The 144,179-nt window shown below is 42.2% G+C and overlaps 3 protein-coding genes across 3 annotated transcripts in view; all 3 read right to left on the minus strand.

Moving 5' to 3' along the window:
- LOC135542372 (adenosylhomocysteinase B) overlaps positions 1 to 14,009 on the minus strand; it is a 23,315-nt gene extending 9,306 nt beyond the window's left edge. The window contains exons 1-3 of the mRNA XM_064969299.1: positions 13,854 to 14,009; positions 3,972 to 4,162; positions 68 to 143 (exon numbers count right to left, since the gene is read on the minus strand). Coding sequence (XP_064825371.1) covers positions 68 to 143; positions 3,972 to 4,162; positions 13,854 to 13,881 — 295 coding nt within the window. The 5' untranslated portion in view covers positions 13,882 to 14,009. The remainder of the gene's footprint in view (positions 1 to 67; positions 144 to 3,971; positions 4,163 to 13,853) is intronic.
- A 30,043-nt stretch (positions 14,010 to 44,052) lies between these two features.
- Positions 44,053 to 62,205, minus strand: LOC135542373 (charged multivesicular body protein 4b). Its single transcript, XM_064969300.1, has 5 exons — positions 61,864 to 62,205; positions 51,182 to 51,359; positions 46,191 to 46,305; positions 45,773 to 45,902; positions 44,053 to 45,475 (listed from the first exon to the last, which is right to left on the minus strand). The coding sequence occupies exons 1-5, from the start codon at positions 62,045 to 62,047 to the stop codon at positions 45,411 to 45,413; spliced, it is 672 nt and encodes a 223-aa protein (XP_064825372.1). The 5' UTR covers positions 62,048 to 62,205; the 3' UTR covers positions 44,053 to 45,410.
- Positions 62,206 to 78,353: 16,148 nt separating this feature from the next.
- Positions 78,354 to 116,365, minus strand: LOC135541645 (ciliary microtubule inner protein 1-like). Its single transcript, XM_064967959.1, has 5 exons — positions 116,301 to 116,365; positions 115,753 to 115,831; positions 114,514 to 114,516; positions 111,985 to 112,083; positions 78,354 to 78,509 (listed from the first exon to the last, which is right to left on the minus strand). The coding sequence occupies exons 1-5, from the start codon at positions 116,363 to 116,365 to the stop codon at positions 78,354 to 78,356; spliced, it is 402 nt and encodes a 133-aa protein (XP_064824031.1).
- Positions 116,366 to 144,179: the final 27,814 nt, after the last annotated feature.

The following is a 144,179-nucleotide window of genomic DNA, read 5'->3' on the forward strand; positions in this document are numbered from 1 at the left end:
AGCTGGCAGGAACCAGTGCTAAACACAGAGCAGGTCTTGAGGCATATAAACAAACAGTTGTGTGTACCTGGAACCCCAGTTTTGGCAATGGCTGAAGCGGCGTGGTCCTGAGTGGAGAAGATATTGCAGCTGGACCATTGAACCTACAAACGAGAAAAACGGTCACAGGTTGACTAGGACACTCACTCAGTACGCACTCGCACACAAGTCCTTTTGTAATTCTCAGAACATTGCTTACTGACAGATAACGGGTCTATTTAAATTGTGCTCAATTGGTGCAGTGAGTGGGGGAGGAGGTTGCTACCGTTAACACAGGCTAGACGTCTGTGTTAGATATACATACACACACGGTCAAAAGTTTTAGAACATATACACATTCAAGGGTTTGTTCATTTAATTTGTACTATTTTCTACATTGTAGAATAGTGAAGACAAACATATGAAACATGGAATCATGTAGTAACCAAAACAGTTGTAAACAAATCAATTATTTTATATTTGAGACACTTCAAATAGCCAACCTTTGCCAAGATTGCTGTCAAGGCATTCTCTCAACCAGCTTCACCTGGAATGCTTTTCCAACAGTTCCCACATATGCTGAGCACTCGTTGGCTGCTTTTCCTTCACTCTGCTGCCCAACTCATCCCAAACCATCTCAATTTGGTTGAGGTCAGGGGATTGTGGAGGCCAGGTAATCTAATGCAGCACTCCATCACTCCCCTTTTTGGTAAAATAGCCCTTACACAGCCTAGAGGGGTGTTGGGTCATTGTCCTGCTAAAAACAAATGATAGTGGGACTAAGCCCAAACCAGATGTGATGGCGTGTCGCTGCAGTACCCATGCTAGTTAGAATCAAAGACTGATTCACCAGCAAAGCACCCACACACCATAAAACCTCAATGATTTATGGTGGGAAATACACATGCAGAGATCAGTTCACCCAGACCACGTCTCACAAAAACAACGGTTGGGACCGAAAAACTAGACCAAAGGACAAAATTCCAATGGTCTCATGTTCATTGCATGTGTTTCTTGGCCCAAGCAAGTCTCTTCTTATTGATGTCCTTTAGTAGTGGTTTCTTTGCAGAAATTCAACTACGGAGGTCTGTTCCATGCAGTCTCCTCTGAACAGTTGATGTTGAGAAGGCTTACTAGAACACTGAATAATTTATTTGGGCTGCAATTCTGAGGCTGGTAACTAATGAACTTTTCCTTTGCAGCAGAGGTAACGGAGTCTTCCATTCCTCATGAGAGTTTCATCATAGCGCCTGATGGTTTTTGCGACTGCACTTGAAGAAACTTAAAGTTCTTGAAACGTTCATGTCTTAAAGTTTGACCTGTTCTCACCCTTTTAATGTGGACATGGTCTTTTGGTACAAATAGAAGGGGGGGGGGGGTAATACAGAAGATTGACCATCTTGTCACAACACAACCGATTGGCTCAAATTAATTAAGGAAAGTTCCACAAATTAACTTAATGCACACCAGTTAATTGAAATGCATTCCAAGTAACTACCTGATGAAACTGGTTGAGAGAATGCCAAAAGTGCGCAAAGCTGTCAAGGCAACATTTGGCTACTTTGAAGAATCTAAAATATATTTTGATTTGTTTAACACTTTTAGTTACTACATGATTCCATGTGTTATTTCATAGTCTTCGCTATTATTCTTCAATGTAGAAAATAGTACAAATATATAAATAACCCTCGAATGAGTATGTGTTCTAAAACATTTGACCGGTAGGGAGTGCATGCATGTATAGTGCATTTGGAAATTAAAAATCAGAGCCTTGGTCAGGGAGATGACCAAGAACCCAAATGGTCACTGACAGAGCTCTAGAGTTCCTCTGTGTTAAACTTATCTTATAAAATACAATCAATCTTAACATAATCACTAGTTAATGACACATGGTTGATGATATTTCTAGTTTATCTAGCATGTCCTGTGTTGCATATAATCGATGTGGTACCTGTTAATTTCTCATTGAATCACAGCCTACTTCGAACGGGTGATGATTTAACGAGCGCATTCGTGAAAAGCACCGTCGTTGCACCAATGTGTACCTAACCATAAACATCAATGCCTTTCTTTAAAATCAATACACAAGTATATATTTTTAAAACGGCATATTTAGTTAATATTGCCTGCTAACATTACTTTCTTTTAACTAGGGAAATTGTGTCACTTCTTGCGTTCCGTGCAAGCAGTCAGGGTATATGCAGCAGTTTGGCTCGCCTGGATCATTGCCAACTGTGTTTCTTCCTAACAAAGATGGCAATTCATTTGCCAGAGTTTTATAAAATTATGACATAACATTGAAGGTTGTGTAATGTCAGAAATATTTAGACTTAGGGATGCCACTCGTTAGATAAAATACAGAACGGTTCTGTATTTCACTGAAATGATAGTTACTAGATTTGACCATATTAATGACCTAAGGCTCGTATTTCTGTGTGTTATGTTATAATTAAGTCTATGATTTGTTATTTGATAGAGAAGTCTGAGCGATGGTAGGCAGCAGCAGGCTCATAAGCATTCATTCAAACAGCACAGTGGTGCATTTGCCAGCAGCTCTTCGTTGTGCTTCAAGCATTGGGCTGTTTATGACTTCAAGCATATCAACTCCCGAGATTAGGCTGGTGTAACCGATGTGGAATGGCAAGCTAGTTAGCGGGGGTCCGCGTTTCAATTGGTGACGGCACTCGCTTTGAGACTTGGAGTGGTTGTTCCCCTTGCTCTGCAAGGGCCGCGGCATTTGTGGAGCAATAGATAACGATGCTTCAAGGGTGGCTGTTTTCGATGTGTTCCTGTTTCGAGTCCAGGTAGGGGCGAGGAGAGGGACGGAAGCTATACGGGTACACTGGCAATACTGAAGTGCCTATAAGAACAGCCAACAGTCAAAAGGTATATGAAATACAAATGGTAGAGAGAAATAGTCCTATAATAACTACAACCTAACACTTCTTACCTGAGAATATCGAAGACCCGTGTTAAAAGGAACCGCCAGCTTTCATATTTTCTCATGTTCTGGGCAAGGAACTTAAACGTTAGCTTTTTCACATGGCACTTTTACTTTCTTCTCCAACACTTTGTTTTTGCATTATTTAAACCAAATTGAACATGTTTCATTATTTATTTGAGGCTAAATTAAAAAATGTCTTACCCTGTAATGACAAAGCAAAAATGGGTTATTGTGTGCAGATTGAGGAAAACTATTTAATCCATTTTAGAATAAGGCTGTAACTAACAAAATATGGAATAGGGGTCTGAATATATTCCGAATGCACGGTAGGCCTGGACATTTTCATACGCGACTCAATCGATGACACTTGACAGTTGCGGCAATAAAAAAAATGGAAATTTAATGTACACCATCAAGGTTCAACTAACAATTCACATTTATTGAGATCAAATTAGCAAGTGAATGAGTTGGACTTTGGGCTGGCCAATGTGGTGGATGGCTACCACAGGGGCAAAGCAACAGTGACTTACATTTAGAGTACACGGTCAACCGAAACCCTTGTGGTCTTCTCAATTCCCACGGTCATGATGCAGTAGCTTGTTTTTACTAAGGTTTAGCCTGGTCTTTGCCAAAAGAGGGTCTTATTCAAATATGTTTTTCATTGCTCTTCTTGCAGTGGTTTTCAAACCTGCAAGATTGAGACCTGCTTTCCAATTCTAATATGACCAACGCAAATAATCTGTTTGAGACAACTCTCAGAACCCAGGATGAACTAGTTACACCTGACCAGAGTCCTGACCCAATACAATACATTCCAGCACAGTGCTCAATCACAAAGTTTAACTTTTATTTGAAATAGAACAGTCCTTTGTCAGATAATGTGATTAAGGTCAACAGACCAAGATGTTAGCATTTAAAGTACACAAGTGACACTTGATGCTACATGCAGTGTGCAGGAAAGTATCTAGTCAAACCTTAGAGGAAGACTGCATAGAAGTGTGTCTCTCACCTCGGCTCCGAGGGCAGTGAGGGTCTCAATCAGCACGGCGGTCTGCAGGGTCATGTGGAGGCAGCCTGCAATGCGGGCGCCCTTCAGGGGCTTGGACTGGCCGTACATCTCCCTCATCTTCATCAGGCCGGGCATCTCATTCTCTGCAATGTCAATAGCTTTGCGGCCCCACTCCGCCAGGCTGATGTCAGCTACGGAGGGAAAAAAAAAGACAAATAAACTGCTACTTAATAAACCGGTTCTACATGTTGAGTAAGTAATAGTTCCCAGATCAAAATGTTAGTTCGAAAAGGGTATGGACCTTCTAAAGTGCTCAAATAAGCCAGAGTTGATCCTTCTCAAAAATAAAAGTTCAGAACCCCAAATATTTGAGTAAACTATCACTTTAAGTCCAAGTTACGCTACTTCTAAATAAAATGAAGTTATGTATACTGAACAAAAATCTAAATGCAAAACGTAAAGTGCTGGTCCCATGTTTCATGAGCTGAAAGAAGAGAAATGTTCCATACTCGCAAAAGGCTAATTTCTCTCAAATGTTGTGTACAGATCTGTTTACATCCCTGTTAGTAAACATTTTACCCTTTGTCAAGATAATCTATTCACCTGACAGGTGTGACATATCAAGTAGATGATTAAACAGCATGCTCATTACATAGGTGCACCTTGTGCTGGGGACAAAAGGCCACTAAAATGTGCAGTTGTCACAACACAATGCCACATGTCAAGTTTGGGGAGTGTGCAATTGGCAAGTAAAGTCCACTAGAGCTGTTGCCAGAGAAGTTAATGTTAATTTCTCTACCATAAGCCGCCTCCAACAGTTTTAGAGAATTTGGCAATAGTCTAACCGGCCTCCAACCGCAGAGCACATGTAACACCAGCCCAGGACTTCCACATCTGGCTTCTTCACTTGTGGGATCGTAAGAGGATCGGGGATATGACTGCGCCCCTGCCCAGTCATGTGAAATCCATACATTAGGTTCTAATTTCTTTCATTGGACTGATTTCCTTATATTTATATTTATTTTTTATTTCACCTTTATTTAACCAGGTAGGCTAGTTGAGAACAAGTTCTCATTTGCAACTGCAACCTGGCCAAGATAAAGCATAGCAGTGTTAACAGACAACAGAGTTACACATGGAGTAAACAATTAACAAGTCAATAACACAGAACAAAAAAGAAAAGAGTCTATATACATTGTGTGCAAAAGGCATGAGGTAGGCGAATAATTACAATTTTACAGATTAACACTGGAGTGATAAATGATCAGATGGTCATGTACAGGTAGAGATACTGGGGTGCAAAAGAGCAGAAAAGTAAATAAAAACAGTATGGGGATGAGGTAGGTAAAAATGGGTGGGCTATTTACCGATAGACTATGTACAGCTGCAGCGATCGGTTAGCTGCTCAGATAGCAGATGTTTGAAGTTGTTGGAGATTTATCTCCCTCACCTTCAGCGATTTTTTGCAATTCGTTCCAGTCACAGGCAGCAGAGAACTGGAACGAAAGGCGGCCAAATGAGGTGTTGGCTTTAGGGATGATCAGTGAGATACGCCAGCCGAGTAGAGCATACAGGTCGCAGTGGTGGGTGGCATAAGGTGCTTTCGTGACAAAACGGAGGGCACTGTGATAAACTGCATCCAGTTTGCTGAGTAGAGTGTTGGAAGAGTGTAGATGACATCACCGAAGTCGAGGATCGGTAGGATAGTCAGTTTTACAAAGGGTAAGTTTGGCGGCGTGAGTGAAGGCTTTGTTGCAGATTGGAAAGCCGACTCTAGATTTGATTTTCGAATGGAGATGTTTGATATAAGTCTGGAAGGAGAGTTTACAGTCAAGCCAGACACCTAGGTACTTATAGAAGTCCACATATTCAAGGTTGAAACCATCCAGGGTGGTGATGCTAGTCGGGCGTGCGGGTGCAGGCAGTGAACGGTTAAAAAGCATGCATTTGGTTTTACTAGCATTTAAGAGCAGTTGGAGGCCACGGAAGGAGTGTTGTATGGCATTGAAGCTTGTTTGGAGGTTAGATAGCACAGTGTCCAAGGACGGGCCGGAAGTATACAGAATGGTGTCGTCTGCGTTGAGGTGGATCAGGGAATCGCCCGCAGCAAGAGCAACATTATTGATATATACAGAAAAAAAAAGTCGGCCCGAGAATTGAACCCTGTGGCACCCCCATAGAGACTGCCAGAGGACCGGACAGCATGCCCTCCGATTTGACACACTGAACTGTCTGCAAAGTAGTTGGTGAACCAGGCAAGGCAGTCAGAAAAACCGAGGCTACAGAGTCTGCCGATAAGAATATAGAATAAAGCCTTGGCAAGGTCGATGAAGACGGCTGCACAGCACTGTCTTTTATCGATGGTGGTTATGATATCGTTTAGTACCTTGAGCGTGGTTGAGGTGCACCCGTGACCAGCTCGGAAACAAGATTGCACAGCGGAGAAGGTACGGTGGGATTCGAGATGGTCAGTGACCTGTTTGTTGACTTGGCTATCGAAGACCTTAGAAAAGCAGGACAGGATGGATATAGGTCTGTAACCGTTTGGGTCCAGGGTGTCTCCCCCTTTGAAGAGGGGGATGACTGCGGCAGCTTTCCAATCCCTGGGGATCTCAGACGATATGAAAGAGGTTGAACAGGCTGGTGATAGGGGTTGCGACAATGGCGGCGGATAGTTTCAGAAATAGAGGGTCCAGATTGTCAAGCCCAGCTGATTTGTACGGGTCCAGGTTTTGCAGCTCTTTCAGAACATCTGCTATTTGGGTAAAGGAGAACCTGGAGAGGCTTGGGCGAGTAGCTGCGGGGGGGGGGGAGCTGTTGGCCGAGGTTGGAGTAGCCAGGCGGAAGGCATGGCCAGCCGTTGAGAAATGCTTGTTGAAGTTTGATACTCATGGATTTATCGGTGGTGACCGTGTTACCTAGCCTCAGTGGGCAGCTGGGAGGAGGTGCTCTTGTTCTCCATGGACGTCAGTGTCCCAGAACTTTTTGGAGTTGGAGCTACAGGATGCAAATTTCTGCCTGAAGAAGCTGGCCTTAGCTTTCCTGACTGACTGCGTGTATTGGTTCCTGACTTCCCTGGACAGTTGCATATCGCAGGGACTATTCAATGCTATTGCAGTCCGCCACAGGATGTTTTTGTGCTGGTCGAGGGCAGTCAGGTCTGGAGTGAACCAAAGGCTATATCTGTTCTTAGTTCTGCATTTTTTGAACGGAGCATGCTTATCTAAAATGGTGAGGAAGTTACTTTTAAAGAATGACCAGGCATCCTCAACTGACGGGATGCAGTTAATGTCCTTCCAGGATACCCGGGCCAGGTCGATTAGAAAGGCCTGCTCATAGAAGTGTTTTAGGGAGCGTTTGACAGTGATGAGGGGTGGCCGTTTGACTGCGGATCCATAGCGGATACAGGCAATGAGGCAGTGATCGCTGAGATCCTGGTTGAAGACAGCGGAGGTGTATTTGGAAGGCCAGTTGGTCAGGATGACGTCTATGAGGGTGCCCTTGTTTACAGATTTAGGGTTGTACCTGGTGGGTTCCTTGATGATTTGTGTGAGATTGAGGGCATCTAGCTTAGATTGCAGGACTGTCGGGGTGTTAAGCATATCCCAGTTTAGGTCACCTAACAGAACAAACTCTGAAGCTAGATGGAGGGCGATCAATTCACAAATGGTGTCCAGGGCACAGCTGGGAGCTGAGGCGGGGAGGGGTCGGTAGCAGGCGGCAACAGTGAGACTTATTTCTGGGGAGAGTAATTTTTAAAATTAGTAGTTCGAACTGTTTGGGTATGGACCTGGAATGTATGAAATTACTTTGCAGGCTAACTCCTCCCCCTTTGGCAGTTCTATCTTGACGGAAAATGTTATGGTTGGGTATGGAAATCTCAGAATTTTTGGTGGCCTTCCTAAGCCAGGATTCAGACACGGCAAGGACAGGGTTAGCAGAGTGTGCTAAAGCAGTGAGTAAAACAAACTTAGGGAGGAGGCTTCTGATGTTGACATGCATGAAACCAAGGCTTTTTCGATCACAGAAGTCAACAAATGAGGGTGCCTGGGGACATGCAGGGCCTGGGTTTACCTCTACATCACCCGCGGAACAGAGGAGGAGTAGTATGAGGGTGCGGCTAAAGGCTATCAAAACTGGTCGCCTAGAGCGTTGGGGACAAATAATGAAAGGAGCAGATTTCTGGGCATGGTGGAATATATTCAGGGCATAATGGGCAGACAGGGGTATGGTGGGGTGCAGGTACAGAGGTGGTAAGCCCAGGCACTGGGTGATGATAAGAGGTTGTATCTCTGGACATGCTGGTTGTAATGGGTGAGGTCACCGCATGTGTGGGAGGTGGGATAAAGGAGGTATCAGGGGTATGAAGAGTGGAACTAGGGGCTCCATTGTACACTAAAACAATGATAACTAACCTGAACAACAGTATACAAGGCATATTGACATTTGAGAGAGCCATAAAGTGAGGCATACAGTAATCACAGGTGTTGATTGGGAGAGCTAGCTAAAACAGTAGGTGAGACAACAGCTAATCAGCTAGCACAACAACAGCAGGTAAAATGGCGTTGAATAGGCAGAGCGGGTCGGGTTGACTACACGGAGGCAGAGTGCGACTGGGGCCGACAGATAAAACATAAACAAGCAGAATGGAGTACAGTGATTAATGGACAGTCCAGCCTGCATCAGCTATGTAGCCAAGTGAACTAACTATATGAACTATAACTCAGCCAAATCTTTGAAATTGTTGCAACTAATTTTTTCAGTGTAGGTTGATCAAGTCTAAACCCTCCATGATAATCTCCATCCCTTAGCATCTCCTTCACTTCGTGGCCATTGATTTGAAAGAATTTGCAATTTGTCCAAAACTTTCATTGCGAGTGGTCATCTCATGATCTATTGAGATCAAGCTGTGGTTTAGGAGAGCAGGCTGGCAGTGAGAGTAGTTTGTCTTAAAGTTAGACATTGGCAGCTGCCTTGCACTGGCTGAACTTGCTTGGGAGTCAACATCAGTTGCAGCTTCCACCGACTACTGGGTCTTAACAGCTGCAATCCAACATTGCGCTCTTCAGAGTTCTCCTAACGGAACAAAGCCCATTCAAATGGACGGTAAATGTTACTAAACATTACTGTATATTCACAAAGCACTGAGCCGCCACAAGGGATTAATAGACTCTCCGTCTCTGCCTAAACACTCTGTATAAAAACGCAAATATGCCTCGCACATGAGTTGGACACATTTGGAATTTAACTTTCATATAAGCAAGAAATAATTGTTCAAATACAAGACACTTACTGTACCCAGATTAGAAATGTTGCACCTGGCTGTATTTTAGCCTGTTCAACCTCTCGTGTCGTCTGAGATTCCCAAAGATTGGAAAGCAGCTGCGGTCATCCCCCTCTTCAAAGGGGGGGGGACACTCTTGACCCAAACTGTTACAGACCTATATCTATCCTACCATGCCTTTCTAAAGGTCTTCGAAAGCCAAGTCAACAAACAGATTACCGACCATTTCGAATCTCACCATACCTTCTCTGCTATGCAATCTGGTTTCAGAGCTGGTCATGGGTGCACCTCAGCCACGCTGAACGTCCTAAACGATATCTTAACCGCCATCGATAAGAAACATTACTGTGCAGCCGTGTTCATTGATCTGGCCAAGGCTTTCGACTGTCAATCACCACATCCTCATCGGCAGACTCGACAGCCTTGGTTTCTCAAATGATTGCCTCGCCTGGTTCACCAACTACTTCTCTGATAGAGTTCAGTGTGTCAAATCGGAGGGTCTGCTGTCCGGACCTCTGGCAGTCTCTATGGGGGTGCCACAGGGTTCAATTCTTGACCGACTCTCTTCTCTGTATACATCAATGAGGTCGCTTTTGCTGCTGGTGAGTCTCTGATCCACCTCTACGCAGACGACACCATTTTGTATACTTCTGGCCCTTCTTTGGACACTGTTAACAACCCTCCAGGCAAGCTTCAATGCCATACAACTCTCCTTCCGTGGCCTCCAATTGCTCTTAAATACAAGTAAAACTAAATGCATGCTCTTCAACCGATCGCTACCCACACCTGCCCGCATCACTACTCTGGACGGCTCTGACTTAGAATTCGTGGACAACTACAAATACTTAGGTGTCTGGTTAGACTAAACTCTCCTTCCAGACCCATATCAAATATCTCCAATCCAAAGTTAAATCTAGAATTGGCTTCCTATTTCGCAACAAAGCATCCTTCACTCATGCTGCCAAACTGACCATCCTACCAATCCTTGACTTTGGCGATGTCATTTACAAAATAGCCTCCAATACCCTACTCAACAAATTGGATGCAGTCTATCACAGTGCAATCCGTTTTGTCACCAAAGCCCCATATACTACCCACCATTGCGACCTGTACGCTCTCGTTGGCTGGCCCTCGCTTCATACTCGTCGCCAAACCCACTGGCTCCATGTCATCTACAAGACCCTGCTAGGTAAAGTCCCCCCTTATCTCAGCTCGCTGGTCACCATAGCATCTCCCACCTGTAGCACACGCTCCAGCAGGTATATCTCTCTAGTCACCCCCAAAAACAATTATTTCTTTGGCCGCCTCTCCTTCCAGTTCTCTGCTGCCAATGACTGGAACGAACTACAAAAATCTCTGAAACTGGAAACACGTATCTCCCTCACTAGCTTTAAGCAGCAACTGTCAGAGCAGGTCACAGATTACTGCACATAGCCCACCTATATTTTAGCTCAAACTACTACCTCTTTCCCCACTGTATTTAATTTATTTATTTATTTTGCTCCTTTGCACCCCATTATTTTTATTTCTACTTTGCACATTCTTCCATTGCAAATCTACCATTCCAGTGTTTTACCTGCTATATTGTATTTACTTTGCCACCAATGCCTTTTTTGCCTTTACCTCCCTTATCTCACCTCATTTGCTCACATCGTATATAGAATTGTTTATACTGTATTATTGACTGTTTGTTTTACTCCATGTGTAACTGTGTCGTTGTATGTGTCGAACTGCTTTGCTTTATCCTGGCCAGGAAGCAATTGTAAATGAGAACTTGTTCTCAACTTGCCTACCTGGTTAAATAAAGGTGAAAAAAATAAAAATAATAATTTTGAGAAAGAGGAAACCTCTTGATACTCCCCATCCCGGATCGTGAATAAAGCCTCAGGCTCATTAGCATAACGCAACGTTAATGATTTCTGAAAATCACAAATAAAATGAAAATAATGCGCCTGCTCTCAAGCTTAGCCTTTTCTAAACACTGCATCTCAGATTTTCAAAATATGCTTTTGAACCATAGCAAATCAAGCATTTGTGTAAGAGTATTGCAAGCTAGCTTAGCATTTTTAGTAGCATTTAGCACGCAACATTTTCACAAAAACCAGATATCCAAATAAATAAAATCATTTACCTTTGAAGAGCTTCGGATGTTTTCAATGAGGAGACTCTGTTACATATCAAATGTTCAGTTTTTCCTGAAAGAATCTTTGTGTAGGAGAAATCGCTCCGTTTTGTACATCACATTTGGCTACCAAAACGCACCGAAAATTCACCAAAACGTCAAACTTTTTCCGAATTAACTCCATAATATCGACCAAAACATGGCAAACGTTGTTTAGAATCAGTCCTCAAGGTGTTTTTTCACATATCTCTTTATTGATATGCAGTTCGTGGAAGCCTGCTTTCCCCTCAGAATCGCATGGAAAAATACCAGCTGCTGAGAAAGACGCACCAATTTCGACGGAGGACACCGGGCGGACACCTGGAAAATGTAGTCTCTTATGGTCAATCTTCCAATGATATGCCTACAAATACGTCACAATGCTGCAGACACCTTGGGGAAACGACAGAAAGGGCAGGCTCATTCCTCTCGCATTCACAGCCATATAAGGAGACAATGGAAAACGGAGCCTCAAATCCTGCTGATTTCCTGGATGCCGTTTCATCTTGGTTTTGCCTGTAGCTCCCGTTCTAGGGCACCCACAGACAATATCTTTGCAGTTCTGGAAAATTCAGAGTGTTTTCTTTCCAAAGCTATCAATTATATGCATAGTCGAGCATCTTTTTGTGACAAAATATCTTGTTTAAAACGGGAACGTTTTTCATCCAAAAATGAAATTGCGCCCCCAGAGTTTCAAGAGGTTAATGGTCCAATAGAAATTTTAGCGCTAGCTAATAAGATGTCACATAGTAAGTGTATCTAAACTGCACAACGAATGTATATTTTGTATTTGAAAGATTCTCGCTTATGAAAGTTAAGTTCCACAGGTTTCAAAACCGTATTGCAAGAAAAAGCGCTGGGATTAAATAAAGAATCTGGATTTATTGTTCACGGGGAGCCAGCTGTGATCAGTACAATCAACTGAGAATCCATGGGGTGCCAGCTGTAAACTGGGTATACACCACTAGGTTTGAGAGTTAAACTGAACCTTACTCCTCCTGTACACCAGTCAGATGCTGTGAGCAAGAATGTGCCAACTGCAAACAACCACCCTGAACTGGAGCAGTCCAGCTTGCGTCAAGTGTCCAAAATATGTCCACAACCTGCAAAACTATCAAGACTGAGGCAAAACAGACTGCTCAAAAGTAGCCATGGATATTATTCCAGGATGTTTGAGATTTTTTTTTTAAGTGGAAAAAAAATAAAAATAGGCCTAGTTCACCCCAACACATTGAGTGAATGAATGATACAATGCTAAAAGTATTGTTTGGGCAACTCTGACCCAGAAGCTTGTGGAACAAAGTCTAAGGCAGGACAGCCATTTTCCTTGCTACCTTGGACCCCCCCAATTGAATTTCACATTTAAAGTGGTCATGCAGGGGTTATGGTTAGAGCACTAACCATCAAGCCATTGATTAACTATCCCTCATCTATTCCTAAAAAATAAAAATTAATTTAAAAAAAAAAGTTGTCAGGTTGACAAGTGAGGACTGAAAAATACTAGGTGAGGCGTTTTAAAATGTTATGTAACCAAGTATGACAGACTGGTAGAAAGGTGAAATACTAAACGGTTATCAAACCCTTCCAAGCAAGTGTGAAGATTTCTCTTCATACATGGGTACTTCCAAACAAATTTAGTCATTGTCACCAAAGTCAGAAGCTTATAATTGTTTTATTTTACCTTTAATTAGGAAAGTCAGTAAAGAACGCATTCTTATTTACAATGACTGGCATTTTTTATCTCAACAAATCTTAACTTGTGCCCAACTCGCTCCAAAGTTGAACCATAAAAAAACACCGTATGGATTTAGTGCAGAAACAATAGCACACTGTTATAGTGCCCTGCTTTGCCTGCCGTGCCAGACTGCCTGTCAATCAATGAAAACTGGCGGCTCCACAGACATTTAGGTAATGTAGTCTTACTACCAAGTTCCGAAAACGAACGAAAGCACCAAGCTCGACTCAACGGACTACAACTACCAAGAACTTAGAAATAAGTATTCTGAATGAAACCATGCTTGCGGGCCAGTGTTATGTTCGTTATGCCGACTCTATTAGTTCTGTAACAAAACATTTTTACCAAATTATGTGATTTACATGCTGCAATTTCTGTTAGTGGTTATGCATGGGTAAAGCGTTGTAAAAAGAAAAGATAAGAATAACACAAGGCAGCAGGAAAATTGACCATGTGTCCCACCTTAACCTGATTATACACGTTTATAAATACCAGTGCAAATGTTTTGTTAACTAAATGTCCAAAGACTAACTTGGTTAGTAAACATGTTATTTTAGAGTCAGACAAATTACCCACTAGCTAGCCAACTGAAGGCTAAAATCAATGCTACGCGACACCATTAGCCGGCTAGCCACAATCAATGAAAGACTTGAAGCTCGCGTGCATGATAAAGAATATAAATAAATGTAAATTCATACTGACCAACTTTGAAGGGCAGTTTCTCGGACATGATTGTCTTCTTTTGGATCGTTCAGTCGTGATCGCTGTATGGTTGTTACTGCCTGGCTTTGGACAGAAAAAAAGGGAACGATAGGTGTGAACTTCAATTTAAGTAGCCGTCATTTGCCCTCTTGTAATATTCATGAGGTCCCATGCCAATCTTCCACCTTGCGGTTCCAATTGGCTGAGAATGTTCCTGCCCCGTATGAGAGGAAACCCATAGGCTCTCACAGCCACCGGGAGTGGCAGCCAATAAGAACCCGAATCTCAAGATGGGTGTGTTGCTCAACAGAGCGAGGAAGAGCCAAAAGCTGCAGCCCAATATGGCAACCAAAGCGCTCTGCTATAGGAAGACGGTTTTTGATTGAGCTGGGTTTTTTTCTTCTTCCGTTTTTAAACCATAGGATGAGTCGTATTTCACTTGTACTTTTACACAAATAATTGAACATTTCAGCCATAAAACTGCTGATTGTTTATTTTTTATTAAAAGTATTGATGATAGGTGCAGGCTACTGTTGCGTCATAGGTTGTATGCGTGTGTTTACTGTCACCCTGATATTGGCTAGTTATCTAATTCCTATGTAGTTATAACGTGTTTGTCAAGCAGGAGTGAAGGGCACTGTGTCCCGATTGTTTCCGTAGTTGGTTTAATTAAGCAATAAGGCTTGAGGGGGTATGGTATATGGCCAATATACCACGACTAAGGGCTGTTCGTGGCCATATACCACAAACCCACGAGGTGCTTTATTGCTATTATAAACTGGTTACTAAAGTAATTAGAGCTGTAAAAAATAAATGTTTTGTCATACCCATAATATAGTCTCATATACCACGGCTGTCGGCCAATCAGCATTCAGGGATGGAACCACCCAGTTTATAATATGAATTAGTGACATCTAGATGGTTAATAATATTAATTAATGTGACCTTTAGATTGGTAATAATATGAGTTAGTTATGTAGACTGTTATCATACTCTAAATACAATAATGTGAGAAAATGGTCATAGATACCACCGGCGACATGACCATGATACCCAAGTTGGAAGCATTTCAAGTTGGATTGCAGAACACCGGAGAAGTGAGCACTCATCACCGCCTTATCGACTCGTAGTGTAGCCCAATCTGCCACGCAAAATGGCCTTGGCTTGGGGGGGCTAAAAATCGTCCCAATGAGCTGATTCGCTTTCCCATACACCCACTTGCCATATTGGAACGCAGATACCCCCCTTCTCGAAGCGAGAGGGATAATCCTTAGTGGGGGCGAAGTTTATCTATTCCCGTCGATGGAGGACCATATTTGTTGTATGCGACAGTAAAACATCCTTATGATGACTATAACATTTCTTGGCACCTTCAATTATTGCACATTTTCTCATAAAAAGTATATTTGAACACTCTGCACAGGCAACTTGGAACCAATCAAAACTCCCGTACATACCCCTCGTGATGAAGGCAGCCAATGGACTGTTTCTATCTACAATGTAAAACAGCCTCTTGTGAAAACGTGACCTGCTGTCTGATGGAGGGGAATAGATTTGGTTTATAATTTTTAAAGACTGAAATAAGATAACATATGGGTTCGAGTGCGCACTTGAAATATGCAGCATGCAATACGAATAGTCTTGCTCGTATGAAGAGGTAATTCCGTTGACCATTTAGGCAATTTATTGAAAACTAGCCTGTTACAGCAGAGCTAGCAACTCACGCATTGGCCGTGAGTCACACGGATTTGATCCTCTGCTCTCACGGGACACCTTCCATTTCACGCATTGAAAAGTACTGTTTTTATTTGTCTAATGAGTCCATTGTATAGTCAGCGCGTTAACTTTCAACTGTGCTTCAAATCGTTTAAAATCAGAGCGTCTGCGCATGGAATTTAACATCACGAGTTGAACCCGTCATTGGCCTGCCTTGCCACGGCACTGTGAACAGCGGCACATTTGAAGTATTTGATTGGTCTAGGGTATTGGAAGCATGTTTTAAACTCCTCAATATTATATTGGCGCTGAATGGAGAGCGAGCACGTTTTCTGCTGAGTTTATAAAACGCAAAGAGCAGCACAGTAGCGTGTACAATGTTGTCAACAAAAGTAGGTTTCTGTTTTTATTGAACCTTTATAACTAGGCAAGTCAGTTAAGAACAAATCCTTATTTACAATGACGGCCAAACCTGGACGATTTGGAACACAGTCTCCCCTTTAAAATTTCATCCCCCAAAAATCGAAAAGTTATAAAGTCGTCGAATTTTGAGACTTAATTTAACCTGTGGTTTATATTTTTTCATTTCTGACCCTGGTCATACACCTAACTAAGCCATGTCAAAATACATATAGAATTGTAGGAAATTAGCTTTAAAACAATACAATTTGCTATCTAGGGGTTGTGCCAGGGGACAATGAAATTCTCATGGCAAATCTCACTCCAAGCTTTTGTCAAAAGTTGGCAGCCCTGTTACAGTTGGACTAACCTAGCCAGCTACTGTAAATGCCAGTGTTTCATTAGTTATCTGTCAGTGAAATCATGTTTTGGCATGGTTATATCTAATTTAAAGTAACTAGCTGCAGGTTTAAAGAAACATTCAATCATATACTTACATGCTGACCAGACCGGTCACGTGCGCGAGCGTTACAAAATACATTTAGAAATGTTATTCAATTAGGGCGCCAACGAGCGTCTGCATTGCCAAGGGCTAAAATAGAAGTCATTCCTATTTCTGACGCAGATCACACTGCAAGTCCTGCCTCTCCCATCTCATTGGTTTATAGAAGCAGGTACCCACCTGCCATCTCCTCATTGGTTATACCCACGTGGGTGATTGAAAGATGAACTGTTTTACCTGTTGTTGTGGTAATACTATGAAAGTGTAGATGCCAATCACCATATAAGTTCAAAGATGAAAAAGACTGGGAGGAGAGATGACAAGAAACGATTTGGTTGACCGGTTTATGTGTGGATTAATTGTCGGAGTAGAGGACCTTGTGCATTTCAGGTAAAATAACAACTCAATGTTTATATCCCAGGACAAATTAGCTAGCAACAGCAAGCTAGCTAAATAGGACAAATTAGCTAGCAAGTGCAAGCTAACTAGCTAAATTGCCATACATGTTTAATGCTTTTTGACCTGTACCCAAATTTAATGTCATTGGTTCAGAGTTTGATTTGATATTTTAACCTGTGTGTCATGATTGTGTTTGGTGTAGGGGGAAAAAATAAATGTATGCACGATGGCGCACGCGCACAGCCATTTTGGGTTCAGTGTTAGCATAGAAACCTAAAAAGCATGTACTGTAGATGGAAAGGTATGTCATTTATGCTAGAAAAATAGAAAAACAGCTGCATATACATATTAGCCAATACATATGGCATAGCATACCTTGCAATGCCGTCTTCTCTAAAAACAGTTGTACAATGTGCTCTGCAATAAGATTTTGATTTCTAAAATCTGATGTTTAAATTGCAGCTTCCCAATTCTATGGTGGGCATGAATGCATTGGAGTACAAGGTATGGAAAATGATAGAGCCTTTAGGATGATGGAAAAAGCAGTTGGGAAATAAAGATTTGAAGTTCATAAACTAAATGTTCAGTGAATGTGAGTATATGTAGGTGGTTTAAATGATTATCTTTCCTACTAACCTTCTAAAAGTTGACTGCCAAAATCTTGCCAATCCATTCATTATTCTACTAACTATGACCAAGTGTGAGACATGTTTTCCATAATGTACATTTCATATACATTCGAACAAAGAACACCATCACAAATAGTGTTTCACTATTTCATGAGTAAGGAGACAAATTGCAAAGGTGTCAGCCAGTATTTGAAGTATCTAAATATAGCATAACCTACCAATCAATGTATATCAAGTGCCGTGGAGGGCACAATGTTACTGTCCAGAAATGAGAGCTTTACCATCTATGCCAAAAGCCTGGGCCTCTGATGGCAACTGTAGAACTTTCATCAACAAATTCTTCAGTATTCCCCCTTCTCTCTAGGAGCATTTGTGTGCTCAGGCCCCATAGGTGTATCGAAAGGATCTCTCCCTGGTCACCAATGTAGCTGACAAGGACCTTAGCAGAATGAAATCTAAAGCTTGTGTGGTCCAGAGACATGAACCAGCATCTATGGCAAAAGCCTTTGCTCCCGGCAGGGACAATAGAATTCTCCCCACTGCATGTTACAATAGTAAAATAATCTGTCACCTGTTAAACGGATTCTACATTGAATTTAGTCTTTGAGATGTCCAAACAAGCACTTGTATCAAGAGGTGGGACCAAATCACTATTATTCGAGTCACAAGGTCTGAGTCTCAAGTATAGTCCCAAGTAGAACAGGTCAAAACTGGAGTTAATTCCAAGTCGTGCATTCTATGGTCAAGTTGAGTCGAGTCACAAATTTAAATCAAGTCTCAAGTCAAGTTTTTAAAAAATCTACATGCAACGACTTGTTCAACTTCAAAGCTTTGTCTATTGAGGCTACCAGACTAGGGCTGTTATGGTGACCGTATTACTGCCAAACCGGAGGTCACAAATCATGAAGGCAGTCAAATTCCATGGGACTGTTTAGTCATGGTAATTAGGCTTCACCAAACTCTGATGCTGCTGAAGGTCATTAGTAGCCTACCAAACTTGCTAACGGCCTCATATTCAGCACTCTAGTGTCTCTCTAATCACTCTGACATCAGTGCAAATGCAATCGAAAATCTAATCAAACTCTTCATGAGAACATATAAGCACATGTTCCGCAACATTTCTATAGGCTATGCAATTGTGTGAGAAAACAGAGTGATGGCATCTATAAAAAGAGGAGGATGCCATCAGTTTTCTATAGGCAAGGCCTACTATTATTATTTCTCAACTTTCCTAATATTAAGCACATTGCTTCTCTTTACAACAGGAGTATAGCTCACCTGGCTGGCATGAAAATGAACCACAGGAAAGTGTCCTCCATTCGCTGTTTAAGTGCATAGATGACGTATTTTTTTTACTCTGCCCCTGTTTGAGACAGGTGCATGATAATGGTCCATTCTAAATCAAAACAAATTGTTGTAAATCTCTTCAAGATTAGGAGTGTTTGTCACAAATTAAGTGTGAAACTGTCACCAAAATCACCCCAGAATGACAATTATTTCAAACAGAGTGTTTGTTTCACCATCCTGGTCCACCCAGGCCGCAGGCAAGGTCAAGGATAGCAGGGTTCGGTACCGAAATCTGGTTCTCGGTAGGTCCAGGTCCAAACGCCAACAGGTAAGTCCAAACAGCCCAGCTCATACACAGTAAATCCAGCCGATATACAGTATATTGTCTCTTTGTCTATGGTTCACAGATCCTTCCAGCCATTTCTCTCTCGCTTCCAGGTTTGTCTTGACCCTTTATCTGTGGGTTGGCCCCACCTTCTGAGGGTTCCCCTTCTGGGAATTGTAGATTTGGCAGTCGGCCATTTTGTGATCTGTATTTCTGATCGGGGTGGCCATTTTAGTGATAGGGCAGAGCCCGTTTATTAGTTCTGCACTCACATATCTGCCATTTATCACTCGACACCCTCCTTTGCCACAAAATTTACAGTACAAGTCAAAAGTTTGGAGACACCTACCCATTCAAGGGTTTTTCTTTATTTTTACTATTTCCTACATTGTAGAATAATAGTGAAGACATCAAAACTCTGAAATAACATGTGGAGTCATGTAATAACCACAAAAGGGTTAAACAAATCAAAATATAATTTATATTTGAGATTCTTCAAAGTTGCCACCCTTTGCCTTGATAACAGCTTTACACACTCTTGGCATTCTCTCAACCAGCTTCATGAGGTAGTTACCTGGAGTGCATTTCAATTAACAGGTGTGCCTTGTTAATTTGTGGAATGTCTTTCTAATGCGTTTGAGCCAATCATTTGTGTTGTGACAAGGTAGGGGTGGTACACAGAAGATAGCACTATTTGGTAAGTCCATATTATGGCAAGAACAGCTCAAATAAACAAAGAGAAATGACAGACCATCATTACTGTAAGACATGAAGGTCAGTCAATACGGAACATTTCAAGTGATATTTCATAGTTTTCATATCTTCACTATTATACAATGTAGAAAATAGTAAAAATAAAGAAAACCCTTAAATGAGTAGGTGTGTCCAAACTTGACTGGTACTGTATATTATTTAGTATATGTAAAACAAGATTAAATCAAGAATATTGTGATGTCTGACAATATTAGCCTATCACTTGTGAATTAAATATTATTAGCGCAAGGCAAGAAACAATGCCTTTTTTTGGGACGTTTTCAAATCATAGTCAACACATCTCGCTTAGCCCATAGGCCTTTATGTTTTGATGAGGTTTGTGTCACAACTAAAGTGGCCAAATAATTTCTTAAAAATGAAGCACGTTAATTCACTTCACAAAGGGTGTAGAGCCTAACATGCACCTTTATAAGAAAAGCATTACATACATAATCGCATTTGGGGTCACTTTTGATAACGTGTTTTCCGCCTAATGGAACATTTGCGCTTATAGCCTACTGCCGTGTGCGCATTTATGCGCTTATTATGTGAAGAAATGGCCTAATAGTTTATCAACATTTTAGGCTAAACGTTCTGATCTGTTGCGTCAGCATCATTGCGTAAAAAGTATTTTTGATGCTAGTGGGTGTATTAATTTGGGATCTATCGCATCCCACAACTGTCCGAGACTATGTTTGGAATATTTATTTCTCGCACAGAATAGAATAGGTAAGCTTTTCAAATATGTCAAAAGTAGATTGACATAGGCTAGTGCTTTTGCTGTTCGTTAGACCTATTCATCTAGTTGGCTGACGAAAAGTACATTTGGACAGTTCTTCCAATATCTTCAATATGCACCTCGGAATTGGATGAGGGCATGCAGTTGTGTCCTCGATGTGTCTGTCTTCACCTGTAGCCTGTTAGAAAGACCATATCACGTGATGGAAGCTAAACTTCGGGCGCCGACAGAAATGGCCGCCTCGCTTTGCGCTCTTAGGAAACCCCAGGAAATCTTAAGTCTTATTACATAGAATCCTCTGTCTGGTCTACCACCAAGGACAATGGATCGGATCCCAGTAGACGACCCAAAACAACGGCGCCGCAGAAGGGTCAGATGGAGCAGTCTTCTGGTCAGGCTCCGAAGATGGGCACATTGCCTACCGCTCCCAAGTATACTGCTAGCGAACTTCCAGTCTCTTGACAACAAGGTAGACGAAATCCAAGCAAGGGTTGCCTTCCAGAGAGACATCAGAGATTGTAACATTCTCTGTTTCACGGAAACATGGCTCACTCGAGATACGTTATCAGAGTCGGTACAGCCACCTGGTTTCTTCACGTATTGTGCCGTCATAAATAAACATCTCTCTGGTAAGAAGAAGGGTGGCGGTGTATGCCTTATGATTAACGAATCGTGGTGTGATCAACAACATACAGGAACTCAAGTCCTTTTGTTCATCTGACCTAGAATTACTTACAAGCAAATACCGACCGCATTATCTACCAAGAAAATTCTCTTCATTTATAATCACAGTCATGTACTCCCCCCCCCCGCTCCAAGCAGACACCTCGACGGCCCTGAAATAACATCATTGGATTCTATGTAAACTGGAAACCACATACCCTGAGGCTGCTGGGGAATTTAACAAGGCTAATCTGAAAACAAGGCTCCCTACATTTTTAATTTCCGCGACGCATACAAAGCCATCCCTCGCCCTCCTTTCGGCAAATCTGTCCACGACTCCATTTTGTAGCTCCTAGTCTATAGACAGAAACTAAAACAGGAATCGCCCATGCTCAAGTCCGTTCAATGCTGGTCGGACCAATCTGATTCCACGCTTCAAGATTGCTTCGATCACGTGGACTGGGATATGTTCCAGATAGCCTCAGACAACAACATTGATATATACGCTTATTCAGTGATTGAGTTTATTAGCAAGTGCATCGGTGATGTTGTACCAACAGCAACTATCAAAACCTTCCCCAACCAGAAACCATGGATTGATGGCAGCATTCACGCAAAACTGAAAGCGTGAATACAGAATACAAACCGTGTAGTTATTCCCTCCGCAAGACAATCAAACAAGCTAAGCGTCAGAATAGAGACAAAGTAGAGTTGCAATTCAACGGCTCAGACACGAGAGGAATGTGTCAGGGTCTACAGCCAATCACGGACTGCAAAAAGAAAACCAGCCCCGTCGCAGACTCCGATGTCTTGCTCCCAGACAAACTAAACAACTTCTTCGCTCGCTTTGAGGATAATACAGTGCCACCGACACGGCCCACTACCAAAACCTGCAGACTCTCCTTCAGCGCAGCCAACGTGAATTAAACATTTAAATGTGTTACCCCTCCTAAGGCTGCCGGCCCAGGCGGCATCCCTAGCCGCGTCCTCTGAGCGTGCGCAGACCAGCTGGCTGGTGTGTTTACGGACATATTTAATCAATCCCTATCCCAGTCTCCTGTTCCCACATGCTTTAAGAGGGCCACCATTGTTCCTATTCCCAAGAAAGCTAAGGTAACAGCTAAATGACTATCACCCCGTAGCACTCACTTCCGTCATCAAGAAGTGCGTTGAAAGACTAGTCAAGGATCATGTCACCTCCACCCTACCTGACACCCAGACCCACTCCAGTTTGCTTACTGCCCCAATAGGTCCACAGACGACGCAATAGCAATCACACTGCACACTGCCCTAACCCATCTGGACAAGAGGAATACCTATGTAAGAATGCTGTTCATTGACTACAGCTCAGCATTTAACACCATAGTACCCTCCAAACTCGTCATTAAGCTCGAGGCTCTGGGTCTCGACCCCGCCCTGTGCAACTGGGTCCTGGACTTTGACGGGCCGCCCCCAAGTCGTGAGGGTAGGAAACAACATCTCCACCCCGCTGATCCTCAACACTGGGGCCCCACAAGGGTGCGTTCTCAGCCCTCTCCTGTACTCCCTGTTCACCCATGACTGCGTGGCCATGCACGCCTCCAACTCAATCATCAAGTTTGCAGACGACACTACAGTGGTAGGCTTGATTACCAACGATGACGAGATGGCCTACAGGGAGGAGGTGAGGGCCCTCGGAGTGTGGAGTCAGGAAAACAACCTCACACTCAACATCAACAAAACAAAGGAGATGACCTCAGGAGGCTGAAAAATGTGGCTATCACCAAAAACACTCACAAACTTTTACAGATGCACAATCGAGAGCGTCCTGTCGGGCTGTATCACTGCCTGGTATGGAAACTGCTCCGCCCACAACTACAAGACTCTCCAGAGGGTAGTGAGGTCTGTACAACGCATCACCGGGGGCAAACTACCTGCCCTCCATGACACCTACACCACCCGAAGTCACAGGAAGGCCAAAATTATCAAAGGACAACAACCACCCGAGCCACTGCCTGTTATCACACCCCGCTATCATCCAGAAGGCGAGGTCAGTACAGGTGCATCAAAACTGGGACCGAGAGACTGAAAAACAGCCATCACTAACATTGATTGGCTGCTGCCAACATACTGACTCAAATCTCTAGTCACTTTAATAATTTCAAATTGGATGTAATAAATGTATCACTAGTCACTTTAAACAATGCCACTTTATATGATGTTTACATACCCTACATTACTCATTACAAGATTACTTGTTAGATATTACTGCATGGTCGGAACTAGAAGCACAAGCATTTCGCTACACTCGCATTAACATCTGCTAACCATGTGTATGTGACCAATAAAATTTGATTTGGAGAGCCATGTGAGTGAGAGGTGCTTCGGAACACACAGCAGTCAGAGATAAGGGCACAATGCGCAAAAGGCATGGATTTTATTAGTGGGCATTAGGGCCACACAAAGAAGAGTATTCTTTTCTGTTCTCCTGAAATAGACTACATTTTCTTCATATCATGTTTCTTTGGACTTATCTAAAATAATGAATGGATTTATTGTGAAGGTGTAGGCTATATTACATTGATTTATTAGACTTGTTAAAATGTAGATTCTCTGAAGGTCTGCATCAGTGGCTAATAAGCTGTGGATTCCAGGAGATGCTAAATGTGTTTATGTTAATTAATGGTCAATTACCTTGAGACCAGCAGTTATTTGCTTGACAAACACCAGCTAACGGAATTTCGTGACCACCACATTATTTTGTTTACAACGTATTTTTATTAGCCTATGTAATTGTAAAATATGGAGTTTGTAGCAGTCCTAAGGGCATGAAATCCGCAGAAGGCAAATTAGGTTGACTTGCTTAGAGTGTAGATTTATTTACAGGTCTTGGTGACGCAATGGTGAAAGCGCCATATCATACAAAATATTCAAATAGATTGACCAAATATACACGGGCAATAGCTCAAAATAAATAGCCTCCATTTCAGGCTTAACCTGACCTATTTGAACAGGTACAGGTAGAGGGAAAGACTGTGCAGCCTCCCATTGAGAAACCAAATCGAATCTGTCTCACAGGAGTTCAAGCAGGTAGGCCTAATTAATATAACCACTTGGCCCCAAGGACCATACAATTACCCAATTGGTAATTACAAACAATAAACTGGTTCTACAATGTAAAAGACAATGTCCACATCCATTGTTACATTGGTCTTAATCAGACTTAATGATTATTAATTATATTTCAACACCATGCACACATGGAACAATCATTTTCTCTTAATCAACATTCTGACTCAAAATGGTTGAGCACAGGCCATGTAGCAAAGAGCTGTGTTTGAATTTTTATTTATTTTTTACTAAGAACACATTTTTATTTTCAATGATGGCCTAGGAACGGTGGGTTAACTAACTGCCTGTTCAGGGGCAGAACGTACCTTGTCAGCTCGGGGATTTGAACTTGAAACCTTTCAGTTACTAGTGCAACACTCTAACCACTAGGCTACCCTGCCACCCCAGAATACTCATAACCTCACTATTTGTGATATAAATTGAGTATATAGTATTATTGTTTGGTCTTAGTATGGATATAGATAGTAAGCCAAAAGTTCCCGGATGTCGTACTTCATTCACCAAAATACGAAGTATCCAAACAGTGGACACTTTCTGTGCGTTTAGGGCCGATAAAGCAATTCTTCCGGAAATGGGCGTGGCTTCACATCATTTACAGATTTGATGAAAATTGTGAAAATATGGAGCTGAAGTCCATATCCATATCCAGCGGATACAAATTCATTGATTTAACTAATTATGACAAATGTTATGAACATTTTAAGCAATGTAATAAATTAATGACTTTTCTAATAAGTTACCTCCCACGTTATGTTGGCTGACAATTTGTTAGCAAGCTGTCCTTACGAACCACATAGCATATCATTACAGCAGTATGTACTGGTATGTTAGCTACCCTAACGTTAGTTGGCTACTAATACATCAACCTTGCCATTATATATATATATATATATAATTATATGCTATCTAACTACCCAATGTTAATTTACTTGATTATCCTTAGCTAAGTGGTATAGTCATTGTGCATTCTCAATGGACATTTGGGTGCTTTTGTAAATTCGCTCTGTCTATCTACTCCGATTTCACAGCACTCTCTATCTGAGTGTACTAGAGCGCAGAATAACTGATGAAACTACAAATGCTCAACACGTGTTGAATATGGCCGGTGTCAGTAAACATCGGCAAAAAAAAGCGTAATTAAATTGTTGCCAGCAGCACAGTTACAGTCACCAACGCTATGGATAACATGAAAACTGCCTAACCAGCGCTGCCAGCGTGAATAAAATGATCAGAGAGAGGGGTTCCCTCATTTGTGTCTGGAAGTAGCTTCAGTTAGCTTGGGTGCTTGAATAAAATGATCAGAGAGAGGGGTTCCCTCATTTGTGTCTGGAAGTAGCTTCAGTTAGCTTGGGTGCTTGATTGCCATTGTAAGGTCAGAACGCTCAAATCAACCCTACTCTTTGGTCAGAGTGAAACGCTCTGAATTTACTAACGCCCCACACATCACTCCAATTAAGAACACAACGGAATTCGTAAACTGTCTAGCTAGTTATTTGTTAAGCTAACAAGCTAGCAAGAGATTGCATAGCATTCCAGCGTTTTAATTATTTTGTTCATTGTTGACTAATAGTGAAGACAAACTATGAAATGGCACATATGGAATCATGTAACAACCAAAAAAGTGTAAACTAAATCTGAATACATCAACTTCCAGTAGACAGGCGAAGCGCTAGTACGCTCAACTGAAAGGATACCGTTCATTTGCAGTATACTAAAATGAACTAATAATATATAGTATATACTCATTAAGTTTACAGTATGTTAGTATGGGTATTCGAACACAGCATAGTTCTGTGCGTGTGCTCCTATTACGCACAACCAGGGTTGCCATGTTCACAGTTTTCTCATGAATTGGCCTACTTTGAAAAGATGTCGCGGGTAAAAATGTAATGGTCACGGGTTTCGTTTTTTTTGGGCTACTTCTAGATTGCACAACGGCCGCCATGGCATTTCTCTTTTTTTATTATCTATTAATTTTACTGTGACATGTTGCTGCTAACTATCAGGCAGTGAGGCAGGCTGCTGTTGCTGAGTGGCTGCGGTCCAAACACTTAAAATACACACCCTTGTCCACTTACCCTCGCCTTATGCCCTTGGGGGAATCCCCGTCGCCATGTTGGAGGGCGGTCCAAATTATTAGCCAAGCAAGAGAAGTTTGCAACCTAAGCCCCTCAACCCTCGTTTTTAGTTGACTTTGCGAGTGTACAATTATGTTCACTCCGGGGCCTGAAACTCCCTATAATTCAATTCGCAACGATTGTACATCCGCTAAGAAAAGTCAGTGAAAACTTAAAAACAACATCAATGGAGAGAAGTCAACATACAAGTGTAAGTAAACACCAATGCAAATAAGTTAGAAATTGTGCTACTAATGCACATGCTGGCACAAGCACGTCTCGTAAAAAGTACATATGTTTTTGTTTGGTTATCTTTTGGAAATAGTAAAAATAAAATATTTTCCTTCTTCAGAAATTCCAGCTAGGCAGGCTAACGTTAGCTAGCAAATGAATTAGCTAACTATCATACAGTAGACGTATATTAATATTGATATATTTTATATAAGTAGACATGCACTCATAACTGACTGTAGTGCATATAAAGCACCCACAAGCTACAGGTGGCCACTGATCTTGTTTGTCTTTTTTATTTAAGTAGGCAAGTCAGTTAAGAACAAATTCTTACTTTCAATGACGGCCTAGGAACAGTCAAGCAAGAGCAACTACCTGTTCAGGGGCAGAAAGAAAGATTTGTACCTCGTCAGCTCTGGGATTTGAACTTGCAACCTTTCGGTTACTAGCCCAACGCTCTAACCACTAGGCTACCCTGCCACCCCAGTCACCCACGTGGGTATAACCAATGAGGAGATGGCACGTGGGTACCTGCTTCTATAAACCAATGAGAAGATGGGAGAGGCAGGACTTGCAGCGGGATCTGCGTCAGAAATAGAAATGATTTCTATTTTAGTCCTTGGCAACGCAGAAGCTCATTGGTGCATGGAGCAGTGTGGGTGCAATAATTGAATAACATAGATTTCTACATTTATTTTGCAATGCTCGTGCACGCGACGCAAGCGGTGTAGTCAGCCTGTTAGCTAGCTAGCTAACGTTACTGTACTGTAGCTCATACAACGCCAACAGTCAAACCGGGCCTTCTAATATTTACGTTAATTGTTCTGAAATATAGCTAACTAACGTGACAGCTACCGTTATGGAAGCTATTCACAGAATACCATAATTGTCTTCGATATTCAGTAGTATTTTATTATTTAAGTTATTTTTTCGATACATATTTGTTAGAAAATTGTTATTCTTCAATAACACAAACTCCAAAGCAAATCAGGGGGAGAAGATGTACAGATGTTCAGTCTCCCCTGTCCTCAGCTTTTCCCCACTGAACAAAGGAACAGGATGCCATTTATAACCCCCCACCCCCCCCCCCACCCTAGCCTGGGGTTGACCAATCAGAAGTCCTTGCAGTACAACTTGGCCAATGGCCAAATAACAAGTATCCTGCCCCAGACTCAATGTACAGACTAATGAAAACTTGGCACACAAGTTCAGGAGTGACATTCCACAGATTCTGAACAGATGTTGAACTGAAACCCAACTCCTATTTAAAATTTGCAATTGACCATTAGTACTGTAGTTTTTAGTCCTCTCATCCTCTGCGTTGTGTATTTATCTTCAAAATATTCTTATATATTCAGAGCCAGCCAATCATCAACCCAACTTACCTTCTTAACTGTTGTCATATTCAAACTTGGAATGAGCATTTTCAGTTGCAATTGCAAAGTTCCCCAAAGAACTCCAGCAACAATGGGGGTTCCTCGATGAACTCCACCTCCTAAGAAGTTATTTGAAGAACCTTTTGGGGCTGTTTTTCATTGCCAAGAACCCTACGGTTCTTTGAGGATCTTAGAAGAACTCCAGTTGAACCCCTAATTTGTAGATTGTAGATCTTTTTAGAATTGCATTCAATAACGACGTTATACCAGTAGATGGCATAGTATAGGCTTGGACCTTCAGCAAATTACTGTTGTGAGCATGATAAAGACACAGAAGAGCCCTGTCTAGAATAACCACCTGAGCTGCAAATTAGAAAGTAAATATGATTTAGGTTATGCCTATTCCTCTATCTAAATATGCAATGCTGTTGTGTGTAATTTAATTGCCATATAATTACATAATTTATTTTTATAGCCACGTGGGGCTATTGTGGTGATCATGTAACCTAATGAATCACACTTTTCCAGTATTTGGGAGCATGGACTGTTGGCCTTTATATTAGTCATTTTGACTGTTGTATTAGTGAATTCCACTCTGTATGGAGGCTTGTTATAGTCATTTGCATTGCACAACCCCATCACACAGAGGCTATAACCATATCGATAAATGAGACAAAATATTGATTAAGTCTTGGCTGTAACCTGTTCCGAGCGAAATAGCCAAGGGGTCCCAAATGGTCAAGACTATCAATGGCTTATTCTTAATGCCATATCTGCATTCCCTATCAGCCAGTGCACATGCGTCTTAGACTATTTTGTTTAACATTTATTTAGAGGTCTCTTTTTAAGGGGAGCTCTATAATATAAAACACAAAGAGAGTTCAACAATTATTCCGCAATACATCAGTACCTAAAATGATAGCATACATTGGAAGTGATAGGCTAAAGAACTCTGGTGAATTTTGAGAATTTTGAATACACATGCATTTCAATAAACAAATGGACAAGATTGTTCTATCCTCTGATTTAGTTCCTATTGCAACTCAGACAAATGACTGAATGGATGACATACTGACTGACTAAACTGAATGAAGGATGAATTAAATGTTCAAATGTGTTGGAATGACGAGTTGCTCGCATCATGTATGCTCTGCACTTTATTTGGCTAGTAGGCAAATAGGTCTACATTAGGGTATAATGACTCTATGACTGCATGCCTCTTCTGAGGCTGAGGGGTGCTTTTCCGAAGGCGCGTTGTGCATTGTGCTGTGGCGCTGTGACGCTGCATGGAGATCACAAGCTCTTCAACTGGGCTGCAGTGTCGCGATATAGGGAATAGCCTATACGGAGACTACCTAAAACCACTGCAACAGAATTATTGTAAAGTGTGGGAATAAGCTGTCGTGGAAATTATTTTACACAGTGACACTCGAAGCCAATCTTAAATGAATCATTGTTTATTTGTTAGCTCGCTGGAGAGGTTCCAACCAACTCACTTGCACCATAGTACACATGCCTGTTAGATAATTCTCCCTGGGCAGACCCAGCAGTTGTCTTATATACAGCTATACACAGACAAGTTATATTTGCATGATTTAGCAAAATTAATCAATCATTACTGTTTTTGTTTCATCCATGTGACCAACCAGTACCGTTTCATAACATGTGACAGACCAACACCCCACGAGGCTTCTTTCTGTCTAAACTGAGACCTTGAAACTGAGATATCTTTCGGTTTGTTCTCAAAACAACATCTGGGCGTACTGCCAAATTGAATCTACTGATAGTGCAGTCAGCCACTTGCATGAAAACAGAAATTGGTTATTAGAACCGCACATGAATAGAACACAGAAATTAGTTATAAGAATAGCACACACCTTCTAATTTCCCTTACAAAGCTTATGCCAGACCTCTACCTTGTTAATTTCAAAGTTAATATGTTCATGACCCGATTCATGTCAAATTATTTTTAATTCATATTGACCCCTCCTACAGAATATACTTTGGCAAGATTTTGAGTGATGAATATAAATATTTTGAGTGGCAAAGACTCCAGTGTCCATACAAAATTCATAGATTCACCAAACATGAATAATGAAACAGAATATTAATACATGGGATTTACTACTGGTTATGACTGCAGACAGAGCCCAGAGAATGGGATGGTGTAATATTGAATTAGTCATATTTTGATAAGATGCATGCATGGGGATGTCCACATCACCCAAAGATATGCCCATGCTGTACAGACACACCTAGCAGACTAAAATTCACTGCTATATAAAGATGGTGCCGTAAAAGAAGGCTGATGCTTTACGTGTTCCTATCCAATTGTGTTTTTTTGTTTGTTTCAGTGCGTTGTTTGTAACTTATTTTTTAACTTATTTTGTACATAATGGTGCTGCTACCGTCTCTTATGACTGAAAATAACTTCTGGGCATCAGAACTGCAATTACTCACCACGAACTGTCAGAATCCTTTTTTTTCCTTTAACGAGTCCGACGAGCCCGACGTGAATGACATAATGCTTTCCCGGGAACAGACCCAGATCCCAGTCATTTTCTGAAGAGAATGCGAAGAAAAAGGGGCCGGAGGGCGGGCTGCCTTCTGAGAATTCGTAGGGGATCGAATAAACCCCCACTGCCTTCCAGTCTGCTAGCAAACGTGCAATAACATCAATGACTTACGCAGAAGATTAAACTACCAACGGGACATTCAAAACTGTAATATCTTGTGCTTCACGGAGTTGTGGCTTAACAACGACATTATCAACATACAGCTGGCTGGTTATACTCTGTATCGGCAGGAAAGAACAGCGGCGTCTGGTAAGACGGGGTGGCGGCCTATGTATTTTTGTAAATAACCGCTGGTGCACGATATCTAAGGAAGTCTCTAGGTTTTGCTCGCCTGAGGTAGAGTATCTCATGATAAGCTGTAAACCACACTATCTAGCGAGAGAGATCCATCTGTATTTTTTGTAGCTGTCTACATCCCACCACAGACTGAGGCTGGCACTAAGACCGCACTCAATGAGCTGTATTCCGCCATAAGCAAACAGGAAAACGCTCACACAGAGGCGGCGCTCCTAGTGGCCGGGGAATTTAATGCAGGAAAACTTAAATCGGTCTTACCAAATTTCTATCAGCATGATAAATGTGCAACCAGAGGGAGAAAACTCTGGACACCTCAACACACAGAGACGCATACAAAGCTCTCCCTCGCCATCCATTTGGCAAATCTGACCATAATTCCTGATTCCTGCTTACATACAAAAATTAAAGCAGGAAGCACCAGACTTGATCAATAAAAAAGTGGTCAGATGAAGCAGATTCTAAGCTACAGGTCTGTTTTGCTAGCGCAGACAGAATTTGTTCCGGAATTCCTCCGATGGCATTGAGGAGTACACCACATCAGTCATTGGCTTCATCAATAAGTGCATCGATGACATCATCCCCACAGTGACCTTAGGTACATACCAAACCAGAAGCCATGGATTAAAGGCAACATCCACAACAAGCTAAAGGCTAGAGCTGCCGCTTTCAAGGAGTGGGACTCTAACCCGTAAGCTTATAAGAAATCCCGCTATACCCTCCGACGAACCATCAAACAGGAAAAGCGTTAATACAGGACTAAGATCGAATCGTACCACACCGACTCCGACGTTCGTCGACTGTTGCAGGGCTTGCAAACCATTACAGACTACAAAAGGAAGCACAGCCGAGAGATTCCCAGTGACACGAGCCTACCAGATGAGCAAAACTACTTATATGCTCGCTTCAAGGCAAATAACACTGAAACATGCATCAGAGTACCAGCTGTTCCGGAAGACTGTGTGATCACACTCCCCGCAGCTAATGTAAGACCTTTAAACAGGTCAACATTCACAAGGCCGCAAGGCTAGATGGATTACCAGGATGTGTACTGCGAGCATGCCCTGACCAACTGGCAAGTGTATTCACTGACATTTTCAACCTCTCCCTGTCCGAGTCTGTAATACCAACAGAATATATATATATATACATACATACATACATACATACATACATACATACATACATACATACATACATACATACATACATACATACATACATACATACATATATATTCTGTTGGTATTATATATATTATTTTTTTACCCCTTTTTCTCCCCAATTTCGTGGTATCCAATTGTTAATAATTACTATCTTGTCTCATCGCTACAACTCCCGTACGGGCTCGGGAGAGACGAAGGTCGAAAGCCATGCGTCCTCCCAAACACAACCCAACCAAGCCGCACTGCTTCTTAACACAGTACGCATCCAACCCGGAAGCCAGCCACACCAGTGTGTCGGAGGAAACACCGTGCACCTGGCGACCTTGGTTAGCGTGCACTGCTCCCGGCCCGTCACAGGAGTCGCTGGTGCGCGATGAGACAAGGATATCCCTACCGCCCAAACCCTCCCTAACCCGGATAACGCTAGGCCAATTGTGCATCGCCCCATGGACCTCCCGGTCGAGGCCGGCTGCAACAGAGCCTGGGCGCGAACCCAGAGTCTCTGGTGGCTCAGCTAGCGCTGCGATGCAGTGCCCTCAACAGAATATTTTAAGCAGACCACCACAGTCCCTGTGCCCAAGAACACTGAGGTAACCTTCCAAAATGACTACCGACCCGTAGCACTCACGTCTGTAGCCATGAAGTGCTTTGAAAAGCTGGTCATGGCTCACATCAACACCATTATCCCAGAAACCCTAAACCCACTCCAATTTGTATACCGCCCTAACAGATCCACAGATGATGCAATCTCTATTGCACTCCACACTGTCCTTTCCCAACTGGACAAAAGGAACACCTATGTGAGAATGCTATTCATTGACTACAGCTCAGCATTCAAAACACCATAGTGTCCTCAAAAATCATCAATATGCTAAGGACCCTGGGACTAAACACCTCCCTCTGCAACTGGATCCTGGACTTCCTGACAGTCCCCTCCTGTACACCCTGTTCACTCATGATTGCCCGGCCAGGCACGACTCCCAACACAATCATTAAGTTTGCGGAAGACACAACAAGGGTAGGCCTGATCACCGACAACGACGAGACAGCCTATACGGAGGAGATCAGACACCTGTCCGTGTGGTGCAAGGACAACAACCTCTCCCTCAACGTGATCAAGACAAAGGAAATGACTGTGGACTACAGGAAAGAGGACCAAGCACACCCCCATTCTCGTTGACGGGGCTGTAGTGGAGCAGCTTGAAGTTCCTTGGTGTCCACATCACAAACAAACTAACATGGTCCAAGCACACCAAGACAGTTGTGAAGAGGGCACGACAGATCCTCAAAAGGTTCTACAGCTGCACCATCAAGAGCATCATGAATGGTTACATCACTGTCTGGTATGGCAACTGCTCGGCCTCCGACCACCAGGCACTTCAGAGTGTAGTGTGTAAGGCCCAAAACATCACTGGGGCAAAGCTTCCTACCATCCAGGACCTCTGTACCAGGCGGTGTCAGAGGAAGGCCCTTAAACACTCCAGCCACCCTAGTCATAGACTGTTCTCTCTGCTACCGCATGGCAAGCGGTATGAAAGCGCGGGTGGACTGAAGAACAAAGGGAGAAGCTATGCTATCGTAAATACAGAATCTTATGCATTCTAAATAACCCCCCATTTGGAAAAGGAAAATGCAATAAATATTTACTCTGAGCTGTGCCTCATTAGGTTGGTTGTAGATGGAAGGCCGTGTTGCCCAACAGAGATATTCCTGTCCTCGAAAGAATGTCTCTGGTGGTAAACTAGATACTTGGCAGTGTTGTTTGTTAGAAGAGATGCTTTGTCCCTCAGCGGCCGCTGCTAACTCAGAGGCTAGGAGGTATCACTTCTGTCGTGAATAAGTGTTCAAAGTTCATACCATTCGCAACCAAAGCTCACGCTGAGGTTGGCTTAGGTCTGTAGTTATTATCTGAATCCTTCTGACATCAGACCGTCGTCCTAATGTACCCGGAACAGTTATTATCTGAATCCTTCTGACATTGGACAGTCACCCTAATGTACCCGGGAACAGCAAGTTATTCGCCCTTTTAACACAGAGGCTGCAGGCCTTGTGTACTCAGAACAGGAAGTTACATTTTCATCAAGGGCTTTATATAGTGGTAGGAGAGAGGGCAGGTTTCATAGTTTACAACCAATGTCTCTTCGCAAGGGTGGGCCACTGATTGAGCAGAGCTTTACCCTTATGAAAACCCAATTCTCTCATTTGGAAGCTAAAATTACATTTCATATTTTCACAAATAGTTTCATATTTAAACATTTAAATTGCACAACATGTCCATGTGAATCTAGTTTATGTCATCCTATCATTAATAAGAAAGTCTCAGATGACAACCGAACTGACATCATATTCTTTCATTACCAATTCATATGTTCAACTGGTTGGATTACTGAAATATGGTTCCTTTCACCCCACCTTTTGATGTTCCCCGACTCTCTATGTTTAACAAAGGCTTTTCAAGAGTCCTTCAGTGGAGTCAAGAGAGGAAAGGGAGAAAGGTATTTATGGGGGGTCATTAACCTTACCCACAGGCCAACGTCATGACAAGAGCCTGAACTAATAAAGGACATTGGGAATTAGTCTTACTTATTGATTATTGATGAAAGTACTGATGTCGCAACCAAGAAGCAACTGTGTGGTGATAAGATACCCAAGCAAGGAACTCTCTAATCACACCAACTTGTATGGGATCACCAGAATGTACCTCCTTTTGCCCCTCAATGGCTGGAACCCTGTTGCTGAGTGTAACCTAAAGTCCAAGAAAAGGCTTCAACCTGGTTGTGGGGCTCCTGGTTGGCCTAACCCAGCACTTTGGGGGTGTGCAGAACACATACACACACACCACACTTCCTTCAGTCATCTGTCTGTAAAGTCTCATTCCCCCTGTTTATCTAACTAATCCCTCATTATAGCGCTGCCTGTTCCTCTACTCTTTGTAGAGCAACATATGGGGAATGGCAGCAGCAGCACCAACTTGTATGGGGGATCACCTCATCCTTCTAGATGGAGCTAATACCAAACCAACACTCCAGTTTTGGTGAGTACTCATCAATTTACATTTATTATTAAATAAAATAATCCAAAAAGCAATACACTTATTGCATAAATGTGTAAACTCCTCTCTTGCTGCTTGAAACATTTGCCTAGTTTTCAGGCCTTGTGGGTGGGTTTTGAGTGGTCATTGGGCTAGAAATTTTTGCTTGACCTGACAACACTGCGCACAACATAAATGACAGAGAAATGGGACACCGACACACGGAACTCCGACATAACCCGGGAAATATGAACAAAGGAAACCATACATTGAATTGAATAAACAGAACCTCTACCTGAATCTTGCAAATGTTCATGTGCATTATAAACATCGTGCCCACTCAGAGCAGGGTAAGAAATGGTTGGCTAAATGAAAATGTATTGTAGGCCTATCAAACATGAAACAGAAATGTCTACGTGTTGCAATAAACAGTAAGGGGATGGAATGATGAAATGCTAGCAATAATTGTAGTATTAGATGTACCACATAGGGCATATCCATTTACATTTGTGAAAGCAACAGCAAACATTACAACATAATGAGGGGCACATTACTGGTTTGGTCAGGGCCAGCGTGAAGGATCAAGTTTATCCTGTGTCGGTCAGTGTAGCTATTAAGTGAAGTTTGAGCATCTTAGCAATACAATGTGTTCTATACAGCTGTCAACATTCTACAAGGAAAGAGACACATAATCAATATAACACAATCATTAAGCAGATTACCCCGGATACCAGACTTAGATGAGTGATAACTCAGTTGTAGAATGTTGTCATTGGTGAGAATGAATCAAAACATCTATTGACATATGTTCACATTGAGAATTTTAGTATTTATTATTTAGACATCCAGAGACAAATCTACCAATGCACAGTATTTACTTTTTAGGAGTGCTCTGTCATAGAGCAGTAGTTCCCAACCTTTTTCGGTTACTGTACTGTACGACCAACTGAATTCTGCTCTGCCCAGGGTACCCCCTCATATACATTTTACAAGTAGGCCTATGGCCTCATGAGTCTTAAGTACCCCCTGTGGATAGGCCAAATACCTTCAGGGGTCCTAGTACCCCTGGTTGGGAACCACTGTCATAGAGCTAAATGCATTCATAGTCTTGATTTGTATGATCCTTCCCATTTGTATTTTTGAAGTCAGGTGAAAAAATCCCGTTCAACAGATGCACTCAGTACAGCAAAACTGTTTTTGTGGTTTGTGTGGGAAAAATGTTGAGGCAATCCCCAACAGTCATAAGAAACACCTGGTGGGAATAACAAGGACCTTCTAGTGGAAGTGAACCACAACTAGACTACTAACGAAGCACTATGTAGGTAAGCCTCACTCCATTTTCATAGAACACAGAATAACACCTTAGAATGCTGAGCTGGAATATATCATTATGTGGATGGGAAATTCCTGCTGGGATGGAGGATTTATCTGGAATGCTTAACTAGATGATCAGGACAGTCAAGGGCATTATTTGCCCAAAAGATGTTAAGTCTTGCAATGAGCTATACGACTGTACTTATGATAAAAATTCTCAAGAGCAAAGTTAAATCCCTCTGAGCTGTGAAATCACCAAGGAGGACCAACAGTGGTTGAGGAATCATCTGAAAGGGACTTACGTGTCTAACTGACGTCACAGGTCATTTGATTAGTCATGTTGATTGCAACATTGAGCCCCCAAGATGCACCTCAGTGAGAACATTCTGTAACTGCCATGGTGGAGGTGCCTATGTAACAGTATGATATTGTTCCCCTAGATTATGCACCAAGTTGCACACAAGGACCAATTCAAATAGGCCAGGTCAAGAGGGGATGTAAATAATTTGATAATAAAAATAATTCAGTGAAAAAAAATAATGAATTACAGCTGCATAGCTAATGTTATTCTTCGGTGTACAAACACTTTTTCATATCAGTATTGTACATACACGTGATTGTAAAAGTTTTGTATATTTTGGTTTGGCCCATCGCGGGTTATCTGTATTTCCATACCCCCTTACTGTTCTCTTTTGCCTGACCTTCGGCTTGAAAGGTATATTGTCCTTGGCTCCGAAATTGATCAATATAAAACCGTGGTAATGTTACACAATGTGCTGTTATGCAACCATAAGTTTGTTACAATGTGGACAATATAAAGATTTATGGTAACAAGTTTCACCAAGCTCGCTAACTAGGGCACCTATTGTAACTTGTGAATACTTGGGACAGTGTTTGAGCGAGTGTCCATGTACTTGCGCAGGTGCCTGAGAGCTATGACTGCACCAAGGGTTAACATAATGTGTGTTGTCTCTTCTTGTGCAGGTATGTCTTTTATTTTGTCCGAATTATGTTCTATATCATTTTACTTGTATTGTATGGTGTGCTGTTGTGCACTGAATGTGTGCACGCAGCACCTGTTATCTATTTTTGATGCTCTCTTTTGCCTGACCTTCGGCTAGCAAGGTGCCTGAGAGCTGTGACTGCGTCAGGGGCTAAAATATTGTGTGTTGTTTTTCGTGTGCACAGCAAATAAAAATAATCCAAACACCTCCAGTTGTGACAGTGTCCTAATTAAAATTACACAACGCAGAACGAACCACGCTACACCTGGAACTTCAATGTTTTAATTGAACTCCAAATAAGAAGTAAGTAGAGTTGTATGGATAGGACACAGAGTTGTATAGAGTACATCTAAAAATGGGAGAGCCATCATTTCCAGCAGATATCCTTGCCGGGGGTGGCTTTGAACATCATGCAATGCTTCTCATGGAGGGAAGAAGATGTTCCGTATGTCACGCCTCATGTCTTCTCAGTCAACCTATCAGGTAAAATAAGGGTTAAATAAATACAAAAATCAAATGTCTAAAACGGGAAAAAAGGGAGACAAATCTCAATCTACAAATTCAATGTTTTATGCAATAATGTTTCTCATTTGAAGAGTTACTGATCTGTCCTTCCACATGCTCGATCTGCTGTAGTCTACAACTGGACTCTTGCGCTGGGATCATACTGGCACACAATGTCCATGCACCAGATGGCTTGAGGGATGCTCTCCTGTTGTGCTTGAAAACAAAGACATTTGGTCAGTGGTCGGTCTTTTTTAATGCTGTTTCACCATCTTTATTTTTACAGAAAATGCATTGTTTATCATAACACAAACACACCTTGGACAACGTGACAAGTGGTCCCTTAACACCCGACCCTAAATCACGAGAACCATACACAAACATACTGAACAGCTATATCCACATATTCATAAATATTAACGTTAGCTCACAATTTGTATTGTCAGACTTTTCCACATGGTGACATGTAGTTAGCCCACCAGAGGAGTGCCCGCGCTAATAGCATTTCAATCAGCGACGTCACTCGCTCTGAGACCTTGAAGTAGTTGTTCCCCTTGCTCTGCAAGAGCCGCGGTTGTTGTGGAGTGATGGGTAACGATCCTTCGAGGGTGACTATTGTTGATGTGTGCAGAGGGTCCCTGGTTCAAGCCCAGGTATGGGGTGAGGAGAGGGACGGAAGCTAAACTATTACATTGATGCTGTTCACTCGGATCACTAGTTGCTGCGGAAAAGAAGGAAGTCAAAAGGGGGGTGAGTGTGACCAATGTGAAATGGCTTGCTAGTTAGCGGGGTGCGCGCTAATAACATAACAATCGGTGACATCACTTACTCTGAGACTTTGAAGTAGTTGTTCCCCTTGCTCTGAAAGAGCCGCAGCTTTTGTGGAGCGATGGGTAATGATGATTCGAGGGTGGCTGTTGTTGATGTGGGCAGAAGGTACCTGGTTCAAGTCCAGGTAGGGGCGAGGAGAGGGACGGAAGCTAACTTAGCTAATTTTCATTAGCACCTAGCTAACCACAGATCTTTGACTTATTACCCAAAATAGTTTGTTATAAGCTGGAAAACAGGGCTTACCTTATCACACGGCTCCAGCGACGCTTCTCGCTTACAGAGGTTGGAAAATGATAAAATAAATGTGTGCTTATCAGAGTAGTGGTTACAATACAATACAATACATAGCACAGAACCGTCCTTGCTTCTGATCGACAGAGATACCTAAGGTTAGCTAGCTAGCTAGATAGGCCGGGGTAATTAAACAAATCCTAGTAATAAAAAAAATGCTACGGTAGGTAATTTGAAAATGCTAAACAACAATCCACACGATAAATACACATGTCAATTATGTAATTGAGAAACTACAAAAAAGCTTTAATCTACTAGTTATTCTATTTTACTTTACTTGCTAGGTTACTTGCTACTTGTCGATGTGAATTTACATGGAGAAATGTGGATGTTTTTCTTACCCTGAAACGCTGGCTTGAGTGATGACACTAAAGCTTGCGACACGATGTGTAGTTCTGTATGATAGCCACATTAGCAGCTAATTAGCATTTCATTTTTGGGGGGTAAATGCAGGCAAATATATTAATAAGTGACCTTGTCCGAGAGAGATTTACACAATTATCAAAACATCACGCCAGGGTAAGCCTAGATGACTTACATGTGAAGTGGTTCTAAAATCCCCTATGGGAAAAAGAATGGTGGAAAAATGATTGAAACCATTTACATGTTTTAAGGGTATTATGACTCTTACTGTGGTAGACTATATAGTGGATAATCTGTGCATTAACAACACGGATAGAACAATGAGCCAGATGTTTCACCCACGGATTTATTTTTACACGGGAGGACTGATAGGTTTGTTGTGTTGAAGCCACTGTGCCTCCATCTTGGCATTCACCCACCATTGTAAAAAAAATATTTTGGAAGCGACAGAAATACATTCATTAATGTCTACATTTGTTTTTAACATGTTTATTCTATTACAGATGTATCAATATTGATATTGCACAGGAAACTGAAACCAGTTGTTACTTACGTTATTAATGTGCTGGTTGACAACATGCCTAGTAAGGTTTGCTTAACTATATATCTTTGTCTGTTGTGACTACAACACATTGAAACAACAGACACCTTTATGCATACTATCAAATCATTTTATGTGATCTAGCTTTGTCCCTCAACTAGCCATTTAAATTACCAATAATATAAAACATCTGTAACATTAAAAGTAAAAGTCAAATTTTTTAATCTAAATGGTAATCTAAATGGCTTGTTGCGGTACAAAGCTTTATGTGACCTAAATAAATGACAAAAAATGTATATTTACTATGGACGACTGCTCCTGCTGGGGAGTGGGAATATGTCTGACCGGTGGCTTCAAAGCCTCTCAATGGCACATACATAGTATCAGTAATCCAGGGTTTACATACAGCACATTTGGAAAGTATTCAGACCCCTTACTTTTTCCACCTTTTGTTACATTACATTATTAAATTGAGAAAAAACATCCTCATCAATCTACACACAATACCCCATAATGACAAAGCAAAAACAAGTTTTTAGAGATGTTTCTACAACTTGAACCTTCCAGAAGGACAACCATCTCTGCAGCACTCCACCAATCAGGCCTTTATGGTAGAGTTGCCAGATGGAAGCCACTCCTCAGTCAAAGGCACATGACAGCCCACTTGGAGTTTGCGAAAAGGCACCTAAAGGACTCTCAGACCACAATGAGAAACAAGATCCTCTGGTCTGATGACACTGAGATTGACTGGAGGAAACCTGGCACCATCCCTACAGTGAAGCTTGGGAGTGGAAGCATCATGTTGTGGGGATGTCTTTCAGTGGCAGGGAATGGGAAAGATGAATGTAGCAAAATACAGAGGTCCTTACAGAGGTCCTTGATGAAAAGTGCTTAGGACCTCAGACTGGGGCGAAGGTTCACCTTCCCGTCACAAGACCCACTGGTTGATGCTTATTTATAAAACCCTCTTAGCCCTCACTCCCCCCTATCTGAGATATCTACTGCATCCCTCATCCTCCACATACAACACCCGTTCTGGAACAAGCTGTAACAAACACTCAAACTGGACAGTTTTATCTCAATCTGTTCATTCAAAGACTCAATCATGGACACTCTTACTGACAGTTGTGGCTGCTTTGCGTGATGTATTGTTGTCTCTAACTTCTTGCCCTTTGTGCTGTTGTCTGTGCCCAATAATGTTTGTACCACGTTTTGTTCTGCTACCATGCTGTGTTGTCATGTGTTGCTGCTTTGCTATGTTGTTGTCTTAGGTGTTGTTTTGTCTCTTTTGTCATGTGTGTTTTGTCATATATATATCTATATATTTAATCCCAGCCCCCGTCCCCGCAGGAGGCCTTTTGCCTTTTGGTAGGCCGTCGGAAAAAATAATTTGTTCTTTTACTGATTTGCCTAGTTAAATAAAGGTTAAATTAATAAAAAATAGATTCCAACAGGACAATGACCCTAATCACACAGCAAAGACAACACAGGAGTGGCTTGAGGACAAGTCTCTGAATATCCTTGAGTGGTCCAGCCAGAGCCCGGACTTGAACCTGATCTAACATCTCTGAGAAACCTGAAAATAGCTGTGAAACAACATCCAACCTGACAAAATTTGACAGAATCTGCAGAGAAGAATAGGAGAAACTCCCCAAATACAGGTGTGCCAAGCTTGTAGCATCTTACCCAAGAAGACTCAAGGCTGTAATCGCTGCCAAAGGTGCTTCAACAAAGCACTGAGTAAAGGGTCTGAATATTGTAAACATGCCATCAGTTCCATATTTTTAACATGTTTGAAAAAAATTATAAAAACCTGTTTTTGCTTTGTCATTATGAGGTATTGTGTGTAGGTAGATTGACTTTTTCCACATTTCGTTACAACTTTATTCTAAATCAAGGTGTCTGAATACTTTCCGAATCCACTGTATGTGGACACCACTTCAAATGAGTGGATTTGGCTATTTCAGCCACACCCGTTGCTGACAGGTATATAAAATCAAAGACAAACATTGGTAGTAGAATGGCCCGTACTGAAGAGCTCAGTGACTTTCAACGTGGCACTGTCATAGGATGCCACTTTTCCAACAAGTCAGTTCATCATATTTCTGCCCTGCTGTTATTGTGAAGTGGAAACGTCTAGTAGCAATACCACTCAGCTGCGAAGTGGTAGGCCACACAAGCTCACAGAACGGAACCGCCGAGTGCTGAAGTGCGTAAAAATTGTCTGTCCTTGGTTGCAACACTCAGTACCGAGTTCCAAACTGCCTCTGGAAGCAACGTCAGCACAATAACTGTTCGTCGGGAGCTTCATGAAATGGGTTTCCATGGCTGAACAGCCACACACAAACCTAAAGATCACCATGCACAATGCCAAGCGTTGGCTGGAGAGGTGTAAAGCTTGTCGCCATTGGACTCTGGAGCAGTGGAAATACGTTCTCTGGAGTGATGCATCCGGCAGTCCGATGGACGAATCTTGGGTTGGAGGATGCATAGTGCCAACTGTAAAGTTTGGTGGAAGAGTAATAATGATCTGGGGCTGTTGGTCATGGTTCGGGCTAGGCCCCTTTGTTCCAGTGGAGGGAAATCTTAACGGTACAGCGTACAATGGCATTTTAGATGATTCTGTGCTTCCAACTTTGTGGCAAGAATTTGGGGAAGGCCCTTTCATGTTTCAACATGTCAATGGCCTCGTGCACAAAGCGAGGTCCAAACAGAAAGTTTGTTGAGATCGGTGTGGAAGAACTTCACTGGCCTGCACAGAGCCCTGACCTCAACCCCATTGAACACCTGTGGGATGAATTGGAACGCCGACTGCAAACCAGGCCTACTTAGCCAACCTCACTAATGCTCTTTTGGCTGACTGGAAGCAAGTCCCTGCAGCAAAGTAACAACATCTCGTAGAAAGCCTTCCCAGAAGAGTGGGGCTGTTATAGCAGTAAATATGGGATGAACTCCATATTAATGCCCATGATTTTGGAATTAGATGTTTAACGAGCAAGTGTCCACTTGCTTTTGGTCATCTAGCGTATCATACTAATTTGAGGGTCCCGTACTTACATTTACTATGTTACGTTTAGTCCATGAATTCAGGCTGGCTTTCTGCCTCAGAACTGCATTCCTTTATTGCATCTCCCATTCCTCTCAAGCTTCAGGTGACTCTTCAATTGATGTTTTCAAAAGATCAGGAACCAGCAGCCAGGTGGAACAAAAAAGCGGGTAGTGTCCAGAAGCATCCTTCAAACAAAAACAATTAGACAGCTAGCCAGCCAGCCAAGCCAAAAATAGTTGTTCTGTCAGTCCATCAGCAAATCTGTGTGTCAAAACCACCAGAAATATCCAGCAAAACTTAATGTCATCAAAAACAAAACAGCGGATTTAAAAATGGATGAAACACAAAAATAATTGTATATGAACATATTTACAGGAGCGCTCTGCTTAGGCTGCTACTAGTGCACCATGGAAACTACAGAACTAATGACGTGGATGTTTTATTGAAGTGCCTTATGTCACTTATCACAACATGACACTCATGAAGGTGCATGTATGCAACTTTCAAAGGAAGTGCGACACAAAATTATACCTTGAGGTACATTACAGTAATGGAGCTTATAAAACTGACACCGCCTCAGAGCTTTTTTCACAAGCAACACAGTGGTATGCAAACAAAGATATTGACAGGGCTGTGCACAAGCTCATTAGAAGACTGAACTAATTCTTTATATTTGGGGAAAATAAGGTTAAGGTAATAAAACATCAGTACTACTGTAGTTCCATGCTATTCCAAAACAAATTGTATGAATCTTTTCCATTTTGTAATTTATTTCATTTTATACATGCTACATAATCTCAGACTTTGTCAGCAGATGACTGTGGCCTAAGAATAGCCCTTGCACAACCATAACCCTTGACCTAACACTTACTATTACATGAACCCTCTCAATAGTATAGATCTCATCACAAGCTCTTGCCATAACTCTGACCAACAGTACTTGATAAAGTAATGCACAGATATTCTTAGTAAAAAAATAACAAAAAAGCACATTTGTCAAAAGGTTTAATTTAGGCATACCATTAGAACAAGGGCAAGTTGTGATAGGCATGGTAGGAAGACAGACCAAACAAAAATAGGAACCAGACTGCACAAAACAGCCCCTTATACAAACACACAGACCATGTCAGACATAACAAATGTGGTCATACCACATTAGTTAAATTTAGACAGAAAAAAAGAAAGAAGAAAAATTTAAATTTGAAAACATCTGAAGCACCACGGTGAACTATAAAATAATGGGGTAAGTTCACAAACTCAGAAAGCCATGATGTTAAATAGACCTGACTGCCTAGAGTTTAAATACAATCAATTATCTCTTCCTACACACAACAGCATATCATTAAACAAAAATAATACATAACTCTGAAAAGCAAAAACCCTAAAACAACTTTTTAAAACCTCCTCTAGTGTTAATGTCTCTTAAAGATGAAAATGAACAAACAACCTCAGAGGTGCGCATACTGTCACTCACACAGTCACTTCAGTTACACAAACCAGAACAGATATAGCACAAACATATTTCAAGAGAATTGTCATTGTGTTTGCAAAATGTAACTAGTTGTAGGTTCGGTTAGATTCATTCACTTCAAAGATACAGAAACGTGTGAACCATCACGCAGAGAAGAATTTCAAGGACACCATGTGGAGTTTTCCTCATAGTTATCTGCCTGTGTGAAAGCCAGAGTATCTGGAAGGATACTCATGATATAGTTCAATAAATCCAGCCAAAAGCTCATTTAAACCCAACAGCCCTGCAAATGGGAATCAAATTCTCCAAGCTGGAAATTGATATTAATAAATATCATGTACAATAGGTGTATTTTAAGTGCATATTTTTACAAACAGATTCAAGAACAGCTGATTGCCATTTGAACACGACTGATTGTGCATAAACAACAAAAAGGAATACAGGATATTGTAATATCTTTTTGCACTACACATTAACGGTTTGAGGTATTAGAAATTCTACATGGAGGTTTTGAGGAGTCATTTTTATATTTCCTCTTCAAAATATATTTTGTGGGCTAAGAGAAGGAGGAAATGCAGCAATGCTTTCCAGATGAGAACAAGGTGAGGAACGCACAGAAAAACACATTTTTAAATGAGCCTTTCCTGTTTGGTTGCTCCAGAGATTTGGGGCTTTTGGTGGTGAAAGGTACAACATGCCATTGCCCCTCTATAGGAGATTGAGCTTGACAGTAAGCAAAAGGTTGTCAAGCTGATGTTTAGTCTTTTTTTTTTAAGTCTCTGTTTATTCTATTCCTTCCCCAAATACTAAAACACATCACACTAAACCATAGTCTTTCTTTTCCACCTATAGCAGCTATGGAGTAACAGCAGTGGCTAGTTGGCGGCCCATGCCTCCAAATCCTTCATGTCATCCTCATCTTCCTCTTGCTTCTTCTGTACTGTAAGAATGAACCACATTCATTTAATAGAGTAAGAAAGATTTTTCAATCTGCCTATAAATAAAGACTGAGGTAGCATATGCTACAATGTATGACAATTACATTGACTTTTCAGTGTTTCATGTTGGGTATCGCACCAAATTATTATTGTGTACATTTTCTCTCTCCCTCCTCATCTCCACATACAGTATTTTATAAACAAAGGCATTAAATTAAATTCCTGCCAGTGATCTTAAGAGATATTAGCTAGCTTTAAAGGAGGCTAAGCTTGAGTGGCTAAGCCAATATATCCATTACCTGCTGGTCTTGCAGGTAATGACGTAGAGGGTACATTTGGCAGCGGTACATTCTCTGTGCTTGCGATTTCTAGCAGGTTTTTGTCTAGTTCCTCTTGTTCCAGTTCTTCCAATTCCGCCAAGAGATCATCCTAAACAAACAAATATAATGTCATTAGGGGCTAGACATGTCTACATATCCAAAGAAGATAAGGATACATTTAATAACAACAACGATAGTAGATGACTGCAGCCTGATTCGGTATGAGTCCTATCCGTGATCTTTGGGATGTCCCTACCCCATTGAAGTTGACATTTAAAATGGTTAAGGGTTGAAGTTAAGGTTCAGGGGAGGGACGTACCAATGATACCGAATTGCACTAACCCTTTGGTATGGAAAAATTGAGACATGCGCACTCAGCTTCTTAGTTTTATCTTACTTCATCAAATTCCTCTCCGAACCCTACGGGTTTAGAAATAGCGTCAGAGATTTCTTGTGCCAGCTCCTGCTGCTCTGTGATGTCCTGCATTAAGTCGTCCACTTTGTCTATGTCCCTGTGGAAAAAAATAAAATAAAAAACCTTTAATTTGCAATGGACATCATTCATAGCAAATTCAGGAAAGAATAACAGTGGCATTCTGAAAGATTTTATAGCACAAGCCATTTCTGACATTACTACACCATGAGCTGCAATGATGAAATTACATTAAAAATAATTAGGAGATGGAAAGTGAAAATCAACCTTACAGCAGAAATTGGTGTTAGCATTTTATTACATTATTTAGAATGCAAAGTGCCTGTCACACACATGAAGTATTAAAAGAAAGTTGCATACTCTACAGTGCATTCAGAAAGTACTTACACGTCTTTATTTTTACCACATTTTGTGTTACAGACAGAATTTGAAACTGATTAAATTGAAATTGTTTGTCACAGATCTACACACAATACCCCATAATGTCAGTGGAATTTTGTTTGAACATTTTTCAGAATTAATATAAATGAAAAGCTGAAATGTCTAAATAAGCTCAGGAGTAAAAATGGGCTTAACAAATTACACAATTGTAATTTTTTAATTTTACCTTTATTTTACTAGGCAAGTCAGTTAAGAACAAATTCTTATTTTCAATGACGGCCTAGGAACAGTGGGTTAACTGCCTGTTCAGGGGCAGAACGACAGATTTGAGGATTCGACAGAGCTCGGGGATTCGAACTTGCAACCTTCTGGTAACTAGTCCAACGCTCTAACCACTAGGCTACCCTGCCTAGTGGTTGCATGGATTCAGTAATAGTTTTCTTTTTTAATTACTACCCCACACATTGAATTACTACCCCACACATTCAATAATTGATTGAGGGTATACAGATAATTGTATTTCAAGCACAGATTCAACCAAAGACCAGAGAGGTTTTTCAATGCCTCGCAAAGGAGGACATTGATGGGTAGATTGGTAAAAATTCAAAAAGCAGACATTGAATATCCCTTTGAGCATGGTGAAGTTACAAATTAGGCTTTGGATGGTGTACCAATACACCCAGTCACTACAAATATACAGGTGTCCTTCCTAACTCAGTTGCCAGAGAGGAAGGAACATGCTCAGGGATTTGACCATGAGATCAATGGTTATTTTAAAACAGTGTACGTGTTGTGATATGAGAAAACAATATTGTAGTTACTCCACAATACTAATCTAAAGTGAAAAATGTTTAGGTTACCACGGTTTGAAAAACTCATATACTGTCCAGCCTAAAGCAAAGTTAGTAACAGTCTGACGCAGGCGCAGCATGTAACGTGGGTTTTGTTTTGTGTGAAAACATGGCTGAAGGCAGTGACAGCGCTCGGGAGATTTTTCAGCCTTCTAAGAGAACTAAATCTGAAGTGTGGTCATACTTTGGGTTTTACAAGAGTGCTGAGGGAAACTTAATTGAAGATGGTCACCCTGTCTGCAGGACATATTTAAAAAATAAAATAATAATATATATTATTTAAAAAAATAATCGCAGTGAAAGTGGGTAACAATTCAAATCTCTTGAGTCATCTTCGTGACCACCACCCACTACTTTATAGCGAATGCAAGGTAAGTTAACTTTTGGCTCAATGCATGATGTGGGGACATCGGAATGGGGGAAAATGTAATGGTTTGTCTGTCTAACTTGCTAATACCTTGTCAATAATGTAAACTGAAGCTTTCAGTGTTACCTAAAACACTACACGTTGTTCTGCTGCTGTATGCGTTGTGTGTCTGCAGACTCTATTCGCCCAATGCACACGATAACACATTATGTAGTTTAGTCACCCAACCAACATATTTTGTTCATTTAAAATCCGGCAGACGTCGACTTGGTTGTTCCAACAGGAGAAACACTATACACTCCTATGCAAGACTCCCATGCAAGACTCCCATGCAAGACTCCCATGCAAGACTCCCATGCAAGACTCCCATGCAAGACTCCCATGCAAGACTCCCATGCAAGACTCCCATGCAAGACTCCCATGCAAGACTCCCATGCAAGACTCCCATGCAAGACTCCCATGCAAGACTCCTGTATTTATGTCAATTGTTGGGATCATTGCAATTACTATCACTGTCTACTTTGTATTTATGGAAATTGTGCATGGGGACATTGAATATACTCAAAAGCAACACAGAAGATAGACTGTGTGTGTGAACAATAATAATAATAATTATAAAATGTAACACCAATAATAATACATTTGCTATTCCCTTGTTTACAGAGTGGGCATGCAGCAGACAGACCCAGTGAAAGGCAGGCTGCTTATGCACCCACATCAAAAAATGCTCAAGAACTCACTGCAGCCCTTTCATATTACATTGCAAAGAATATGTCATTTCAAATTTTTGAGAGGCCAGGCTTTCTGAGGCTGATTAAGGTTGCTGTGCCTCACTACAAAGTGAGTGCTGCTATGTTTATTTGTTGTTTGTTAACTTGATTTACTTAAGGTTGTGTTCTTTTAAACCGGCACTAGGGAAACTTTTACCTCATGGCCACATGGTGGCATCTTGAATGGTAATGTTATTATTTTAATGCTTATGCACACAAAGTGCATAGTGCTGCTAATTTTATTTGTTGTTTGAACATTCCAAGAACATTAACAATACTGCGATAATTCTGATAACCGTGATAATTTTGGTCACAATAATTGTGAGATTAAAATGTTCATACCGTTTCATCTCTACAGACTACAAAGGGAAACCCAGACACGAGCTGGCCAGTGAGGCGAGCCTACCAGACGAGCTAAATACCTTTTATGCTCGCTTCGAGGCAAGCAACACTGAAGCATGCATGAGAGCACCAGCTGTTCTGGACGAGACTGTGTGATAACGCTCTCCGTAGCCGATGTGCGCAAGACCTTCAAACAGGTCAACATTCACAAAACCTCAGGGCCAGACGGATTACCAGGACGTGTACTCAAAGCATGCCCGGACCAACTGGCAAGTGACATTTTCAACCTCTCCCTGAACGAGTCTGTAATACCTACATGTTTCAAGCAGACAACCATAGTCCCTGTGCCCAAGGAAGTGAAGGTAACCTGCCTAAATGATTACCGCCCCGTAGCACTCACGTTGGTAGCCATGAAGTGCTTTGAAAGGCTGGTCATGGATCACATCAACAGCATCCTCCTGGATATCCTAGACCAACTCCAATTCGCATACCACCCCAACAGATCCACAGATGACCAAATCGCACTCCACACTGCCCTTTCTCACCTGGACAAAAGGAACACCTATGTGAGAATGCTGTTCATTGACTACAGCTCAGCGTTCAACACCATAGTGCCCACAAATCTCATCACTAAGCTAAGGACCCTGGGACTAAACACCTCCCTCTGCAACTGGATCCTGGACTTCCTGACAGGCCGCCCCCAGGGGGTGAGGTTAGGCAACAACACGTCTGCCACACTGATCCTCAACACTGGGGCCCTTCAGGGGTGTGTATTTAGTCCCCTCCTGTACTCCCTCTTCACCCACAACTGCGTGGCCAAACACGACTCCAACACCATCATTAAGTTTGCTGATGACACAACAGTGGTAGGCCTGATCACCGACAACGATGAGACAGCCTATAGGTCAGAGACCGGCCAGTGTGGTGCCAGGACAACAACCTCTCCCTCAACGTGATCAAGACAAAGGAGATGATCGTGGATTACAGGAAAAGGCAGGCAGAACAGGCCCCTATTAACATCGACGGGGCTGTCATGGGTCGAGAGCTTCAAGTTCCTTGGTGTCCACATCACCAACAAACTATCATGATCCAAAAACACCAAGACAGTTGTTAAGAGGACATGACAACACCTTTGTCCCCTCAGGAGACTGAAAAGATTTGGCATGGGTCCCCAGATCCTCAAAGTTCTACAGCTGCACCATCGAGAGCATCCTGACCGGTTGCTTCACCGCAGAGTATGGCAACTGCTCGGCATCTAACTGTAAGGCACTACAGAGGGTAGTGCGTACGGCCCAGTACATCACTGCGGCCAAGCTTCCTGCCACCCAGGACCTATATAATAGGCAGTGTCAGAGGAAGGCCCAAACAATTGTCAAAGACTCCAGTCACCCAAGTCATAGACTGTAGTCTTTGCTACCGCATGGCCAGCGGTACCGGAGCGCCAAGTCTAGGACCAAAAGGCTCCTTAATAAAATTCTACCCCCAAGCCATAAGATGGCTGAACAATTACTCAAAATGGCCACCGGACTATTTACATTGACACCCCCCCCCCCCCATTTGTTTTGTACACTGTTGCTACTCGTTGTTACTTATCTATGCAGTCACTTCATTCCTACCTACATGTACAAATTACCTCGACTAAGCTGTACCCCCGCACATTGACTCAGTATCGGTACCCCCAGTATAGAGTCTCGCTATTGTTATTTGATTGTGTTACTTTTTACTTATTTTTTACTTTAGTTTATTTGGTAAATATTTTCTTAACTCTTTCTTGAACTGGACTGTTGATTAAGGGCTTGTAAGTAAGCATTTCACGGTAAGGTCTACACTTGTATTAGGCGCATGTAACAAAGTTTGATTTGATATTTCCGTTTTTTATTTTTTTATTCTAAAAAACGGTTATTGACTTGTCATTATGAGGTATTGTGTGTAGATTGTGTGTAGATTTAATCCATTTTATAAATGCCTGTAACGTAATAAAATGTGGAAAAGGTCAAGGGGTCTGAGTACTTTCCAAATGCACTGAATATAGTGTGTGACTTTCTTTTCATACAGTTTACTCTCTGTTAGTCAACACATCTAAACATTTGTGGGTGGATCACCTCATGCTTTTTACTAGACAAATATGAAGTAGAACAATGTGGGCCTGGGTCAACAGAGGCACTCTGTTGCATTCTTGGAGGTGTGGGTGTGTGTGTGTCTTTCATGGAGCATTTGTGAAACAGAAGTGGAGGTGGCCCTTACATGTTTTCATGGGCTGCCTTCATGGCCTTGGCAGCAAAGCCCATGTTTTTAAGCACTTCGGTGTTGGTGTTGGCGTTCTCTAGCGCCTCCCTCTGGAACTCGATGGTGGACAGCGTGCCATCGATCTGGCCCAGCTGCTTCTCGTACCTCTTCTTCCGTTTTAATGCCTGCAGAGCAGCTGGATGCAAGAGGAGAGGAAGGAGAGACAACTGTGAGAGGATATGTGGGGTGGGAATACTAATGGAGCAGCATAAGCCTATAGCACTGCAAGAGGAAATACAAAATATATTCATTTGAGTCGTTTAACTCTGTATTCACTGAGAGACCTTGTGTAGGCTTACAATAGGTATTTAATTGAGTCGAGACATTATCTGAAGTATCTTAGATGTGATAAGATGCTTTCACTTCGTAGCTTGTAGATTTCTAGATCACATCTTACCTTGAACATCCCTAGAACTAATTTCAGACATGGTTCAAATACCTGACTAAACTCAACAATATATACAGTTGATAGAATAATTTGTATGTTAAAAATTAAATGTGTTAGAGTCAAAATCCAATAAGGTGTGTGACTAGGCCATTGTGTTACTGTTTCGCAATATGAGCTGGGTATAGTTGAGACATTCAAGGACAACTGAACTGTCGACTTGTGATAACGGTAAAACTAATAACTGGAAATAGGCCTCCCCACCCTTGGGGGGAGAAAAACTGTTAGAAATGTCTAGGCTTGCAGAAGATGATGAAACATGTTGCAGAAGGTTGATAAACAATGTATGTGAACTTTGGAAAAAAACAGCCCATCTAAAGAGAGGTGGAGTTTCAACTGATGCGAATTCATTTCTGTGTGTGCGCTATAGAAAGATTGTGTTCTCATTTTGAAGACAGAGCGCTCTCTGAATAAAGGATTGATCTATTGCAGAATCTGAGACTGTCTAATTCTTTATTAACCGGAGATTTACAACCTCTGTGAAATAGACAAAGCTTGAGTGATAGTTGAGTTCAACCATTGAGATAGCAAAATTATTGTGACAACAGTACTAGCCAAAAGTTTGGACATACCTACTTCATTCTTTATTTTTTACTATTTTCTACATTGTACAATAATACTGAAGACATCAAAACTAGGAAATAACACATATGTAATCATTTAGTAAACAAAGTGTTAAAAAAATAAAATAATAATATTTGAGATTCTTCAAAGTGCCACCCTTTGCCTTGACAGCTTTGCACACTCTTGGTATTCTCTCAACCAGCTTCACAAGGTAGTCACCTGGAATTCTTTTCCAACAGTCTTGAAGGAGTTCCCCACATATGCTGAGCACTTGTTGGCTGCTTTTTCTTCACTCTGCGGTCTAATTCATCCAAAACCATCTCAAATTAGTTGAGGTTGGGTGATTGTGGAGGCCAGGTCATCTGATACAACACTCAATCACTCTCCTTCTTGGTCAAATAGCCCTTACACAGCCTGTTTTGGGTCATTGTCCTGTTGGAAAACAAATGAGTCCCACTAAACCCAAACCAGATGGGATGGTGTAGCGCTGCAGAATGCTGTGGTAAACATGCTGGTTAAGTGTGCCTTCTAAATAAATCACATTGCCACCAGTAAAACACCCCCACGCCTCCTCCATACAGGGTGGGAACCACCAAAGGACAGATTTCCACCGGTCTAATGTCCATTGGCCGTGTTGCTTGGCCCAAGCATGTTTCTTCATTTTATTGGTGTCCTTTAGTGGTTCGACCATTCGCGCAGTCTCGTCTAAACAGTTGATGTTGAGATGTGTCTGTTACTTGCACTCTGTGAAGCATTTATTTGGGCTGCAATCTGAGGCTGGTAACTAATGAAATTATCCCCTGAAACAGAGGTAACTCTGGTTCTTTCTTTCCTGTGGCGGTCCTCACGAGAGCCAGTTTCATCATAGCGCTTGATGGTTTTTGCAAATGCACTTGAAGAAGAAACTCTCAAAGTTCTTAAAATTCATTGACATTTCTTAAAGTAATGATGGACTGTCGTTTCTCTTTGCTTATTTGTTCTTGCCATAATATGGACTTGGTGTTTTACCAAATAGGGCTATCTTCTGTATACCACCCCTACCTTGTCACAACACAACTGATTGGCTCAAATGCATTAAGGAAAGAAATTCCACAAATGAACTTTAAACGAGGAACACCTGTTAATTGAAATGCATTCCAGGTGACTACTTCATGAAGCTGGTTGAGAGAATGCCAAGAGTGTGCAAAGCGGTCATCAAGGCAAAGGGTGGCTCCATTGAAGAATCTAAAATATATTTTGATTTGTTTAACACTTTTTTGGTTACTACATGATTCCATGTGTAATTTCATAGTTTTGATGTCTTCACTATTATTCAAGAATGTAGAAAAAAGTAAAAATAAAGAAAAAGCCTTGAATGAATAGGTTTGTCCAAACGTTTGACTGGTACTGTAGATTGTTTCTCTCTCAAATGTCGGAAGTCCGGTAGCCTTCACATGTAGATTGTTGTTTTTGCCAGGCAATCAGAGCGGCACTATTGTCAAAATTAGTTCCATGTGTAGAAAGTGAAGTGAGAACTCAATGCAAAATGGGATTAAAATTCAGGAACAAAAAATTTTCTCGCTTGCTAAACTAGCTTCTCTAGGTTACTCGGATTTGATGTAGTCAGGCCAGGCATTGTCAAATGGGATGATACATAACATTAAATTGGCATTGCTTTGTTGGCTACTGTGTCTCTCCCTCTCCTGTCCACTCTGCTCCTCACACACACACACACACACCGCTCCATCCCAGTAAATTACTTAAGTACAAATAATTGAAAGTACTAAAGTAGTTTTTTGGGCTAATCTGTACTTCACTATTTATATTTTGGACAACTTTTACATCACTACATTCCTAATGACAATTATGTACTTTTTAATCCATAAATTTTTCCTGACACCCAGAAGTAGTCGTTTCCTTTTTAAACGCTTAGCAGGACAGGAAAATGGTGCAATTCACACACATCAAGAGAACATCCCTGGTCATCTCTACTGCCTCTGATCTGGCACACACACCAAACACAAATGCTTCGCTTGTAAATTATGTCTTATGTAAATTAGCCAGGGCATGCTCCAAAACCATCCAAAAATAAAAAAAAAACAAGAAAATGGTGCAGTCTGATTTGCTTAATATAAGGAATTTGAAAATATTTATACACTTTTACTTTTGATACTTAAGTATATGCAAAACCAAATACTTTTAGACTTTTATTCAAGTAGTATTTCAGTTTCACTTTTACTTGAGTCATTTTCTATTAAGGCATCGTTACTTTTACTCAAGTATGACAATTGGGTACTTTTTATGCCACTGTTCCCTCCCCTGCTGCGGCACCCTCCCACACTGCAGCATGAGTGGCATGCCTCTCCCTCAATTTCCTTCATGTGCACTCTACACAGACACACCTGTTCCATACTGAAGCTGTTTCCACCAGAGAGGAATATTAGGAAAGATTTGCCTCAACATAGCCTCTGCACAGGCTTTCAACAACATTATCTTTCGTCATGATTATGCATCCAATTGTAGCATAATCATGATAGGACAAAGGTTGACATCGCCCAACCCTAGTACATGATTCCTTTAGGCAGAGATGAGACCAAGTCACTATTCAAGTCACAAGCAAGTCTCAAGTCACATGGTCCGAGTCTCAAGTCGAGTCCCAAGTAGGACAGGTCGAGCCTTGAGTCAAGTAAATCATTCATTCTTAAGAGGAAGTCGAGTCACAAGTTAAGTCAAGTCAAGTCTGAAGTCAAGTAAAAAAAAAAATCTATACATGCAATGACTTGTTCAACAAAAAATATTTTGAGGCTACCTGTCTTTGTTAGGAAGATACTGCCTTCACAGAGCTCGCAACGAGCCAGGTTAGCAGGCAATATTAACTAAATATACAGTTTTAAAAATATATACTTGTGTATGGATTTTAAGAAAGGCATTGATGTCTATGGTTAGGTACATATTGGAGCAAGACTGTCCTATTTCGCGAATATGCACCGCATCGATTATATGCAACGCAGGACACGCTAGATAAACTAGTAATATCATCAACCATGTGTAGTTAACTAGTGATTATAATTGATAGATTGTTTTTTATAAGATAAGTTTAATCCTAGCTAGCAACTTACCTTGGCTTCTAATGCATTCGCGTAACAGGCAGGCTCCTCGTGGAGTGCAATGAGAGGCAGGTGGTTAGAGCGTTGGACTAGTTAACTGCAAGGTTGCAAGATCGAATCCCCGAGCTGACAAGGTAAAATTCTGTCATTCTTCCACCCTGAAGAAGGCAGTTAACCCACCGATCCTAGGCCGTCATTGAAAATAAGAATGTGTTCTTAACTGACTTGTCTAGTTAAATAAAGGATAAATAAAAGGTGTAATATATATATATATATATATTAGGCTGAGTCTCCTCCTTGCTCGTCTATACAGCCAATACATCTCTATTGCTAGGCAGAAACTTAGGTGGTGTGTGTAATAGAACTGTTCCTTGTCATTTCATCTGACATGACCCCGGCCCACATTCCTCACTCCTCCCTAATCCACGGCTATCAAACCTTATCAGTGACTGAAACCAGACTGTTACCCTTTGGCCCTCTCCATAGGATCCATGAGATTTGACAATAACATTATACATGTAAAGTAGTTCAAGTATAGTTACATGAATAAGTATATATTTCAAGCTAGAATCCAACAAGTGCCTTTGAACAGGGTATGGTAGTCGGTGCCAGGCGCACCGGTTTGAGTGTCAAGAACTGCAACGCTGCTGGGTTTTTCACACTCAACAGTTTCCCATGTGTATCAAGACTGGTCCACCTCCCAAAGGACATCCAGCTAACTTGACACAACTGTGGAAAGCATTGGAGTCAACATCGGAAATCGGTATTTTTGGACACCGATTTAAAAAAAAGTATATATATATATATATATATATATTTTTTTTTTTTTTTATCGGTCAAATCGGTGTCCAAAAATACCGATTTCCGATTGTTATGAAAACTTGAAATTGTCCCGAATTAAAAATCGTCCATTCCGATTTACCAGTAGACCTCTCCTCGCGAGCGTTACAAAATAAACTTAAACATACATGTTATTGTCAAAGACCCCAGCCACCGCAGTCATAGACTGTTCTCTCTACTACCGCATGGCAAGAGGTACCGGAGTGCCAAGTCTAGGTCAAAAAGGCTTCTCAACAGTTTTTACCCTGAAGCCATAAAACTCCTGAACAGGTAACCAAATGGTAACCAACCCCTCTTTTACGCTGCTGCTACTTTCTGTTTATCTTATATGCATAATCACTTTAACTATACATTCATGTACATACTACCTAAATTGGCCCAACCAACCAGTGATCCCGCACATTGGCTAACCGGGCTATCTGCATTGTGTCCCACCACCCGCCAACCCCTCTTTTACGTTTCTGCTACTCTCTGTTCATCATATATGCACAGTCACTTTAACGATACCTACATGTACATACTACCTCTATAAGCCTTGCTATACTCTTTTTTCAAATGTCTTTCTACTGCTGTTTTATTTATTTCTTTACACACCCACACTTTTTTTTGGCACCATTGGTTAGAGCCTGTAAGGTACACTTCAACTGTGAGAAACGGGATCTAAAACAAAAATCCAGAAAATCACATTGTATGATTTTTAATTAATTTGTAATTTTATTGCATGACATAAGTATTTGATACATCAGAAAAGCAGAACTTAATATTTGGTACAGAAACCATTGTTTGCAATTACAGAGATCATATGTTTCCTGTAGTTCTTGACCAGGTTTGCACACACTGCACCTCCATACAGACCTTCTCCAGATCCTTCAGGTTTCGGGGCTGTCGCTGGGCAATACGGACTTTCAGCTCCCTCCAAAGATTTTCTATTGGGTTCAGCTCTGGAGACTGGCTAGGCCACTCCAGGACCTTGAGATGCTTCTTACGGAGCCACTCCTTAGAGTGCCCCGGATGTGTGTTTTGGGTTGTTGTCATGCTGGAAGAACCAGCCACGACCCATCTTCAATGTTCTTACTGAGGGAAGGAGGCTGTTGGCGAAGATCTCGCGATACATGGCCCCATCCATCCGATACATGGCACCCATCCACATGACTTTCTCCCATTCCTCCTCTGGATCATCCAGATGGTCATTGGCAAACTTCCAACGGGCCTGGACATGCGCTGGATTGAGCAGGTGGACCTTGCGTGCGCTGCAGTATTTTAATCCATGTCGACGTAGTGTGTTACTAATGGTTTTCTTTAAGACTGTGGTACCAGCGCCCTTCAGGTCATAGACCAGGTTCTGCCGTGTAGTTCTGGGCTGATCCCTCACCTTTCTTCTTTCTTTTTTTAAACCTTTATTTATCTAGGCAAGTCAGTTAAGAACAAATTCTTATTTTCAATGACGGCCTAGGAACAGTGGGTTAACTGCTTGTTCAGGGGTAGAACGACAGATTTGTACCTTGTCAGCTCGGGGATTTGAACTTGCAACCTTCCGGTTACGAATCCAACGCTCTAACCACTAGGCTACCCTTCCTCATGATCATTGATGCCCCACGAGGTGAGACCTTGCATGGAGCTCCAGACCGAGGGTGATTGACCGTCATCTTGAACTTCTTCCATTTTCTAATAATTGCGCCAATAGTTGTTGCCTTCTCACCAAGCTGCTTGCCTATTGTCATGAAGCCCATCCCAGCCTTGTGCAGGTCTAAGATTATATCCCTGATTTCCTTACACAGCTCTCTGGTCTTGGCCATTGTGGAGAGGTTGGAGTCTGTTTGAGTGTGTGGACAGGTGTCTTTATACAGGTAACGAGTTCAAACAGGTGCAGTTAATACAGGTAATGAGTGGAGAACAGGAGGACTTCTTAAAGAAAAACTAACAGGTCTGTGAGAGCCGGAAATCTTACTGGTTGGTAGGTGATCAAATACTTAGTGGGGCAAAAAAGTATTTCGTCAGCCACCAATTGTGCAAGTTCTCCCACTTAAAAGTTACAGGTCTGTGAGAGCCAGAAATCATGCTTGTTTGTAGGTGACCAAATACTTATTTTCCACCATAATTTGCAAATAAATTCATAAAAAATCCTACAATGTGATTTTCTGGATTTTTTTTCTCATTTTGTCTGTCATGTTTGAAGTGTACCTATGATGAAAATTACAGGCCTCTCATATTTTTACGTGGGAGAACTTGCACAATTGGCGGCTGACTAAATACTTTTTTGCCCCACTGTATGTCATGCAATAAAATGCTAATGAATTACTTAAAAATCATACAATGTGATTTTCTGGATTTTTGTTTTAGATTCTGTCTCTCACAGTTGAAGTGTACCTATGATTAAAAAACAAATTACGGACCTCTACATGCTGTAAGTAGGAAAACCTGCAAATCGGCAGTATATCAAATACTTGTTTACATTTACATTTAAGTCATTTAGCAGACGCTCTTATCCAGAGCGACTTACAAATTGGTGAATTCACCTTCTGACATCCAGTGGAACAGCCACTTTACAGCCACTTTACAATAGTGCATCTAAATCATTTAAGGGGGGGGGGGGTGAGAAGGATTACTTATCCTATCCTAGGTATTCCTTGTTCTCCCCACTGTAAGTCCAATCAGTTATTATTTAATATTTTGCCGTCTTCCATAGCTTGAAGAACATGCTTTTGTACAGAGACGGAAACTGGTTAAAAAATACCAAGGTGGACTGCAGGGCTATAATAAACGTCACCCACATTATCTGCTTTCCTGTTTTGAAGCGATACTTCGGGATTTTGGCAATGAGGCCCTTTTACTACTTTCCCAGAGTCAGATTCATTTTTATGTCACTGCATGCGGTTTGAAGGAAGTTTCTAACTCGCTCAAGCGTCTGCCAAATGACTTAAATGTATATGTAAAGTGCAATAGCTAAATAGCGCCTATTGAAGATAGTATATTCTGGCTGGGGGAGTTTTGTTAAGAGCCCAAATCGCTCATTCTGAACGTTAAAACGCATCAGTTGCTATACAGTTTTGGAAACATAAGGAACATATTTCATATCAGAGAGAAACACTTTTCTAAAAACAAAAAAAGGTTAAAAATGCACTATGCAGAAATCACTCAACTATTTCCTGGTTGCTAAAATTCTAACAGATTGCCTAATTTCAGTTTATGTGACAAAACAATCAAGTTGAGTGTAGAGAATGATTGTACCATCTAAACCACTGTGAAATATATTTTCAGCTGTTTGAAGCTGGTGTACAAAACCGAAAGTAAAAGATGCAAATACAAAACAGATCTATAACTAAAATGTCTATTTGAATTCGGCCAGGATGCCAAAAAGTTACATATTGCAGCTTTAAATTACTACTAAAATACAGCACAACACAATTTTTCAAGAAAAAACCCCATACATTTCTCAGTACAAAAGTCCCAAAATCAATACTTAAAATTTCCCAAATGGCACCAGAAAATCCAATTGTAATGTATTTTCTAGTTGGTTCCAGCAATGAGGTGCATTAAAATTAAAAGTGGATTTACCTAGTCCAGTGGAGACCTGAGGAACCTCAACCCTGTGAATGTGTTTAGCATCTCATGTTTTTATACTTTAACAACAAAGTTAGATAAGTTTGAATCTCGTGAAGTAGAGCCTTGTAAACAAAAAGGGAATATTTAAGCGATTTAAGGGACTTTAATGAAGACCAGCCAACCCTTAGGTACAGGATGCAGTGGTGAGTATTTCAAATGACGCTATGGTAGAAGGCATCCAAAGGTTTAAGAGTAGTGACTGCTGCAATCTGGTAAATGATGTCACCATAGTCAAGAACTGGCAGGAAAGTTGACTGTGCTCTCTAAATAGCGGGAAGCAGATTGAAGCAAGATAAAAATATATATATATTTTTTAAAGTCCACTTTAAATCTTAGCTTTTTAACTAGCTCATCCATATGTTTTTTTTAAATATTAGTCAATACAAATGCCTAGATATTTATAGCTGGGGACCCGATCGATGGGAGAACCATCCAATGAATAAATATGTAGTCCATCTGAAAAATGTTTGGGAGAATTAGAAAACAAAATGTATATAGTCTTTACCGCATTAAGTACATGTTTCAAACAAACCAGTGTTTTCTGTTAGAGCTGCAATCTGAGCTTGTTGCCAAACATAGCTTGGTCAATAGTTGGGGCCATGGCATACATACAGTCAGATCCATAAATATTTGGACATTGACCAAGTTATTATTTTAGCTGTCTACCACAAATAATGAATATGAGCTGAAAGTGCAGACTTTCAACAGCATCAACAGGGAAGAAACCCAGCATCTGGTGATGTCTATGGGTTCCAGACTTCAGGCAGTCATTGACTGCAAAGAATTTGCAACCAAGTATCAAAACAATTTAATTTATTATTGTTAGTTTGTCCAATTACTTTTGAGCCCCTAAAATCAGGGGGCTATGTATAAAAATGGTTGCAATTCTTACACGGTTCATACAGTAATTTTGACAAAACCCTTACGTTAAAGATGAAAGTCGACACTTTAAGCACATCTTGAAAGTTTCCTTTCAATTCCATTGTGCTGGTGTACAGAGCCAAAATGAGGCAAATTGTGTCACTATCCAAATACTAATGGATCTGACTGAGTGTCGTCTGCATACATTACCGATTACCACCTTGCATTTGGAACGGTTAGTTTAATTATACCTAATAACCAAATCATTGATGATCACTAGATAAAATAAAATGTCTCTCCTCTTCCCCTGCACACACGTCATCACACGGCCTCATCTGATTGGTCGTTTAACGTGAACCGCAAGCCGAAATAAACGTTATCATACTCCTTGAACAGATTGGTTGAGTAGGCAGGCCTTCTGACTTTGTGGCTGTGGTATCTAGTGACGACCATTTCTATTGGAGAAGCAGTTTCTGCATATCTCGATACTGTATTGCAGGGATTGGCAACCCAGTTGCTGGAGTGTCGCAGGTACTGCAGGATTTGGTCCGACTAGAATTGATCAGTTCAGTGATCGATTAATAATCAACATACCTGGTCTCAAGTGGCGCAACGGTCAGTCTAAGGCACTGCATCACCACAGACCCTGATTCGATCCGGGGCTGTATCACAACTTGCCGTGATCTGGAGTCCTGTAGGGCGGCGCACAATTGACCCAGGGTCGTCTGGGGTAGGCCGTCATTGTAAAATAAGAATTTGTTCTTAACTGACTACCCTAGTTAAATAAAAGGTTAAATAAAAACGTTCCAGCTTGGTTAAAACAAAACCATGAAGTGCCTGTGGAACTCTTGGACTAGGGTTACCTACCCCCCCCCCCCCCCCCCCCACTATACCGTCTTTGCTTGAAGTTAGCTAAATCCATTACATTTGTACGATATAGCCTATTGACTTTGTGGCTGTGGTACTTCGTTCTTCCTGTGAAGTTGTTGGATAAAAAAACTAGCCAGTTAGCTAATCATACCGCGTTCACGTGCTCCTCGGAACTAGGACATTTCCGTCTTGGAAACTCGTTTTAGAAACACGAGCTCGGAGTTTCCCAGTTGAAGGTACCAGAATCAACTATGCTATAGTATAAGAAGCTCTGTGCAAATACAACGTTAATTTTAACTAGTGGGGAGGTTCCGAGTTTAAGATAGTAGTTGAACATGGCATGATAAAACCGTATTTCTCATAGGTCTCACCTCTCTTGTTTTTTGTGCCATTCTTCTTCGCAGTGATGAGTTCCTGGTCAATCTTTTTCTCCAAAAAGTCCTGTTTCTTCGTCAACATTTCCTCAGTGTCTCGAAGTCGCTGGATCGCCTCCTGAGGGCTAGCAGATTTCCCACCTTTACCTCCAGCGCCAAATAACTTCCCCAACAAAGACATATTTGCGCCGAATAATAACAGCAACTGATATTACAAATTCTATAGCAATTAACAGGATTCAACTAGTCTCGTATTTTCTCTCTCGCTGTCACTCGCCCAGCAGAGCTGCTGTTGTTGTTATTTCTTCTTCCTCTTTCCAACCAGGCCTCGTGATGTCAGCACGTCACCAGGGCGTGGGTCAATGACGTAATGAGAGGGAAAAAGTAAAATGTTTCACATGTTCCTATGTTAATGATGCCTTCACAGTATTCCTCCAACAGAAAGTAGATCACTGATCTGCCAGTATGGGTACACATCTGCTTTACAAATGGATTACTAATTTGTTACTTTTATTTTAAATGTTTTACTTATCTATTTTTTTTTACTCAACACTTTTTTTTTTAAACGCATTGTTGGTTAAGGACTTGTATGTAAGCAATTTCACTGTAAGGTCTACACCTGTTGTATTTGGCATATGTGACAAATACAATTTGATTTGAAGCAAAAGCTTATAGACCATGGCCCTGTTGCAATAGCGATTTTAGCATGCAAATCTTGATGTGGCAATAACAACAAATATTAAGTGGGATGCATGCCAGCAAAGCCCACAAACTGTTAGGGCCTACATGAAGCTGTCCCAACATCTTACCACTGCTACACCTTGCTATCAGCGGAGTTTTGTCTGGCAGCGAAACAGTTCATCCAGTCTCATTTACTGCCTTTAAAAAAAGCATAGCTGATATGGTTGACTTGCTTAAACAAATGTGGTTTCTAATGACAATTGAGATGTACAAACTATGGCATAAGGGGGATGACAAGTGGATAAGAGGCTACCTGCAATTTCGATTAAGACATTAATGGGCGAGCTAGGATGGACGTTGTCAATATAACTTTTTTTTTTGCACTTTTGAAATGTACAGCGACATAATTCAGAACATGGGTCATTCTTACAGTGTTCTCCCTGTACACCAAGTCAGAACCATAGGAAGAATAAAGAGGTCATATAAGCAGACAATGAGAGCTCTAACAATATGTGATGATTACACTTCTCTAAAATAGGTTATAGGCTACATGTGCACCACCAAGTCAGAACAGTAGACAAAATTAAGAGGGGTAAATAGACCAAATTATTAGGGTGAGGCACATGGGCTACTAACATCTTACTACACAACATCCACTTAGTATTACTTTCTTAGCTACAGTATACATAGCTCCCTGGCATACTACATCATTTATGCAGCAGCATACAAAACATTTTTGGACTCACCTTGTTGTGCTGTGCTCACTTTAACAGGGAGGTGGCTCGGCGGTCCTTCGTGGGCAAATTCTGTCATCAAAGTCTGGCATTCTCTGGATTTATGGTGCTTTCAAAAAAACTTGGAACTCAGAAAAAATCGTATCATGATGACGTCATTGATCTTCAGGTCATAGCTCTAGAAAGAGGCCGAATGACCGTTCAAAACTTATTTTCCCAGGAGCTCGTTAATTCCCAACTTCCCAGTTGTCTTGAACTCACTGAAGTTTTTGCAGTTCCGAGTTGAAAGTTGTTTGGAGCACAGCACAAATCATGCTTACTTGACAGCATGGCCAACGTTGAATGTTTATGATTTTAAACTTGGAAAAGAGCCCCTTAATCCCAGATTTGGGCCCACACAGCCGCTGTCACTGATTTCTTCCAAACCACTCATTGTTGAATTTGCGATTTCCAACTTGTTGTGTTTATGTCCAATGGCCGATGAGCACCAGTACATTTTATCTATAATTTCTCTTATTTATCTTCACATGACAAGGATTAAAAATGATTTGTCAGTAGATTGTTAACTTCATGATGATGACTGCTAGCTAAGATTTTGAAAGTATGATGTCCAATCCAATCAAAGCAACTGTACATATAACGTGATTTGACGTAATTTTATCTGTGGGCAATGACATTGAGCCTTCTTAGATGGGCACTTCTAATGTAACTCTATGGCAGCGCTCAAGGGGCTAGAATTGTCTAAGTCTACCCTTAGACTTGGTGGTGACGCAGTGTCCCCATGAGTGACAGAACACTGAGCCAATCACGGCGAAACGCTACATATTTTCTTCTGGCTTGCCCCACTACCACAGAAAGCATTGAAACACCTGCATTTTGGACCTGCCTTACTCAAGAAAACAAAAAAAGAGATCATGTTTGTATGCGGCTTTATTAACAAAATTATATATATTTTTTACATTGTTTGTAAACTGATATGTGACACGTATTAATGCCAAAATAACATGCTAAAAATGTGGGCACAAAACAGGTTGCATAAAAATAATGCTTTTTTAACTTTAAGTCAGTTGCACAAAACATTTTAAGGTGAATCCCCCCTTTGAAATGAAGTGAAAAAGTTAACTGTTTCATTCAGCTACTTTGCAAAACAATGGAAGATGCACTATCAATGGCAACAAAACTAGCTAAAACAAGTTTATTAACTTCTGAATCAATTTGGTTATGCTGTCTTAATTGTAGAAGTTTTATTTTGCTCTCACAAAATAATGCAATCTGTTTTTATGAGAAGTTTAGTCAGTGAATCAGGCCATCTCCATGGTAACCAGATACTCATTCTGCAGTACATGCCTTCCCTTACTATAATGTACCATGGTAATACTATGGTACTTTCATTCATACCATGATACTACTATGATATTTTCATTTATACCATGGTATCGTCCGAATCATGGAAATGTACCATGGTTTTAGCCTTGAAGTATGATGGTACTCCCATGCACCTAAATATTACCATGGTATTGCCTCCTTTATACCATGGTAGAGTTGTGGATCATGGAAATACCATGGTTTTAACCTGCATTAGACATTCTACCATAGTAACGCACAATTATGATAAATGTTACCAAAAATTATCATTATGGTATCATCTTTATTAATTGTGCGTTGTCATAGTAAAATGCTAGTATAATGCATTAAATAAGGTCAAAAGAGGTCAGTTGGTTTTATATTGATTAATTTATATAATAGTATGGACTTGCTTCTGATAAAGTCAGAGGCAGGCTACTATTGTTGGTCCTAGTTTGTCTGTAACATCAAAGAAAAGGGGAAATTGTTTCTGTTTTAATACAGAAATAGTAATACTTTCTGTATTAATAGTACCGTTTTTGCTCATGTTCCGGGTTGCTGCTCGCTCTATTAGTTGCTACAGTTGCACCATCGAGAGCATCCTGACCGGTTGCATCAGCGCCTGGTATGGCAACTGCTCGGCATCTGACCGTAAGGCGCTACAGAGGGTAGTGCTTACGGCCCAGTACATCACTGGGGCCAAGCTTCCTGCCATCCAGGAAGGCAGTGTCATAGGAAAGCCCATGAACTTGTCAGAGAATCTAGTCATCCAAGTCAAAGACTGTTTTCTCTGCTACCGCACAGCAAGCGGTAACGGAGCGCCAAGTCTAGGACCAAAAGGCTCCTTAACAGTTTCTACCCCCAAGCCATAAGACTGCTGAACAATTAATCAAATGGCCACCAGACTATTTACATTGACACCCCCCCCTCCATTTGTTTTGTACACTGCTGCTACTCGCTGTTACTTATCTATGCATAGTCACTTCACCCCTACCTACATGTACAAATGACCTCAACTAAAGGTACCCATGCACACTGACTCGGTACCAGTACCCCTGTATATAGCCTCGTTATTGTTATTTTATTGTGTTACTTTTTATATATTTTTTTACTTTAGTTTATTTGGTAAATCTTTTTTAACTCTTCTTGAACTGCACTTGTTGGTTAAGGGCTTGTAAAGTAAGATTTTCACGGTAAGGTCTACACTTGTTGTATTCGGCGCATGTGACAAATAAAGTTTGATTTGATGTGATTGTTCACACACGCTCCCTCTACAGTGGCTCTTGCACTAGCCTGTGAGTCAGTTGCATGAGAGCCAACTGAAAACTGAAGAGAGAAGTTAAACAAATTATTTTAAATGATATTATCATGGTAAGTATTATCATGGTAATCATAAAGCATAGGATATGAAACACCAAGTTAAGCAGAGTGTAATGATATAATTGTTATTTATGATGTTTTGATAGTTTCATTTATAAAAGCATAGAAGCAAACCTTGGCTAATGTTAGCTCCAGTCAAGCTAGCCTGTCGTCATGGCGACAAGACCAACAAACGTTCACACAGAGTGTAAACAAAGATAAACATTTTAACTTGCTGTTTTTAGGGATATGTTGAGAATTATGCGAAAAGATGCTAATGAATACCTTTTTCCAAATAGTTTTTTTTGTATGTTGGTTATTTAAGCAATGAGGCTCAAGGGGGTCACAAACCCCCGAGGTGCCTTACTGCTATTATAAACTGGTTGCCAACATAATTAGAGCAGTAAAAATAAATGTTTTGTCATATGTGTGGTATACGGTTTGATATACCACGGCTGTCAGCCAATCAGCATTCAGGGATCGAACCACCCGGTTTATAATTAGAATTATACAATGGGTGGGTCTAATCCTGAATGCTGATTGGTTAAAAACACATTCCAGCCGGTGTCTATTCCACAAGTTGCCACCAGCTAAATCTATGATGTTAAAATGCCTATTTAATCTGTTCCATCTGACCTCGCAATCCACTGTCTCATCAGCCCAGCCAGGCAAATTATAAACTTCATGTCCACTATAAAAAGCATCTAGACATTATCTCACATTTCTTTTAGACTAATATTAAGTTTTCAACAGCGGAGATTTGTATAAACCTTGCTGTCTCTCTCTCCGACAATTGCAACATTGTTTCAATATTCAAATTTGATCTCTTGCTGTCCCATAGTAATGAACATGTTGGGACGAGAGAGAGGCAGGCAGTGTTTCTCAGCCAGTCAAAATCATCAAACAGCTGGCATAATTTTTATGGATATATCCAAAAAAATGTAAATGAAAAAATGTCAGCTAATTTGCAGTCTTTCCAGATTCAGTTTGAAGTGATTGTGTTACTGTTGTTGTGTTGTTGGTTAGCTCCTCTGAACAACAGTGTCCTGACGAGTCAGCACATTTTCTATGCCAGGCGACGACATAAACTACAATATGACTTGGGTTACCATGGAGAAGCTGCTGGGGAAGGGCATGACCAAGGCTATCGGCCTGTCCAGCTTCAACAGCAGACGTGCTCTCCGTAGCCAATATCAAACCTACTAGCTAGGTGGAAAGCCATCCATACCTGGCTCAGGTGGAGTGGCCGCGACACTGCAGGGACAGGGACCTGTGTGTAAAATCGGAGGGCCTGTTGTCTGGACCTCTGGCAGTCTCTATGGTGATGCCACAGGGTTCAATCCTTGGGCCGACTCTTTTCTCTATATACATCAATGATGTCGCTCTTGCTGCTGGTGATTCTCTGATCCACCTCTACGCATCCGACACCATTCTGTATACTTCAGGCCCTTCTTTGGAAACTGTGTTAACTAACCTCCAAACCAGCTTCAATGCCATACAACTCTCATTCCGTGGCGCAGCATCACTACCCTGGATGGTTCTGACTTAAAATGTGTGGACAACTACAAATACCTAGGTGTCTGGTTAGACTGTAAACTCTCCTTCCAGACTCACATGAAGCATCTCGAATCCAAAATTAAATCTTGAGTCAGCTTCCTATTTCACAGCAAAGCATCCTTCACTCATGCTGCCAAACACCCTCGTAAAACTAACTATCCTGCCGATCATTGACTTTTGCGATGTAATTTACAAAATAGCCTCCAACATTCTACTCAGTGAATTGGATGCAGTCTATCCCAGTGCCATCCATTTTGTCACCAAAGCCCCATATACTACCCACCACTGCGACCTGTATGCTCTCGTTGGCTGGCCCTCGCTTCATATTCTTCGCCAAACCCACTGGCTCCATGTCATCTATAAAAGTATTTGCAAGGTAAAGCCCCGCCTTATCTCAGCTCACTGGTCACCATTGCAGCACCCACCCATAGTACGTGCTCCAGCAGGTAAATTTCACTGGTCACCCCCAAAGCCAATTCCTCCTTCGTCCGCCTTTTCTTCCAGTTATCTTCTGCCAATGACTGGAACGAACTGCAAAAATCACTGACGCTGGAGACTCATATCTCCCTCACTAGCTTTAAGCACCAGCTGTCAGAGCAGCTCACAGATCACTGCACCTGTACATAGCCCATCCAACTACCTCAGGATGACCTCAGGATGAGGTAGGTAGATTGGGTGGGCTATTTATAGATGGGCTATGTATAACGGCATTGAACAAAGGCTGGTGCTACATTGTACCAACCATCACAGTTGATGGGAAGCCCGTCCCCAGGGATGCAGGACATCCACACTACACCTTCAGTGACCCCTACTGAGCAATGCCCCACACTGCTGCCCACTTTTGTGCCTTGGGAACACCCTCCCCTTCCTCAACTCCCTCTAATGTTGTGTCCAGATTTGATTAAATGGCTTCCTTTGGTCATCATCCTCCTGAGTGACAACTGATTTGAAAGGACTTTCTGTAGGGGAATGAAGGTTGGTAACAGGGAAATACTGCTTTTTGAGAGCAATGGGACATAGTGTCTGTGTTTTTCGTAATAAAAATGTTTTGCTACTGGCCAAAAATATATATATATTATGCAACCGGGCCCAGGGCCTATCTACAACTCTCCCAATGTATCAATAGTGTAACTACGTCTATCAGTCAGTAACACTGTGAACTTCAATCCTGTCTCTATTGTTTTAACATGGACCCTCTTTATTTTTCTCCTCTATCCATGACCCACTCCCTACCTCTGTCATGCACACATATTCGTACAAAGACACACACAAACTGTCAGGACCCGGTTACGAACCTGGGTCTCCGGAGTGAGAAACAGTCACTTAACCAACTGAGCCACGAATAGTCAGCAGAACCCAGAAGATGAGGCAGACACAGCAGTACTTAAGACGGTGTATTTAATAAAGTAAAAAGGAGAAGTCCTTCAATACAAAAAATGGCAAATCCAAAAGGTGGTAGGAATAGCACAAAAAGCCTCAAGAGATACTCAAAAATAAAAACAGAATTCCACAAGAGCATCCACCGGAATCGACAAGAATACACAGAACACTAGGGCTGGGTGCTAACATACAAACACAGAGCACAGAACTGAGGGAAACTAAGGGTTTAAATACAATCAGGGGAAACGAGGCACAGGTGCAAATAATAATGGGGAACAAGGGAAAAAAACATGAGGTCAAAAAGCACAATGGGGGCATCTAGTGACCAAAACCCAGAACAACCCTGGCCAAATCCTGACAGAATCCCCCCCCTAGGAACGGCTCCTGACGTTCCTACCAGCTCTCTCAGGGTGGAGGGCCCTGAACTGACGAATGAGGTCAGGGTCCAGGATGTCTTTGGCAGGAACCCAGGAGCGCTCCTCGGGACCGTAGCCTTCCCAGTCCACCAGATACTGCCAGGACCGCTGCACCCGGCGGGAATCCAGTATCCGATGGACGGTATAAGCCGGCTGGCCTCCAATGACACGAGGCGGAGGGGGAGGTCTGTCTGCCGGGACAAGGGGAGAAAAAACAACAGGTTTTAACAATGAAATGTGAAATGTGGGATTAATCTTAAGGGATCTGGGTAAGTGTAGGCGATAAGAAACTGGGTTAACTCTCCTGGCAACCTTGAAGGGACCGATGTATTTTTGGGAAAGCATGCGAGACTCCACCCGTAGAGGTAAGTCTCTTGTGGAGAGCCAGACTCTCTGGCCGGGGCGCAGGGTAGGCCCGGGACGGCGACGTCTGTTGGCTTGTTGTTGGTACCTCTGTGAGGAACGCATAAGATTAAGACGGGTCTTCCTCCACATAAGCCGACAGCATCTGACGAACTTCAAGGCTGAAGGCACTCTGACTTCTGCCTCCTGGTCCGGGAACAATGGAGGAGCATAGCCAAACTGACACTCGTGCGGGGACATACCAGTGGAAGAGGAGCGCAAGGTGTTGTGCGCGTATTCGGCCCAAACAATAAAGGATGACCATGTGGACGGGTTGTCACGAGTCATACATCGGAGGGTGGTTTCCAGCTCTTGATTCATCCTCTCTGTTTGGCCGTTGGACTCCGGATGGTACCCTGAAGATAGACTGGCAGAAGCCCCCATAAGTTGGCACAAGGCCTTCCAAAACCTTGAGGCGAACTGGGGACCTCTGTCAGAAACCATATCTTGAGGAATGCCGAAGACTCGGAACACATGATTAATTACCAACTCAGCCGTTTCCTTGGCAGAAGGTAACTTAGTCAGAGGGACGAACCTGGCCGCCTTTGAAAACCTGTCGATTATGACTAGGATAGTAGTATTGCCAATGGATGGAGGAAGTCCAGTAATAAAGTCCAATGAGATATGGGACCAGGGTCTGTGGGGAACAGGTAAAGGGTGAAGGAGTCCTTGAGGGCGGAGGTGAGAAGATTTGCCCTGACAGCACACGGGACAGGCATTGACGAAAGTGGCAACGTCTTCTCTTATGGTAGGCCACCAGAACTTACGCTGGATGAACTCCAAGGTGCGACCTACGCCCGGATGACAGGTGAGGCGAGAGGAGTGCCCCCACAGAAGGACCTGAGTCCTCACTGCCTTGGGGACAAACAACCGATTGGCAGGACCTCCTTTCGGGTCCGGTTCGCTAGCTTGAGCACGTCTCACGGTATCCTCAACTTGCCACGAGATCGGAGCCACAATCTTAGCAGCAGGAAGGACAGGCATGTCCGTGTCATCTCGAATGGCAGGAGCGTAGACTCGGGACAGGGCATCCGGTTTGAGATTCTTCGACCCGGGCCGATAGGTGAGGATAAACTGGAATCGATTGAAGAAAAGAGACCATCTAGCTTGTCTAGAGTTCAACCGCTTCGCCTGCTGGATATACTCCAGATTTTTGTGGTCCGTAAGCACTTGAAACGGGTGAGAAGCCCCCTCGAGCCAGTGTCTCCATTCCTTCAATGCCATCTTAACCGCTAGGAGTTCACGATCCCCCACATCGTAGTTCCTCTCAGTCGGGGTAAGCCGGTGTGAGAAGAAAGCGCACGGATGAAGCTTCTTGTCTTCACCCCTCTGAGACAGGACAGCTCCAACACCAACCTCTGATGCGTCTACCTCCACCACAAATGGTTCATCCGTAGTCAGTAGTATCAGGATGGGAGCAGAGAGAACGCGCTGCTTGAGTCCTTGGAAGGCCGTCTCAGCTTCTCTTCCCCACAAAAACCTTGCATTACCACCCTTGGTTAAAGCTGAGAGAGGGGCTGCCACCAAGCTGAAGTTCTTGATGAACTTGCGGTAAAAGTTTGTGAAGCCCAGGAAACGCTGAACTTCCTTAACGGATTTGGGGGTGGGCCAATCCGCTACCGCCCCTACCTTCCTGGGGTCCATTTGGACTCGACCGGGTTCCACTACAAATCCCAGGAATTGTACTGGGATGAATGGAATTCACATTTTTCCGGCTTAACGTACAGATGGCTGTCCAGGAGGCGTTTGAGTACTTGTCTGACATGCTTAGTGTGTTCTTGAAGGGAGCTCGAAAAGATGAGGATGTCATCCAAGTAAACGAACACAAATATGTTAAGCATATCCCTAAGCACATCGTTTATGAGCGCTTGGAACACCGCTGGGGCGTTGGTCAGGCCGAAGGGCATCACCAAGTATTCATAGTGACCAGTAGGCGTGTTGAAAGCGGTCTTCCACTCGTCACCAGGTCTGATCCGCACAAGATGGTATGCGTTCCGCAGGTCAAGCTTAGTGAAAACAACTGCTTCCTGGAGCAGCTCGAAGGCTGTGGCCATAAGGGGTAGCGGGTAACGGTTACGGACGGTTATGGCATTGAGTCCCCGGTAGTCGATGCAAGGACGTAATCCACCGTCTTTCTTGGCCACAAAGAAAAACCCTGCTCCCGCCGGGGAGGTGGATGGACGCAAGAGGCCTGCTTCCAGAGCGTCCTTGATGTAGGTATCCATAGCAGCTCATCCGGGTGGAGATAGGGAAAAGATCCGACCCCTGGGGGGGCAAGTGCCCGGAAACAGGTCGATGGGGCAATCGTAAGGTCTATGGGGTGGTAGCATGGTGGCCCTCTGTTTGCTAAACACCAGTTTGAGGTCATGGTAACACTCGGGAACTCGGGTCAGGTCGATGGATTCTAAAGACTCGGGAGTAGAACTCGGGGAATTCTGGAAAATACAAGTAGCTTGGCACGTAGGACCCCACTGCTTGATAGTGCCCACAGACCAGTCGATGTGAGGGTTATGGCTGTGAAGCCAGGGGTATCCAAGGACGAGAGGGAACTCGGAACAGGAGATCAAATGAAAGTTCATCAATTCCTGGTGTTGTGAAACTGAAAGTCGCAAGGAGGTAGTGACATGAGTGACAAGTCCAGATCCCAAAGGGCTTCCATCCAATGTAGTGACCCTCATGGGTTCACTTAGAGGTTCAGAGGGAACGCCATTCTCCTTCGCCCAGACACCATCCATGAAGTTACCTGCGGCTCCAGAGTCTACCAAGGCTTGAAGGTGAAGCTTGTGGTTGTCCCAGGAGAGGGTGACTGGAATGAGCAGACGGGAGTTGGACGGATGGGAGGAGGTTATGTTTCCCGTTACAGTTCCCCCCGGTCTGTACGGGACAGAGCGTTTCCCTGGAGCCCGGGACACGTGGAACGGAAATGGCCCGGTTTGCCGCGATATAGACAGCGTCGCTCCCTCATCCGGCGGTCTCTCTCAGCCTGGGAGATGCGTCCAATCTGCATGGGTTCCGATGGAGCCAGCGAGGATAAAGGTGGGGACTCGGAGCTGGGACTGATAGGGGCTAGAGGTCTACGGTTGAGTTCTCTCTCTCTCAGACGCTGGTCAATGCGTGAGGCCAACTTGATCAGGGACTCGAGATTGTCCGGTGGTTCCCGAGTGGCCAGTTCATCTTGGATAGTGTCGGAAAGGCCTTTCAGAAAGCACACCGTGAGCGCCTCGTTGTTCCAGCCACTTGCTGCTGCCACCGTGCGGAACTGGATGGCATAGTCCGTCACGCTGCGCCCACCTTGGTGTAGAGTCAGGAGCTGTTTGGCTGAGTCAGAACCACTGCTTGGGCCTTGAAACACTCGTTTGAACTCCTCAGCAAAGGCAGAGTAGCTGGCACAGCAGGAACTATGGGCATCCCACACAGCAGTAGCCCAGGCCAGGGCTTTTTCCGACAGCAGGGTGATGATATAAGCGATCTTAGACCGGTCGGTGGGAAACGACGAGGGTTGTAGCTCAAAGGAGAGAGAACATTGGGTGAGAAACCCTTTACAAGCACTTGGATCACCTGAGAACCGTTGGGGAGGTGGAAGACGAGGTTCAGCCAGGGGGTTAACTGCCATGGGTACGTGAATCTGAGGTACTGGGACGGGAACTGTTGCCGGGGTAAGACGATCAGATATTTGCTTAATGGAAGTCAGCATCTCCGACAGAAGATGAGAATGTCTAGCCATTAAGGCCTCTTGCTGAACCAGGGCGGCTTCGTGGCGTTGGACAGTCTCCTGGTGGTGGGACAGCATGGCAAAAAGGTCCTGGGAACTGGCTGCCTCTGGGTTCATTTTTGGCTCTGTGTTTCTGTCAGGACCCGGTTACGAACCTGGGTCTCCGGAGTGAGAAACAGTCACTTAACCAACTGAGCCACGAATAGTCAGCAGAACCCAGAAGATGAGGCAGACACAGCAGTACTTAAGACGGTGTATTTAATAAAGTAAAAAGGAGAAGTCCTTCAATACAAAAAATGGCAAATCCAAAAGGTGGTAGGAATAGCACAAAAAGCCTCAAGAGATACTCAAAAATAAAAACAGAATTCCACAAGAGCATCCACCGGAATCGACAAGAATACACAGAACACTAGGGCTGGGTGCTAACATACAAACACAGAGCACAGAACTGAGGGAAACTAAGGGTTTAAATACAATCAGGGGAAACGAGGCACAGGTGCAAATAATAATGGGGAACAAGGGAAAAAACATGAGGTCAAAAAGCACAATGGGGGCATCTAGTGACCAAAACCCGGAACAACCCTGGCCAAATCCTGACACAAACACCGGCTTTGATGCTAATTGATTTATGTTTTTTTTATATAATGCAGAAAGGAATGAAGAAATTCTAATAAAATCAATCATTCAATTGTATTTTATAAAGCCATTTTTACATCAGCAGTTGTCAAAGTGCAATTGGCCTACAGAGTTTGCAATGCAGATGTAGAAGCACAGTGGCTAGGAAAAACTCATAGAAAGACAGAAACCTAGGAAGAAACCAAGAGTCGTGGCCAGTCCTCATCTGGATGCACCGGATGGAGATGATAAGAGTATATGGACATTAAGGCCAGATCATCAGACATTCATAGATGACTAGCAGGGTCAAATAATAATCACAGTGGTTATAGAGGGTGCAACAGGTCAGCACCTCAAGTTTACATGTGGTATTATGTCTGAATGCATTCTCCAGACTCACTACCCATTTGGGAGCTTTCAGAACCTGACTGTCTGTCTTCTCTGCTGAGGTTGCACTCTGTTACTTATCCTACTCGTAGGCAAAACTGGAAAGATGGGAAGAAAGATGGCAGCTATCAGTATCGTTTCTTTAAAAAAACTAAAGAATGCTCCTATTCATATAATTTAGATTGATGATAGAGGTATCAAAGTGTTAGGTATACATTACCTTCATAAAGTTTTTTTTTTCTTCTCACCCATCTACACACAATACCCCATAACGACAAGGTGAAAACATGTTTTAGGAAATGTTTGCAAATGTATTGATAATGAAATTCAGAAATATCTCATTTACATACAGTACCAGTCAAAAGTTTTGACACACCTACTTATTCAATGGGTTTTCTTTATTTTGACATGTTTTACATTGTAGAATAATAGTGAAGACATAAAACTATGAAATAACACATATGTAATCATGTAGTATGCAAAGCTGTCATCAAGGCAAAGTGTGGCTACTTTGTTTAACACTTTTTTGGTTACTCCATGATTCCAGTTTTGATGTCTTCACTATTATTATACAATGTATAAAATAGTAAAAAAAAGAAAAAAATGTTGTTAGTCTCTAAAAGCTTTGCACTGAACCAGGTTATCCTCTAAGATTTAGCCTGTGCTTTATTCCGTTTCTTTTTTATCCTGAAAAGCTCCCCAATCCTTAATGATTACAAGCATACCCATGACATGATGCAGCCACCAATATGCTTTAAAATATGTAGAGTGGTTCTCAGTAATGTGTTCTATTGGATTTGCCCCAAACATAACACTTTGTATTCAGGAGAAAAAGTTAGTTGCTTTGCCACATTTTTTTGCATTATTACTTTGGTGCCTTGTTGCAAGGATGCATGTTTTGGAATATTTGTATTCTCTACAGGCTACCTTTATTTCCACTCTGTCAATTATGTTATTATTGTGTAGTAACTACCATATTGTTTATCCATCCTCAGTTTGCTAATAACACAGCCATTAAACTCTGTAACTGTTTTAAAGTCACCATTGGCCTCAAGGTGAAATCCCTGAGGGGTTTCCTTCTTCTCCAGCAACTGAGTTAGGAAGGACGCCTGTATCTTTGTAGTGACTGGGTGGGTGCATTGATACACCATCAATTAATAACTATTGTGTAGGCCAGTGACACAAAATCTTAATTTAAACCATTTTAAATTCAGGCTGTACCACAACAAAATGTGGAAAATGTCAAGGGGTGTGAATACTTTCTGAAGACACTATATGTAACCACCTACTTATGTGTCAAGCGTCTAGAAGAGTTTAGAATATTAAAAACAAAGCGGAACAGAATAAACACATTGTAAACACATTTTATTTAAAGGGGGTGCCCCTGGTAGAATATACTGTACCATCATGACTTCTGCTTCTGTACATCCACTTGATGGAGACATGTGCCACATTTTTTGAGTCATTAACTATTGAGTCAATAAGTATTCAACCCTTTTGTTATGGCAAGCCTAGATAAGAAACAACAAATATTATACAAATAATCTGAATATGAGGTGACCTGCATTCAATTACTCTATATGGGGCATTAGTCTCAAGGTACAGGGCTGAGTAACAAACACATACATACACAAAAGAATATGACTGGAATTACAAAACCTTTTGACATATAAAAAAAATAATGTTGTCTTCCAAATTCAAGTTATTCCTTTGAAAGACTAGGGTCTGTGGCTTTTTAACTCAGGGTAAGGGTTGCAGGGAGAGATGGTGCATGGCATGCGTGTTGTATAGATAGGTCAGTGCAGGGACAGGCCCACTCGTGTGTCTGTCTGACACATCAGTCTAGCAGACTGGGGGGAACGTGTGAGAGGAAGAGTCACCCCGTGGTCAGGCTAAGAGCAGGGCACTGTCTGTGTGCCAAATTGCCAATACATCATAGCACATGTACCAATAACCATATCATACTACCTTGACCAATGTTTTTGGCATTGTATGCATATGTACCCAATGTTACTCAATGGTGAAATAATAGTCAGAATACAAACATGTTTTCAGTTGTCCTCAATGTATATAGCATTCACAGTTAAGTCACACTTTTCCAATAGAATATCAGTAGTCTCCTTAGCTTTATCTAGATTCATTGAGTCAGACTAGCTATATTCAGTAATAATAGCAAACATTTATCCAACATAATTGTCATTATTACATCCCCCTCTACTGTTAGACTGTAACGGCTTTCTTCTGTTGAAGGAGGAGCGGACCAAAATGCAGCGTGGTATTTTTTTAGACATGTTTAATGAATGACGAAAAAACATGAACAATACAAAAACAACAAACGGAACGTGAAAACCTAAACAGTCCTATCTGGTGAAGACAGAGACAGGAACAATCACCCACGAAAACACTCAAAGAATATGGCTACCTAAATATGGTAGACAACAATAATCACCTGACTCTGATTGAGAACCGCCTCAGGCAGCCATAGATTATGCTATACACCCCACACAACCCCAAGACGAAACACACCACAAATAAACCCATGTCACACCCTGGCCTGACCCAATAAATGAAGATAAACATAATAAATATAGACCAGGGCGTGACATAGACCGCTGTGTGACTTGTATTCCAGACAGCTTCATAATAGTAGACGGCCACATGTGGAATGTGTGTAATGCGTTGTGCCCTTAGGTAGAATAAATACATTGCATAAAGAGAAAAGGCATGTCTGTTTAAATGTCAGTGCAGCTGTAGCTTTGCATTAAAAGCTCAGTGTGACATCGCCATGTGTGTTGCCCTGATGGGTAAGACATTTGCCAGAATGAATCTGCTCAACAAATCTTTTGATTGCACTTTATTTTGCTCTGCTGTTTTCATTGGTATTTAGGCCTACCTGGTATTTTGTAGGTCATTATGAGTACTTTCTGGTACTTGGTATTCATTTAACACAGCTGATAAATGGTGTCAAGTGATGCTAGATTTAATGAATCCACCAAAAAAGTAAATCTTAGATTATTACTACGTAATAACACTTTGCTATGTCATGTAAAATATTGCTACCCAGGTTTTTAATGTAAATTCTTTCAAATACACTGTGCAAATAAAGAAATAAATATATTATGAAAGTGACACAAACAATTGCAAGATAAGGCACATTGATATTACTTGGTCAACTACTGCCGTTGAAAAAGTATACCAAGGTTAGCAAATAGAACAAACATTGTTTAAAATTAAAATGTTTATACCCTCCTAAAAATGCATCTAAATAAATATGCACTAATTCATATACACTTTGTAGCAACATCTTTTCAATAAAAATGTCAGCCCTTAAATGGGCAATCTGCGATTGCTACATCCATTTTGGACTTCAAATTCATGATATATGGCCAATGATTCTTGACAAACATAACTTATTATGCATCACGAGCTTAGCTCATCTGTCGTATCCTATCAGAACCCAAAATATAAGCTTGTTTGAACTGCAGATTGCCCTATAACTAATACATGACACTTGTGGGAATACAGCACCATTGAATATAGAATGAAAGAACATAATATCCTATTAATAATAAAGTGATTTTCATTGGAGCAGCAAAATCAAGTACCCATTGCGCTAATTTTGTTGGACATAGTATGCAATATTTGTGTTAAAATGAAGTGTGAGAGAGACAGAAGTAAATAAAACCAGATTAAGATTGTGTATTGACTGAGTATTAATCAATATTGAGTTAAATCAAATCCCAATTTGTTTTAGCTGACTGTGCTAATATCAGAGGACTTGAGAGTATTTGAGACAAAAAAGGAGGGAGCAAGAACCTCGTCAGAGGGACACAAAGACAAACAAGAGCAGAGTATAAGGGAAAGTCATATATTGAGCAGCAAGGGCGGCGGGGGAGTTCCTCATATGCAGGCGTCGAAAGCCCAGCCAAGCTCCTTCAAAAAGCTCTTCTTCCCACACTTGACCTTTCCGTAGCGCTCCAGCTGCAGCTCGGGCACTGCTGAGCGCCAGCCAATCAGAGCCTGGGTGGTCTGCGGAACAGGGGGAGAGGGTCCCACCTGCAACAAACCTCAGTGTCACACATGGCCAAGCATTTCCATCTGCATCCCAAATGGCACCATATTCTCTACGTTTTGCAATACTATGTACACTCCCATCCATATATCCATATTTGAACAGTGAGGATAAAATAAAAAATCCAGCAGTTTCGATTTGAGATCAAATGTTTCATATGCAGGCGACAGTACAGAATGTCACCTTTATTTGAGGATTGTATGAAACTAACAGTCAGGTAAAAAATAATTGGCACCGTTGATAATGTGAGCAAAAACTATATTAAAAATACTGAGCTACTCTATATTGTATGCTCCAAAAAATGTGAAAGTTATTTTATACTAACAATGCCTTAGAGGGAGAGATTTTGCTTAATTAACAAGATATATTCTTTTCTCTGAAAAAGAGGTCAAAATTATTGGCACCCCCGTTTTCAATACCTTTCAATGCCTCACCTACAGAAGCAACCAGGTTTTTTGGCTAAAATGTCCTGGTACTGGGTAAAGTTTATGATGCCGTTGAACTTAAAGCAGGAATGCCCAGGTTGTGGGCGCCCCTACAAAAAAATACAAAATATGCATGACATTGTCTAGTGGTAACCTAGTGGTTAGAGCGTTGGACTAGTAACCGAAAGGTTGCAAGTTTATATTCCCGAGCTGACAAGGTACAAATCTGTTGCTCTGCCCCTGAACAGGCAGTTAACCCACTGTTCCTAGGCCGTCATTGAAAATAAGAATTTGTTCTTAACTGACTTGCCAAGTAAAATAAAATAAAAAAATTGGAGGACCCAAAAAAAACGATAGCGATTAATCGGACAATTTTTAAAATGTATTTGTACACTTATTTTAACTTAATATAATACATCAATAAAAATCAATTTAGCCTCATAAATAATGAAACATTTTCAATTTGGATTAAATAATGCAGAAACAAAGTGTTGGAGAAGAAAGTAAAATTGCAATATGTGCCATTTAAAAAAGATAATGTTTAAGTTCCTTGCTCAGAACATGAGAACATATGAAAATTGGTGGTTCTTTTAAGATGAGACTTCAATATTCCAAGGTAAGAGGTTTTAGGTTGTAGTTAATATAGTATTTATAGGACTATTTCTCTCTATACAATTTGTATTTCATATACCTTTGACTATTGGATGTTCTTATAGACACACTTTAGTATTGCCAGTGTAACAGTATAGCTTCCGTCCCTCTCCTCGCCCCTACTTGGGCTCGAACCAGGGACACATCGACAACAGCCACACTCGAAGCAGCGTTACCCATCGCTCCACCAAAGCCGTGGCCCTTGCAGAGCAAGGGGAACAACCACTCCAAGTCTCAGAGCAAGTGACGTTTGAAACGCTGTTAGCGTGCATACCGCTAACTAGCTATCCATTTCACATCGGTTACACCAGCCTAATCTCGGGAGTTGATAGGCTTGAAGTCATAAACAGCGCTGTGCTTGCGAAGAGCTGCTGGCAAAACGCACGAAAGTGCTGTTTAAATGAATGCTTGCGAGCCTGCTGCTGCCTACCATCGCTCAGTCAGACTGCTCTATCAAATATCAAATCATAGACTTAATTATAACATAATAACACACAGAAATTGGTCATTAATATGGTCAAAACCCGGAAACTCTCATTTCGAAAACAAAACGTTTATTATTTCAGTGAAATACGGAACCGTTCTGTATTTTATCTAACGGGTGGCATCCATAAGTCTCAATATAATTACATAAAATTCTGGCAAATTAGTTCGCAATGAGCCAGGCTGCCCAAACTGTTGCATATACCCTGACTCTGAGTGCAATGAATGCAAGAGAAGTGACACAATTTCACCTGGTTAATATTGCCTGCTAAACTTGATTTATTTTAGCTAAATATGCAGGTTTAAAAATATATACTTCTGTGTATTGATTTTAAGAAAGGCATTGGTGTTTATGGTTAGGTACAGTCGTGCAACGATTGTGCTTTTTTTCGCAAATGCGCTTTTGTAAAATCATCCCCCTGCGCTGCATCGATTATATGCAACGCAGGACACACTAGATAAACTAGTAATATCATCAACCATGTGTAGTTAACTGGTGATTATAATTGATAGATTGTTTTATAAGATAAGTTTAATGCTAGCTAGCAACTTACCTTGGCTTCTACTGCATTTTCGTAACAGGCAGGCCCCTCATGTAGTGCAATGAGAGGCAGGTGGTTAGAGCATTGGACTAGTTAACTGTAAGGTTGCAAGATTGAATCCCAGAGCTGACAAGATAAAAATCTGTCGTTCTGCCCCTGAACAAGGCAGTTAACCCAGGCCGTCATTGAAAATAAGAATGTGTTCTTAACTGACTTGCCTAGTTAAAAATAAAGGTGTAAAATAATTATAATAATAATAAAACAGCTAAATCGGAGTCCAAAAATACCGATTTCTGATTGTTATGAAAACTTGAAATCGGCCCTAATTAAATTGGCCATTCCGATTAATCGATCGACCTCTATTCTGAACGTCACATAATTCGTAAATCTGCACAAACCACACAAATGTAATTGATTATTTACTAATAAGCTAAATGATAACATAAGATACACATACAGTCTAGGTTATTGGTTAGAACTTAATACAAATGGCAACAGGTCCCTAGTTGACCAACACAATATGACATAGCTTTAAAGAGAGAGAGCATGAGAGAAAAGCACACATGGATACATTTGCAAACCATGCCTAGTTTAGCCCTAATACCATGCCCCAAACTGTCACTCTTATGGGTTAGAATTATAATGCATGTATTTATTTGTTGGTCTCCGTTGGGTATCTCGTCATAGACCTGTCAGGACCCGGTTACGAACCTGGGTCTCCGGAGTGAGAAACAGTCACTTAACCAACTGAGCCACGAATAGTCAGCAGAACCCAGAAGATGAGGCAGACACAGCAGTACTTAAGACGGTGTATTTAATAAAGTAAAAAGGAGAAGTCCTTCAATACAAAAATGGCAAATCCAAAAGGTGGTAGGAATAGCACAAAAAAGCCTCAAGAGATACTCAAAAACAAAAACAGAATTCCACAAGAGCATCCACCGGAATCGACAAGAAAACACAGAACACTAGGGCTGGGTGCTAACATACAAACACAGAGCACAGAACTGAGGGAAACTAAGGGTTTAAATACAATCAGGGGAAACGAGGCACAGGTGCAAATAATAATGGGGAACAAGGGAAAAAACACAAGGTCAAAAAGCACAATGGGGGCATCTAGTGACCAAAACCCGGAACAACCCTGGCCAAATCCTGACAAGACCGAGTTCCGCTTAGTGGGATAGGTTTGGCTGACGCCCTGGCCGACACCCTGGTTTAGTCGACGCCCTGTTCTTCGTTACCGGGTGTAAGTCTCTGATTGTACACACGATGTCACAATGTCCTTTCTCTTGGTTGTCTGTTCCCTTGCACTCGTTCTGTGAGAATGGTCTTCTTGGGAGGCTAATCAGCCATGTCGACGCTCCCAGCTTTGGCAAGAGGGCTGTGTAGACAACCGATGACTTGAAGAGAATAACCAGTTGGTCCTTCTTGAATTCACTTTCTTAGATACAGTAGCATTCATTATTAAGAGGTTCCTTTGTCCTCTTCAACCTCGTGTTGCGTTTCGGGGTCGCGACTACTTGTAAACCTTGCCTGCACTGCGTGGTAAACTTAGTCTGGTATGTAAATTCTTAACTCACATGTTTTATACCCCAGGGTAGAAAGGTGTTCCCGTCTTTATGACACACTCTCTGGGTTACCTGGGGCGTAGCTAGTTTTGAGGTATTATAAATGGCTACGATCTTGTTTAGACAACTAAAATCAAAGTCTTATTGTCACCAAAACATTCTCCTTCATCTGGATATTTTCTAAACAACATAAAGTATGTAAACATCACATACACATTATGAAAATGCTTTAAGTTAATGTTTTTGTTATACTGTCTTCATTTAACTTTTAATTAAATAACAAAATCGACATTCCTTTTCATATTCCATCTATCATTGTTACCACCATTTTGGCTAATGAAATATAATGTCCCAAAGTCTATTTATTGCATGTTACAGTTCCGAGGTAGATTCTCCATAAGGAAGGCCCACACAGACATTCCAGTCCCAAACACTAAAGGAAGAAGGATTTATAACGGGCGTGAGGTGTCATAATGGTCGGGGATCTGTTTGTTAACTTGGCTTTCAAGGGTAGGATAGATATATGTCTGTAGCAGTTTGGGTCTAGAGTGTCTCCCACTTGGAATAGGGGGATGCCCGCAGCAGCTTTCCAATCTTTGGGGATCTCAGACGACAGGGGTTGAAAACATTTTGGCAGATCATTTTATAAGGAGAGAGTCCAGATTGTCTAGCCCGGCTGATTTGTAAGGGGTCCAGATTTTGCAGCTCTTTTAGAACATCAGCTATCTGAATTTGGGTGAAGGAGAAATGGGGGAGGCTTGGGCAGGTTGCTGTGGGGGGGGGGGGTGGTGCAGGGCTGTTGACCGGGGTAGGGGTAGCCAGGTGGAAAGCATGACCAGCCGTAGAAAAATGCTTATTGAAATTCTCCATTAGCACGGATTTATTGGTGGTGACAGTGTTTCCTAGCCTCAGTTCAGTGGGCAGCTGGGAGGAGGTGATCTTATTCGCCATGGACTTTACAGTGTCCCAGAACTTTTTCGAGTTTGTGCACAGGATGCAAATTTCTGTTAGGAAAGCAAAGGCTAGCTTTTTCAAACTGCCTGTGTATTTTGGTTCCTAACTTCTCTGAAAAGTTGCATATCGTGGGGGCTATTCTATGCTAATGTAGTACGCCACAGGATGTGAAGCTGGTTGAGAGAATGCCAAGAGCGTGCAAAGCTGTCAAGGCAAAGGGTGGCTACTTTGAAGAATCTAAAATATATTTTGATTTGTACATGATTCCATGTGTTATTTTATAGTTTTGATGTCTTCACTATTATTCTACAATGTAGAAAATAGTAAAAAAATAAAGACAAACCCTTGAATGAGTAGGTATCCAAACCTTTGACTGGTATGGTAAGTTGTACACTTTCATTCATAGGCTAAGTTTTAGCAACCTCATGATGGGTGTAGAGAAAATTATAGTATCATTTAGTAACCTAAACCTATCACTGTTACATTGAACTGGGTGAATGGAATATGAATGAGAGTCATCCAATATTCTGTAATAGATGTTATGCACTTGAGTGAAGACCCAAAAGCGGTTTAACAGAAACAGAGTTCTTTTAATGAGAAAACAGGAATGGCATAGATCCTCTTCCGACGTTGTCAATGGCACAATAGACTACCCGCAGAGAGGGCGACAAATGAAACATAAAGTCCCTCTGATGAATAGCTAGAGAGTCCCCGTCTTAGCAGCAGAGGAGAATAGCTGGGTAGCGGCGACAGGCTGCAGGTCGCTCTGGGTCGGTGCGGGTCACAGAGGAACGGTGGTACCTGATCACACGTAGCATCAGATGAACTGGACACAGTGCAAACGAAAGACAGTTAGAAGTGTACAGGATGCACCTGCCAGGCAGACTCCGACAGGATAGGACCAGGAGGAAGCAAACGAGACGATAGCTTGCTTCTGGCATGAGAAACACAAACGAGAATCTGACACCGAAAGTAGCAGGAACAGAGAGAGAAATAGAGACCTAATCAGAGGGAAAAAAGGGAACAGGTGGGGAAAGGGTGAACGAGGTAGTTAGGGGAGATGAGGAACAGCTGGAGAAGGAGAGAAAGAGAAGGTAACCTAATAAGACCAGCAGAGAGAGACAGAGTGAAGAGAAAGGACAGGAACAGACATAATAAGACATGACAATAGAAATAAGTCCATGCTCATGGAATTTTTTTGTTGTCCTCTTCATCTTAAACGGCACTGACTGCCACTGGTGTGCACTACCTGGTACAGTAGCTCTTTGCCCTCGGACTCTTGTTGGCCCTTCTCAGCTCTGTGAACTACAGTGGCTATCAATTAATAAAAGGGTCAATTGTGCCTGGTACAGTCCCCCAGTATCTAAAGAACTACTGTATATCACTACTGTTAGGGACTGTCATTCCTACGCAACAAGTGTTGTAACTTTAATGTGTTACAGAGTTAATGTTTAAGTTTATTCATTGAGCAGTATCTAAAGATATTTCTTTACAGTTATTTGCATTTGTAATTGTATTGGTTTGTGTTGAATTACGCTTTTTGACTGCAAGTTCCAGAATGCCTTGCGAGAGGAATGAGAGAGATAACGAGCCAATTATGTGCAGGTGCAGTGATTGTGGCTGACTTTCCGACAGCATCTTACCTGCATTGCTCTGTACCAAAACAAAGATGTTAAATGTAACGTGTACAAGTATTATTACTAAAAAGAAGCTTTCGTATCAAACCCGACGTCCCGAGTCATTACTTTGAAGTTAGTTAATCTAAAAACGAGAGGCAGTGCCAAAGATTTTGTGCCATGTCGATTCAAGATTGATACTGGCCAGAGCAAGTTTTTGAAATACTTCCACTGGTAGAGTGGAATAAACTACTGGCTGAGATAATAACTGTTTCTGCCAGTCTTAGGTTCAAATACCACTGCAAGGCTTGGTTAATGTTGAGATGTGTAACATGTAAAGCCAATCTGTACTAGTGGAGGTATTTGCTAATGTTTATATATGCTATTTTTTTCGTATAGATCTCAATGTGGACATTGTGCCATAGATTCAATCATGCACAGAGTGCCCATGTCACGTGTTTGGCCCTGCAGCCACTTGCCTACCAATAGTGGACCACAATGACTTTGTGTATATAATCCTCTGCAATTTGGTATTAATATTGGTTGCCTGGTGTGGCTTCTTAAAGTATTTTAAATTGTCAATTAAAATCAATGGCACACGTGCGTTCATTCTATCTTGTGAATTGAAATAAGGAGAAATAAAGTTGATTTAGTAGGTTTCTGGTGTAGCAGGTTGAACATCACATTGACACAATGATGGCGATGCATGTAGCTGAAGGGTTAGGCTGTTCGTCATCATCTATGGCTGACTTTGTTTCCTCCATCCAACAGGTCCAAACTATCCTATGCATTATAGGTTGCCGTAGGAAACCATGAAACAAATTGTTACTTCAATCGTACATGGTACATTGCAAAGTAATATTCCCGTATATACCCCACTGTTTCCTGTGCGTATGCCAAATAAACTATTTTGATTTGATAATATATTATTAATGAAAAAAGCGTACATTACAGCGACGACGTACGCACCGTTTATGAATTCAACCACCTCATCTTCTTCAATGCTCTCCAGGGTTGTGAATCACCATCAATGTTCTGTTGATTACAGCCAAATGTGGGGTGGAAAGACATTACTACCAAATAAGAACATGTCACAACAGCAACCTTTACATACATACGATGTGGTGTTGTGCTGTAACCAGTGTAAAGTGTCATGCTAATGTAATAATCCTATTACTTGATGGCCCAACGTCCACCAATATGTCATGCAGATGAGCTATTGTTTACTTTGCTGACCACGCTGGATATTCATTCAAGTGTTCTGGTGGGTAGTTCACACTAGGTAGGAATAGGCTAACTATTTTTGGTCGATTACCAACTAAATAATTATTGAATCACAAAGCATAACAAAAAAAATGCATACAGAATGTCTTACTTTTCTTTCAGAGTTGGAGTTTGCACAACTACAACTTCTACTGCCCCAGGTTCCCTCGAAATCAGACTGCCTCCACCAATATCTCGATGAGAAATACGTGTGTGATGTTACTGTAACGTTACCAAATAGCTAGATGCATTTTCTGGGGTGGTCCTTGGATGAAAATGCTCTCGACCACCGAGCGTGATCCTCTACAAACCAAACACACTAACTTTATCATGTCAACATTCTGTAGTTGTAGCATTAGCTAGCTAGTGTTAGCTAGTTGAAATAAAGGCACTCAAGGGCCTCCCGGGTGGTGCAGTGGTTAAGGGCGCTGTACTGCAGTGCCAGCTGTGCCACCTGAGACCCTGGGTTCGCGGCCAGGCTCTGTCGTAACAGGCCGCGACCGGGTGGTCCGTGGGGCGACACACAATTGGCCTAGCATTGTCCGGGTTAGGGAGGACTTGGCTGGTAGGGATATCCTTGTCTCATTGTACATCAGTGACTCCTGTGGTGGGTTGGGTGCAGTGCACACTAACCAAGGTTGCCAGGTGCACATTGTTTCCTCCAACACATTGGTGCGTCTGGCTTCCGGGATTGGATGTGTGCTGTGTTAAGAAGCAGTGCGGCTCGGCTTGTGTATCAGAGGACACATGACTTTCAACCTTCATCTCTCCTGAGCCTGTATGGGAGTTGTAGCAATGAGACAAGATAGTAGCTACTAAACAATTGGAGACCATGAAATTGGGGAGAAAAAGGGCTAATAAAAATAAAGGCACTCGGCACCTTGTGGGTTTACAGTGTAGTACATGATGCTCTCATTAGATTCCATTTAGTACAAATCAAGCCAGAATACGGAAGATACGGTTAGTTAGCTTGCTAGCTTGAACATTTGACCATTGAACACAATAAGGTTAGCAGCTAACATAGCTAGCAGGCTAAAACACTTACCTAATGAGAATGGTGGTCATTTCGGCATCACTCTTCCACCTTTCAAGGTTAATTACAATGTTTATCCAGTTTCTGGATTGGTCACGAGGAGTTTTTTTCACTTCTGGGGTCGAGTTGGTTAGGATCCAAGAACCGACAATGATGCTTGTTTCTGTTGTCCCTGCGACAAGGACAGTTTATATGCAACATAATATGTGAGCAGAGTTGAGCTGTTGGAAATGACTCATGAGCGGTGCTCCGTGTCCTTTCATTCCACTCACTTAACTGCTCTAAGCTCACAGGAGAAAAAAAACCCGATCCAAATTCGCTACATTCATTAAAATCACAATTTAAGCAAACCCAATCTATTTTTGTGACGACCTGTAAGAAATGAACATAATTTCTAATTGGCTACATGTCATAATAAACACCATATACACAGTAAATAGGTCACGAGCCAGAAAAGTAATAATTTAGGCTATATTATTTCAAGGCTTTAGCCTACAAAGAAATACATTGTGAAGCATTTCCGAGAGTGACATAATAGATTGGTAGGGACATAACGCGCTCAGCATTTAAACACCATTTCATTGTATGAAATCATTATAGTCTATATATTGCGCATACAGTGGGGAGAACAAGTATTTGATACACTGTCGATTTTGCAGGTTTTCCTACTTACAAAGCATGTATAGGTAGGTCTGTAATTTCTATCATCGGTACACTTCAACTGTGAGAGAAGGAATCTAAAACAAAAATCCAGAAAATCACATTGTATGATTTTTAAATAATTTGCATTTTATTGCATGACATAAGTATTTGATACATCAGAAAAGCAGAACTTAATATTTGTTACAGAAACCATTGTTTGCAATTACAGAGATCATATGTTTCCTGTAGTTCTTGACCAGGTTTGCACACACTGCAGCAGGGATTTTGGCCCACTCCTCCATACAGACCTTCTCCAGATCCTTCAGGTTTCGGTGCTGTCGCTGGGCAATACGGACTTTCAGCTCCCTCCAAAGATTTTCTATTGGGTTCAGGTCTGGAGACGGGCTAGGCCACTCCAGGACCTTGAGATGCTTCTTATGGTGCCACTGTCGTTGTCATTGTCATGCTGGAAGACCCAGCCACCACCCATCTTCAATGCTCTTACTAAGGGAAGGAGTTTATTGGCCAAGATCTCGCGATACATGGCCCCATCCATCCTCCCCTCAATACGGTGCAGTCGTCCTGTCCCCTTTGCAGAAAAGCATCCCCAAAGAATGATGCTTCCACCTCCATGATTCACGGTTGGTGTGGTGTTCTTGGGGTTGTACTCATCCTTCCTCCAAACACGGCGAGTGGAGTTTAGACCAAAAAGCTCTATTTTTGTCTCTATTCAGACCACATGACCTTCTCCCATTCCTCCTCTGGATCATCCAGATGGTCATTCGCTGGCTTGAGCAGGGGGACCTTGCGTGCGCTGCAGGATTTTTATCCATGACGGCATAGTGTGTTACTAATGGTTTTCTTTGAGATTGTGGTCCTAGCTCTCTTCAGGTCATTGACCAGGTCCTGCCGTGTAGTTCTGGGCTGATCCCTCACCTTTCTCATGATCATTGGTTTCACACGAGGTGAGATCTTGCATTGAGCCCCAGACCGAGGGTGATTAACCGTCATCTTGAACTTCTTCCATTTTCTAATAATTGCGCCAACAGTTGCTTTCTCACCAAGCTGCTTGCCTATTGTCCTGTAGCCCATCCCAGTCTTGTGCAAGTCTACAAATTCACCCCTGATGTCCTTACACAGCTCTCTGGTCTTGGCCATTGTGGAGAAATTGGAGTCTGTTTGAGTGTGTGGACAGGTGTCTTTTATACAGGTAACAAGTTCAAACAGGTGCAGTTAATACAGGTAATGAGTGGAGAACAGGAGGGCTTCTTAAATAAAAACTAACTGGTCTGTGAGAGCCTGAATTCTTACTGGTTGGTAGGTGATCAAATACTTATGTCATACAATAAAATGCAAATGAATTACTTAAAACTCATACAATAAGATTTTCTGGATTTTTGTTTTAGATTCCGTCTCTTACAGTTGAAGTGTACATATGGTAAAAATTACAGACCTCTACATGCTTTGTAAGTAGGAAAACCTGCAAAATCGGCAGTGTATCAAATACTTGTTCTCCCTACTGTATAGGTTGTGACTTACTTAGAATAAAATACAAGTTAAACTTTAAATGATTTATTAGTGCCTTTGAATTCATTTTTAGAAACAGAAGTTTGGCCCAGTCTGTGGCTTCAGGCTCAAGCAATGGTACCTGGATAGCCAGCCAGCAGCTGAGAATATCCTCTCCACCCTTTTGGCCACTCTTGCCAGACTGGGCAGAGATGCAGAGTTGTTTTAAAAATGTTTTTCTGTAGGTAGGCCTAAAGGTTTTTAGGCAAAATAACCCAACCAAAACAGAAAGCTCCTTGAACGTGGGAGCATGCCAGGCGTATTGGACAAAAATAATTTAAGGCCTATTGTATTGTAACGACCCTGGGTTTATAACCTCGGAAATCGACTCTGCAGCACGAGTACGCTTTTACGGCAGGCGCACCGGACCTCGGGCTAGAAGGTTGAGGGTTCGAGACCTGCTCCCTGCTGTTTTATTACATTGGTGTCAGAAGTTGGATCGACCACAGTATATAGATAACAGAACGAAAATGAACAAAACGCTTAATAGATCAGATTTTTTTGTTAATAACCTCTTGAAACTCTGGGGGCGCAATTTCATTTTTGGATGAAAAACGTTCCCGTTTTAAACAAGATATTTTGTCACAAAAAGATGCTCAGCTATGCATATAATTGATAGCTTTGGAAAGAAAACACTCCGAATTTTCCAGAACTGCAAAGATATTGTCTGTGGGTGCCCTAGAACAGGAGCTACAGGCAAAACCAAGATGAAATGGCAACCAGGAAATGAGCAGGATTTTTGAGGCTCTGTTTTCCATTGTCTCCTTATATGGCTGTGAATGCGAGAGGAATGAGCCTGCCCTATCTATCGTTTCCTCAAGGTGTCTGCAGCATTGTGACGTATTTGTAGGAATATCATTGGAAGATTGACCATAAGAGACTACATTTTCCAGGTGTCCACCCGGTATCCTCCGTCGAAATTGGTGCGTCATTTTCAGCTGCTGGTATTTTTCCATGGGATTCTGAGGGGAAAGCAGGCTTCCACGAACGGCATATCAATGAAGAGATATGTGAAAAAACACCTTGAGGATTGATTCTAAACAACGTTTGTCATGTTTCGGTCGATATTATGGAGTTAATTCGGAAAAAGTTTGATGTTTTGGTGACTGAATTTTCGGTTCGTTTCGGTAGCCAAATGCAATGTACAAAACGGAGTGATTTCTCCTACACAAAGATTCTTTCAGGAAAAACTGAACATTTGCTATGTAACTGAGAGTCTCCTCATTGAAAACATCCGAAGCTCTTCAAAGGTAAATTATTTTATTTATTTGGTTATCTGGTTTTTGTGAAAATGTTGCGTGCTAAATGCTACGCAAAATGCTAAGCTAGCTTGCAATACTCTTACACAAATGCTTGATTTGCTATGGTTCAAAAGCATATTTTGAAAATCTGAGATGACAGTGTTGTTAAGAAAAGGCTAAGCTTGAGAGCAGGCATATTATTTTCATTTCATTTGCGATTTTCAGAAATCGTTAACGTTGCGTTATGCTAATGAGCCTAAGGCTGTATTCACAATCCCGGATCCGAGATGGGTAGTAATCAAGAGGTTTTAATAAACATTTTGCTACGATGACACACTCAGTTATCTACCAACCTCGTTCCTTTCTTTTAGCATATGCACGTAGTAAGTAGACCATCATACTTTTGGGATAAATGTCGTTTCAGATTCCACAATTATAGTTGTAGATGCCATACATCCCACGCGTAGAACAATGGCATCCGGTCTATAACCTAACAGTTTCGCACCATACCAGCAGGTGGCATCCAAGCCTTACACATAACAGTGGACACTACATCACAACACTCCCTCTCTTGCACTTCATCTTTGTAAGTCACCTTTATGTTTTATTTATTTATTTATGAAAATATTTAGCGACCTCCATGACAGTAGCTAAAGCAAGGGGCTATTAGCAGTACACAAGTAGACTACAAATGCATGCTGGAGCGGACATGCCCTGAGTGCCAGAATTGAACGCTACTGGAGCGAAATTCGAGTGGTTGAGGCCAACACTCCAATCTTTGGGAATCTCGCTCCAGTCAAATTGGGCACGCTCGGCTACTCGCTCCGCTCCAGCGCCACTCACATCTGCAAACAAATTAGCTAGCTTGTTGGCTTTGTCTGCTCTGTGTTTGTTTCTGGTGGCTGTCACGTCAGCTTGCAAGTGACTTTAACTTCCTCTCCACCTCTGGGACAGCAGGGTCATTCGAGTAGGCGGGTTTATGCAAAGATACACCAGACTTGTTTACGTGTTGCTGTGCGTTTTGTTGCCAACCTTACTTTGCTACCTGACAACTTTACAGTTTTTACTTTTTAATTACGTTTATATTTTTAGTTTTTCCCTCACTCAACTTTTTTTCATTCAACTTGTTCACTCCGGATGCTTTATCTGGACATGGCTCGTCAGGACATCCAACAGCCGAAGCTAAGTAGTAACATTAACGTGAATCCTTCTAATTGCAGTCGCTGTACTCCTAATATACAGGAGAACGATTGCCTTACGGCGAGGATAGCTGTGCTGCAAGCCCAGCTTCAGACACAATCGTAAGGCAAGGGTAATTTCAGTATAAGAAAGGATGAAACAGCGTCTGTGCCAGCAGTAAGTACAGATAGTAACATTAGTACAAATCCACCGCACGGTCCCTGCAGCCGGACAACTTTCTCATGGCTTCTGGAGGGAAATGCTGTAGGAATGCTCAACCGGTGTCGCTCATAAAGCCGACAGAAACTTTCAACCGGTTTTCCCCATTAAGCAGCAAGTCGGAGTCTGAGGCCGAGCCTTCTCTGGTCTCTACTCCTCCCATTACGGGGTCTGAGATGCCGAAGCTTCCCACCATTAGCTCTGACAAATTGAAAGCCCTAGTCATTGGCGAATCCATTACCCGCAGTATTAGACTTAGCCAAATACATTTAAACTCAACTATTCACAATTCCTGACATTTAATCTGAGTAAAAATTCCATGTTTTAGGTCAGTTAGGATCACCACTTTATTTTAAGAATGTGAAATGTCAGAATAATAGAAGAGATAATGATTTATTTCAACTTTTATTTCTTTCATCACATTCCCAGTGGGTCAGAAGTTTACATACACTCAATTAGTATTTGGTAGCATTGCCTTTAAATTGTTGAACTTGGGTCAAATGTTTCGGGTAGCCTTCCACAAATCTCCCACAATTAGTTGGTTGAATTGTGGCCCATTCCTTCTGACAGAGCTCTTGTAACTGAGTCAGGTTTGTAGGCCTCCTTAATCGCACACGATTTTTCAGTTTTGCCCACAAATGTTCTATAGGATTGAAATCAGGGCTTTGTGATGGCTACTCCAATACCTTGACTTTGTTGTCCTTAAGCCCTTTTGCCACAACTTTGGACTGATGATGTGGGTACAGCCTGCGCAAGAAACAAAGCAGAGCTCATTCCTTTCATGCAACTTTTTTCAAATCATCATTAGAGTCGCATCATGCAGCCTTAGAATGTATTAAAAATGCAAACATTGGCCTCCTTGGGTGGCACAGTGGTCTAGGGCACTGCATCACAGTGCTAGCTGTGCCACCAGAGACTGTCGCAGCCGACCGGGAGGTCCGTTGGGCGACGCACAATTGGCCTAGCGTTGTCCGGGTTAGGGAGGGTTTGGCCGGTAAGGATATCCTTGTCTCATCGCACACTAGCGACTCCTATGGCGGGCCGGGCACAGTGCGCGCTAACCAGGTCGCCAGGTGCACAGTGTTTCCTCCAACACATTGGTGCGGCTGGCTTCCGGGTTGGATGCGCACTGTGTTAAGAAGCAGTGCGGCTTGGTTGGGTTGTGTTTCGGAAGATGCATGGCTTTCGACCGTCGTCTCTCCCGAGCCCGTACGGGAGTTGTAGCGATGAGACAAGATAGTAACTACTAACAATTGGATACCACGAAATTGTGGAGAAAAGGGGGTAAAATAAAAATGATTTTGGAAATGCAAATGTTTGGCTGTATGTTTTTAATCACAAATAAAGTTGCATAAATAACTCTAAATTAAGCATATGTTACTTTGTTAACCGCTCAACACAGAATAGAAGTTTGTGCACACTCCCTCAAAAATCTTTTGGAGAAAAGATCCTTTCTATTTTACATAGCTATGTTCAATTGTATTCTTCATACTATAAATTAATATAAAATGCCACGGAATACTAAGCAAATCTTGTCTGCTAAATGAACTAGTGTAGCCCTCAGCCATATGGCATAGCCAGATCAGGGCTTAACATAAGGACAAAGAGTATGCTATTCTGTTCTTCTGAAATAGACTACATTTTCCTCATATCATGTTTCTTAAGACTAGTCTAAAATTCATCATGGATTACTTTTAATGGTGTAAGCTATGGATTTATTGGACTTTTTAAAATGTAGCTGTTCCAAAGGTCTGCATCAGTGGCTTGTAGGCTGTGCGTGGATGCCCGGAGATGCTAAATGTGTATGTTAATTAACGGTCAATTACCATGAGACGGGGCAGTTATTTGCTTAATGGATGTCAGAAGGTGAATTCACCAATTTGTAAGTCGCTCTGGATAAGAGCGTCTGCTAAATGACTTAAATGTAAATGTAAATGTTAAAACGAATCATCCAGCAATCATACACTGTTTACCAGAGGGCAGTCATAGCAGATAATATTCCATTTTTTTGTGAATTTAATATTCACATGGAAAAGTCCACAGACCCACTTTTGGAGGCTTTCGGAGCCATCATCAACTCAGGGGGTTTTGTCCAACATGTCTCTGGATCTACTCACTGTCACAGTCATACTTTGGACCTAGTTTTGTCCCATGGAATAAATGTTATGGATCTTAATGTTTTTCCTCATAAACCTGGACTATCGCACCACCATTTTATTACGTTTGCAATCGCAACAAATAATTTGCTCAGACCCCAACCAAGGAGCATCAAAAGTCATGCTATAAATTCTCAGACAACCCAAAGATTCCTTGATGCCCTTCCAGACTCCCTCTGCCTACCCAAGGACGTCAGAGGACAAAGATCTGTTAACCACCTAACTGAGGTACTCAATTTTACCTTGCACAATACCCTAGATGCAGTTGCACCCCTAAAAACTAAAAACATTTGTCATAAGAAACTAGCTTCCCGGTATACAGAAAATACCCGAGCTCTGAAGCAAGCTTCCAGAAATTGGAAGGAAAATGGCGCTACACCAAACTGGAAGTCTTCTGACTAGCTTGGAAAGACAGTACCATGCAGTATCGAAAAGCCCTCACTGCTGCTCGATCATCCTATTTTTCCAACTTAATTGAGGAAAATAAGAACAATCCGAAATTTCTTTTTGATACTGTCGCAAAGCTAACTAAAAAGCAGCATTCCCCAAGAGAGGATGGCTTTCACTTCAGCAGTAATAAATTCATGAACTTCTTCGAGGAAAAGATCATGATCATTAGAAAGCAAATTACGGACTGCGTAAATCTGCGTATTCCTCCAAAGCTCAGTTGTCCTGAGTCTGCACAACTTTGCCAGGACCTAGGATCAAGAGAGACACTCAAGTGTTTTAGTTCAACATAGGAGGGCCAAACACAGGAAGAAGCTCTTTCAGTAGTTTAGTTGGAATATGGTACAGTATGCAGCTTGAAGGTTTATTTTCATCATTGTGTCAAGAGATATAGTACATAAAAAATGGCTCTCTATCCACCGGATGGGTACCAAACTCACTAAAAGTGGCAGTAATAAAGCCTATCTTAAAAAAAAAAAACCTTGACCCCGAAAATATAAAAAACTATCGGCCTATATCGAATCTTCCATTCCTCTCAAAAATTGTAGAAAAGGCTGTTGCGCAGCAACTCACTGCCTTCCTGAAGACAAACAATGTATACGAAATGCTTCCGTCTGGTTTTAGACCCCATCATAGCACTGAGACTGCACTTGTGAAGGTGGTAAATTACCTTTTAACGGTGTCAGACCGAGGCTCTGCATCTGTCCTCGTGCTCCTAGACCTTAGTGCTGCTTTTGATCCCTTTGATCACCATATTCTTTTGGAGAGATTGGAAACCCAAGTTTTGGCATGGTTTAGATCTTATCTGTCGGAAAGATATCAGTTTGTCTCTGTGAATGGTTTGTCCCCTGACAAATCAACTGTAAATGTCGATGTTCCTCATGGTTCCGTTTTAGGGCCACTATTGTTTTCACTATTCATTTTACCTCTTGGGGATGTCATTCGAAAACATAATGTTAACTTTCACTGCTATGTGGATGACACACAGCTGTACATTTCAATGAAACATGGTGAAGCCCCAAAATTGCCCTCGCTAGAAGCCTGTGTTTCAGACATAAGGAAGTGGATGGCTGTAAACGTTCTACTTTTAAACACGGACAAAACAGAGATGCTTCCCAAGAAACAAAGAGATCTTCTGTTGAATCTGACAATTAATCTTGACGGTTGTACAGTCGTCTCAAATAAAACTGAAGGACCTCAGCGTTACTCTGGACCCTGATCTCTCTTTTGACGAACATATCAAGACTCTTTCAAGGATAGCTTTTTTCCCATCTACATAACATTGCAAAAATGAGAAACTTTCTGTCCAAAAATGATGCGGAAAAATTAATCCATGCTTTTGTTACTTCTAGGTTAGACTACTGCAATGCTCTACTTTCCGGCTACCCGGATAAAGCACTAAATGCACGTCAGTTAGTGCTATATACAGCTGCTATACTCCTGACTAGAACCCCAAAAATGTGATCATATTACTCCAGTGCTAGCCTCCCTACACTGGCTTCCTGTTAAGGCAAGGGCTGATTTCAACCTACAAAGCATTATATGGGCTTGCACCTACAAATCTTTTCGATTTGGTCCTGCCGTACATACCTACATGTATGTTACGGTCACAAGACGCAGACCTCCTAATTGTCCCTAGAATTTCTAAGCAAACAGCTGGAGGAAGGGCTTTCTCCAAGAGCTAAATTTTTATGGAATAGTCTGCCTTACCATGTGAGAGACGCAGACTCGGTCTCAACGATTAAGTCTTTACTGAAGACTCATCTCTTCAGTAGGTCGTATGATTGAGTGCAGTCTGGCCCAGGAGTGTGAAGGTGAACGGAAAGGCTCTGGAGCAACGAACTGCCCTTGCTGTCTCTGCCTGGCCAGTTCCCCTCTCCACTGGGATTATCTGCCTCTAACCCCATTACAGGGGCTGAGTCACTGGCTTACTGGTGCTCTTCCATGCCGTTCCTAGGAGGGGTGCGTCACTTGAGTGGGTTGAGTGACTGACGTGATCTTCCTGTCTGGGTTGGCGCCCCCCCTTGGGTTGTGCCGTGGCGGAGATCTTTGTGGGCTATAATCGGCATTGTCTCAGGATGGTAAGTTGGTGGTTGAAGATATCCCTCTAGTGGTGTGGGGGCTGTGCTTTGGCAAAGTGGGCGGGGTTATATCCTACCTGTTTGGCCCTGTCCGGGGGTATCATTGGATGGGGCCACAGTGTCTCCGAGCCCCTCTTGTCTCAGCCTCCAGTATTTATGCTACAGTAGTTTGTGTCGGGGGCAAGGGTCAGTCTGTTATATCTAGAGTATTTATCCTATCTTATCCGGTGTCCTGTGTGAATCTAAGTATGCTATCTCGATTTCTCTCTTTCTTTCTTTCTTTATTTCTTTCTCTCTCTCGGAGGACCTGAGCCCTAGAACCATGCCTCAGCACTACCTGGCATGATGACTCCTTGCTGTCCCCGGTCCATCTGGCCGTGCTGCTGCTCCAGTTTTAACTGTTCTGCCTGCGGGTATGGAACCCTGACCTGTTCACCGGACGTGCTACCTGTCCCAGACCTGCGTTTTTCAACTCTCTAGATACAGCAGGAGCTGTAGAGATTCTCTTAATGATCGGCTATGAAAAGCCAACTGACATTTTCTCCTGAGGTGCTGACTTGCTTCACCCTCGACAACTATTGTGATTATTATTATTGGACCATGCTAGTCATTTATGAACATTTGAGCATCTTGGCCATGTTCTGTTATAATCTCCACCCGGCACAGCCAGAAGAGGACTGGCCACCCCTCATAGCCTGGTTTCTTCCTAGATTTTGGCCTTTCTAGGAAGTTTTTCCTAGCCACCGTACTTCTACACCTGCATTGCTTGCTTTTTGGGGTTTTAGGCTGGGTTTCTGTACAGCACTTTGAGATATCAGCTGATGTAAGAAGGGCTATATAAATAAATTTTATTTGACCAGAAGGCCAGCCCAATGCAACTCTGGGCTCAACTCCCTTGTTTTCGTTCAAAGTGAAAACACTATACGATAAGTGGCGCGGCATAGGGGCGCCCATGACCTGCAGATTCATGTTTTACCAAGGGCCAAAGAGCTCTACATTTTTATTTTATTTTTTACTTTTATGATCCCATATTCTTTTCACTCAAGGATTACAACAAGCTTGTGACGCTACAAACTCCATGGATGCATTCGCAGTATTTTTTGGTTGTGTTTCGATTTATATTTTGCCCAAGAGGAACTGAACGGTGAAAAATGTAGTGTTTCATTTTGGAGTCACTTTTTTTGTAAGTAAGAACAGAAGATGCTACTGAACACTTCTCCATTAATGTGAATGATTGTGGATAATCATGAATGAAAATCATTTGTTATTGGTCATAGTGAGGTTAGCATGTTTTGTTGTATCCTTTGTAACTTTCTCACTCAGTTTTTCATGATTCATTTATGATTTTCCTTAATCAGGATTAGTCTTATCTACTCCCTTGGAAAGAAAATTACACCAGTCATCATTCAGTTCCTAATGGTAACTCGAAACATAGCCTTTGTTTCCAGGCCTTTGTCACGTTGTTCTCGAGAGTCTGGAGAAGTACATTGGAAAAGTATGAGTGGCGAACTGATTGCCAGCGTTAGCAGGCTGTAGATGTTGAATTTTAAAAAACAACCACCCCTTCTGTTATGATAATTACTGATGTCCCCTTTAAGAACAGAGCACAGTGTTGCTCTGTTATTCTTGTATTAACTAGCTTTAGTAAATGAGAAGCTCCAGTTCACTTCCTTGTATTCGGAGTCTTTCTTATTGTATCTATTAGTAACAAGAGCTAAGACACTACAATGGCGATGAGGATAATTACCTACAGTGTGCATCACGAATGCAGATGGAGCTCGTAGAAAGAGAGGAAGATTTTGAACCCTGTAGCACAGCAGCTAGCAAGCAGTGACAACAAGGGAAGTGCTGACAAGAACGAGATGAGGTAAAGAGAATGGCTAGCATCGGAAAAATAGATGTTTGACACGCAAGAAAACGGAAGTTACGAATGTAACCTGAAAGACCATCAGTATTGTTGAAAGTATGGATTATATCCCTCGCGCTCCCCGCAGGTCGATCAATAATAACAACAAGGCCGTGCCCCACGGTTGAAATCTCAGAGAATCTTCTCGCCCAAAAGATTCAGTGACAGGAAAGTACTGATGGTCTTCCAGGTATTCGTAGAACCATAGTTACATTTGTAACTTTCGTTCTACTACCTCCCTCCAGACCGTCAGTACGGTTGAAAGTATGCATGACATACCAACAAGGTCACGAGGAATAGCAATACTAACCTCTGATTAATGCACCAGTGCCACTGGAATAATAGCAGAGCCCGTGGTGTGGCAGGATGCAACGTTGACCTTGTAAAATCTTAAGAACGTGCAGGGCAACGACCAGGTAGTAGCTGTGCATATCTCATTCAGGCCTGAGTGATGACGTCCACAACCCAATGTGAAAGCCTCTGCTTGGACAATGCAAGGCCTTCATGCTTAGGTCGTCTGCCTTCAATTGTAGGCAGACCTGGCTCATGGAGAGCACTTGGAGCTCACTCACACGTTTCACTGATGAAACAGCTAAAGGAAAGACGTTTTCATAGATAAAATGGTTATGTCTGGCTCCTCCGTATGCTCAAAAGGAGGTTTTGTTAAAGAATCTTCTTAAAGAATGGGTTAGCTGCAGGGGGTTTGGCTTTAGGGTAATCAAGCTCTACCCTAGCAAAGGCCACAAGCAGGACCAGGCGATGTGAGGCAGAGCTTCCTTCTGGCTCTGTCTGACCCAGAGCCTCGGAATGACTCCTGACCCATCTTTAGTGTTGAGACTGAATGGGTCCACAACACTGGTTGGCACCTCCTTCACCATGTTGGGTGTGTCATCATCCTGGCCACTCGGGGCAGCAGGGTAGCCTAGTGGTTAGAGCGTTGGACTAGTAATCGGATGGTTGAACTGCGGGGCATGTCCCCCCACACTGTCACGTCAGCGACATGAGTTTGTTGTTATTATTGCTTGACCTGAGCAGAGAGCGAGAGATATAATCCATACTTTCAACCACACTGACGGTCTGAAAGTGATGAAGTAGAACTTGGCAACTTACATTGAACGACTGGAACAGTACCCCATTGCAAAAGTCATTTTATTTTACCTTCACTAGGCAAGTGAGTTAATTAAGAACAAATTCTTATTTTCAATGACAGCTTTGGAATGGTGGGTTAACTGCCTTGTTCAGGGGCAGAATGACAGATTTTGTACCTTGTCAGCTCAGGGATTTGATCTTGCAACATTTCAGTTACTACTCCAATAGCTCTAACCACTAGCCTACGCTACCGCCCATTGCTGATAACAAGAGAGTACCAGTGTTGTTGAGTTTGAAATGTTTGCTCACAGAATCAGATCTAACTTTTGCAAAGGCTGTTCAAATTGCTGTAGCTATTGAAATCGCGACCAAAGATGCAATTGAGTTGCAAAGTAAAATAAATACAGACCTATCACAAACTTCCCTGCATAAGTTACAGCGCGCGCCTGTGTGGCCGAAAAATGCAACAGATGTGACAGAGGAGAGGACTGCCATTTTGAAAATGAAATTTATCATGAAAGCAAAATACAGTCACAACAGGAAACTGAAAAAATGAAAGGATCTGTGAATGCATTAGCAGAGATTCAGATGAACAATTAATTGGTACAATGGAGTGAATACCCATACTAATCTACTGTATACTACATACTTATTGACTACAGTACCAGTCAAAAGTTTGGACACACCTACTCATGCCAGGGATTCTTTATTTTTACTATTTTCTACATTGTAGAATAATAGTGAAGACATCAAAACTATGAATAGCCAAAAAAGTGTTAAAACAAATCAAAATATATTTGACATTTTCAGCCACCCTTTGCCTTGATGACAGGTTTGCACACTCTTGGCATTCTCTCAACCAGCGTCATGAGGTTGTCACCTGGAAGGCATTTCCAGGTGACTGGAGGCACACCTTAATAAAAGTTAATTTGTGGAATTTCTTTCTTAACGCGTTTGAGCCAATCAGCTGTGTTGTGACAAGGTAGGGGTGGTATGCAGAGGATAGCCCTATTTGGTAAAAGAACAGCTCAAATAAGCAAAGAGAAACGACAGTCCATCATTACTTAAAGACATGGTCAGTCAATCCGAAAAAATTTCAAGAACTTTGAAAGTTTCATCAAGTGCAGTCGCAAAAACAATCAAGAGCCATGATGAAACTGGCTCTCACAAGGACTGCCACAGGAAAGCAAGACCCAGAGTTACCTCTGCTGCAGAGCATAAGTTCATTAGTTAACTGCACCTCAGATTGCAGCCCAAATAAATGCTTCACAGAGTTCAAGTAACAGACACATCTCAACATCAACTGTTCAGAGGAGACTGAGAATCTGGCCTTCATAGTTGAATTGGTGCAAAGAAACCACTACTGAATTATAAAAATAAGAAGAGACTTGCTTGTGCCAAGAAAAATTAGGAACGGACATTAGACCGGTGAAAATCTGGCCTTTGGTCTGATGAGTCAACTTTGAGATTTTTGGTTCCATCCGCTGTGTCTTTGTGAGATGCAGAGTAGGTGAACGGATGATCTCTGCATGCGTGGTTCCCACTGTGAAGCATGGAGGAGGTGGTGTGATGGTGCTTTGCTGGCGACACTGTCTGATTTATTTAGAATTCAAGGCACACCTAACCAGCATGGCTATCACAACATTCTGCAGCGATACGCCATCCCATCTGGTTTGCGCTTAGTGGGACTATAATTGGTTTTACAACAGGACAATGACCTCAAAACAAACTTCCAGGCTGTGTAAGGGCTAATTGACCAAGAAGGAGAGTGATGGAGTGCTGCTTCAGAAAACCTGGCCTCTACTATCACCCGACCCAACCCAATTGAGATGGTTTGGGTTGAGTTGGACCGCAGAGTGAAGGAAAAGCAGGCAACAAGTGCTCAGCATATGTGGCAACTCTTTGAAGACTATTAGAAAAGCATTCCAGGTGAAGATGGTTGAGGGAATTCCAAGAGTGTGCAAAGCTGTCATCAAGGCAAAGGGTGGCTACTTTGAAGAATCTAAAATATTAAATAAAGATTTGTTTAAAACTTCTTTGGTTACTACATGATTCCATGTGTTATTTCATCGTTTTGATGTCTTCACTATTATTGTATAATGTAGAAAATCGTTTTTTTTTAAATAAAGAAAAATCCTTGAATGAGTAGGTGTGTCCAACATTTTTGACTGGTACTGTATATACAAAGATTTTTAAAAGTGATTAAATTAAACAATTAATAATAAAACATACTTGCGTGTCCGATGTCATCAATCTAAGAAGCATCCTAAAATACTACATACAGTATTTGGTGACGAGGATGACAATGGTTGACTGCGTTGGATTTGTTTGCCACAAATTCAACGGAGTGTTTGGCGTGCAACGCTGGATGTGAGACTCAAGTGATCTGTGGAAGGTTCTGAAGGATTGATTCCCTGGATACGGGTAGGGTAAATGATTGACTGTGTGAGGGGAGAGAGAATCAGAAAATGGCTTTGGTAACAATAGACCCGTGGAGCCAGAGGTAAAGAGAATGGCTTGCATCGGGAAAATAAGGATCTGACGGGGCCGAATTGAAACAAGTCATGGTCAGAAGAGGCTGAAAATTACCATTATATCAATCTAATGTGCCTTTCCCTGTGTTACAAACCAAGAACGAACACCATCTCTGCATATGAGTCATTACACATGACAATGCCCTTTGTAAAATATTTATAAACTCCGGTACCAGCCTGGAACTGCCCCCACATTATTTGGCAGGGAATGGCTTTCAAAAATAATGCTGAACTGGTGTGATTTGAAAATGCTCCACACATTCCAGTCCAAAGGGAAAGGCATAGAACAAACACTGGAATCAATCACTAGCAGGATACAGGGATCCTGATGAAAGTGGACAGAAGCGAATAGGCCACACCCATAGTTCCTATTGCATTTTTTTTCCTTTATTTAACTTGGCAAGTCAGTTAAGAACAAAATCTTATTTTCAATGACGGCCTAGGAACAGTGGGTTAACTGCCTGTTCAGGGGCAGAATGACAGATTTGTACCTTGTCAGCTTGGGGGTTTGAACTTGCAACCTTCCGGTTACAAGTCCAATGCTCTAACCACTAGGCTACGCTGCCACCCCTAAAGAAAGACAGGTCTGTTAGAAGGTGTGGGGACTTCAAGGTAACTGTGAATTAAATGTTGCATGTGGACCAATACCCCCTGGTAGACATCTTTGCTGCACCAGCTGGTGGGAAACACTTCAGTATAATCGATCTGAAACAGGCATACCTGCAGCTACCGGTTGAAGAGAGCTCCAAACAGTACCTGACAATAAACACACACAAAGGTCAATATAGGTATAACCGCCTGGTTTTTGGTATTGCATCAGCCCCAGCCATTTGGCAACGAACTATTGACCAGATTTCGCAAGGAATCCCAGGAACCCAGTGTATCCTGGATGACATGATCATAACAGGACGCACTGACAAAGAGCACCTGGCTAACCTGGAAGAGGTCCTGAAAAGACTGAAAGAGCATGGTCTACAGGCAAACTTACAGATTGTGTGAGTTCTTCAAAGACAAGACTGTCTTCTGTGGACATGAAATTGACCGAAATGGATTGCACAAAACACAGGACAAAATCGATGCAGTGGTGCAGCACCACAACCACAAAATATCACAGAAGTGAGATATTTTACGGGACTGATCAATTACTACAAATGATTCCTCCCAAACCTTTCAGCAGTAATCCAGACTTTAAATCAGCTCCTGGAAAAGAATAGGACATGGTGGGGGACAGAACGGTGTGAATATGCGTTTCTTGAGGCAAGATGGCTCATCACATCTGAACAGGTCCTGATGCTCTACGACTCTAAACTGCCAGTGAAGTTGGCTTGTGATGCGTCCCCTTATGGCTTAGGGGCCGTCCTTTCACACACACTGAAAGATAGGTCAGAGAGGCCAGTTGCATTTGCGTCACGAACATTGAATAATGCAGAGAAAAACTACTCACAAAAATCGACAAAGAAGCACTGGCGCTAGTGTGGGGCATCAAGAAATTCCACGCATACCTATATGGCAAGCGCTTCCCCCTGGTTACGGATCACCAGCCGTTGCTTTCCATTTTCAGTCCAAAGAAAGGCATTCCGGCAAAGACAGCAGCCAGGTTACAGCGATACGCCTTGTTCCTTGCCAGTCATATGTATGACATTGAGTTTAAGCCCTCGTCCCTCCACACATGCAGATGGATTATCCAGACTGTCGTGTACAAGAGAAAGACAAAGGAGTATGGATGCAGTGGACATTTTCCATGCCACTCAGCTCGAGGCACTACCGGTCACAAGCACAGTTATCAAACAGGAAACCAGTAAAGATGTGACCTTGTCAAAAGTATACACCTACACCATGTCAGGATGGACAGCTACTGGCAGAAAGGAGCTGACTCCGTATTTCCAGCGGAGAAACGAAATTACAATGTACCAAGGATGTTTGATGTGGGTAATGAGATTCATGATACCCCAGAAATGCCAACTTCAGGTTTTGCAGCAACTACATGAAGGTCATGTTGGAATTGTCAAAATGAAGCTGCTCGCAAGGAGCCACTTCTGGTGGCCCGGTCTGGATCAACAGATAGAAAACATGGTGAAGAACTGTAGCGGATGTTTGGAAAACCAGCACATGCCTGCTCCTGTCCCAGTCCATCCATGGGAATGGCCCACAGAGCCATGGCAGAGAATTCATGTGGACTACGCTGGTCCCTTTGAAAAGCATATGTTTCTGGTTATAGTTGATGCCCATTCCACCTCAGCTCAGACGATAGAGTGTCTCAGAACAACGTTTGCACGCTTCGGATTGCCGCTGCAGCCGGTAAGTGACAATGCACAAGCTTTTGTTAGTGACGAGTTTACAAGATTCATGTCAGTAAATGGAATCAAACATTCAACCTCAGCTCCGCACCACCCTGCCACCAATGGGCTGGCAGAACACTTTGTGAAAACCTTAAATCAAGGACTCTGTGCAGCATAACGAGACGAAGGGACTTAGCAAAACAAAACTGGCCAAGTTCATGGCCTCCTACCGAAACACCCCACATGCCACTACAAATGAAAGCCCAGCCACACTGATGTTCGGGAAGCCTCTCCGCACACAGCTAGACATCATGAAGCCAAACATGCGTAATGACGTGCTGAACAAACAAGCCAAGATGCTCTCCAGTGGCCAGGAGCGCCATCTCCAAACAGAACAGGAAGTGATGTTGCGAGACCACAGAAGGGGAGGGAAATGGACAAGAGGGACGTACATACACAAACGGGGCCCAGACATAATGTGGCAGCGTCATATTAACCAAATGCATTCCACGGAAAACAGCACAACAATCGAGAGAGAACAGGCACAGAGAGCTCCTGAGAGTGACACACAGGGAACTGTAGAGGTCAGTGGGGCAGTAAAGAGACCCTAGGCCGAAAAAAGGGAACGTGTTGCTGCTATAGCAGAACCTATAATGGAGCAAGCACACACTGAGGATGTTCAGGAGCCTCCAGACAATCCAAGGCGCTACCCAGAACGAAGGCACCGTCCACCAGACAGACTGGACTTATAAACAAACAAAAACAAACTGTTCAAGTTCAAATTAAAAGATGCAAAATAACTACAACAAGTTCTGGGAAATATTTCAGTTGTGGTTTGGTAAAAGTAACTCTGAATGTATAAGAGAAGGAATGTTATGTTCTGTTAATTATTGATGTCCCCTTTAAGAATGGAGCACCCTTGGTCATGCGCAGTGTTGTGAACAGTTCCCAATTCAATGAGAAATTGAAAAAGGTGAAGTGCCTAAACTGAGGGACACCCCCCATTAACTCAAAACGTACACAGGGATGAAAATCACTGATTGGAGTTGCTGACGTTCAAGTGGAATATCAAGGACAAAAGAAAAGTCTGCCTCACTTATTAATGGAAGGTACAGTTCCCAGCTTACTAGGGAGAGGGTGGTTGGAGGACATAAAATAATATTGTATTTGTTACATACAAATGTTTAGCAGATGTTATTGCGGGTGTAGCGAAATGCTTGAATAACACACAAAAAACACAAATACTGCAAAGTTGCTTTGAAGCTAGACGCAGAGCTGCCCTATCTGTCGATACCATCTTGAACTGGGATGAAATCAAACATATCACTACAGAGACATTGACACTGCAGCAGGTGCTTTCAAAGTATGAGCATGTTTTCAAAGAAGAGATAGGAACATTAAATTGGATCCAGGCTACCATTCATGTTTCTGCAGATGCTACTCCCAGATTCTATAGGCCAAGATCAGTTGATATGCTATGATGCCTAAAGTGGATGTCGAAATTGACAGAGCATATCATTATTCCTGTCAAATTCTCTGAGTGGGCAGCACCAGTTGTTCCCATACTCAATCCAGATGGTTCCATCAGATTATGTGGTGACTACAAGCTGACTGTAAATGGAGTTTCATCACTGGAGCAGTACCCCATACCCAAAGTGGAGTATTTGCTTTCAACGTTAACCGGAGGGCAACAGTTTACAAAACTGGACATGAGTCACGTATATCATCAAGTGCAAATAGATGAAGCTTCACAGAAGTACATGACCATAAACACCCACATAGGGATGATTACCTATAAACGCTTACCTTTCAGGGTGTCTTCCGCACCAGCTATCTTCCAAAGAAGCATGGATGGAGTTCTGCAGGGGATAGCCAAGGTAGCGGTTTACCTCAACTACATTCTGGTCACGGGAGTCACGAAGGAGGAGCATCTCAGAAACTTGGGTGAAGTTTTGAGGAGGATGGAAGAGGCCGGTCTCCGGCCGAAGAGTTGCAAGTGTACACTGTTAGCTGATGAAGTGCAGTACCTGGGTCACAAGGTGGATGGGGTTACACGCTGTCAAAGCTAAAGTGAGGGCTGTTGTGGAAGCTCCAGCTCTGACAAGCGTTACAGAGCTGAAAGCCTATCTAGGCTTACTGAACTATTACAATTGCTTCCTCCCTAACCTCTATGCCCTCTTAGCTCCAATGCATCAACTGTTAATAAGGAAGGATGTGGCCTGGAGACCTCATCTTATTGTGTGACACCTCATCGTATGGTGTGGGGGCGGGTATCACACCGGAAGGAGAATGGTGCAGAGGAACCTATCGGGTTCATGTACAGAACATTGTCGTCAGTGGAGAAAAAGTACTCCCAGCTGGACAAGGAAGGACTGGCTGTCATATTTGAAAGACAAAGATTCCACAAGTACTTATACGGGAAAACATTCACTATTGTGACCGACGATAAGCCTCTGATCTATCTGTTCCATGAACAAAAGCCAAGAGTTCAACGGACTTTGTGTCTCGAGCCTACAAGTACAGAATAATCTACAAGCCAGGTAGATACCATGAGATACCATGGGAATGCTGATGCTCTGAATAGGCTGCCCGTTCTACAAATCATCGCTCTAGAAGAAGAAAATGACCAGGTTTTGATGATCAATGTGTTGGATGATGCACCGGTGAACACAGCACAAATCAGGCAATGGACTTCAAAGGATGTGTCGCTATCACAAGTGCATGACTTTATCCTGAGAGGATGGCCTACATTGACACAGCCTCAGATCATGCCTTACTACGCTCGCCGCTTGGCCTTGAGTGTTCAAGATGTGTGTGTTCTGTGGGGTTCAAGAGTAGTTATCCCACCACAAAGGCAACTTTCTGCAGTTGTCGTATCCAGGTATGTCGAGAATGAAAGGCCTAGCGAGGTCATACGTCTGGTGGCCAAAGACGGACCAGGATGTGGAAAACGAGGTTAGCCGGTGTGCAGATTGTCAGAGTAACAGGAAGTCACCGCACCATTACATCCATGGGATGACTGGAAAAAACATGAACACGACTACATGTGGACTACGCTGGACCCTTCCTAGGGAAAATGTTCCTTGTGCTGATTGATTCTCATTCAAAATGGATGGATGTTTACCCCATGAACACGACAACATAGAACGCTACGATTGAGAAGTTGAGACAAAGTTTCAGTGCCATGGGATTGCCTAAAATGTTGGTTGGCGGCAATACTACTTGTTTTACAAGAACGTAATTCACAAGTTTCATGAAACAAAAATGGAATTCAGCATGTAACGTTTGCCCCTTTTCACCCATCTTCAAATGGATTAGCAGAACGTGCAGTTCTGACCTTGGATGAGGAAGATGCAAAGGTGTCAAGATTCTTGTTTAGCTACAGGATCACTCGTCAAGCTACAATTTGATTGTCACCTGAAGAAATGCTGATGTCAAGGAGGTTAAAGTCAAACTTGGATCTCATCGGGCCAGACTTGAAAGTAAAAATACAACAAAAGCAATGGAATCAAAAACGTAATCATGACAACAGAGCCAAACTAAGAAGTTTCTCACCTGGAGACGATGTCTGCACAAGAAACTATGGGTTTGGTCACAAATGGATGAGACCACCAGTACGGGACGACCTCCTGTGAAGTAGCCACAAAATGACCGTCAAGTGGGGAAGTGCTGGTGGCACCGCCTACACCACCTCTGAGATGCTCTATTAGAGAGACACGTCCTTCAGACTATTTCAGATCCTAAGGGAGATCATGTTCCCAGAGGTCGTGAAATTAAATAAAAAGATGTGATTGTTATGAGAAAATCATAAATGTTTAGTTGGCAGCCTAGCTCAGAAAATAATTAAGTTTGGTTATTAGCCTTAAAGGGGGGGGGGGGGGGGTATAGTCATCTGGTATATTTATGCCGTAATAAAGAGATGCTCTGCTTTTTTGGAACTACACTTCAAAAAGCAAGTTCTGCAGGTTCTAATTTAGTCTAATCTTGATTACTGTCCAGTCGTGTGGTCCAGTGCTGCAAGAAAGACCTAGTTAAGCTGCAGCTGGCCCAGAACAGAGCGGCACATTTTGCTCTTAATTGTAATCATAGGGCTAATATTAATAGTGCGCATGCCAGTCTCTTGGCTATGAGTTGAGTTGAGGAGAGACTGACTGCATCACTTCTTTTTATAAGAAACATTACAAACAGTCAACTGACACACACAGTTACCCCACCAGACATGCCACAGGGGGTCTTTTCATAGTCCCAAATCCAGAACAAATTCAAGAAAACGTACAGTATAGAGCCCTTATTACATGGATCTTCCTTCCATCTCATATTGTTCAAATAAACAGCAAACCTGGTTTCGAAAAACAGATAAAGCAACACCTGCCCGGCATAACGCCTCTCCCTTATTTGGCTGTGTGTGTAGTATGTTGTTCTGTCCTTGAGCTCTCCTTATGTAATTCTGTATTATTATTGTGTTTGGACCCCAGGAAGAGTAGCTGCTGCTTTTGCAACAGCTAATGTGGATCCTAATAAAATACTAAATACCAAAATATGGACAACTACCAATACCTAGGTGTCTGGCTAGACTGTAAACTCTCCTTCCAGACTCATATTAAACATCTCCAATCCAAAATTAAATCTAGAATCGGCTTCCTATTTCGCAACAAAGCCTCCTTCACTCACGCCGCCAAACATACCCTCGTAAAACTGACTATCCTACCGATCCTCGTCTTCGGCGATGTCGTTTACAAATTATCTTCCAATACTCTACTCAGCAAACTGGATCCAGTCTATCACAGTGCCATCCGCTTTGTCGCCAAAGCCCCTTATACCACCCACCACTGCGACCTGTATGCTCTAGTCGTCTGGCCCTCGCTACATATTCGTCGCCAGACCCACTGGCTCCAGGTCATCTATAAGTCACGATAACAACACTCACCCGTAGCACACGCTCCAGCAGGTAGATCTCACTGGTCATCCCCACCTTTCCTTCCAGTTCTCTGCTGCCAATTACTGGAACGTATTGCAAAAATCGCTGAAGCTGGAGACTTATATTTCCTTCACTAACTTTAAACATCAGCTATCTGAGCAGCTAACCAATCGCTGCAGCTGATCATAGCCCATCTGTAAATAGCCCACCCACCCAATCTACCCCATCCCCATAATGTTTTATTCACTTTTCTGCTCTTTTACACACCAGTATCTCTACTTGTACATCTGCTCATCTATCACTCCAGTGTTAATTTGCTAAATTCTAATTACTTCGCTACTCTGGCCTATTTATTGCCTTACCTCCTCATGCCATTTGCACACACTGTATATAGATTTTCTTTTTTTTCTATTGTGTTATTGACTGTAAGCTTGTTTAACTTGTTCTCAACTAGCTTACTTGGTTAAATAAAGGTGAAATAAATAAAACATTAAATAATTAAATAGGTTAAGTATTATGCTTACCAATAGATGGAAGTATTGATTAATGCGGGGTTTGCTTTCCCCAATCCGTAGCCGTTTAAATATTTACCATATATATCGTGCTCGAGAGCCTCCGGTAGTTTAACGCCAGGTACATTCCGGTAATGTTATTCAAAGTTACAACTAAATGCTAAAATGTACTCGCGTGTCCGGTGAAATCAATCTAAGAAACTACAATGACAGACTGACCAGGTGAAAGCTATGTTCCCTTAATCTATGATATTCTTATTAAATCCACGTAGATGAAGGAGAGGAGATGGGTTAAAGAAGGATTTTTAAGCCTTTTTATTTTACTAGGCAAGTCAGTTAAGAACAAATTCGTATTTTCAATGACAGTGGGTTAACTGCCTGTTCAGGGGCAGAACGACAGATTTGCACTTTGTCAGGTTGGGGGTTTGGAACTTGCAACCTTCCAGTTACTAGTCCAACACTCTAACCACCAGGCTACCCTGCCGCCCTTGAGACAATTGAAATTTACATGTGTGCCATTCAGAGGGTGAATTGACAAGAAGAAATATGTAAGTTCCTTTGAAGAAGTTATGGTAGTAGGTGCCAGGATTCCCAGGAGCACCAGTTTTTTTGTCAAGAACTGCAATGCTGCTGGGTTTTTCATGCTCAACCGTTTCCCGTGTGTATCAAGAATGGTCTACCACCCAAAGCCGTGATTGGTCCTTTGGGTGGTAGACCATTCTTGATACACACGGGAAACGGTTGAGCATGAAAAACCCAGCAGCATTGCAGTTCTTGACAAAAAAACTGGTGCTCCTGGGAATCCTGGCACCTACTACCATAACTTCTTCAAAGGAACTTACATATTTCTTCTTGTCAATTCACCCTCTGAATGGCACACATGTAAATTTCAATTGTTGGGTGAATTGAAAGCATCCTTCACTCATGCTGCCAAACATACCCTCGTAAAACTAACCATCCTACCGATCCTCGACTTCGTTGATGTCATCTATAAAATAGCCTCCAACACTCTACTCAACAAACTGGATGCAGTCTATCACAGTGCCATCCGTTTTGTCACCAAAGCCCCATACACTACCCACCATTGCGACCTGTATGCTCTCGTTGGTTGGCCCTCGCTTCATACTCGTCGCCAAACCCACTGGCTACAGGTTATCTACAAGTCTCTGCTAGGTAAAGCCCCGCCTTATCTCAGCTCACTGGTCACCATAGCAGCACCCACTCGTAGCATGTGCTCCAGCAGTTATATCTCACTGGTCATCCCCAAAGCCAATTCGTCCTTTGGTTGTCTTTCCTTCCAAGTTCTCTGCTGCCCATGACTGGAACGAATTGCAAAAATCTCTGAAGCTGGAGACTCACATCTCCCTCACTAGCTTAAAGCAACAGGTGTCAGAGCAGTTCACAGATCACTGCACCTGTTCTTAGATGGGCTGTTTACAGATAGGCTATCTACCTACCTCATCCCCATACAGGTATTTATTTATTTATTTTGCTCCTTTGCACCCCAGTATCTCTACCTGCACATTCATAAAAAAAAATAAAAAAACAATCTCCGACAAGGACATGAGGGGAAACAGAGGGTTAAATACACAACATGTAATTGATGGGATTGGAACCAGGTGTGAAGGAAGACAAGACAAAACCAATGAAAAATGGATTAGTGATAGCTAGAAGGTTGGTGACGTCGACCGCCAAACACCGCCCGAACAAGGAGAGGGACCGACTTTGGCGGAAGTCGTAACACCACCTTCTTTTAGCCACTTTATGATGGAACCTTCCTCAGACGAGTTTGTAGTCACAAGCATGATGTAAGGAATGTTGGAACAAATACTAATCTTTTGATTACTTTGATACAGTATAAGTGAATTTGTCCAAATACTTATGACTTTTTCAAATGCGGGGACTAGATACATGAAGTACTTTCATTTCTAAACAGTGAAACATATGAAAATAACCTAAAATATAAGGATGACATTATGTTCTGTCGCCTCATATGAAACATTTGATCTCAAATCCAAAATACTGGCGTATAGAGCACATTTTAAATGTTAGCTTTACTGTCCATGTTTGTTATACAACTGGTGCAATACTATATAGTGCAATACTTTTGACCAGGGACAAACTTGACCAGGGCCAAAAAGAGTTTGTATGGACTCACCTGGATGTATTTCTCAGGTGGGGAAGGAGGACGTGTTTTAAGATGCTGGGGCAGCTCTAATCTTACAACTTCCTTCAGCTTGTGGATCTGCTCCTGCGTCTGTAAACATTACATGGAATATCTGAACATCTGAAGAAACTCAGATACAGTGCATTCAGAAAGTATTCAGACCCCTTTACTTTCCACTTTCTGTTACATTACAGCCTAAACCTAAATGTATTACATCGTTTTTTCCCCTCAATCTACACACAATACTCCATAATGACGAAGCAAACACAGATTTTTAGACCGTTTTGCAAATATATTAACAATTAAAAAAACAAATAATACAATAACATAAGTATTCAAGCCTTTTACTCAGTACTTTGTTGAAGCACCTTTGGCAGCGATTACAGCCTCGAGTCAGCTTGGGTATGACGCTACAAACGTGGCACACCTGTATTCGGGGAGTTTCTTCCATTCTTCTCTGCAGATCCTCTCAAGCTGTCAGGTTGGATGAGGAGCGTCGCTCCGCAGCTATTTTCAGGTCTCTCCTGAGATGTTCGATCGTATTCAAGTCCAGGCTCTGCATGGGCCACTCAAGGACATTCAGAGACTTGTCCTGTTGTAAGGTGAACCTTCGCCCTATTCTGAGGTAACAAGTGTTCTTGAGCAGGTTTTTATCAAAGATCTCTCTGTACTTTGCTCTGTTCATCTTTCGATCCTGAATAGTCTCCCAGTCCTGACTGCTGAAAAACATCCCCACAACATTACGCTGCCACCACCATGCTTCACCGTAGGGATGGTGCCAGGTTTCCTCCTGACTTGGCATTCAGGGCAAAGAGTTCAATTTTGGTTTCATCAGACCAGATAATATTGCTTCTCGTGGTCTGAGAGTCCTTTAGGTACCTTTTGGCAAACTCCAAGCGGGCTGTCATGTTCGTTTTACTGAGGAGTGGATTCTGTCTGGCCACTACCATAAAGGTCTGATTTGGTGGAGTGCTGCAGAGATGGTTGTCCTTCTGGAAGGTTTTCCCATCTCCACAGAAGAACTTTGGAGCTCTGTCAGAGTGAGAATTGGGTTCTTGGTCAACTCTCTGACCAAGGCCCTTCTCCCTCGATTGCTCAGTTTGGCTGGGCGACCAGCTCTAAGAAAAGTCTTGGTCATTCCAAACTTCTTCCATTTAAAAATTATGGTGGGCACTGTGTTCTTGGAGACCTTCAGGGCTGCAGACATTTTTGATAAATTTCCCCAGATCTGTGCCTCGACACTCCTGTCTCGGAGCTCTACGGACAATTCCTTCGACCTCATGGCTTGGTTTTGGCTCTGACATGCACTGTCAACTGTGGGACCTTATATAGACATGTGTGCGCCTTTCCAAATCATGTCCAATCAATTGAATTTACCACAGGTGGACTCCAATCAAGTTGTAGAAACATCTCAAGGATGATCAAGGGGAACAGGATGCACCTGAGCTCAATTTCGAGTCTCATAGCAAAGGGTCTGAATACTTACAGTGGGGCAAAAAAGTATTTAGTCAGCCACACATTGTGCAAGTTCTCCCACTTAAAAAGATGAGAGAGGCCTGTAATTTTCATCATAGGTACACTTCAACTATGACAGACAAAAGGAGAAAAAAACCCAGAAAATTACATTGTATAATTTTTTATGAATTTATTTGCAAATTATGGTGGAAAATAAGTATTTTTTCTCTTACAAACAAGCAGGATTTCTGGCTCTCACAGACCTGTAACTTCTTCTTTAAGAGGCTCCTCTGTCCTCCACTCGTTGCCTGTATTAATGGCCTTGTTTGAACTTGTTATCAGTATAAAAGACACCTGTCTACAACCACAAACAGTCACACTCCAAACTCCACTATGGCCAAGACCAAAGAGTTGTCAAAGGACACCAGAAACAAAATTGTAGACCTGCACCAGGCTGGGAAGACTGAATCTGCAATAGGTAAGCAGCTTGGTTTGAAGAAATCAACCGTGGGAGCAATTATTAGGAAATGGAAGACATACAAGACCACTGATAATCTCCCTCAATCTGGGGCTCCACGCAAGATCTCACCCCGTGGGGTCAAAATGATCACAAGAACGGTGAGCAAAAATCCCAGAACCACACGGGGGGACCTAGTGAATGACCTGCAGAGAGCTGGGACCAAAGTACAAAGCCTACCATCAGTAACACACTACGCCGCCAGGGACTCAAATCCTGCAGTGCCAGACGTGTCCCCCTGCTTAAGCTAGTACATGTCCAGGCCCGTCTGAAGTTTGCTAGAGAGCATTTGGATGATCCAGAAGAAGATTGGGAGAATGTCATATGGTCAGATGAAACCAAAATATAACTTTTTGGTAAAAACTCAACTCGTCGTGTATGGAGGACAAAGAATGCTGAGTTGCATCCAAAGAGCACCATACCTACTTTGAAGCATGGGGGTGGAAACATCATGCTTTGGGGCTGTTTTCTGCAAAGGGACCAGGACGACTCATCCGTGTAAAGGAAAGAATGAATGGGGCATATATCGTGAGATTTTGAGTGAAAACCTCCTTCCATCAGCAAGGGCATTGAAGATGAAACGTGTCTGGGTCTTTCAGCATGACAATGATCCCAAACACACCGCCCAGCAACAGCCCCAAAACATCACTGCTCTAGAGGAGATCTGCATGGTGGAATGGGCCAAAATCCCAGCAATAGTGTGTGAAAACCTTGTGAAGACTTACAGAAAATGTTTGACCTCTGTCATTGCCAAAGTGTATATAACAAAGTATTGAGATAAACTTTTGTTATTGACCAAATACTTATTTTCCACCAAAATTTGCAAATAAATTCATTAAAAATCCTTCAATGTGATTTTCTGGATTTCTTTTTCTCATTTTGTCTGTCATAGTTGAAGTGTACCTATAATGAAAATTACAGGCCTCTCTCACATTTTTAAGTGGGAGAACTTGCACAATGTGTGGCTGACTAAATACTTTTTTGCCCCACTGTATGTAAATAATGTATTTCTGTTTTATTTGTAATACATTTGCAAACATTTCTAAACCTGTTTTTGCCTTCTCATTATGGGGTTTTGTGTGTAGATAGATGAGGAACATGTTTTTTAAAATACATTTTAGAATAAAGCTGTAACGTAACAAAATGTGTAAAAAGTGAAGGCATCTGAATACTTTACGAATGCATTGTATGCGATTTAGTGACCTTATAACTATAATTTAATTGTTTTGATTGAAATGGAGCCCAGTTCAGTATGTCCCTGACTGGCTAATCAAAGGAAGCTGATAAGGTTGTGTAGTTGTATTCACAGGAAATATAAATATTTTATTTTTTTACCCCCTTTTTTTCTACCCAATTTCGTGGTATCGAATTGGTAGTAGTTACAGTCTTGTCTCATCACTGCAACTCCCGTACAGACTCGGGAGAGGCGAAGGTCGAGAGCCACGCGTCCCCCGAAATACAACCCAACCTAGCTGCACTGCTTCTTTACACAATGCACATCCAATCTGGAAGCCAGCCTCACCAATGTGTCGGAAGAAACACCATACACCTGGCGACCTGGTCAGCGTGCACTGCGTCCGGCCCGACACAGGAGTCGCAAGTGCGCGATGAGACAAGGATTTCCCTGCCGGCCAAACCCTCCCTAACCAGGAAGACTCTGGGCCAATTGTGCGCCGCCCCATGGCACAGCTAGCACTGTGATGCCTTAGACCACACCGCCACCTGGGAGTTATTGGAAGTAGAACTCTTGTTCTGTGTTTATACCGCATCATGTTTCACTGGCTCACCTTGTAGGACGTGGTCAAGAATCCCCATTTATTGGGCCAGGCTTTCGCTGACTCAAGCTCTATTTTGACGTGAACTTTCCTGAAAATTAAGACACATAGAAAGCTTTTTGAAAGAGCATTGGGCCTGCATAAAAATGCCAAATGGCTCATAAATCAATTAACATAGCTCAGAGAACCCTACTGACCTCAATCTATATTAAAAGTATAGGTTATTTTAGGGGTAATCTACCTAGCTATATTTCTTCAGACACTGTTACTACTCCTGTTATCCCAATACTAGGCTACTAATACTGCTGGCTTACTTCTTATTCTACAACCACTACTACTACTAGCCTTCTACTACCACCACCATGAACGACTGTTACCAATCCACCATTACCATAACAAACAAAAACTCATGGCTAATCCTCTTTAACAAAAGTGACAAACCTTGTGCTATATCAAAAAAGAAAGGCTAATTTGTTAGCAAAATACAAGGAATACAATTCAAAATTTCATTGCATTTGTTTTGTTGTGAACCCATAGACTTTTTTAAGAGAAGAGTTTACCAGATTTGATCCTGATCCACAAAGTTGAATTCTTTACCAGATCCAGGATGTTTTGGGGCTGCCATCTATGCCGGCAAGCTTGTCTGTCTCTGTGACTTCTTACCTTATGGTCTCTGTAAGTTATACTGACAGATATGTTTACCGTCACCATAGCAACATATTGTAGTGACACTATCCTTTTGTGTATCCTGGGATACAATGACAAATAATTTGAGTGTCACACAGAGATCACACCATTCACTGTGTGTGTTTAAAACAAGAAAAATGAGTACATAATAAGGTGTTTACAGTGATGGACTATACAGTACCTAGTGAAAGTCTACACACCCTTTGCACCGTGTTCACGTTGTTGCCTAAAATTTAAATCTAAAAAACGATTAAGTAGGATTTTGTTTACTACTGATCTATAGAACTTCCTCCAAATTTTCAGCGTGTAAAAAAAAATATATAACATTTTATAAATAAATAACAATTGAAAAGCAAAGATGTCTTGATTGCATACAGGTTGAAGCTCCTTTAGCAGGAATTACAGCTGTGAATTATTTTGAATAAGATTCCAATAACTTTTAGCATACAGTATATCCATTGTTTTTGTCAAAATTGCTCAAGCACAGTCAATTTGGTTGGGAATTATTGATGGACTACAATATTCAGATTTAAGTCAGCACTGAGAATGGAGCACTCAGGAACACTCAACAGCTCTTGGACAGCCATGTGTCAGTGACTAACATGTACGCTTGGAGTCAGGAAGCATGTGCAGAAGGGGAGTTGAATGATAAGAAAGGCAGATAAACAAAAACAGGAGAAGCGTACTGAACTCGACCAAAAGAAGTACTGCCTGATGACTGAGGCTACTGAGGGATAAATAAAGGAAGAGTAATCAAGGTGATGAGGTCCAGGTGTGCGTAACGATGGGGAGCAAGTGTGTGTAATGATGATGCCAGGACCGGTGGTTAGTAGACTAGCGACATTGAGCCCCGGAGCGAGAGAAGGTGACAAGCATACCCATAACAAGATGCTGCCACAACAATACATATAGTTTCACTCTGATGTGTTGTTAGATTTGACCCATAACTACATTTTTTTCATTTAGGCCCAAAAAGTTAATTTATTTGCGTTATTACTTAAGGGACTTGTTGCAAAAAAAATGTAAACACAGGCTTCCTTCTTTTCACTTTTTCATACAGACCAGTACCCTTATAAAAATGTACCATGGTAGGGAAATGAAGAAAAAAAACATGGTACTTATCATGTTTTTTTGGTCACTAACATGGTAGTTTCCTGCCGCAGTACTGGCAAAAAAACATTATCGAAGCATGGTAGTTTTTTCATTTTTACTATCATGGCAGGAAAATACCATGGCATTTGCACCAGTACCATGGTATTTTCCTGCCATGGTAGTGACCAAAAAACATGATTTAAAAAAAAAATGTGTATTTGGCTAACAAGGCAGGAAAGACAACAGTTTACAAATTCCCCGGAATCAAGAAACACCATTGGTGATACCAATAACCTAAGACATCAAGAACTGTCAGAAAAGCAAAGAAAACTTTTGTCAAGACCTGAAAACATTCCTCCATTGCTGTCCCATCGATGTGGATATGGGGGTTCTCCATCTGCTGTTTCCTGAAGTCCACTATCATCTCCTTATTTTTGTTGACGTTGAGTGAGATTTCCTGATACCACACTCGGAGTGCCCTCACCTCCTCCCTATAGGTTGTCTCGTCATTGCTGGTGATCAAGCCTACTACTGCTGTGTCTTCTACAAACTTGTTGATTGAATTGGAGGCGTGCATGGCCACGCAGTCATGGGTGAACAGGGAGTACAGGAGGGGGCTGAGCACGCACCCTTGTGTGGCCCCAGTTTTGAGGATCAGCAAAGTGGAGATGTTGTTTACTACCTTCACCACCTGGTGGCGGCCCATCAGGAAGTCCAGGACCCAATCACACAGGGCGGGGTTGAGACCCAGGGCCTCAAGCTTAATGATGAGCTTGGAGGGTATTATGGTGTTGAATGCTGAGCTGTTTATGAACAGAATTCTTGGTATTCCTCTTGTCCAGATGGGATAGGGCAGTGTGCAGTGTGATGACGATTGCATTGTCTGTGGACCTATTGGGGCGGTATGCAAATTACAGTGGGTCTGGGGAGACAGGTAAGGTGGAGGTGATATGATCTTTGACTCGTCTCTCAAAGCACTTCATGATGCCAGAAATGAGTGCTACGGGGCGATAGTCATTCAGTTAAATTACCTTTGCCTTCTTGGGTGCAGGAATAATGGTGTCCATCTTGAAGCAGGTGGGACAGCAGACTGGGATGGGGAGAGACTGAATATGTCCGTAAACACACCAGCCAGCTGGTCTGCGCGTGCTCTGAGGACGTTGCCAGGAATGCCGTCTGGGCCGGCAGCCTTGTGAGGGTTAACACGTTTAAATGTCTTACTCACGTCGGCCACCGAGAAGAAGAGCCCACTGTCCTTGGTTGCGGGCCGCGTTGGTGGCAGTGTATTATCCATGAAGTGGGCAAAGAAGGTTAGTTTGTCTGGATTTAAGACGTGGCTGATTTTCTTTTCATATTCCGTGATTGTCTGTAGACTCTGCCACATACAGTGGGGCAAAAAGTATTTAGTCAGCCACCAATTGTGCATGTTCTCCCACTTAAAAATCTAAGAGAGGCCTGTAATTTTCATCATAGGTACACTTCAACTATGACAGACAAAATGAGAAAAAAAATCCAGAAAATCACATTGTAGGATTTTATAAACAAAATAAACATATCCAGGTGTTAGAATGGCCAAGTCAAAGTCCAGACCTGAATCCAATCGAGAATCTGTGGAAAGAACTGAAAACTGCTGTTCACAAATGCTCTCCATCCAACCTCACTGAGCTCGAGCTGTTTTGCAAGGAGGAATGGGAAAAAATTTCAACACTCGATGTGCAAAACTGATAGAGACATACCCCAAGTGACTTACAGCTGTAATCGCAGCAAAAGGTGGCGCTACAAAGTATTAACTTAAGGGGGCTGAATAATTTTGCACGCCCAATTTTTCAGTTTTTGATTTGTTAAAAAAGTTTGAAATATCCAATAAATGTCGTTCCACTTCATGATTGTGTCCCACTTGTTGTTGATTCTTCACAAAAAAATACAGTTTTATATCTTTATGTTTGAAGCCTGAAGTTTTTAATTTATTTTACCTTTATTTAACCAGGCAATCAGTTAAAACCTCTTGAAACTCCCCATCCCGGATCCGGGATCGTGACTAAAGCCTCAGGCTCATTAGCATAACGCAACGTTAACGATTTCTGAAAATCGCAAATAAAATTAAAATAATGCGTTTGCTCTCAAGCTTAGCCTTTTCTTAACAACACTGTCATCTCAGATTTTCAAAATATGCTTTTGAACCATAGAAATTGACTAATTTGTGTAAGAGTATGCAAAGCTAGCATAGCATTTTGTGTAGCATGTAGCACGCAACATTTTCACAAAAGCCAGATAACCAAATAAATAAAATCATTTACCTTTGAAGAGCTTCTGATGTTTTCAATGAGGAGACTCTCAGTCACATGCCAAATGCGCAGTGTTTCCTGAAAGCGTCTGTGTGTAGGAGAAATCGTTCCGTTTTCTACATTGCGCCTGGCTACTGAAACGAACCGAAAATGCAGTCACCTACAACGTAAAACTTTTTCCGGATTAACTACATAATATCGACCGAAACATGGCAAACGTTGTTTGGAATCAGTCCTCAAGGTGTTTTTTCACATATCTCTTCATTGACATGCAGTTCGTGGAAGCTTGCTTTACTCTCTGTATTGTTTGGAAAAATACTGGCAGGTGACTTTTGCGCACCAATTTCGGCGCAGGACACCGGGCGGACACGTGGTAAATGTGGTCTCTTATGGTCAATCTTCCAATGATCTGCCTACAAATACGTCACAATGCTGCAGACACCTTGGGGAAAAGGTCGTAAAGTTCAAGGGGGCCGAATACTTTCGCAAGGCACTGTAGTAAAGATAATAAGATATGAGTCCAGCAAGCTCAAATAAACACTGGAATGAAATGGTGAATCTACAAAACATGAAGAACTTTCCATGACATACACTGACCAGGTGACAGCCATGATCCCCTATTGATGTCATTTGTTAATTAAATCCTCTTCAAATCAGTGTAGATGAAGGGGAGGAGACAGGTTAAAGAAGGATTGTTAAACTTGAGACAATTGAGACATGGATTGTGTATGTGTGCCAATGAGCAAGACAAAAAAATGGAGGCTGTTCTGAGGGTAAAGCCTTGGGTGGCTGCAGGTCAAGTTGTCCCTGTGTCCTTTTGTGGTATCATTTCATAGAGCTTGTGCTGGTGTGAGATTAATACAAAGCATGAGTTTATAAGAAAATGTTGAATTGACTTGAGTTTTTGTACGTGTATTCTGTTACTTAGGTGATTGATAACATTTGATATTATAAATAAAACATGTCATTAATGATTTAATATGAAATTACTAAAACTTTATGAATTTGAAATGGAGTGCATAATTTGCTGTCTCTGTTTTGGGACCCTGTCACAGCTATAACGCAAAATGTCACATCCATAACATTTTTCTCAAATGTTATTTTGAAGGTGAAAATATTTATATAATTGTTGGGATGTGCAGGACTCTAATTCGCAATGAAAAGAGATTTTCAAATAAATTGTAAATGCATTTAGCGCATTTGTGCATTTCTGGTTGGTTAGGACGGGACCACGGGTGCACTTTGATAGCCTATGCAATACCTATTCAAGATACTGGTGATTTCTTGGTTCTTTGTGGTACACTGCATTTTCAGATGAAAACAAAAGTTTTATTAAGGTGAAGAAATTTTTATATATAAACACTTGTTTTGCACAGCATCACATCCATAACAGAGAATGTCACATCCATGATGGTACATTTTCATCTGTAAAGTATGACAATTTGAATATTTTCATCATTGTTGTCTGTGTGTAGCCAAGCCTTACTTTCAAAATGTCTATTAACATTTTAACCTAAGACTTTGAGATTCACATAGTGCTGATATGTCCATTCTCTCAAAAATGCCTGTTCATTTCCATGACATCCGTAACACAAGTTTTGGTGTTCCGTTACTTCAAAGTGGTATTACTTCGAATTTTGTGTCTACACTTCTCCTACAGGGTTCTACAAAAATACACATTATATTATATTTTGATTTATGCTTGATGATTAAATGATCTGAGGCATTGTAACTGAAAAGCTGGGAGTCAAGAAGTTTAATAATACAAGAAACTTGGAGCGCTACAAAACAAGAGTAGCGTCTGGACATGAAACATAACCAGTACTGCCTTAGGAGTGACAGATATAAGGGAGGTAATCAGCGTAATGATGGTCGCCAGAGCCAGTGATTAGTAAACCGGCGACGTCGAACACCGGAGAGGGGGAGCGGGAGTAGATGTGACAGGTATTTTGTGTGCGAATTTCACATCTAAAATGATGGAATTGTGCAGTAGAAAAAGCTAAATTCAATATTTTATCACAGGCCCCTAAACAAAGAACTTCACCAGTGTCAACTAGACTGAGTAATTAATTCTATAGATTTATGACGTTAATCTTGAGCAAGGGTTTATTTAGTCTTCTAGGGCTACATATAATGACATAAAAGAAGCAGTATGTATCTAATTATAGACAAGTTGACTAACAAATAGCCTAGCAAAATGTCAGAAATTGTAAGCAGAAGCATATCTAAATCGGGCAAAAAAAATATCCTGCACTCCCTGTCAAAAAAACTTTCTGAATCTTGGACTGTAGCTTACAGCACATTTTCTAAATTAGTGGGTTTGGTTAGGGTCTCAGATTTTCACTTCATCACATACAGTCAGGGTTTGCCGATGGGCTATTAGCAATTGCAAGTGGGTGAAAAAACAACTGACCCGCACACCGCTAGTCAGTTTAATGAAATGTGCAATAAAAAGAAATATAGTGCCTAGGCCTATTTAATGAAACCCTGGCTATTGATGTAAGCAATTGATCGAAAAGCAGGGAATCCCAGATTCCCCACTGAGCTAAAATTTTGGGAAATGGCAAGTTCACTTTCTGATTCTTTCTCACTCATAAATGCATATCAAGTGCAATTGTGCTGTCCAGCAGTTTACATGAACAGGATGGGTGGCAATTCATTCGGAGGGATTTATACCATGAATCACAAAAATAGCCAAATAATCATGTAAATTATATTAAATTAAGCTCCTCTACTGTCCTCTGCAGTTTCACAACCTCCCTTGAGCATGGATGAGAAGTCTGTTGACTTCCTCTACATTCTTTGGTTTCTGACAGTTCCTGGAAGAGTGGCCAACTTCATCACATTTATAGTAGATATGTTTTCATTCGTCTTCGTCCCTGGACAGAAAGCTGGTCTCTCTGGACGTGGAGCTGGTCTCTTTGGGTGTGGAGCTTTTCTATCTGAAAAACCCAGAGTCAACTTCATTGCAGTTATGGCAGACTTCAGATCTTCCACCTGTTTAAATGTTGGCTCTTTTTGAGGGTGGACTTGGGATACTGGGATTCTGTGAGTCTGATTCTCTCTCTCCACTTCTTGCCTCAGCTCTTGCAGTAGAACTGGAAATGTGGGCAGCCTCTCTTCTTTTGAAGATGTACCACTATTTCAGTGTTGTACAAATCGTGCAATGTCGACCCTGACTCATTCATGCCTCTCTTCACTTTGACCTTCTGCAAATACTTCTCTAGTCGAAGGAGGAAATCAGAGATCTTCTCTCCTGGTTTCTGTCGCAGGCCCTTAAACTTGTAGTAGAGGTCCTCTCCTGAGTCTGCTGTGGCGTATGTTTGCTCAGTATGATCAAGTAGTCTACTACCAATGCATCTTTGTGGTTAGCTCTTAGCGCTGTAGCCACACTCAGGGCAGGGGCCTTCAAACTCTCGATCAGTCCCTTTCTCTGCTACTGGTCAGAGCAGTGCCACCCTGGCAACATCTGGTTAACTTGTTACATCCAGGAATCAAAGTCCTCTTCCCCAAGGGGCATTGGAACCGTCCCACTGAAAGTCTGTAGTCTTCTGAACAAACTGGTCTCATAGTGAGGCGTCATAGCTTCCTTCAGAACCTTCCCAATGGCTTCAATGATGTCTTGAGGCTATGGCTTGGAGTGTGACAAGGTTCTTCAGCTCGCTCTCTGCGATCCCTTCTCTCATCACGAAGGCCTGTAGTTTGTCTGTTACATCACTACGGGGCGCTGACATAGGAGAGAAAATGCTGGTAGGTATTTTCTCAGGAGGGAGGAGCTATATTTCTTCTTAACCTTTTTCTTAGGAACAAACATAGGAAAAAATGAAGAACATATCCAAAAACGTTATTGATGTAACGGTTTTCATGCGGTGAAAGAGAGTCGGACCAAAATGCAGCGTGTAGATTGCGATCCATGTTTAATGAACAAAACGTAACACGAGTCTAAATAAAAACACTACAAAACAAAGAACGTAACGAAAACCGAAACAGCCTATACTAGTGTAAACTAACACAGATACAGGAACAAGGACACTAAGGACAATCACCCACGAAACACACAAAGAATATGGCTGCCTAAATATGGTTCCCAATCAGAGGCAACGATAAACACCTGCCTCTGATTGAGAACCACTTCAGACAGCCATAGACTTAACTAGAACACCCCACTAAGCTACAAACCCAATACCAACACACCACATACAAAAACCCCATGCCACACCCTGGCCTGACCAAATAAATGAAGATAAACACAAAATACCTCGACCAGAGCATGACAGAACCCCCCCTAAGGTGCGGACTCCCGGACGCACCTCAAAACAATAGGGAGGGTCCGGGTGGGCGTCTGTCCATGGTGGCGGCTCCGGCGCGGGACGTGGACCCCACTCAATCACCGTCTTAGTCCCTCCTCCTCGCATCCTTGGAAAGTCCACACTCGCCGCCGACCATGGCCTAGTAGTCCTCACCCAGAACCCCACTGGACTGAGGGGCAGCACGGGACCGAGGCAGCTCGGGACTGAGGGGAAGCTCGGGACTGAGGGGCAGCTCGGGACAGAGGGGCAGCTCGGGACAGAGGGGCAGCTCGGGACAGAGGGGCAGCTCGGGACAGAGGGGCAGCTCGGGACAGAGGGGCAGCTCGGGACAGAGGGGCAGCTCGGGACAGAGGGGCAGCTCGGGACAGAGGGGCAGCTCGGGACAGAGGGGCAGCTCGGGACAGAGGGGCAGCTCGGGACAGAGGGGCAGCTCGGGACTGAGGGGAAGCTCGGGACTGAGGGGAAGCTCGGGACTGAGGGGAAGCTCGGGACTGAGAGGAAGCTCAGCACTGAGAGGAAGCTCAGGCAGGTAGTTGGCTCCGGCAGATCCTGGCTGGCTCGCGGATCTGGAAGAGTCTGGTTGACTGGCGGATCTGGAAGAGTCTGGTTGAGTGGCGGATCTGGAAGAGTCTGGTTGACTGGCAGATCTGGAAGACTCTGGCTGACTGGCAGATCTGGAAGAGTCTGGCTGACTGGCAGATCTGGAAGAGTCTGGCTGACTGGCGGATCTGGAAGGGTCTGGCTGACTGGCGGATCTGGAAGAGTCTGGCTGACTGGCGGATCTGGAAGAGTCTGACTGACTGGCGGATCCTGGCAGACTGATGGATCTGGCTGCTCCTTGTAGACTGACAGCTCTGGCTGCTCCATGTATACTGACAGCCCGGGCTGCTCCATATAGACTGACAACTCTGGCTGCTCCATGTAGACTGACATCTCTGGCTGCTCCATGCAGACTGACAGCTCTGGCTGCTCCATGTAGACTGACAGCTCTGGCTGCTCCATGCAGACTGACAGCTCTGGCTGCGCTAAACAGGCGGGAGACTCCAGCAGCGCAGGAGAGGAGGAAGGCTCTGGCTGCGCTAAACAGGCAGGAGACTCCAGCAGCGCAGGATAGGAGAAAGGCTCCGACAGCGCTGGAGAGGCGAGGCGCACTGTATGCCTGATGCGTGGTGCTGGCACTGGTGGTACTGGGCCGAGGACACGCACAGGAAGCCTGGTGCGGGGAGCTGCCACCGGAGGGCCGGTGTGTGGAGGTGGCACAGGATGGGCTAGACCGTGAAGGCGTACTGGAGATCTTGAGAGCAGTGTTGGCACAGGACATGCAAGGCTAGGGATGTGCACAGGAGGCCTGGTGCGTGAGGCTGGCACCAACTTCACCAGCCGACTAACACGCACCTCAGGACGAGTATGGTGCGCTGACCCAGGTGCCATCAAATTCCTGACTCCCTCATTTCTCTCTCCTCCAATTTCCCCATTAATCCTTCACAGTCTCTGCTTCGCTCACCTCCAACACCGGTTCTGTTCTCCTCCTTGGCTCCTCACGATAAACAGGGAGAGTGGGCTCAGGTCTGACTCCTGACTCTGCCACACTCTCCCTGAGCCCCCCCCCCCCAAGAAATTTTTGGGGCTGACTCTCGGGCTTCCATCCGCGTCACCGCGCTGCCTCCTCATACCAAAGCCTCTCAGCTCTCACCGCCTCCAGTTCTTCTTTGGGGTGGCGATATTCTCCAGGCTGATCCCAGGGTCCTTCTCCGAACAATTCGTCCTCCCATGTCCATTCCTCTCTTTGCTGCACCTGCCTGTTGACACGCTGCTTGGTCCGTTTGTGGTGGGTGATTCTGTAACAACTTTAATGCGTTGAAAGTGAGTCGGACCAAAATGCAGCGTGTAGATTGCGATCCATGTTTAATGAACAAACGTAAACATGAATCAATACAAATACTACAAAACAAAGAAAGTAATGAACGTAACGAAAACCGAAACAGCCTATACTAGTGTAAACTAACACAGAGACAGGAACAAGGACACTAAGGACAATCACCCACGAAACACACAAAGAATATGGCTGCTTAAATATGGTTCCCAATCAGAGACAACGATAATCACCTGACTCTGATTGAGAACCGCCTCAGGCAGCCATAGACTAACGCTAGACATCCCACAAAACCACAAGACAAAAACACACCACAATAACCCATGTCACACCCTGGCCTGACCGAATAAATGAAGAATAAACATAATATATTTCGACCAGGGCGTGACACTATTGGACCTTTTTCTTCTTCTTTTTTTTCTTTCTTGGGCCTCTATAACTATATCTATTGTTTTTTGTTGTTGTGTGATTTGGATTCATCCCCTCTACCACACAGAACCCCACTAATCCTACCGACGGAAATGCACGAGGTGGCTAATAACAGACCTCCATCCTATGCTAGCTTGCTACCGATGGCCCGGCTAGCTGTCTAAATCGCTGTGACCCTAACCAACCTCTCTACTCACTGGACCCTTTTGATCACTCAACTAAGCATGCCTCTCCTTAATGTCAATATGCCTTGTCCATTGCTGTTCTGGTTAGTGTTTATTGGCTTATTTCACTGTAGAGCCTCTAGTCCTGCTCACTATACCTTATCCAAACTATTAGTTCCACCACCCACACATGCGATGACATCTCCTGGTTTCAATGATGTTTCTAGAGACAATATCTCTCTCTTCATCACTCAATACCTAGGTTTACCTCCACTGTATTCACATCCTACCATACCTTTGTCTGAACATTATACCTTGAAGCTATTTTATCGCCCCCACAAACCTCCTTTTACTTTCTGTTCCAGACGTTCTAGACAACCAATTCTTATTTCCTTTAGCCGTACCCTTATCCTACTCCTCCTCTGTTCCTCTGGCGATGTAGAGGTGAATCCAGGCCCTGCAGTGCCTAGCTCCACTCCTATTCCCCAGGCTCTCTCTTTTGATGACTTCTGTAACCGTAATAGCCTTGGTTTCATGCATGTTAACATTAGAAGCCTCCTCCCTAAGTTTGTTCTATTCACTGCTTTAGCACACTCTGCCAACCCGGATGTTCTAGCTGTGTCTGAATCCTGGTTTAGGAAGACAACCAAAAATTCTGAAATTTTAATCCCAAACTACAACATTTTCAGACAAGATAGAACTGCCAAAGGGGGCGGTGTTGCAATCTACTGCAAAGATAGCCTGCAGAGTTCTGTCCTACTATCCAGGTCTTCTACTTTTAAAAATCCACCTCTCTAAAAACAAGTCTCTCACCGTTGCAGCCTGCTATAGACCACCCTCTGCCCCCAGCTCTGGACACCATATGTGAACTGATTGCCCCCCATCTATCTTCAGAGCTCGTGCAGCTAGGCGACCTAAACTGGAACATGCTTAACACCCCAGCCATCCTACAATCTAAGCTTGATGCCCTCAATCTCACACAAATTATCAATGAACCTACCAGGTACCTCCCCAAAGCCGTAAACACGGGCACCCTCATAGATATCATCCTAACCAACTTGCCCTCTAAATACACCTCTGCTGTCTTTAACCAAGATCTCAGCGATCACTGCCTCATTGCCTGCATCCATAATGGGTCAGCAGTCAAACAACCTCCACTTATCACTGTCAAACGCTCCCTGAAACACTTCAGCAAGCAGGCCTTTCTAATCGACCTGGCCGGGGTATCCTGGAAGGATATTGATCTCATCCCGTCAGTAGAGGATGCCTGGATATTTTTTTTAAATGCCTTCCTAACCATCTTAAATAAGCATGCCCCATTCAAGAAATGTAGAACCAGGAACATATATAGCCCTTGGTTCTCCCAAGACCTGACTGCCCTTAACCAACACAAAAACATCCTATGGCGTTCTGCATTAGCATCGAAAAGCCCCCGTGATATGCAGCTGTTCAGGGAAGCTAGGAACCATTATACACAGGCAGTTAGAAGAGCCAAGGCTAGCTTTTTCAAGCAGAAATTTGCTTCCTGCAACACTAACTCAAAAAAGTTCTGGGACACTGTAAAGTCCATGGAGAATAAGAACACCTCCTCCCAGCTGCCCACTGCACTGAAGATAGGAAACACTGTCACCACTGATAAATCCACCATAATTGAGAATTTCAATAAGCATTTTTCTACGGCTGGCCATGCTTTCCACCTGGCTACTCCTACCCCGGTCAACAGCACTGCACCCCCCACAGCAACTCGTCCAAGCCTTCCACATTTCTCCTTCTACAAAATCCGTTCAGCTGATGTTCTGAAAGAGCTGCAAAATCTGGACCCCTACAAATCAGCTGTGAGACAATCTGGACCCTTTCTTTCTAAAATGATCTGCCGAAATTGTTGCCACCCCTATTACTAGCCTGTTCAACCTCTCTTTCGTGTCGTCTGAGATTCCCAAAGATTGGAAAGCAGCTGCGGTCATCCCCCTCTTCAAAGGGGGGGGACACTCTTGACCCAAACTGTTACAGACCTATATCTATCCTACCATGCCTTTCTAAGGTCTTCGAAAGCCAAGCCAACAAACAGATTACCGACCATTTCGAATCTCACCATACCTACTCTGCTATGCAATCTGGTTTCAGAGCTGGTCATGGGTGCACCTCAGCCATGCTCAAAGTCCTAAACGATATCTTAACCACCATTGATAAGAAACATTACTGTGCAGCCGTATTCATTGATCTGGCCAAGGCTTTCAAATCTGCCAATCACCACATCCTCATCGTCAGACTCGACAGCCTTGGTTTCTCAAATGATTTCCTCGCCTGGTTCACCAACTACTTCTCTGATAGAGTTCAGTGTGTCAAATCGGAGGGTCTGCTGTCCGGACCTCTGGCAGTCTCTATGGGGGTGCCACAGGGTTCAATTCTTGGACCGACTCTCTTCTCTGTATACATCAATGATGTCGCTCTTGCTGCTGGTGAGTCACTGATCCACCTCTACGCAGACGACACCATTCTGTATACTTCTGGCCCTTCTTTGGACACTGTGTTAACAACCCTCCAGGCAAGCTTCAATGCCATACAACTCTCCTTCCGTGGCGTCCAATTGCTCTTAAATACAAGTAAAACTAAATGCATGCTCTTCAACCGATCACTACCTGCACCTGACCAACATGACTACTCTGGACGGCTCTGACTTAGAATACGTGGACAACTACAAATACTTAGGTGTCTGGTTAGACTGTAAACTCTCCTTCCAGACCCATATCAAACATCTCCAATCCAAAGTTAAATCTAGAATTGGCTTCCTTTTTTGCAACAAAGCATCCTTCACTCATGCCGCCAAACATACCCTTGTAAAACTGACCATCCTACCAATCCTCGACTTCGGCGACGCCATTTACAAAATAGCCTCCAATACCCTACTCAACAAATTGGATGCAGTCTATTACAGTGCAATCCATTTTGTCACCAAAGCCCCATATGCTACCCACCATTGTGACCTGTACGCTCTCATGGCTGGCCCTCGCTTCATACTCGTTGCCAAACCCACTGGCTCCATGTCATCTACAAGACCCTGCTCGGTAAAGTCCCCCTTATCTCAGCTCATTGGTCACCATAGCATTTCCCACCTGTAGCACATGCTCCAGCAGGTATTTCTCTCTAGTAACCCCCAAAACCAATTATTTTTTTGGCCGCCTCTCCTTCCAGTTCTCTGCTGGCAATGTTTGCAACGAACTACAAAAATCTCTGAAACTGGAAACACTTATCTCCCTCACTAGCTTTAAGCACCAACTGTCAGAGCAGCTCAAAGATTACTGCACCTGTACATAGCCCACCTATAATTTAGCCCAAACAACTACCTCTTTCCCTACTGTATTTAATTAATTATTTTATTTTGCTCCTTTGCACCCCATTATTTTTTATTTCTACTTTGCACATTCTTCCACTGCAAATCTACCATTCCAGTGTTTTACTTGCTATTTTGTATTTACTTTGCTACCATGGCCTTTTTTTTGCCTTTACCTCCCTTATCACACCTCATTTGCTCACATCGTATATAGACTTGTTTATACTGTATTATTGACTGTATGTTTGTTTTACTCCATGTTTAACTGTGTCATTGTTTGTGTCGAACTGCTTTGCTTTATCTTGGCCAGGTCGCAATTGTAAATGAGAACTTGTTCTCAACTTGCCTACCTGGTTAAATAAAGGTGAAAAAAGTCCAGAGGCCTTGAAGTCCCCTCCTACTGTTCAGAGACCATCTACTGGCATTTTCTACAATAAATCTGCCTCCAGAAAAAAGCTTCTCCCAAGTGGGTGTGACACCTACTCCCGTTGCCTGCTGCACTGATGCTTGGATTCCACCTTCTGCCCTGGTTGTCTCCCCTTGTCGGGTACAGATACCCCCACCACACTCCCCGCTCTCTCCCAAGCTTTCGCTCGCACTGTTGGGGCGAGTGACTCTGAACTTACAATGGCTAGCCCCAAATTGTTATATTTTTTTCTTGTGCATTTTGCTATTTTGTAATTTGCCTCATGACTCCTACATGCTTTGTTGACTATGACCTTTCTTGTTTACCCAACTATGGGACAGACTGTTTGTTTCCACACTCGGGACTCTGACTCTCTTGGTTACACGGACTCTTGTCCTCCCATCCTTTTCTAACCACATCTCGCTGGCTTTGTATTCATGTTACCTGATGAAATTGCTGTATAATATTATCTTGTTGCCATCTAATGCACATTCAAATGTCATAAATCAACACTGCAGAGCTCTCCCTGTCCTCTGCCGTGCATTGATTGTATTACTGTTGATGATATCTGGAAATGTGCATGTACACCCTGGCCCATTTACTGTTGCTAGCCCCAATTCCGATTTGTGCTCTGATATCTGTTTCACTGATTTCTGCTCTCGCAAAAGCCTGAGTTTTCTGCAAGTTAACACAACAGAAGTTTATTACCTAAATGGATCAATTGAAAGTGTGGGTTCACAGCGCCAATCCAGATGTGATTGGTCATTACTGAGACATGGTTAAGAAAGAGTTGTTCTGGTTATAACCTTTTTCGGCAAGACAGATCCTCCAAAGGTGGGGGAGTAGCAATCTTTACAAGGATCACTTTCAGTTCCCAGTTGTCTCCACCAAGTCTGTCCCCAAACAAGGTGATTTGCTGGTTTTAAGCATTAAACTTTCAACTAGCTCTTCATTGACTGTTGCTAGGTGTTATCTTCCTCCATCAGCACTGGCCTGTACCCTACCTGCTCTAAGTTCTATCCTGGCCCCTTACACTAAGTCTGAATTCATCTTTCTAGGTGACCTAAACTGTGATATGCTTAAAACCTCTTGAAGCTAGGGGGCACTATTTTTATGTTTGAAAAAATAACGTTCCCAAAGTAAACTGACTATTTCTCAGGACCAGATGCTAGAATATGCATATAATTGACAGGTTAGGATAGGAAACACTAAAGTTTCCAAAACTGTCAAAATATTGTCTGTGAGTATAACAACTGATATTGCAGATGAAACCCTGAGGAAAATCAAACCAGGAAGTGGCTTCTATTTTGAAAACCAGATTACTTATCCTATCGTTTCCTCAAAGGTGTCAAAAGTCTTGACATAGTTTCAGGCTTTTATTTTGAAAAATGAGCGAGAAAGATAAGTTGATTTGCGTCATTGTATGGCCGGGTGCCAGCAGGGTTTTGCTTGGCGCAACAGAGTTTGGGCAGCCATTGCCTTTCCCTCTGAAAAAGACAGTTGCAGTTGATATATTATTGATTATATATTTAAAAAACAACCCGAGGATTAATTATAAAAAACATTTCACATGTTTCTGTGGACATTACGGATACTATTTGGAATTTGTCTGCATTGTCGCGACCGCTCTTTCCTGTGGATTTCTGAACATAACGCGCCAAACAAACGGAGGTATTTTGGATATAAAAATAATCTTTATGGAACAAAAGGAACATTTATTGTGCAACTGGGAGTCTCGTGAGTGAAAACATCCGAAGATCATCAAAGGTGAACGATTAATTTGATTGCTTTTCTGATTTTCATGACCAAGCTACTTGATGCTAGGTGTTCATAATGTTTTGTCAAGCGATCGATAAATTTACACAAACGCTTGGATTGCTTTCGCAGTAAAGCATATTTTCAAAATCTGACACGACAGGTGGATTAACAAAAAGCTAAGCTGTGTTTTGCTATATTGCACTTGTGATTTCATGAATATAAATATTTTTAGTAATATTATTTAAATATGCAATTCAGCGGTTGTTGATGACAATTATCCCGCTAAAGGGATGGGTAGCGTCAAGAAGTTAAACCACATGACCAAGTCCTAAAGCAATCGGACTCCCTACATCTTTCTCAGATCATTTCCAATCCCACAATATATAACTCCAAACACACAGAAAAGGATACTCTCCTTGATGTTATCCTCACAAATAATCCTGGTAAGTATCAGTCTGGTGCTTTCTGTAATGACCTTAGTGAACACTGTTTCATAGCCTGTGTTCGTAAGGGCTGCTCAGTGAAATGACCTGTCCTGGTTTGTCTAATAAACTTGCTAAAAACTTGAACCTTCCTTCATGACCTGGCTTCTGTAAATTGGTATAGAATCAGCTTGATCCCCTCTGTCAAAGAAAATGAGAATTACAAACCGGTTCAGCCCCTGGATCAACTGCAGAGTTACTCCACCTCAAGAAAATGCCTTTGGCGAAAGGCTCGGCACACACATACTTACTTTAATGAAGTGGTGATTAGCCATGTGATTAGCCATGTGCTTCTTGTCAGTAACAACTACATCATCAACATTAAGGGACATGGGCAGCTGTGAGGAAGAGGGTTTATTCTTCAGGTCTTTAAGTCAGGATTTCAATTTGACTCAGCCATACATCCTTGCCCGTCTAACATTTCCTCATCTCCCACCCCTTCTAATGCGACCAGCACCGACGCTCCTCCTTTTTCCACTGCCCCGCTACAAAGTTTCTACCTGCAGGCAGTCACTGAGTCCGAGGCACTAAAAGAGCTCATTAAACTGAACCCCCAAAAAAACATCTGGGTCAAATAGTTTAGACCCTTCTTTATGGTTGCAGCTCCTATAATCGCCAAGCCTGTCTCTGACATTTTTAACCTGTCTCTTCTCTCTGGGGGGTTCCCATTGCTTGGAAGGCAGCCACAGGTTGTCCTTTATTTATAGGCCTATATTTATTTTGCCCTGTTTATCAAAAGTGTTGGAAAAACTTGTCAATAATCATCTGACTGGCTTTCTTGATTTCTATAGTATTATCTCTGGTATGCAATCTGGTTTCCTTTCAGATTATGGATGTGTTACTGCAACCTTAAAGGTCCTCAATGATGTTCCCATTGCCCTTGATTCTAAGCAATGTTGTGCTGCTATTTTTATTGACTTGGCCAAAGCTTTTGATACAGTAGTCCATTCCATTCTAAGGAGTATTGGTGTCTCTGAGGGGTCTTTGGCTTGGTTTGCTAACTACCTCTCTCAACGAGTGCATTGTATAAAGTTAGAACATCTGCTGTCTCAGCCACCACCTGTCACCAAGGGTGTGCCCCAAGGCTTGATCCTAGCTCCACACTCTTCTCAATTTACATCAACAACATAGCTCAGACAGTAGGAAGCTCTCTCATCCATTTATATGCAGATTATAGCCTTATACTTAGCTGGCCCCTCCCCGGATTTTGTGTTTAACGCTCTAAAATAAAACTTTCTTAGTGTCCAACAAGCTTTCTCTGCCCTTAACCTTGTTCTGAACACCTTCAAAACAAAGTTCAGGTGGTTTGGTAAGAAGAATGCCCCTCTCCCCACGGGTGTGATTACTACCTGAGGATTTAAAGCTTGAGGTAGTGACCTCATACAAGCACTTGGGAGTATGGCTAATCGGTACACTGTCCTTCTCTCAGCACATATCAAAGCTGCAGGCTAAAGTTGAATCTAGATTTGGTTTCCACTATCGTGATCTCTCCTCTTTCACCCCAGCTGCCAAACTAACCCTGATTCAAATGACCATCCTACCCATGCTAGATTACAGAGGTGTAATTTATAGATTGGCAGGTAAGGGTGCTCTCGAGCGGCTAGATGTTCTTTACCATGCGGCCATCAGATTTGCCACCAATGCTCCTTACAGGACACATCACTACACTCTATAGTCTTCTGTAAACTGGTCATCATTGTATACCCGTCGTAATACCCACTGGTTAATGCTTATTTATAAAACCCCCTTAGGCCTTACTCCCCCCTATCTGAGATATCTACTGCAGCTCGCACCCTCCACATACAACACCTGTTCTGACAGTCACATTCTGTTAAAGGTCCCCAAAGCACACACATCCCTGGGTTACTCATCTTTTCAGTTAGCTTCAGCTAGCACCTGGAACGAGCTGCAACAAACACTCAAACTAGACCGTTTTATCTAAATATCTTCATTCAAAGACTCAATCATGGATACTCTTACTGACAGTTGTCTGCTTTGCGTGAAGTAATGTTGTCTCTACCTTCTTGCCCCTTGTGCTGTTGTCTGTCCTGTGTGGCTCAGTCGGTAGAGCATGGCACTTGCAACGCCAAGCGTCGTGGGTTCGTTTCCCACTGGTGCCACCCATATGCAAAAGTAGTGGCCCCAGCCGACTTGTAAGTCGCTTTGGACAAAAGCGTCTGCTAAATGGGATATATATATATATAATGTTTGTACCATGTTTTGTGATGCTTCCATGTTGTTGTTATGTTGTGTTGCTGCCATGCTATGTTGTTGTCTTTGGTCTCTCTTTATGTAGTGTTGTGTTCTCTCTTGTCATGATATGTGTCTTGTCCTATATTTTAATCCCAGCCCCCGTCCCCACAGAAGGCCATTTGCCTTTTGGTAGGCCGTCATTGTAAATAAGAATTTGTTCTTAACTGACTTGCCTAGTTAAATAAATGTTAAATAAAAAAATAGTGCGAGTGGTGGAACCAGGGCAGATCCTCTGACAGCTCCAACCCCTTCTCTCCACAATTCTTGGGCAAGTTTATGGGCTATGTGTCCCCTCCCCCTCCAAAAGTCTAAATATGCTGGTGGCCAACTATTTAACTGGACACTTTCTTCTGTCAGTTTTATCTCAGACATACTGAAACAAACAAGTGGAATGTCCAGACATACCTTCCAAATTGCGTGTCAAAATGCAGACAGAAACAATTTAACTTCATCGATGGGAAATAATTAATTACCAAGGTTGCATTGGCTTATGAAGATCTTAGCTGGATAAATTAAGTTTATTTTGCAAATAAACGTGCATAATAATGCATTCAGAGTCCCATCTGTCTGATAACACAAACAAACCAGCTCTCTCAGGTATTCTTGTTGATCTGTCTGCAGAGGTTACTGTCTAGACAGATGGTTATGCTAAATGAAAGGGAGAGGGGAGCAGTGATTGCGGGAGAGCAACACATACAGAGGTAGACTGACAGAGAATGAAAGAGAGCGAAATAGAGAGAAGAAATAGGGCAAGCGAGACATAGAATGAATGAAAAATGTCATTAGTAAACAGAGGAGAGAATGAGAGGGAGCGGGATCCACTCTTATCAGAATTGGAATAGTATCAGTACGGTCTTGTGCTACACTGGAATCAGTCATGGAGATTTTGGTGAACATGACATACCTAACATTTCATTAAGTAAGAATGAATATCTATCCCATAAGCAAAGTTCAAAGCTTCTGCTCATAGTCTGACTAAAAGGATAAGGGAGAGAAGCAGTTTAAGTCAATAAATGTGACATTTTCTGTGCACAGTAAAAGATGGGTGAAAGGAAGAAACCAAGACCATGGTACTTGCCTACGGAGCAGCAAAAATAACTACCTTCAGGCTCTGCTCAAACACTACACCCCAACCTGAGTACTCCGTTCTGCCACCTTTGGCCTCTTTGCCATCCCATCCCTACTAGAGGGAAGTTCCCTCTCAGCCCATCTTCAAAATGGCAAAAAAACAAAAAGATCCCAAATGATGAAAGGGAGGCCTGAGTAAAAAAGTTTGGGAAACACTGGTCTAGGGGTTGGTTTGCCTTATGGATTATGAAAGGAAGCCAATTGAAGAGTTTCGGGACTCAATCCTCATGGGTATGGAGTTCTGTAGGAAAATAAGATTGACTTGCCCTACGATGGGGGCTTATACCCTCTTGTGAATCTGATGTCCGAGGGGGAAAAACGTGTTTGTGGTATCATGACGTGGCCCTCTTTGGGTATAGCGAGTGCCTTCTCCCGCTCTCCCCCTTACACCCATGTTATCTCAGGTCGTAAATTCCTGGTGGAGACTCTCTCCCTCATGCAGTATAGAGAGAGAAATGTTCACAGTAGAACAAAGGAACTTCTTCTACCTCACAGAACTTGAGAACTGAACAATATCCAGGTTTTCTGTAACCAATATCCATTTAGTTTAAATATCCATTTAGGTTTGTGACCTCATTGAGAGACAATACAGCACATTACCATAACTCTGTTTATACAAGAGTCTCCGTTATGAGATTTGCATCTAATTATTGTATAAAATGAATGAGTAAAGATTAAACTATTTGTCACATTATGTCATGTGATTTTAAACTGTTTAATTAACCTCTAGTGACACCCCACTCCTGTGAACCGGACCGTTGTCATCATCTGACACTAATTAGCATAATGCAACGGACCTAAATATTCCTAGAAAATATGAAAATCACAAATGAAATATATTGAGACACAGCTTAGCCTTTTGTTAATCACCCTGTCATCTCAGATTTTCAAAATATGCTTTACAGCCAAAGCTAAACAAGCATTTGTGTAAGTTTATCTATAGCCTAGCATAGCATTTTGTCCAGCTAGCAGCAGGTAACTTGGTCACGGAAATCAGATAAGCAATCAAATTAAATCGTTTACCTTTTGTCAGGACCCGGTTACGAACCTGGGTCTCCGGAGTGAGAAACAGTCACTTAACCAACTGAGCCACGAATAGTCAGCAGAACCCAGAAGATGAGGCAGACACAGCAGTACTTAAGACGGTGTATTTAATAAAGTAAAAAGGAGAAGTCCTTCAATACAAAAAATGGCAAATCCAAAAGGTGGTAGGAATAGCACAAAAAGCCTCAAGAGATACTCAAAAATAAAAACAGAATTCCACAAGAGCATCCACCGGAATCGACAAGAATACACAGAACACTAGGGCTGGGTGCTAACATACAAACACAGAGCACAGAACTGAGGGAAACTAAGGGTTTAAATACAATCAGGGGAAACGAGGCACAGGTGCAAATAATAATGGGGAACAAGGGAAAAAACTTAAGGTCAAAAAGCACAATGGGGGCATCTAGTGACCAAAACCCGGAACAACCCTGGCCAAATATTGACACCTTTGATGAGCTTCGGATGTTTTCAGATCAGCTTTCTCCATTCAAAATTTACCTTCAATAATTCCACAATACTGATCAGCTCCTAGAGCGATATTATAACCTATGGCTGCAAATAGGCTATTGAAGCCTCTTATTATGCTTACCCAATAATAATACACAAATTCACAGATTGGGCACAAATTGCGCACATGTTGTCACACCACAAAACACTTACACCTGAAGACCCTCACAGCCACCTGAGCCATGGCCTGTTCAACCTGCTACCATCTAAAAGGCTGAGACAGTAAAGGTGCATCAAAGCTGGGACTGAGAGACTGAAAAACTGCTTCTATCTCCAGGCTATCCGCTTGTTAAATAGTCACCAATAGCTAGACACCTGCTCTGACTTAGCCACTGTTACTAGCCGGTTACCAGTCGGTGCTCTACCATAAACCTTAGAGACTGCTGCCTTATGTACATAGTCATTGAACACGGGTCAATTTAATAATGTTTACATACAGTATTACCCACTTCATATGTACAGTGCATTCGTATAATTATTCAGACCCCATTGACTTTTTCCACATTTTCTTACGTTACAGCCTTCTAAAATGGATGAAAAAAAAAATCCTCATCGATCTATACACAATACCCCATAATGACAAAGTGAAAACAGGTACATTTTTGTGCGTGGAAATGTATTAAAAATAAAAAACAGAAATACCTTATTTACTTATTTTACTTATTTACCTTATTTAAGTATTGAGACCCTTTACCCTTCAATTTGTAAGTCGCTCTGGATAAGAGCGTCTGCCAAATGACTTAAATGTAAATGTCTTTACTATGAGACTCGCAATTGAGCTCAGATGCATCCTGTTTCCATTGATCATCCTTGAGAAGTTTCTAAAACTTGATTGGAGTCATACCCCAAAATACTTTGTCATCGCTGCCATAGGTGCTTCCACAAAGTACTGAGTAAAGGGTCTGAATACTTATGTAAATGTGATATTTCCATTTTTTATTTGAAATAAATGTGCTAAAATTGATAACATGTTTTTGCTTTGTTATTATGGGGTATTGTGTGTCGATTGAGGAAAAACGATTGAATCCTTTTAGAATAAGGCTGTAACAAAATGTGGAAAAAGTCAAGGGGTCTGAATATTTTCCGAATATACTCTATTCTAGTAAAGGCTCATCCTATATAACTATTGCTGCACACACCCTTTATATTCATATATTGTCCATACACAATATCATATACATTTTATCACACCCTGATCTGTTTCACCTGTCTTTGTGCTTGTCTCCACCCCCCTCCAGGTGTCGACCATCCTCCCCATTATCCCGTGTTTATTTAGACCTATTTTCTCTGTTTGTCTGTTGCCAGTTTGTATTGTGTTGTCAAACCTACCATGTTTTTCATACTCCTGTTTTTCTTGAGCCCGTTTCTAGTTGTCCCAGTTTTGATCACTGAACCTGAGCCAGCCTTTTACACTGTCCTGGATTACTGACCATTGCCTGCCCTTGACCTGTCGTTTGCCTGCCCCTTGTTTAATTAATCATATCTATTATTCGAACTGTCTGCATCTGGGTCCTATCCTGAGTAGTGATGATTATATTCCGGACTCTGACATTCCTCATTCTGATATTTCTTACATCCTTTATTTGTATTTTTTTGTATTACTTCACCGTTGGTGCTAGAAACATAAGGATTTCTCTGCACCTGCAATAACATCTGCAAAATGTGTATGCGACCAATAAAACTGAATTTGATTTCACATTGAGGCAAAAAATTAGACAGTAGCCTCGTCACAATATAGATATTAATTGATTAAACATGAAATTGATTTCAATATGATTTAAATAGCCTAAATACAAGAGGCCCATGTAGCCAGTCTATATTTTAATGCAGTCATCTCGGTTTTCATTTGAAGCATAATTTTATCCTTCACTTCTTTGTGGGTCAGTTACGGATAAGGGTTTAAAAAAAACAAACGTTAATTAAAGCTCTTTCTATCATCATGTGATTATTGTGTATGTTTCAAGAGGTTTTATTCACCAATAATATGATTTCTCCCATAAAAAAATGTAAATTATTTGATTATTCAAATTATTTGATTATCTACCATTATTAGCAACCAGTTGTTTATAGATATTCATAGTTTGCTCTCAACAAACATGTACTGCAAAAAAAATAAAAAAAATAAGAACAATTAATGTCACAGATTTGGGCTCTTCTACTGACGTGGACTCATTTGTTGATGTTCATCACCCAAAACTTCACACTGAAAAGTGACAGAAGCTGGAAAATGTCTACAAAAAGGAGTTAAGATTATTATTGTCAACTCCACAAAACTGAATGATGTAATACCACCGTGCATACCACCCCTGGCTTGCTTCTGACGCTAACCGAATGATATACTGTGAGATTCCACATTGGATGATCATAAAAGTTTGCCTCAGCAACAAAGATGTGCTTAACACTTAAACCTGCATTCAATATAAAGTTAGAAGCACTGGCATTTTTACAATATGTTTAACTGTTCCATCAGGAGCATCTTTACCATGTATCTTCTCTGAGAAATCCCATCCATTACTTCTTTGAATCCCAAAATAAATGGAAGTGTGCTGAGCAGGTAGAAGTTTATTTTGTTCCTGTACTGGGTGACAGGAAGGACCGTACTTATGGGCGGGCCCTAGAGGGACATGGTCTGTCCTACCGTACCTCCTTGCCCGTCCAAATAAAATATGATGAGTGCAGACAGAAAGATGCATAAATTTCAGATAAAGCATCCAATCTGTACTGAATAAGCCCTATGCGTTTTTATCGGCATAATATGCAGACCTAAGCTTGTTGCATACATTCCCGCCTTTTGGACATGACTCACATTCTTAGGGCAGAGACATGAGCATCTAGTCATTATATACAGATCTCTGGTTTCAGCTAATGAAAAAGGAAAGTTGGCAGGTGCACAGCGCACTGTTTGGATGCTGGCTTTCCCTAAGGTAAATGTATGTCTCTTTTGTGGGGTAAGATTTAATATTGCAGTTAGATTGTGGTTATATCAATGTAATTGTCTCCATCATTTTTAATCCCCCATATACATATATACGACCTTTCAAAAGTTTGGGATCACTTAGAAATGTCCTTGTTTTTGAAGGAAAAGCTAATTGTTTGTAAATTAAAATGACATAAAACTTATCTGAAATACATTGTAGACGACTATTGTTGCTGGAAACAGCTGATTTTTTAAATGGAATATCTACATAGGCGTACAGAGGCCCATTATCAGCAACCATCACGCCTTGTTAGCTAATCCAAGTTTATCATTTTGATAGGCTAATTGATCATTAGAAAGCTCTTTTGCAATTATGTTAGCAAAGCTGAAAACTGTTGTCCTGATCAAAGAAGCAATAAAACTGGCCTTCTTTAGACAAGCTGAGTATCTGGAGCATCAGCATTTGTGGGTTCAATGACAGGCTCAAAATGGCCAGAAACAAAGACTCTTTCTTCTAAAAGAGAAATTGCCAAGAAACTGAAGATCTCGTACAACGCTGTGTACTACTCCTTTCACAGAACAGCACAATCTGGCTCTAACCAGAATAGAAAGAGGAGGGGGAGGCCCCTGTGCACAACTGAGCAAGAGGACAAGTACATTAGAGTGTCTAGTTTGAGAAACAGATGCCTCACAAGTCCTCAACTGGCAACTTCATTAAATAGTACCCGCAAAATACAGTCTTAAGTCTTAACGTCAACAGTAAAGAGGCGACTCCAGGATGCTTGCCCCAATATCCTACTGTCACTCATAATGTCATATACCAATTACATTGTCGGGGCTGAAACCTATTCATGTCATTCATAACCGTTTAGAGAGTCTTGCAATGTGACATGAAATCACACACCAGCACATTAACACTCTTAGCCTCCTTCCCCCCATGACATTTGAGAACATAGAAAAGCAAAGGATTATTTTAGATATTACATAGGCTTGTGGCACAACAGATTGATTTATAAACGATTGAAGTCATTTTTTTGCCTTGATTTACCAACGTGTAATAAGTATCAGTACGGCCACTGAAAAGGAGACAGAGATACTTTATGTTCAGTCGTTCCTTGTTAAGCTTGTATAATACTTGGAATAAATAAATGGGGCACTTGAATAATCAAGTTTTCATTTAGGCTTTATGATTCATAGCTGTTGGACGAATACATTTCTCTATCTAATGAATGAAGGATTGTTCTTGGATTTGCATTCAGTAAATTACAAGTCTGATGACATGAGATGTTTGTTTTTTCGGGAATCCAGACATTCCTAAAGATCCTAGAGCTTCTAACGTCAGCAAAGTACATTACTAATCACATCATAATCAAATCACCACACAATCATACTATATCATTATCATGTGAGCATAAAACACCTATGTGAGAATGCTGTTCATTGACTTTCAACACCATAATGACCTCAAAGCTCATCAATAAGCTAAGGACACTGGGACTAAACACCTCCCTCTGCAACTGGATCCTGGACTTCCTGACGGACAACCCCCAGGTGGTAAGGGTAGATAACAACACATCTGCCACGCTGATCCTCAACACAGGGGCAACTAAGGGGTGAGTGCTCAGTCCCCTCCTGTACACCCTGTTCACTCATGACTGCACGGCCAGGCACGACTCCAACACCATCATTAAGTTTTCCGATGACAAAACAGTGTCTGTAGGCCTGATCACCGACAACGACAAGACAGCCTATAGGGAGGAGGTCAGAGACCAGGCCATGTGGTGCCAGATAACAACCTATCCCTCAACGTGATCAAGATAAAGGAGATGATTGTTGACTACAGGAAAAGGAGCACCGAGCACGTCCCCATTCTCATCGACGGGGCTGTAGTGGAGCAGGTTGAGAGCTTCAAGTTCCTTGGTGTCCACATTACCATCAAACTAACATGGTCCAAGCACACCATGACAGTCATGAAGAGGGCACGACAAAACCTATTCCCCCTCAGTAGAATGAAAAGATTTGGCATGGGTCATCAGATCCTCAACAGGTTCTACAGCTGCACCATTGAGAGCATCCTGACTGGTTGTATCACTGCCTGGTACGGCAACTGCTTTCTGCCATCCAGGACCTCTACACCAGGCGGTGTCAGAGGAAGGCCCTTAAAATTGTCAAAGTCTCCAGCCACCCTAGTCATAGACTGTTCTCTCTGCTTCCGCACGGCAAGCGGTAACAGTGCCAAGTCTAGGTCCAAGAGAATTCTAAACAACTTCTACCACAAGCCATAAGACTACTGAGCAGCTAATCAAATGGCTACCCAGACCATTCGCATAGCCCCCCCCCCCCATTTTACACTGCTGCTACTCTCTGTTGTTATCATCTCTGCATAGTCACTTTAATAACTCTACCTGCATATACATACCTCAACTAACCGGTGTCCCCGCACATTGACTCTGTACCAGTATCCCCCTGTATATAGTCTCGCTGTTGTTTATTTTGCTGCTACTCTTTAATTACTTGTTACTTTTATTTCTTATTCTTACTCATATTTCTTTTTAAACTGCATTTTTGGTTAGGGGCTCGTAAGTAAGCATTTCACTGTAAGGTCTATCTATACCTGTTGTATTCGGTGCATGTGACTAATATTATTTTATTTTATTTTATTTGATACCAGTAGTTGTTTCTAACTTTCCCCAATCTTTGGCTGTTTTCTACAATGTCACATTTCAAAATGTCCCTTTTTATTTGCATGTTTCTCTTGTATGTCCTTTTGCAATTGACAACACAAATTCATCAAAGGCATCCTGCTCTTCACCAGAAAACAACAACTTTTGTTTGCTTGTGTTGTTGTGACCTAACTGAATACAGGAAATAGTCCAGATGACATCACCAATCAGGCATCTCTCACAGTCTACGAAGCAACATTTTGTCTGGAGCCGAGGCAAGGTCAGACTCAGGTCATACTGTCGGTGAAGCTGTCACACACTGGGGCTACCATAACAACAGGGGGGAGGGATAAATGGGAAAACAGCTCGATACCAAGCAAAGCATTCAACGGGCCAACTTCTGGGAACTAGAATAAATTGAATATCTTTGAGGCCTTCCAAATAGGTTTCTCTCGTTATTAATGGCTGTCAGGCTCCAACAAAAACAACAACAGAGTCTAATGGATATCATGAACACCCTCAAATTGAATTCATATTATAATTTCGGTTCAGCTCGTGTGTCGTCTTTTCAAACCCCCACTTATTATGGATGCTTTCGGAAAAATAACTGTCCTATTTTATGCGGGCAATTTTACTAAGCACTAAAAGATCAAGACGAGCTCCGGTTTGGGGGGCTTTTCACTGCACTTATCTCCATTTTGTTTAGCCCCGCATGTGTTCCTTGGAGGCCAGTGAGAAACATACACAGGCAGAGAGATCTTCGCACTTACTGAGGAAAATTCCAGATTTAGCAGGAAATTGGAGCCAGTTTCATTTTGGTTGCCAGCATTCTCATTATGCAAAGTGTGTGTGAGGGTGGTGGGTGGTGTGTGTGGGATTTGTGTTGGAGGGGATTGGACTGTGACCACCCAAAGGCGGGTAGACTGTGCAAGAAATTCTGAGGAACTAAGCTGTCACGGCCAAATCAGATTATGATGATCGCCCTCTACCATTAAATAATCAAAATGTGCAGGAGATAGTGCTGGCAGTCTGGAGTTATGAGTCTCTGTTTTTGGGTTGCCAGGGGATTTTAGGAAAGATTTGAGTGTCTGCTGGGAGTGTTTCAGT

Source organism: Oncorhynchus masou, chromosome 6, assembly GCF_036934945.1.
Source record: "Oncorhynchus masou masou isolate Uvic2021 chromosome 6, UVic_Omas_1.1, whole genome shotgun sequence".
Lineage (NCBI taxonomy): Eukaryota > Metazoa > Chordata > Actinopteri > Salmoniformes > Salmonidae > Oncorhynchus > Oncorhynchus masou.

Excerpts from the sequence above, each read along its gene's own strand:
- LOC135542373 (XM_064969300.1), bottom strand. The coding sequence starts at position 62,047 with ATGTCTTTGTTGGGGAAGTTATTTGGCGCTGGAGGTAAAGGTGGGAAA. Across the intron at positions 51,360-61,863 it reads TGGCACAAAAAACAAGAGAG|CTGCTCTGCAGGCATTAAAA; the intron begins GTGAGACCTATG and ends TCTTGCATCCAG. Across the intron at positions 46,306-51,181 it reads AAGGCAGCCCATGAAAACAT|GGACATAGACAAAGTGGACG; the intron begins GTAAGGGCCACC and ends TTTTTTCCACAG.
- LOC135541645 (XM_064967959.1), bottom strand. The coding sequence starts at position 116,365 with ATGGCAGCCCCAAAACATCCTGGATCTGGTAAAGAATTCAACTTTGTG. Across the intron at positions 115,832-116,300 it reads GTGGATCAGGATCAAATCTG|GAAAGTTCACGTCAAAATAG; the intron begins GTAAACTCTTCT and ends CTTAATTTTCAG. Across the intron at positions 78,510-111,984 it reads CACCTGAGAAATACATCCAG|GTGGGACCCTCTCCCCCTGT; the intron begins GTGAGTCCATAC and ends GGTTTGTTGCAG.